The sequence below is a fragment of the Odontesthes bonariensis genome, chromosome 6 (assembly GCF_027942865.1).
Source record: "Odontesthes bonariensis isolate fOdoBon6 chromosome 6, fOdoBon6.hap1, whole genome shotgun sequence".
NCBI classification, from domain to species: Eukaryota; Metazoa; Chordata; class Actinopteri; order Atheriniformes; family Atherinopsidae; genus Odontesthes; species Odontesthes bonariensis.
The window spans coordinates 9,781,550-9,925,728 of NC_134511.1; the positions used below are offsets into that span (position 1 = coordinate 9,781,550).

Here is a 144,179-nt window from a genome sequence, read left to right on the forward strand (position 1 = left end):
ATTGTAGAAGGCTGCAAACGAAAGATAAATTTCTGATAATTGCCTTTTTAAAATGTGACTGCTGTTAAATCACCTTTAGAAAGACTGAAAGTTGTAAGAAAAACTGTTTTAGAATTTGTCAGAGTTGTACATAAAGCTCCAAACTGTGTGAATCATGTACAACTACAGTGTTTACAGGAAACAAGTGTGCACATCAGCCACATCTTCTCAGTAATAACAACCATTATCTTGAGCTTTTAGCCACAAAGTTGGCACTTTTTAAATCAGAATTCTTTGTGACATCAAGTAAAGAACTTCACAAAGAACTGTCGTCATGGCAGCCATACACAGCATTTCAGATTATAACTTCGGTGGGAATTTGTTATAGTTTTATCTTTTCATCCTGCTGCAAAGCAAATTTAACTAATAAAAACAGATGGAAATCTTTGATATTAGGAGCTTAGGTTCTGTATTAATATAGAAATTCCATAAAATGATTTTAATAAATCTAAATATATTTGTAGACATTTTCTCTTTGTGCCTACAATGACAAATGCCGCCCAGCATTTTGCATCAAACTCGTCTGCTAAAACACTCTCGATTCTTCTGCTCGACTATGTTGACATGTGGTTAATGTGTCGTTTATGGTATCCAGTGTGCCAGATTAATCCATTTTCGGTTCAGGGGATCCTTAAGTCCAGCCTGCACATAAGTGAAAGTTGATATGGTCTTTCAACGTGAAGATAGATGCACCAACTTGCTTGTCATATGCAAAGTATCACCAGACAATGAAAAATGAGCAACAACTTAGCAATAAGAAAGAATTTACCAGTTTGTTATAGTGGGTGTTTAAATAGGGCACTTTTGGTCCGGAAAAGAAAATTTGTCACTGGCTTTAGCTGTTGAAAAGCCTATATCTGTCAACCCAAAGTGGTTTCTACACTGAGTCGATAATTTGCTGTGCCTGAGTCCACTGAACTTACCTGCTTTTACCTTAGAGCAGAGGTCTTCAACAGGGGGTCCGCGGAGGTACTGCAGGGGGGGGGGGTCGCGAAATCTTTGGTGGATTAGACGATTTAAAAAAAATAATAATATTTTTTTTTTTTCTTCAAACAGTTTTTTCTCACAAATTGTGTGCAAACGTGTGCCATCCACAGATGGTTTGAGGATTCATTGTCCCATCTACATGCATGTTTAAAGTTAAAATCTGTGGATTATTTGAATAGCTCAGTGTTGCATGCAAGATGTTTGTTTATAAATGGTAGTGGCACGGCCACCCTGTACCTTGCACATGTTTAAAATAAAAACATGAATATATTAACCTGTGTATTATTTGAATAGCTTAGTATTGAATGTACAATAACAGAGTAGCTATGTTTATACACGGCACTAGGCCCCGTTAAATATAAAACACAATTGTATGCCATATAAATAGTAGGGGGGTCCCTGGCCTAAAAAACATTGAAGACCCCTGCCTTAGAGAAATGTCTAAATATTTCAGATCTAAAGCAGGGGGTGTCTGTGAAACACAGCCTGCACAACTTTGCAGGCTGCTGCAAATCAAAGACATGACCAACTGACTCAAAACCACAGGTTTCAAAAAGATCACAGCAAGACAAGTACAATGAGGCCGAGGCAGACGCATCAACCCTTCAAATGCAACCTCAGAGCAACACCAAGGCATACCAAAACTACAGAAACAACTGCAAAGGCGGTCCAAGAGCCGGGCTCGCACATGAAGGATCACTCCAAAAGTGATCTGCATCTACAGCCTGCTTTTAGCCATCTTAGGATTTTTGGCATCATTTCCAGATGAAACAAATACTACCGCATACGATTAGTCTCCATGCGATGCTGTACTTTTTTTCCCCTTCAGGAAATGAGATCTTAATCGTCACACTTTCCGTGGAGGATAATCAAGACTTACATTTAAGAGCATATTCGTGAAAGTTAAGGCCGTGACGCTTTCCTCACACGTGCCCAGACACATCCCAAAAATCAAAACATTCCAGAGCTGTAAGAAACTGGTCACAACATGCTCAACATCGAAAATGCCCTGCAATTTGGCCCATTAAACCATCAATGCCAATGGTAATGCTGTAGAATACCCAACACTTACCAAAGTGTAAGGGGCACCAAATCTTTATATAAACTGTCAGAGGGAGCATATGATATCAACCTTATTTGAGGGTTAAATGCAGTCAGATTACAGGAAGCAGCATATGAAATAACCACATGAAGAAAGTACTGGGTAGCAATGAGGAGAACTGATGGCTTGTCTGGGTGAGGAGAGTTGAAAGCTGACAGGAACTGAAAGTTCATTAAAGGAAAGTTTAAAGAGAAAAAAAAGGAAACATCACAGTTCAGCCCACACAGTTTAACAGAAGATCTCCAAGCTGAAGTTCCAATCTACAGCAGAACCACCACCAGACACCTGGAATTCTCTCAATTTAGTGAAACTAAATAAAAAAAAAAAAAATCTTTTTCAAAAAAAAAAAAAGAAAAAAGAAGCCACGCACATTTTCTATGAAGCAACATTTCAAGCGATCACTTTGCAGCTACTTTTGTAACTGGATGGAAAATGTATTTAAAGTGTAGTCTCATCCACCCGTTTGGACATATTTCAAATGTTCACTTTTTGCCATCGTTTTCATGAATTTTATGACTTGAAGAAATTCTCAAAGGATGCACAGGGGAATGACTTTCTTGATTTGATTAAAAATCATCTGGTCTATAAAATATGAAAAGAACCACACCGCTGCCGGTTGACACGAGGACAAATTATGTAACAATGCAGTGTGCACAATATAAGGTCAACTGCATTACCCCAGGCTAAAGAAACTGAAAATACAAACAGGACTTAATGCATTGTGCAGTGCATCAACCACTTCATATTTTAGTAAGAAGCTAGAAGCACACTTCAAATATGGGTGATGTGGAAATTCACTGAATTGAACTGAAATATGACAGCCATCTGGTAAAAACCACAATAAAATCTGTGTTTAAGAGCTGATTGAAAATCGAGTTATGGTAAGCTTTCCCCTTTTACTACACCTCTGAAATCACATTATTGGGTAGAAACTAATCTCTCCTAAAAAATTCCTTCACATGCCACATAAAACCAGCCATGAGAATCACCAGCAGCTGAAATAAATGTACGAGAAAGACCCTTTGAAATACTCCCACAGTACATTTCCAGGCACATTATGCAACACAAACCAAATCTAAACAGTGTAAAGCTGAGCACATGGAAATCTCAGGGGGAAAAACTATTTCTTTTGTGAGTTTGGCAGATAAAGATGCTTGGTTATTGGATTATTACTATTAAGTAGAGTCAAAGGTTGCGCAAATCGGTCCATACAGAGAATGCTATGGAAATGTGTGCCATTTTGGTCAGTTTCACGGTTTTAAAGCATGTGTCCAAGTGGAGGAATCAATAAAAACCAAACATTTCCGTACAAAACCTGTTCAATTGTGACATGCTAAACGTAGCTACACAGAGCAGACTTCCAAGTTACGGATATTAGCCTCTGGACGGTGATATACGTTTCACACTTAACGGACGTCGTCTTCCTACGACTTGGCACTGTTGCTTGCTAGCTAAAACATGACATTTAGTTGTTTATAGCGGAAAAGATGCCGGGTAGCCCACACTGTGCTGGGCAAAAAAGAAAAAAAAATGAGAGAGAAAGAAACAGAAACGGCGTCAGTAAAAAAATAAGTAAAGAAAAAAAAGAAAATAATAGACTTCATGGACACTTACCACACCATACCGTAGGCGCCTTCCCCGATGTAAGAGAGGTTGCTGTACCGAGGCCCGACGTCGAAGGCCTGCCCGCGGACCAGCTCCGTTCCCGATCCGGGGCTGGGGCCGGAGCCAGCAGGGGCAGACACCGCAGCTGTCGCCATTATGAGGACTTGCTTTTACAAGGCTATCAAATAAAAGAAGAGCAAAATCAAACCCGACAAATGTATGTGTGTGTGTTATAATCCGTCGCCGCTGTGACTGGAGCAGATTCAGCAGTGTGGCAGAGGCCTTTCACTACGTGTGGGGTTGCTTTTCTTTCTGGTAACTTGCTCGTTGTGAACGACCACACCGCTGCTGAGCTGTCGCAGGGAGGTAGGCAGGAGCGAGCAGCCAAAGAGAGTGTGCTACTGCAGGAAATAACTGAGGTGGTCATGTGATCCAGTGTTTTCCTTTTTTTTCTTCCTGTCTTTGCCCCCCCCCTCCTTTTATGTATAATGGATGCCCAGTGTTCATTTTAAGGAATAGCAAGTCTTCAGCCCCCCCCCCCACACACACAATATTATTGTACATTGCATCCAAGCAGCCAGGCTTTCTGCAGAGTGGTCTTGATAAGTAGTTCTCCAGTCTTTAAAAGTTTTTTCTGTCAACATTGGCTGCTTTCCCACTCATTTTCAGTCCAGACTTTTTATCTGATCATTTTCAGAGGGTTGTGATTTACATGTGTGTTTGTTTGTTAAGCCACTTCATACTGAATAAATCCCCATGAATACCTTCAGCACAGATAACTTACCAAATAACCCATTTTAAAATGTATCTTTACACACTTTATTACTATGAGCCTGTCATAAGACACAGAATTTGTGCTTATCTATTCAGTTGTATCTACACACAAATGGTAAGGAGTAGGAGGGAATGTCAGATTATTGATTTCAGAAACTTACACCTATGTTCAGGTATCAGGTTAAGCCTTCCAAACTGATGGAAGAATACTTGCTCTGCTATATGCTGGACTCATTGCTCTTCCTGTTTTGGCTTTATCTCAGGCTCGCTCCAGTGAAAGCAGCCCAGTCCAACCAGTGGTTCTTGTTCAGCCTGGACAAAAATCAAAAACCCTGATGCACTTTCTTCGGCAGCCGTTCTCTTATCTGTCTCGCGCCTTGTTAGGGTCTCTCTGCTAAATTAGGCATCACACATTTAAAAACAATTATGTACTAGGTGAAGATTCGGGTGTGGAGAGTTAATGTATGACAGATACTTTTAACCTTCTGTCTTTGTAGGTTAAGGATGAATGAACCAGAAATATTCAAGATAGGGTTATTCCAAACTATTTGGAATCCACCATTCTACAGTAAAAAGATGATTCACAAGTAGAAACTGGTTAAATGTAGGGGGAAATAATTTTTTAAAATATATATTCTAGCATCATCTGTTGTAATCTGATCTGATTTAGCCTGTTATGTTTAAATTACCGTTCAAAATAAAAAGCTGAAAAAAAAAAAAACACCATTATCATATTAACTTGGAAATTTTGGGGTTGTTTGTTGTCAGTCTAGGTAGAAAACTAGGTGGTTGTTCTACTGAGCAACATCTGAATCCACTAAGTAATCTCAAAGTAGAAAGAGTTATTTTCTTTGACTGGATGAGCGGAAGAAATGGAAAAACTCCTCACTGCAGTGACTCAGATGGAAAACTTAATACATCCAAACCTATAGATGGCAGTGTGCCGGAAATATTACGTGAGAGAGGAAGTGTTTGAGAGAAAAGTTGCCAAACATGGTCAAGTAAGAAGAAGTTAATAGCAAATACACTTCCTGTAAGATTGAAATGAAGTGTTCGTTCAGTTTTACGTTTGCTCTGTTGTAAAAATAGATTTAGTTTGGATGTTACCTGGCTTTCTAAAAGTCTAATTAATAAATTGGCAAATAAATTGTTTCTGCTGATGAAGAAATCTATTAAAAATGTTTCGCTGGGGATTTTTTAGCACTATAGAAAACACAAATACACAACTTTGGCAATATGTAGGGCCATTTGGTTTGAAGTGGGTTATGACAACTGAGCAGCTTCATTGAAGGCTGATGAAGACTACAATATGTGGTTGAAAACTGAGAAATAACAAGCATTAGTTTGACCCCTTGACAATTATTACACAGAGTATTTCCATTTCCAAATCTCTTATATGCATCAAATTCACGTGTGAGCCTTTTTTCATGAGAAGGAAAGACATGATCTCATCAGTCTATGCCAATAACGAGCTACTAGTTACCTTAATTGAAGGGTTTGGTTAGGTTAATGCTTGATATCGAGGGCACTGATTTTATACAGATGCTTACCCCCTGATATTAGGCAATAGATGACATGTGACATATGTATATACTACTGGCCCATTTTTAGTTTAACTCAATTCAGCAAAGTACTCACCGTGTAACACTGTTTATAGCATCTTGTATTGATTTCAGCTGGAAGGGCCACAAATTACACAGAGTATACCCACCTCTCTGGGCTACGGAAGAGTATTAGGGCCAGGCATAAGAAAAAATAATAATATTTTGCCTGTCGAGATTATTATTATTATTATTATTCTCGACATTTCGACTTTATTCTCGACATGTCGACTTTATTCTCGACAGGCAAAATATAAATATTTTTTCTTATGCCTGGCCCTAATACTCTTCCGTACTGGGCATCACTATATCAGTGCAAGGTTAGTATTATTAATTAAAGCAAATACAAGTGGAGTTTTGCAACTGCAAAATGTTATATAAAATCCAGAAAACACTGCTAACCACAGGGTTAGACTTTTATTGTGAAAAATCAAACCGGAAATGGAACGTATGGCACCGCCAACTTGACCGTGAAGAGGCTCGAGCCGGCGCTGCCCTTGACTGTCACTGACCCACGTGAGCTTTTCCTTGCTGTGATGCAAACCTGCGCATCTAGCTGAATCAACCCCGCTGAATTCGGACATCTGCTTATTTTACTAAAACAAACTCAAACCTTTATTAGTCGACTTCCGGCTAGGCTGGGACAAAATGTCGGGTAACGGTAAATCTATGTTGTTTTTACTGCAGCGGTGTGTCGCTTTGAGACAGCTTACGTTACCGACAACGAGCATAACAAGAAGCCCCCCTCAGTCGGTCAGGTGTGGGTTCATACAGCAGCGAACATGGGCTTCAGAGACCCGGGCTGTCTGCCAGCTTCAGGCTGCAGTCAGAAGCAGTCAGCGCAGCTTCTGCACCAAGGTGAGTCTCAAAACATCCCGTGGGTCTGGGGTTGGCATGCAGTCTGCTCACATCGGCGACTTGTGATGTTTGAGAAACCCGACATGTCCTCTAATCTTATTAATACTTCACTAGGAGGAAAACTTAGTCATATTCAAATGGCCTATTAAGACCTATTACCACTGTATCAACCTTAATATTTCCTCTCAGATGAAAGTCTTTTAAAGATTTGTTATCATTCATTATATGAACCGTTCTGTTATTAGCTATTTTTTAAATGCCTCCTCTTAGAGGAAAGTTTATCCATGATTGTTAGCTTTTGTTAGTGTACTCAAATTACCTGTTATAGTTATACCAATCCTACTATTAGCTAAATGTACTTTTGCTCTGTTATAGTTATACCAATCTTACTGTTAGCTAAGATGACCTGATTGATGTTCTGTATCTGTATTTCTGTGTTTGATTTTTTTGATGTTTTTATTTCTGTATTTCTATACCTGATTGTTGTTTCTGTGTTGTAAAACACTTTGGATCGCCTTGTTGCTGAAAACAGGGTGCTTGCGCAAGTCTTGAAAGTCTTAATAAGTATGGAATTTTGAAGCACTGTTTTCCAGACCTTGAAAAGTCTTGATTTTTTGTGTGAAAGTCTTAATAAAGTATGGAAAATAAATGTATGGTAGAATTTTACAGTATGCTGAAAGGCATTGTGAAATGAGAAATAGGAAGGTAGGCTATAAAACTATAATTTTACTAACTGGTCACGTACTGTATTAGCCTAATGGGATATCCAATCAACGCATGCTTAGCCTAGTCTGGCACATTTTCGTAATGTCACTGCTGAGATCTATTGACTTATCTATCTACTTGTGATTTTCATGTTTTGAATGTTTACATCAGTAAAAGCATAATTTACTGTGAATAATGCATTTGTTCATTGAATACTAGCCTATAAAAATTAACATTTCTAATAAACACAGTTGGTACAATCTCAACCAATGAAGTAGGCAGTAGGCGCACAAGTTACAAGTACATAAAGTAAAGGTCTTGGGGAAAAAAAGTATCAGTTTTAAAAAAAGTCTGGAATTTTAATTTGGAAAAAGAGCAAGCACCCTGTGAAAAGCGCTATATAAATAAATTTCACTTCACTCAGATTGTACTGGTACTTTAACACCTTCCAACAGGTTTTTTTTTATAGTCTGCACTCAGAATTAGTACTGTGCTCAAGTACAGTTTCATTACTTTGCTGAGTGTTGTCATATCCTGGCGTTGATATCTTCACTGCAGGTTTATATTTGAAAAGCCATATGTGACCGCTTGTCTTCTAGACAGGAGCACCTTGTGGAGATGAGTACCCACCACTGCCAGACTATCAGTCTGATTCAGAGACAGAGAGCAAAGAGGTGTACATCGTGCAGGTGAAAGGTCTCCCCTGGTCATGCACAGTACAGGACCTCCGGAAGTTCTTCTCAGGTGAGCGTCCGCAGGGCGACACCTTTACTCATCACTCAATGTCGGATAGTCTCCGACACATGTTCTTTTTGAATGCAAGGATTTTTTATTTTTTTTTTAGTAAAATGGTAGTAATGTGCTTCAGACTGCAGGATTCGGGATGGGGAGAAGGGGATCCACCTGTCTTTGGATAAACTGGGCAGACCCTCGGGAAAAGCCTTCATTGAGATGGAGCACGAGGACGACGTCAGCAAAGCTCTGGAGAAGCACCGGCAGTACGTCGGCCCACGTTACGTTGAAGGTTTGCGTCTCTGACTGATCCAGACATACGTCAGCCACAGCTGCACTGTACCAGCAGGACTCTGTCACTACCTGTGGAGCTGCAAAATCTGTAGCTCCTCAGGTCAGGTCAGGTCAGGTCACAACAGGGGGTCTCATTCAAGTACACGCATTTAACTTTTTAAAACACCACACGACGGCATCCTGTGAGGTTTCAGGAGCTATGAGCAGCAATGCTTATTTTCAAGTCTCGAAATCTCATCAAAAGAGTCATCATTTCTAAAAATGACCATCAATTTGTTCTTTAACAATTAAGACCATAATGCTTTTAAGTCCCACTGTGTAAGATTTGGGGTGATATGTTTGTAGTAGAAGTGTAACGTGTCATAACTACGTCTTCATTAGTTTAACAGCACTTCATATAGGAAGACAAAAACGCCGTGGTTACCATCTTTGACCCTTCTCCATGTCACACCACAGTGAAGGGACAGAAGCTCATTTGGCTTGGGAGTAGATTGGGGAATATTCTTTGGTTTTAAAAAGGGGAGGTGACCGACTCAAACAATAAATAAATACATGCGCTGCTTTCAGTCTTTGAAGTGACGAACAGCGACGCTGAAGCCATCCTGAAGAAAGCCGTCCAGACGACTCCAGCAGCAGACGGGGTGGTGCTGATCAGGGGGCTCCCTTTCTCCTGCACTGAGGAGGACATCGCCCACTTCTTTTCAGGTACACTACCTGTGTGTCAGCAAATAACTCTGCATATTCTTTAAAATACAGCCGCGTTTGTCAAGTCAAAATGAAATGTATTCATTATTGTCATCAGTTTTATAAAGATCAAACAAAAGGAACGAAAGGTGTCACTTATAAGGGTTTAGATTTAGAATAATACGCTGAATTGTCTTCAGCATTTTTATTAATCAAATCAGAATAATTAGTTTACATGTTTGTTTTTTTAAGATTATGATCATGATGGAACTTAATTTGTTTTTATTGCATTCTTTAGTCTTTGTTAATCTCAAAACTAAGAGTTCTGACATACAAGTTTTGAAAAAAATTCATCTCACATTCGGCTATTCAGCTTTTTGTAAGAATCCATTGGTTTGATCTGTTTTTGTGTTCGATGTTGCAAAAATTGTATTCTTTATAATGATCAAAAGTCAAGGAAAGTTTAAGTAGCTTCTGCGCATCATATCTTTGGTGGCAGATTACTTATGTTGTGTACATTGCAGGTTTAGATCTAGTGGAGAACGGGATCACCATTGTCAGAGACTTTAGAGGAAGAAATTCTGGAGAAGCTTTCGTGCAGTTTACCTCCCAGGAAGCAGCTGATGAAGCTTTGAAGAAGGACAGAGAGCTCATAGGACACAGGTAAGATGCTGCAGATTCGGTCCTGCTCAGAATATCGAGAGATAAATGCAAATGAAAACATTTGGTGGAATCAAAATAATTTGTTTGAGGAATTTGAATTAGTTCCTCAAAAAAACAACAAAAAAACCAAAGACTCTTGTGTTTGATTCTCAGTGTCTCCATCAGGGATCTCAAACTCCGGTCCTGCTTCAACACACCTGATTCAGATCAACGCCTCATTTTGTGCAGAATTTAATAATCTTTTGAAGAGATCCATTTCATCTGAGTCAGCTGTGTTGAAGCAGGGAAACATCTTAAACCTGCAGGACAGCGGCCCCTGATGACCGGAGTTTGAGATGCCTGGTCTACAGAATCTGAATAAATGATTTAATTGGGATATTTACTTGAAAAAGGGCTCCTTGTTTCCAGGTTTCTTTTTCCCAACTGAAGACGAGAACTTCCAGAATGTTGAGCTTAGATGAAACTGATGAAACTAGGTTGTTGTGGTTCGTTCAAAAAACAAACAAAAAAAATGAAAAAGAAAACAATCTTGCAAGACATCTTAGCTCTTATTTATACTTGTAACTTTGCCTGTGAGGAGCAAATGTTTGGGGTATTTATCCCATGCAGACTTGTGTGCAGTCTTCCAAAAACTTAAAAGGGCAAATCTCTGTAAATTGAAAGCTGATTTGTTAAAGATAAGCCTTAGCTCAGAGGGACCAACAACAGCCAATTTTACCCCAAAGAGAACAAAGCACCAAAAAAACTATAAATTACGAAGAAGCGCGGGTAACAAGCACAGAAAAAAGCTGCTTTGAACAGTCTTCCACTCCACGATAAAGCAGATCTTAGTCCTCTTTGACTTCCGTCATTTCCACAGCAGAGCAAAGCTAAAGGACCAACAACAGTACCAACGCAACCAAGAGCAGCCCACAGCTCAGATTGTTCCACATATTTCTGAGAGGCAGAAAAATGCTTTAACATGTAGACGTGCGTTTGCCAAGCCAGCACACAGAAGAGAAAGTGGCTCCATGACTGTCAGAAAACTAGGTTTGGGGGGAAGTTTGTCAGCAGAAGAGGGATTTAAAGTGCACCTCCAACGGATTCCTTCAAATTTAGGACCTGGAGCAGATTCTAACGGAACTATGACCAGCAGGCAGGTGCAGGAAGCTTCCAGATGGCTTCGAATTAATGTTTGGGCGATGATATCTTTGCCAACAATTCTGCATACAAATATTAGAGAAGGATGTCAATAAATGTTAGGGGCAAAATCATTGATTTTTAATTGTTTATGAGGTTATTCTAAATTAGGTGCTTGAAATAAATGGGTGGCCAGACGTTAGAATCCACACATAGGTTTCCTTGCCCTACAGAAAATATCAAATGTCATCATTTGAATACAAAAAGCCTCTCTATAAATAAGCCAATAGTTGAGATGTTGTAGCATCTCTTCATCTTGGTGATTATACTTGTTTTTTCTTGTGCCGTTTGTAATGTCTGCAGATATATCGAGGTGTTTCCCAGCAGAAGTGACGAGATTCATAGTAGTTGGAAGAGGAAGAAGAAGAGTTCAGATTTTTCCCAGACCAGCTCCCAGTCAACGAACAGGACCAACCACGGATCTGGTGAGGGGATGTCAGGACTTATTGTTTACCCATCTGTATTTTTCAGGTTATAATACCCAGTTTGTTTTGTAATTATTAGAATAGTATTAACCTGTAAGTTATAGCTCAAACAACTTTAGTTAAAACTGATTAAATATTTTAAATGGGCAGGCTTCCAACATGATGCATCCACTTGTTATGTAAAGTCTTTGCTTTACAAATATGTCTTTGGTCGAGCCACTAAAAACTGCTCCCGGTGATATAGCTGCTGCACCAGGGTCTGTTCAGAGCTCCGATGCGCCGACGCACTTCATCCACATGCGAGGACTTCCTTTCCAGGTTTCTGGAGAGGACATTGTGAAGGTAATAAAAGAAAAGCTGGGATGATAATAATCACATCAGATGAAGCATATGGTGGGATTATAAAGCGTCTGTTCTTCCCCCGCAGTTCTTTTCTCCTCTAGTTGTGTCTAAGATCCTGTTGGAATGTGGACCAAACGGGAAGCCGAGTGGAGAGGCGGACGTTTACTTCAGCTGCCACAGGGACGCTTCGACCGCCATGTCCAGAGACCGGATGAACATAGGTATATGTATATGTTATATGTTGTATGAGCAAATAAATCCGAAACAGGAAACTTTATTGATCCCGGAGGAAATTCCTCAAAGTGCAACTGCATATATCAATTACTTTTCTAAAGAGGACACATTATGGAAAAAAAATCTCTTAAGTCATTACCACCACAAAACTTCAGAAAAAAACATTTTTGTTTTGGTCACCTGTTTTGAACTGAAAAGGAATTCAGCGAACCGTTCAGATTTTGAACAGTGTAGTGTTGCCACATTTCATGTGGGTGACCTGGGTTCAAATCCCCTGCATGAAAGGTACTACCTCCAGTAGGGGTCCTTAGGCAAAACCCCCGTTACCCTACCTGTAAGTCACTTTGGATAAAAGCGTCTGCCAAATGCATAAAACATAAACATAAACAAGGTTATGCAGCCCTTTTTCTCCTTATCTCTGGCCCACTTAAACTTCAGATGAGGCTGCATTTGTTGTGTGTCAGTAGAGTTCAAACTTCACTCTGCTCTGAGCTTTTGCTTTGCTATCAACATAAAATCTCATCATTAGTTATATATTTGACTAAATTGTAAAAATAAAAATGCTCTACCAGTATAGCAAGGAAATCTGACTTCCAATTGACCAGTTTGAAGTTGAAACATCAGTACAGCACAGATAACAGCCATTAGGAAAACAGACGTTGATTAAACATGCTCGTATAAGGGGCGTAGTGGGTACAGCAGACGCCCCATGTACAGAGGCTATAGTCCTCGTGCGACTGGCCCCGGTTCGAGTCCCGCATCGGACGGCCCTTTGCTGCATGTTATTCCCCCTCTCTCTGCCCCCTACTTCCTGTCTCTCTTCACTGTCCAATATAATAAAGGCATAAAAAAGCCCCCCCAAAAAGCATGCTTGCATAAGTGACAGTTGTTACTGTTGGCAGCTAAGAACCTCAAACAGAAAAGGTTATGGATGATAGTGATGATAACCGGCCAGCAGTGGTGCCTGTTTTAACAACTTGTTTATGTTTATGCATTTGGCAGACACTTTAAAGCGACTTACACTGGTAGGGTAAGGAGGTCTACTACTATTACTGGAAGTAGAACCTTTCAAGCAGGTGTCAGGATATGAACCCAGGCCACCCACATGAAAGATGGTAATCGTACCACTACACTATCCAGTCCCTCAACCTGGGCTAGTTGATTAGCTCTGATATTGTATGAGGAATTACGACTCGAGCCCTAATAACTGCAGACAAGAGAAAAATCTTTGAGAATAAAATCGCTTGTCAAGTATTTTTCTTTTAGTTTTTGGTCTTTCAGTGTGTGGTCAGAACAGAAGCTATTTACTGTACGCTCTCTCATGTTGCAATAACATCCTCCCGAGAGTCATTAATTGCTACAGAGCTCAAAAGAGGCAGACCCTGAGGAACAGAGGGGAGTGCAGTCGAGTGCGTCACTCCACTCCACACCCTGAAATTATCCACCTGAATAGAGGTTTAAATTGATGGATTAAAAAGAAGCTGCCGCAGCGTCCGGGTTATTCTTCATCAAAGCACGTCAGAGTTTTTATTAAGACCTCAGAAAAAGTTTAAGCTTTTGAAAAGAGGCACTAATATACCACCTTTAAGAAAAAATAAATGCCCCTTTTATGTTATTTAAAAGGATTACAGAAACCCTCCATAAGGATGATTATACTGTGATATAATAACATGGAAAAGCACAAATGTATTCTGTAATCTTTGCTCTTCATTGGTCGCCGGCAGAATTTCTCTTCACATCTGATTTGTTCTCTGATTTTTAGGACATCGATACATCGAGTTATTCCTGAACTCTGTGCCAGACTCTGACTGAAGGTAAGAAACGCTGAATCCCATCTGGGAGGTTCTAAATTCTTTACTGAAAATTTTTGATTGTGAGATCACAGCCTCCGTGCTGCTTCACTTTAAAACCAAAGATGTTGGAGTTCAAATTTGAGCTTTTCCAAATGGAAAAAATGTGATTGTTTATATTCATGCACAAACCTGGAAAAGTGTTTAAATGTGTTATATTCTCTCCTGCAGGGGAATGTGGACAGATGCAAAACCAACACAAAGAGGATCATTGGATGGATTCTTCAAACAATAAAACAAATATGAATCAAACATTTGTTGTGTCAAAGAAACAAACTGGATCATCTTCATTTAGTAGTTTAATATCATAAAAGTTCAATTGTAGGTTTATTCTTGGAGAGAAACATCAGTCAGTTGAATCTGAATGCTTTTCTAGCATTGAAAAGTGGATTTTAAAGGTAACGTGGTGAAATGAAACGTTTGTCCAGAAGTCTGGAAACAGATGTCATTATTTTTGTGTAGACGTTGAAATAAACACAAACTTAGTGGATCTAGAAAAATTAAATTAAACATGAATATGTAAAAGTAAAATAAACAAGTGTTTCATATTTTGATCCATTGCCATGTTGGCAAAGTGATGCAGATTAATGATAAAGACATTTTCTACAGATTTCAACAAGAGCGCAACTTGTCCAAATTGTCCTTGAGCTGTCCTCAGGTGAATTGATCACCGGTTTTAAATGCATCTGCTTCAACAGCTGTCGGAGAGGGAAATGTCGCACGAAAAGCTAAGAAGTCAGAAAAGAGGAATTTTCTCAGTGTCCAATCAAGGGAAAGTTTCTACAAGGGAAGTGTGTGGATATCCAAAGCAGTTTGGGAACTCTGGGTCAGTTGTTTGCAAATTAAGACAAAGAAAAGTGAGCGTGCCATCAAACACGTCATACTTTGTTCAGGGAGAAATGCAAATAAAACCTAGTTACAGATGCAGAAGACATCAGGAAAAGTATCAAACCCTCAGAAGGGGAAACGAGGCTGAATGATGTGACATACCAGAGTGACTGAAAAGCTTTTTGTGGTGCCACAAGCATCTGAACATAAGCCTGAACGCAGACATTTTAAGATAAATAAGTCGTATACTTATGAGGTGATTGGTTATAAAACTTTTTAGGTGTTAAAATTTGCATTAGTGTTTCAAACCAACTATATGACCAAAAAAAGCTTCATGAAGTTTGAGTTTGCTTTAACCAACAAGGAATCTGGTGCTCAGGAGCTGAAATGTTAAATCGATGAGTTAAACCGCCAGAAAATGCAAGTGGCCACCTCGGTGCTCTGCACAAGGAGAGGAACTCAACATTCCCATTTGAATGCGCACCAAAAACAGTGGAAGAAACTTGAAGATATTAGCAGAATTCATCATTTTAAAAGATGAAAACAGTTGGGATCTTTGGACCTTTGGGTCAAACAAAACAAAAAGAAGCTCTTCGTGCTCCTGGATCCTGCTAAAGATGAAAATAACAGTCGTACACGTAAAGTCGGATAACGTTTATTGTTGATCTCAGAAGCAGTTCCATGTCACATGCCAAACAGACTAAAGCTTTAACTCGTTTCAGTGAATGAACAACACATGAAAATAGCAGCTGTGCCCACGTCAAACCCGCCAGCGAAGCATTTCAAACTGGTGTAGATGTTGCACATGCTGGATTTTAATTATTTTTTCCCCCCAACCTCATTGTGTTAATGCTTCTTCTAACTGATGCAGAACAGAAGCAGCAAAAAAAAAAAAAAAAAAAAAAAAAAAAAAATCTACTCAAGAGTATTCAGCTTTGTAAACTTACAGCCTTTTTTTCTGGATTTGTAAAATCAGTTTACATTAACTGGCTCAACTGAACATGAAGACAGAGGCAAACAGCTGGCTTGGCTCTGTCAACAAAAGCAAAATCCACCTGCCAGCTCATTCAAATCACACTAGCTGACATGTTAGGATGAAAAACAAACCGTCTCTGGCCTCTGAACAGTAACTCGGTGGAGTTTCCAGCACTAAACAGCCTTCAGCTCATTTCAGTTTCTCACACTATACACCATTACTTAAATTTTAGCTTTCTCTGTAGCTTAAAACAAAAATGATGTGTTGTAAGCTTATTACTATTTTAGCAGTTCTGACAACTTAAATTTCCTTTGCTTGGGCAGACCAGTTCTGGTCCTTCAAAGAGCTTTCCAACTGGTCTTCACTGCCCAGTTGCAACCATTCATAGCCAGCCTGTCAGGTTAAAGGTTAGAGGAAGGATGTTCCTGTGGGATACATCGCAGGTTTTAAAGCTCTGATTGGTTGCAGGTCTATCCAACTGCTTCCAGAGCATTTTTGGTCTGTGCTGCTTGATAAAGCTTAATGGAAACGAACTCAGAAGGTCCACACTAATTTACATCTGTGTGTTAGTGTGGCTGCTATATTTTGTAAGCTGTAGCTGCTCCTGTTTCCAGTCTTTATGCTAAGCTAAAGGTCCCAATCTTATTGAAACATTCAGACATGAGCAAGGGATCAATTTCTCCTCCAACTCTTAAAGGTAAATAAGTTTGTCAGGTTTCTAGGATGATTTCTCCATCAAATACTGACATCAATACTGCGAGGACACTAGATATAAAGCTCGGGTATAACTAGGATTTCAGTTATAACAATGTCACAAGACTTAAATATTTCGCTTACATTCTGCGAAACGGACTCAATTTTCTGACAAAGAGAAATAAACCAACATTTATTTTATATACCAAGTATAAAGCTCTTTACATACAATCCTCACCAAAATGCTTAAATGTTTGACATGATTAGATTTGGTCAAAAGTGTTGAGAGCGTCAGACTTTCCCTGAATGCGATGTCAGTTCTAAAAAGAAAAAAGAAAAAATGTCCAAAGTCACGCATGCTCCAACAGATCATAACCAGATCTGTAAGGAGCACAGCCGAGGCACAAAATACTGACACAAAAATCCAGTTCTTCCTAAAATCTCTTAAAAGTGAGCGTAAAAGAATGCCAGTTAAACCTTGTTCCAGCTTCATGGACGTGCAGGATGGTCAGCTTCAAAACGTGCCAATGAATGAGATGGTTTAAACAAAGTGCCTTTTTCAGCTATGTGAACGCAGGTTTTAGTTTAAGAGCAACCACAGAAGCCAAATTCACTAATAAACACACTGTAAACCAGAAAAGAGGACTAAAATGGCTGCAGCGCTATGTACTTCTAATAAAAACCCACATATAAGCAGCACCCCGCACACGATTGGACACCGCTGGCTGAAAGTGACCAAAACATCCCACAGAGCTCAGAACTTTCATGACATTTCACGCCATGAAGTCACAAAGTGCTTTTCTTGCAGTGCCAGTTTTACAGATCAATGCCTCTATGCCCGAAGTGTCTCATCACCGCGAGCCTTCATGGTGGCGTTGAAGCGTACTGCTGGAGTAACTGCGAGTAGCAGGCGGCGCACACCGTCTCAGGCAGAATGGAGGAGGGCAGCGGCAGCTCGTTGGACACGCAGCTCTCACAGAAGATGCCGCTGCAGTTCTTACACTGTTTCTGGACAAAGAGTGAAAAAACAGACCTGGTTCAAGTCGAACGCGACACATTTTTTGTTATAAAACATCCCTGCAACACACTTCCTCTGCAAAATCCTTGTTTCCTTGTGTAAAATGTAGATAAAAGCAGAATCGACTGACTTTAACCGATATTATACTCGTTTTGAGTTTGATGCCAGCAACAGTTTGAGAAGTAAAGATGGAAACACTGGGTGGGTGAATAAATGAACCGTTTAGGAAAATATTTAGTCAACACGAAGTCACAAAGAATTTTCCCCTCAGTTTGCACTGCACTGAACATAGACACTGCTGTGCGGTGGAAATCACACGAATGGAGGTGTGAACACTACCATGCAGTGAGAGAAAATGTAGAAACTACATCTGTAGAACTGATTCAGAAATCCAGAAGGTATACAGGCGCATTTTTAACCTGCACATCTGTGAAGGGACCATTGATGCTGAAGCAAAACATGGTCTTCAGGAGGGGCCTCGTCTATCCAGCAAGACAAATCCCGTTCTGCTCATATTACATCAGCTCGGCTCTAACGTAAACAGGTCCAGGTGCTGACCGAAATCATACCAAATGGAGCTTCAAATCACTCCAGATGGTAAACACTCAACTAGAATCAAACAGGCCTATTGTTTGATTATAGCCCTATTTTTTTTATTTTTTATAACACCAGTAAAGTCTAAGTGTATTTTAATAGCGCTGCTCTCACTCAATTATTTGTCTGTTTAAGCTGAATTTGCCTGAAGTTACTGGCTATAAATTCAAAATGAGCAAAAAAAAGTTGACTTTTCACATATTGTCTTTGACATTAAAAGGTAAAAATGATTTGTATCATTTTGCATTGCATTCTGAGTTTATTGACACTGTAACCCCCCCCCCCACACACACACACACACACACACACTGTTTCTACCTTTGTCTTCATGAGAGAGTCTTCCTCTGCACACATCGTACACATGGAAGGCTGACTGATCTCCTCTTCCTGAAGAAGAAAACGGAAACATTTGATGGATATTTCCGTGTAATAAAAACTATCCCCACCAAAGTGTTAGTAACCTTTTAGCACAGCAAATGAAGTGAAAGCCTCACCTGCTCATCCTCATGATGTGACAGGGACCTTAACAGAAGCGAGACGAGACATTTCAGTCAGTCTTTTTTCACCAACTTTTAAAACAGAGTCTGTAATCTGTGGACTCACAAGCTGGAGCTCAGGCTGCTTTTGTCCTCCTGTCCACTCTGTGACTGCTCATTCTCTCTTTTGACTGACGGCGGCTCTGGGAGATGCTGTTGGAAAAAAGACAAAACAAAACGTCCTAAGATGAAGCTGAGGGCCCTGTCTTGGCCCGCACTCTTTACTTTGGTAAACGTGAGCAGAGACCGACCTTGGGCGCGCTCTCTGGGAGTCTCATGTCCCTGCGAGCGGTGCTGGATTGTGTGGGTGTGGTGCCGAGATGCTGCTCACTCTTCCGCTCGTGCTCTTTTCTCAACTCCTGCTCCAGACTAGACCTGAAACGGAGACCATGATGAAGCAAAGACGCAGGAGAGGACACAGATTAAAGCGTTCTAAAAATATTCCAACTGCCTCATGAATGGGAACAAAGGCTGAGGTTCAGAGGGAATTGTTGTAAATGTTTGCACTGCCTCTGCCTGGTCCAACTTCCTGCTGTCCCAGGCAGCTGCTGTAGCCACCGTTTGTGTGGTCTGGTGGGTTACTTTCACTTACCTTTCACATAATAAATCACATAGTTTTTTCGCTGTCTTTGGAACCAGAAATGTTGGATCCTCCTTTCAGTACCCTGTTTCTCTTGTGTTTGATTTAAAAAAGGCAGAACAATATCACAGTTGGCGTGTTTTCCTCACAGCAGGCTGCTGTATGAGGGACTGCATCATTATACACTACGATGGAGGTTTATGGTAATGACCCAATGCGTGTGAACAACAAAGCCCCTCTTTGACACAGATAAATGAATTCATTTTCCTCAGACTTTACCTGTGTTTCCTCAGCTGCTCAACCTCCACCTGCAGGCTCTCGATTTTGTCTCCAAACTCCTGTTTGAAGAGCCGGTTGGCCTCTAAAGCCAGGTCCCGCTCCCTCTCGGCCCGTTTGCATCTGGTTTGGGGTGAGCGGGTTACAACAAACTTATGGCAAAAGGAAAACTCGATGAAGACAAACATGATTAGGAGGAGATGCCAACGAAAAACTCAAATTAAAAAAAAACCAGAAGGATGAGGGGGGAAAAAAACCCAAAAAGAGTACAGAGGCTAAACTTTAAAGAAGATGAAGCAGGCTGAGTTTTGTTTATTGTTTTATTAGCCTAATGATAACTACAGTTTACACCAATGTTATGCTCACAGACAATTCAAAATTAATAAATTAATTTTGCCCTTCTCACTTAATCTTCCTCCTGTGTTGGCTTTCGACATTTGCATGCGGATCATCCAATGACAACAAACCCCTCGTATAATCGGCCCTAAAACATCCACTCAGACTTTTTTAATTATCAGTCTCTGTTGGCTGAAAATATAAAAGAAGAGTCCGTGGAAGGAGCCGAATTCTTTGGAACAACATTACCCCCCCCCTAAACGTAAAGGTTTGTTGGCACGTCAAATCTGTCAGACCTTCAGACGCCAAGCCATCTACTCTCCTCGTGTAGCAGGATAGTTTGATGATTAAATCAAAGTATGAACCTGACGTGGCGAACACATCTGGCTGATAACGTTAGGATTAAGGGCAGCTAAGAGGATCAATCGGGTCCACACTAAAAGCTGAAGCTGGAGAGCCACTGCAAGAGGCGGTGGGAAGAAGTTTTATTTTCATCATCAACAACAAAGGGGCGTTGTACAGAAAAGATAACATCCTATCCTGGTTATGTCTATATTAGGCAGGGTTGTATGTTTGTTATCAGGTTTCTGAGAGCATGGAGCTACTGCGGCGGCTGCAGCAGCTTCCCTGCTGCGGAGCTCAGGTTTCTGGCCTGCTTCACCAAATGCTTCTCACTAGTTGAGAACCAATAGGTCAACAAATGATGGGGAAAAAGATAAAGAGAATGGAAGTAGAGGAAGGGGAAAAAACATGACATGACAGTGAGAAGTTTGAGCAGGTCAACACTTCCATGAAAAAAAACACCATAACTAAATACCAGAGCAGTCCTTACCTGGTCTCCAGCTGTTTTACGGTCCCTGACATCTGGTTTATTTTCTCCTCCAGGCGAGCGATGACTTCATTTTTCTGTTTAGAGCTGGCATCTGCGCTCTGAGGTGGACGAGACAGGTCAGTCAGATGTGCTCCTTCATCAACACTTATTTAGTATTCGAACGTGGGAAAAAAAAGGACATTTTAACTGGGGTGAATTCAGGAGATTAACCGGCACACAGAGAAGGAACACGAAGCCTTAGGACAGAAGTTTACAACACTACTGCTGCTGCTGTAGATCGAGCAGTAATGTTACTGCAGGTAGACGCAGCTGTGTTCTTTATACACTGCTTGTTCACAAAAAACCTGGATTTAAGCCCAAGCAAATAGGTAAGAGCCTCCCATTGGATAATTACTGCATGGATGATTATGGATGAAGGTATTTAACCCTAACTGATGCAGTCAGCGGCTTCTCATTTCTTAAACAACCATTTCAGAAGACACATCCTGCGGTCGTGGAAAAGACGCTAATCTGTTCTGTTTCTGTTCTGATCTGAACCCCATTGAGAATCGTTGGGATGTGCTGGAGAAGAGACCATCTACACATGGTTTGGGAACATTTTGAGTGAGTTTACACGACAATTAGAATAGCCTGCAAACGTGCCTAGGCTCATTAACGGTGTGAAGTTATGAAGATAGAAATCAATAAAGTCTGAAAACTTGTTGGGCTCTGAGGCTCTCAAGTTTGGGTTGATTTACATTTAATGGAGAAGAGACTGTGCGCAGCGGTCCGACTCTCCCGTCATCACACACGCAAATAATTGTGACATTGCAGAGGCTTGTTGGAACGATGCCACAGCGAATGCGTGCAGTAATCAGAGCTAAAGGCGGTCCGAGGAAATACTGGAGTGTGACTTTTTCTTCCTTCCTCACTCCATCTACACACGGTTTGGGAACATTTTGAGTGAGTTTACTCGACAATTAGAAAAGCCTGCAAACGTGCCTGGGCTCATTAAAGGTGTTAAAAAGTCTGCGACCACTTGACACTTTGATAGTGGGACCACAGACACACCTTAAGAAGCACGCCTTAAAGTGTGTGAGTGTTCAGTTCAGGGCTGTGCCAAAGAAAATATAGCAACCATTGCCTCGGACCATGATATCGTCACCAACTCCCTTTAGATCAGCAACATGAAAGAAATTCAATACCAGAGTCAGTTAGAGTCTAAGTCAGATAATTCAGTTGGACAGAATTTGAAGAAATCAACAGCTGACAATTTCACTGATGTTTTTTTCTTTACATCATGAGGACTGATTAATGTCCACCGCTCCGTTTCACATAAAATAATGCGATTCAAACAGAAGCTCTAGCTGGAGTCTCATACTATTTTTTCATGTGTGCTTACATCCATTTAATCTGAAACCCTTTAAGACCTGCACGACTCTGAACTGCTGATGTATGCATCCTCTTCATTTTCTATCTTGTAAGCAACTTTTAATTTAATTTGCCACAGTAACTTGTGAGATATGAACTGCAAAGACATTTCAATCTACAGCGCCACAGTTCAAAAGTGGACGCAAACACTGAATCTGTACGAACAAAAGCGCAGCCCCACCTGTGACTTGTGGCTAAGCTGTTGGTTGATGGCACGAAGGTCTTCCAGCTGCTGTCTGAGCTCCACCAGAGCGTCTTGCTTCTCACAGATGTCTTTCTCCAGCATCTTCATGGACAGCTCCATCTCCTGCTTCATCCCGATCTGCACCTCCAGCTCCCTCTCCACATCCTGCACAGATTCCCACCCCCAGAGTCCGTGAGAAAAACACAGATCTTGGTTGTAACTGTAGAGAGGGCTGCGATTATTTGTGTGGCTTAAAAGGAAAGACTTCTTCTTTTTTTTTTTGCACATTCAATTCCATTTTTCTCCCAATAAAGAAGAAATAAATTCAGATAAAAATGTACCTGAATGAACACAGATCATTAAAAGCAAATACAACATAGATAAAACATAAAACTATTTTTCAAAGCAGAGTTACACCGTTTTACACACAAGGAAGAACCTGAAACGCACCAATCGAAGCAAAGTTTCCTCTTTGAGCTGCTTGCGTGTTTCACCCAACACTTGTCCTTCTGCAGCTGAATCACTTCTCAACGCCTGAGGGAAAACAGGAATGTTTGCTTTCATTACAGGGCAACAGTATTTTGTACAGATAATTAACTTCTCTTTGAGCTGTCATGATGATTAAATCTTTGATCTTTCAACAATAAATACTACTTCAAGAGTTATGAAGATAGAAAACAATAAAGTCTGAAAACTTGGTGGGCTCTGAGGCTCTCAAGTTTGGATTGATTTACATTTAATGGTAGAAATATAAAAAAAGAGTCAAAGATAAATGTGTTCACCTTCCTAGATTCCATCTGATATGAGCTCTCTTCCTTCACTCTCTCCACATCTTCTTGTAAAGTAATGATCCTGTTATTTGCCACTGCAAGCTGCAGAGTCAAAAGTAAACAAAACATCTCTGAATATCCAATCCAATTTTATTTATAAAGCACTTTACAACAACCTCAGTTGACCAAAGTGTTGTACAGAAAAATAAAAAACAAAGAAATTAAAAGAATAAAATACAAGAATAAATTAAAAAACATAAAACAGCTATATAATTTTAAACAATAATAAAAATAAAATAAATAAAAATAAATAAATATAATAAAAAAATAATTAAAATTAAAAGTTGGAGTGAAGCCCATTTTGAATTTTGTATTGGGGTACTTTTGGATATCAGAAAAGTTCCCTAAAATGAATTTAAAAATGGCACGAACACGCACTTTCCATCCAAAATGGCCGCCTTCCTGTGGACGTGGGACCATGGCGGCATGAGACTTTTTTGTGCGTCTTGGCATGATGAATGAGTGTACCGAATTTTGTCGTCCAACGCAAAAGTAACCCCAATGCGGGGACCATTTTTATGTATCGTTCGGGGCGCTATAGAGTCATTGAGCGACTCCCGAAAATATAAAGTGTAGATTCTTTCATGTCGTCGACTGGCAGTTGGTACTTGCAAAATGTCATGAGTTTCGAGCACCTTTTGCAAAGAATAAGAAGAAAGAAAGAAAGAAAGAAAGAAAGAAAGAAAGAAAGAAAGAAAGAAAGAAAGAAAGAAAGAAGGCAGTTTCACTGCTTGGTCCCTAATAAAAAGTACCTGCAGCTGCCTTTTTTGTTTTCTTTCCCTAATTAGACAAAACTGGAAGGCTCACCTCCTCTGTCAGCTTCGTGTTGGACTTTTCCAGAGCGTCCACCTTGGCCTGGAGGTTATTTACGGATGCACTGCAAACAGAAAAAAAGGAACCACGTGAGCCGTGAAGCTCAACATGAAGAGAGTGAAGCGAGCCGACCGAGCGGACAAACCTCAGATGTCTGTTCAGCTCCTCCACGTAGTTCTTCTGATCCAGGATCGCTGTGATCTGACCGTCGCTGAAAGAGCACGGAATCATGTCGTCAGCTGTGCTGATGAATCCCTCTAAACTTATCGATTAGGATTAATCACAACGGTTTATGTTCATACTAACAGCTTAAGGATAAATTTAGAGCACAAACATCTGACAAATCCAGCATCTCAATGGCAACATTTTCTACTTTAATTTTTCAATTTAATATGTTCAGGCTTTGGGCTGTTGGTCATACAAAATGATGACATTTAAGACACAATCTAGTATCTAATTTGGAAAATAATGGCATCACTTAGGTTAATCTGTCACTTTTATGCACTCTTTTCTCTGTCTTACAAAACTTAGAGATCATAACAAACTTAGAGTTAACAAAAGTCCTACTATGCTGTGTGCTTTTCACCAATACTAAATCATCTTTTTTAAATCATTTTTTGGTGATTGCTCCTCTTTGTGATGAAATTCGTTTTTTTTTTTCAGCCCCTTCATCTCACATTGCCTTTTAATAAATCAGTATTCAACATATAAGTATTGTCATCTCTCAGGGCTAAGCGCCGTGAGGTATTTCGGAGGTCTGCGCGAACATCTGTTTGAGTTGGTTGAATACTCAAAATCCTTCGCTCTGGCTGGTGAGAGCAACGCAGACAGAAACCTCCATGCTACCAGAAACAAGATTTAAGAATAAAACTAACGGAGGCCTTGTTTAAACGTGGTATTTACATGAGCCTTGCTGATCTGATCACAATTACAGAGCTCCAAGTCCACTCAGGATGCACTCAGCATGTGATTTGATGCTTCAGTCAAAGAGAAACCTACGTATCCCCATCACATTTCTGGCCCTCCCAACTAGTATTTTAATAAAACAAAGCAGAACTAAAGATGGAAAGTTTATGAACAAAGGAGAATGTTTTAGCAGATTACAAGAAGTGCACAATTGATACATGTACTACAGGCAGTAAAGTCACTAAGCAGAGTCAACATGCAGAGTGTTTCTGGGTTTTTCTTCACATTTCGAGACTGCTTCAGAATGATAACTGCAGATCGGTCTTACATCAGCAGAGGTGGGTTTACAGAAAGTTCTGCAGCATCACAAATCAGTTTCTCCCACAGCGTTTAAAAAACACAATTTGTGTGATTAAAGCAGACATAAAATACATAAATGTCTGAATCTATAATATCAATGTTCAGGTTACTTAAGCTAATTTGGCCTTTTGCAGTGACAAAAGCAGACCTGCAACTCCTGCAACTGTTGGTTGCATGTGGAGACGTACAGTTGAACAGGGCTGAATGTCTTAAAAAAAAAAAAAAAAAACAGGAGCAGGAGAACAGCAGAAGAAATACTTTTGATCAGGAGGGGCCACTCACCCCTCTGCACTCTTGCTACTGTGTCCACCGTCTTTGAGGTACATTGAAAAATCAATCACACCGACCTGCAGAGCAAACAACAGAAGCCAAGGCAACAGAAAAAGGAGCAAGTATGTCATTAATCTTATTTGAATATATCAGCAGGCAGCTTTGCCTCAAATCAACAAGAGGTTTCACTTCACCGTCCTACAATAACACTTCTAGAATGCTGATGAGAAACTGGCTTCCCGCCCATCCTCCTCCTTTGGCCTTATTACAGTTTCCTGACCAGATTTAAAAATGTGACTGAAACTGGAGCAATGAAGGTAAAAACAGCATTTTTTTTTGTTTTAGAATCTGCAGTGTGGAACATTTTAACATGTAAGAAGAAGCATTAAAAGTACACAGGTTCCCATCTTCACCCCCATATGTCCTGCTATCGAAAACACCTTCCCTCCTGCTTAAAAAGACCCGTTTCGTTTCAGTATTTCATGTGCGTGAAAAGGTGGAACTGAAAGCGAAAAAAGAACAACCTGTGAGTCCAAGTCCTCTCCTTTCATACACAGATTGGCATCAATGACGTTCAACCCAACGAGCAGCCCAGCGATGACAGCGCCCTCCTCCTCCATCATCAACGCGTTCGGCTCGTAGAATTCGCTGAAGAAAGGAGCAAAGTGCTGTGAGCCCAGAAAAACACAGAAAAAGTTATTCTAGATGCCAGAGAGCTTAAGCAAACCCACCTGAGCAGGTCCTTTCTGTTGATGATTGTCTTCATGTAGTCAGAGAGCTTCTTCTGCATCAAGGCCAGGCGTAACCAGGCACGTCCTCTTCCTAGAGGGGTTCTGACATCAAACGCAAAAGGTTGAACTTAAATGTGAAACTTATAGCTGCTATTTTCTGGACTGGGCTTTAAAAAAAAAAAACTTCAATAAATCTGCGTTACATCAGTATAATCTTACTGGAAGCGTGTTCTCTATGGCAGTGATTAAGACACTCACTTGAGGCCGGGCAGGTCTTTCACGCTGGCTGTGATCTCTCCCGCCTCAGGTGTCAGCTTCTCCACCAGCTCCAACGCCCCCCAGAACGACTTGTTCTGCCCCAGGAAGGTCTTCTTAGCTGATGATTGGCAGACAGTTTGTTTTTCCATTTTGTGGAATTGAGGCATTCACACTTGTACACAACAAACGAGCATGCGCTGCCTTCTGGACTTTGGAAGGGAAAGTTTCCTTTGAACCCTTTTAAAATCTCCTCTGTTGGTTGGAATATAATGGAAGCTTTTAAAAATAATATGACTGTACACATTCTCTAGAGTTTCCAAAGCAGTAGATTTGGAATGCATTATGCATTATGAGGCAAATCGAATCATATTATCCCATAAAAGCAGATAAACAGTTTTTACGTTAGAAATTCTGTAGACGTACTTTTTAACCCGTGTTTAAGACAGTGTTCCATCACGACAAAGAACTGCTGGAGGGGTGCATAGTCAGAGTCAAGTGTGCGTCCCAGGTTGAGAGCAGACTCAATCAGGCCTTTTATGCTCAGTTTGGCCATGTTCATCAAGTTAAGCCTTTCGATGGCAATCGGATCCTTGGGATCTAGAAACGAGGAAGAAAAGTGTGAATTTCAATTACAAAAACCCAACGCCTCTGGCCAAGGCTACAAATGACACGGAGGCATGAAAAGGCTTTTTAAAATTCTCAAAGTAACGATATATGTCATTGTTTCACAGCAGGAATGTCTCAGGTGGTGTCCAAAGAGACAGCTCTGTGTGTTATAAGAAGTAAAAGTGATGGCGGTTTCATAAAGCCTCCATAGAACAATATATGGAAAAAAAAAAACTTGGGGATAAAGATCAAAAATGATGCGTCACTAAAATAAATGCTTCCAGTGAGAAAACTTTGAGGCTAAAGACAGCAAAACCTTTCCCACATTTTAAGATAAAACAACAAAAAGCCTCGAAATAGAAGAAAACACTCCAACTCTAATAAATGCATCACTTAACTCTTTTTATGATCCTTCTGGACATCCCTGCCTTCTCCATTATTCATGTCAACATTTAACACTGGGAGGCTTTTAGCTGAGTTTTAGGCTGTCATGCAACAATTAGTTACATTATTAATGTTTTTTTTTTCATGTTGCTGTCATTGCTTTGTTTATACTGATGGAGTGTGCTGCTGTTTGTCCTGCACAGGAGTCTTTTTTTTTTCCAGCATCAATAAAGGTTTAACAATAATAAGACTCTCTTATTTTAGATTGTTCCTTATATCAGCCACCTTGCTCTTTAAATAATCCGATCAGCCACTGAAGACCCCTTCACAGTCAACCACCAAAAATGATGTTAAATCATATATGGAAATCATATTAAGAAAAAGAAATATGCTTTCCACATTACACAAAACAGCAACAACCACATGAATATAGGTATTTGTTGTGGTTAACTAATTATACATTTTCTGCCCTTCTCAAAAAAATAGTCTGTAGGCTGTGGTGACATTTAGACATCAATTACTCAAGACGACTTAATCAAGATGTCTCAAAAAAGGTGGGACAGCTGCAACTAAAGGCTGGGAAATTAAGTGATACTACAAAGAAACAGCTGGAGGAACATGTTGCAACTAATTAGGTTAACTGACAGCTGGTCAGCCACATAACTGGGTACATAAAGAGCACATTAGAGAGGCAGAGTCTCTCAGAAGTAAAGGTGAGCAAATATAATTTTGTTATTGTTTATTATCGTTTTTACATTGTTCTTATGTTTTATGCCTTATTCTTCGTGTTGTTATTCATGTACAGCACTTTGTTTCAGCCACGGCTGTTTTAAAAGGCTTTATAAATAAAGTTTGAGTTGAGTCGAGTATCCAGGAATCTGTAAACAAACAAACAAAAAAAACCTTGTCTCCAAATTTTGAAGAGGGGATACCACACAGTGGTAACATGGCCTGTTGTGGTAGTCAATTTCAAGATCAGCTCATATTTCTATGAAACAGTAAAATGTCTCATTTTAAGCATTTGTTTGCGACACAGCGTGTCAACTTTAAAAAAAACTGGGGGTTGTAGTTACTGGCTGCCATTTAGTAAAGCCAGAAGCAGCACTGAAGTTCCAGGAGAATATTCCTGAATACAAGAGATGGACACTGCGCTGACAGAAATGTTGGGAAATTATTGTCACTTTGCCAGATGCACTAGACATATTGTTGACAGGTTACCCCGGTAACACACCTCCACCTAGCAACAAAGCTCTAAGGAAGCTACGTCTTGACGCTTATTTCTCTGGTGCATCGAACTGATAGTTCATCGCAGAGTTCGTGTAGAGTGTGGAACGCATACAACACAACAATTGTCATACAGAACCACCTAATAGCATGACTAAATTTTGATGTTTTCACGTGTCAGCACAAAGAAAATCTGACAGTTTTGCATAAATAAAATGTCATTTCAGACAACTAATAAAATATAAAAAGATAAACATGGCAAAACACGTGCATCAAGTTATCCTGATGGGGAGAAACTAGTCAAAGCAAAATTCAGTCCCTGTTTAATCAACCCTAACAACGTAAACAGGAAGCAGAGAGCGATCACAGTGTGTTGATGGCTTGACATCTGTTAATGGTTGTCTGTAATATTATCATAGTGGACACTTAAGTGGTGTAAGTGCTGCAGGGTTGTTTGGTTAAAAAAAAATTATTTTCAGGAAATTGTGAAACCTGATCTGTACTGGGAGAACACAAGACAAGGAGATGAAAATGTGCATGAAATCATTTTCGAAGCATAAAAATACAGCATCTATCTATGGACGTCTGTTTAAAGTAAGGCTCACTGCAACACGTAAATAAATGTTTATGCAGAAATCAACACACATACCTATCTTTGCCATCTAGCTGCCACAGCACAGCCGAAAGCAAATATCTCTTCAACCGAATACTTGATTTACCAGCTAATGAAGCTTCACAACAAAAGTAGCACTTCCTGGTTGCTTCGCTGCCAATCCCTGTCTTATTTACAAGTGGCGTCATGCTGCTGCGTAACTCAGGAACATCAAACCCATGAAATCCATCATGACACAGCTCCAACAGGACACGTTATCACGGGTCACTGTGAGGAACATGTGGCATCTTGTGACCCGTGTGGAACCACACCCTGACAGAAAATCACACATCTCCTAGGCCGATCGATCAGGTTACCTTCATGGGCCGGCTCTGGGTCGGGGGTGAGCGAGATGTCGTTGAGCTCACGAAGGCAGAGCCACTCGCCATCGACGGAGACGCGAAAGTTGCACAGATAGATGGTCTCTCTGGCGGCCTGCGTGATCTTGTCTGTGGTGGGAGTCGGGGTTTCGCCCTGAGGCGTCAGATCAGACATGATGACTCAGCTTTTGTCAGGTGAAAATCAGCACCACCGAGAGAAAAAAAAAGGCGTAGCAGCTTTTGTTCTGGGAGCCAGCGAAGGCCAAACTCCCCCCCGCCCCCCAGATTAAGTCAGAAAGAAGAGGAACTAAGAGAGGACCAACACAAGAGGGGAAAACAAAAAGCCAAGATGGGGAAGGCCCACAGCAGCTTTCGGCAGGTGTCTGGAAAGGGTGCTGCTTTTCCTCCTTCTATGCCTGCATCCTCTTCTCCTCCATGCTACAACTGAGTGAAATCCGCTGCTGTCTTGAGAAGGGCAGCCCTCCCCTCTCCTCCACCTCTTCCTCCTCCTCTTCAACCTCTCGCTATCCCTTTTGAGCAGACTGGGGACTTGAAATGCAACAGAGCACCGCGGTGAAAATCACAGCCCTCCTCCGGTCGGCTTAGCACCCGTTCGCTCTGATTGGACTGCCTGTGCACCGCAGTGAATGCACTGGGTGGGTGTTGACCAAGATGGCTGACAGTAGTGCTGGGCACAGCAACACATTGTCACGTGAGCAGATGGTGCATGCGTAAGAAAAAGATCGGGTGAGGGGGGGGTCCCCAGAGAAACCAACCAAAGCTAATGATGCAGCAGAGGACTCAGCTGTCTCTTATGCATTAACAGCATCCCTCGGACCTGAGACAGAGGCCTGTTCTCTGACAATGCAATTACTGAGCTGGCTGCAGCAGACAGCAAGAAGCGGAATAAAACCAAAGGTGCCACTGTTTTAAAGGGACAATATTAAGTGTCTAAAAAAAATTTTAATTTAAGAAATTTAAAACAAAAAAACCCAAACAAACTTCTGATATTTGTAGTTGTGGACAAAATAACCCACACAGCAGAGCCGTGGCTGTTTCTTTCACTCATCTACAGCAGACTAACTGACAACAAATTGCTATCAACTCTCAAACCACCTAATATGCAGACAAAAATGTCACTGGGGCTGAAAACAGAATAATCTGAATATCCTTGTTTAACTGATTGTCAGATTTCACTAAAGTAAAGTAAGTAATTACAGAAAATGAGCTGTTTTACTGTAGATCTGTGATATTTTGACCAAAGTGTGTCACAGATGTTTCATTAAGACCTCAAGAAACTGCGTCGAATCGTAAAATCTACAGCGAGTGAATTTTACGTCAATGCAAGCCCAGTATGTCATTGCTCTCGCTTTAGGAAGGAGTTCCACGTGGAAGGAGCTGAGTAACAGATCAAATTAAATGTTTTTAATCAGAATGTAGAAAAACACATTGACTGTGGGTTGCATTTCAAGACGTAGTTAACAGGGTTGGTCTCGTGTTTTTAGGCAAGGCAAGTTTATCTGTATAGCACAATTCAACAACAAGGTGATTCAAAGTGATTTACAGATACATTAAAACAGTAGAAATAAAAAGCATGATTTAAATTTTACACAAAAAAAGAAAGAAATAAGAACAATAGATAAAATCAGTAGTTAAAATGTGATTAAGTTTTAAAACTCAAGCTTCAGATTTGGAGCTTTATTCAAACGCAGCTGAAAATAGGTGTGTCTTCAACCTGGACTTAAACACACTGAGTGTTTCAGCTGATCTGAGGCTTTCTGGGAGTTTGTTCCAGACATGTGGAGCTTAGAGGCTGAACGCAGCTTCTCCATGTCTGGTTCTGACTCTGGGAACTGATAGAAGACCGGATCCAGATGACCTGAGGGGTTCATACTGGGACTCAGGAGGTCACTGATGTATTCTGGTCCTGGACCATTCAGAGCTTTAGAGACCAGCATCAGAACTTTAAAGTCTATCCTCTGATGGACAGGCAGCCAGTGTAAAGCTGCTTATTTACATGTAAATAATACTGCAAATAGTTAGATATATATCATTTGCCAGAGGCAGCAAACAGTAAGTTATCGATTTTTGCTTTTTTTGTAGTCTTTTAAGGTGTTCTTGAGCTTTTTCACTCCTTTTCAGTTCAGTCCTTGCACCTGACCATAATCAGAGGAATGTGGGTTTTTTTGTTGTTTGTTTGTTGAGCCATTCAACTCTGACCTATGATTGTTTAAGCATAAAAAAAAAACACATAACTTGAGGGATAAGCCAGTGTTGTGTCTACACAAAACAGACAACTTAGCAAAAAACTAAATTCAGTTGTATCTTTAGGTAATTTGTTACTAGTAGATGGTCACAAGATACATACTTTATTCCCATTTCTTTATTTGCATCTACAACATTGCCAAAGATAACTAGATTTACTGGACAGTGATTTTGCAAATGGGTGATTTCCACACAGCTATTAGCAGGAAACTTGTCATATCTCAGCATGGTGTGCAGGGTGTCCTTAAAAAAAGATTTGAGGAAATTAGACAAGTGGAGGAAAAAAATAGTGTCAGGCCCAACAACACTATGTACAGCAGATGAATAGTATCTGAAACTCCAGCAAAGACCTGAAACAGCACCTGAGAGATGCATCTGGACCTTCAGCTGATCCATCTACTGTTCACTGAAGCCTCATCAGAAATGGTCTCCATGGAAGGGTGGCTGTCAAGAATCCGTTCTTAAGGAAGGGAAACAGGGAGAAAAGGCTGAGCTGTGCCAAAGGACACAAGAAGTGGGCTGAAAATCAGTGGCAGCAGGTCTGATGGAGGGATGAATCCTCCCCAGAGCCCGGAGCTCAACATTACTGAAGCAGTGTGGGATCATCTTGGCAGAGAACGGAACAAAAGGCAGCCCACATCCAAAGAAGAGCTTTGGGATGTCCTTCAAGAAGCCTGGAGAACTAAGACTCCTTAAAGAAAGAACAGAAAGCTCGTCTGAGAGGGTTCAGGCTGTGCTGCAGGATAAAGGAGAAAACTCTAAATAAAAACAGACACGTCTGTTAACCTCAAGGAACATTAATTTCAGTTCACCTGGGTCACAGTCACCGTGTGTGGGCGTGTTGGCAGAGAAGTACAACCAGAAATGAAAGCAAAACGTATCTCAGGACATGTTTCCTCTCTTTTAGGCTCAGGTGCTTAAAAAAAAAAAAAAAAAAAGGAAAGACGGTCACAGTGCTCAGGCTTTAATGGTGGGCAGAGGCACTCTATTGTGGCTTGATGCTGGCAACATTCTTCTGTAAAGAAACAAGGAAGGCAACACAACAAGCAATATTAGGGTCAGCAAAAATGGCTGAGGTTATGTTCGTATTATTTATACTTAAATGTGATATATAGATTCTACAAGTCAGGAGGAAATAACTGCAACAGGCCTGGACACAAACTAAATGAATGAGTTCCTTTTACAGTAAAATGTCAGGAAAGAAAACTCTTAATATTCCAAGGAGTGAGGATATTAATTCAATAACTTCATAACACAGCTCAGAAGTCAGCACCAACATCATGTCCGATCCAAATGACTAATAATGAGTTTCAAACAGACTTGTCATGTATGTGTGAAGCTCACTTCCTGGACAAAGAAAGATTCATGACAAAACTACTCAGACAAGAAAGAAAATAAAATGATACTATATCTTAAAAAATGTTGCCCTTATTTGACCCAAATGTTAGAAGAGCAAATTGAACTTTTCAGCCAAGTTTCAGGAAATACAAGTTAGGATTTCCGTCAGTCTGCTCAATTTCACACTGAAACTAAAGTTTTGAGAAATGGACCTGTTTAAATAAAGCAGCTTTCCATTTATTCCCACAGGCAGAGCGAGCTCGTGACTGACACCTGTACAGTAATAAAAAAACAACAACAACAACAACAACACAGCGACAAGGCAAAGAAATGAAGTGTGTGCAATACATCTTAATGACACGAATGATACGTTAGAGTTCTTGATTCAACTTTGAAGGAAGTCGTCTTATTTTGTGGAAGTTAGCAAACAAGGAGCAATGGAAACTATAGAAGGTATTTTTCGGAAAGTATTATGTTCGTGTCATTTACAATTGACTTTTAAAAGTTGGTACGCACTTACTTTTCCGCCTCGACTCGATTCTTTCAATCTGGAAGTCATACTGTCGAAGCGGGCTGGGCGACAGGGAGCTAGCCTTTCCAAACCTCAGGTTCGACGAGTTTAAAGCCTCCTTGAAGTAAATCACCGATGTTGGGGAGAGAATCTCATCTGCGCTGTCAACGTGTCCGTTTTCATCTGCAGATTTTGGTTTCTCACAACTTTCCGAAACCTCTGGAGATGACTGCAGGGGCACATCTCCCGGGGGCGCATCCCGCTCCGCCATCCTCTCTCCGGTCAGATCCTGCTCATGTGACCGGCGGGTCAGCCAGCTTATGTAGCTCGGATAGCTGCTGCGGCCATGCACCGCGATCCTTTAGCTAAACAATCAACCGTCCTGTCAGTCAGTGCACTCCAAAATCGCTACAGTGATTTCTCCGCCTTTCGTCCTCTTCTCTACGGCCTCCCCCTGACCCGGAAATTGCTAAGTATTAGCATTTTGCTCAGACTGTTGTGCTAATTTCGCGAGAGTTCACGCGCTGTGTCAGCGGTCCAGGAGGGAGATGTGACGCTAGTACCACATTCGTGACCGGAACTGAATCCTTGAATCCCATGATTCCTTGCGGCATTAGTTGACTCTTAAGGAGTCAAGGTTCATCTCTATCCTCTGAGATTCTCTGATTTATCTTTTAGTTAACATAACATTCCAATACATGAAAGCTAACTTCTGGCACTTCCCGGAAATAAAGTTTAAAAAAAAAAAGATAATAATTATCTCAAACGTTTGACCGCGTAAATCACAAGGCAAGGCAAGTTCAAAGTGCTTTACAGATACATTAAAACAGTATAAATAAAAAGCACGATTTAAATTTTAAACAAAAAAGAAAGCAAAAAGAACAATAGATAGAATTAGATCAAATCAGGAGTTAAAATGTGATTAAGTTTTGAAACTCAAGCTTCAGATTTGAAGCGAATTTAGTGTCGCGTTTGAACAGGATGACAGGATGCAAGGTGCTAACACCATGAGGGAAGAGAGTCCCCTTGAGTATCTTATTTTCTCAGAGATGCCTGAAAACTCATGATATTGCTATAATAAGTCCAAGATGCTGTATTGCTCAAATCTCACCAGAGGACATAAAAGGAGCCACAGTAGAGAAAATAAATAAACTAAATAGTAAAACCTTGTCACCCACAGAGACATGGCTTGGGAGTCTACTTGGAAACTCGGAGCTACTCTAGAGGTCCTCAGTGCACCAGATTAGATTGTTGGGATAACCCAACTGTGACATTAATTTTAGTCATGCTTACCCAGTGCAGTGTGTGTGCCTTGTTGTCACCTTGATTAAAGCACACAGTGACCCTACTAATGGTGGAAAAGATGTACGTTGTTGTTGGTTTATGGTGAATTGTGTTAAAAATGGTTTGTGGAAAGCAACAGACATCTTTGTCTTTCAGAAGTTCACTATCCCAGATAGTATTGAGGTGAGAAGCGTTATCAGTATGGTTAAATATCCTATGCTGAGGGTTAAGGTCTGTAAAGACAGCAAGGACAGAAGAGCTGTGTGGAAAATATCAAAAAATTATTCCATCCATCCATCCATCCATTATCTTCCGCTGGTCCGGGGATCGGGTCGCGGGGGCAGCAGCTTAAGCAAAGAGACCCAGACGTCCCTGTCCCCGGCCACTTCCTCCAGCTCTTCTTGGGGGACCCCGAGGCGTTCCCAGGGCAGCCGAGAAACATAGTCTCTCCAACGTGTCCTGGGTCTTCCCCGGGGCCTCCTCCCAGTGGGACGGGCCCGGAACACCTCACCGGGGAGGCGTCCAGGAGGCATTCTCACCAGATGCCCGAGCCACCTCATCTGACTCCTCTGGATGCGGAGGAGCAGTGGTTCTACTCCGAGCCCCTCCCGGATGACCGAGCTTCTCACCCTATTTCTAAGGGAGAGCCCAGACACCCTGCGGAGGAAACTCATTTCGGCCGCTTGTATTCGCGATCTCGTTCTTTCGGTCACTACCCACAACTCGTGACCATAGGTGAGGGTAGGAACATAGATTGACCGGTAAATCGAGAGCTTCGCCTTCTGGCTCAGCTCCTTCTTCACCACGACGGGCCGGTGCAGAGCCCGCATCACTGCAGACGCCGCACCAATCCATCTGTCAATCTCCTGCTCCATTCGTCCCTCACTTGTGAACAAGACCCCGAGATACTTGAACTCCTCCACTTGGGGAAGGATCTCATTCCCGACCCGGAGAGAGCATTCCACCCTTTTCCGGCCGAAGACCATGGTCTCAGACTTGGAGGTGCTGATGGTCATCCCAGCCGCTTCACACTCGGCTGCAAACCGCTCCAGTGAGAGCTGAAGGTCACGGCCTGACGACGCCAACAGAACCAAATCGTCCGCAAAAAGCAGAGACCCGATTCAGAGGTCGCCAAACCGGACCCCCTCAACGCCCTGGCTGCGCCTAGAAATTCTGTCCATAAAAATTATGAACAGAATCGGTGACAAAGGGCAGCCCTGACGGAGTCCAACCCTCACAGGAAACATGTCCGACTTACTGCCGGCAATGCGGCCCAAACTCTGACACCGGTCATACAGAGACCGGACAGCCCATATCAAGGAGTCCGGCACGCCATACTCCCGGAGCACCCCCCACAAGAGTCCCCGAGGGACACGGTCGAACACCTTCTCCAAGTCCACAAAACACATGTAGACCGGTTGGGCGAACTCCCATGCTCCCTCCAGGATCCTGCGGAGGGTATAGAGCTGGTCCACTGTTCCACGGCCAGGACGAAAACCACACTGCACCTCCTGAATCCGAGATTCGACTATCCGGCGGATCCTCCTCTCCAGTACCCCCGAAAATACCTTACCAGGGACGCTGAGGAGTGTGATCCCCCTATAGTTGGAACACACCCTCCGGTCCCCCTTTTTAAAGAGGGGGACCACCACCCCAATCTGCCAGTCCAGAGGCACTGCCCCCGATGTCCACGCGATGCTGCAGAGGCGTGTCAACCAAGACAGCCCTACAACATCCAGAGCCTTGAGGAACTCAGGACGGACCTCATCCACCCCCGGGGCCTTGCCACCGAGGAGTTTTTTGACCACCTCGGCAACCTCAGCCCCAGAAATGGGAGGCCCCACGTCCGAGCTCCCCAACTCTGCTTCCTCATCGGAAGGCGTGTCGGTAGGATTGAGGAGTCCCTCGAAGTATTCCCCCAACCGACTCGTGACGTCCCTAGTTGAAGTCAGCAGAGCCCCGCCCTCACCATACACGGTGTTGACGGTGCACCGCTTCCCCCCCCTGAGCCGCCGGATGGTGGACCAGAATCTCTTCGAGGCCGTCCGGAAGTCGTTCTCCATGGCCTCCCCGAACTCCTCCCAAGCCCGAGTTTTTGCCTCAGCAACCGCCGAGGCTGCGTTCCGCTTGGCCTGTCGGTACCCATCAGCTGCTTCCAGAGTCCCACTGGCCAAAAAGGCCCGATAGGACTCCTTCTTCAGCTTGACGGCTTCCCTCACCACTGGGGTCCACCAGCGGGTTCGGGAATTGCCGCCACGACAGGCACCGACCACCTTACGGCCACAGCTCCGGTTGGCCGCCTCAACAATGGAGGCACGGAACATGGCCCATTTGGGCTCAATGTCCCCCACCTCCCCCGGGACATGGTTGAAGCTCTGCCGGAGGTGGGAGTTGAAACTCCTCCTTACAGGGGATTCCGCCAGCCGTTCCCAACAGACCCTCACAATACGTTTGGGCCTGCCAGGTCTGACCGGCTTCCTCCCCCACCAGCGGAGCCAACTCACCACCAGGTGGTGATCAGTTGACAGCTCCGCCCCTCTCTTCACCCGAGTGTCCAGGACATACGGCCGCAAGTCCGACGATACGACTACAAAGTCGATCATCGAGCTGCGGCCTAGGGTGTCCTGGTGCCAAGTGCACATATGGACACCCTTATGCCTGAACATGGTGTTCGTTGTGGACAGTCCGTGACGAGCACAGAAGTCCAACAACAAAACACCACTCTGATTCAGATCGGGGGGGGCCGTTCCTCCTAATCACGCCCCTCCAGGTCTCACTGTCATTGCCCACGTGAGCATTGAAGTCCCCCAGCAGGACGAGGGAGTCTCATTTATTCTAAATGTGCAAATAACTTAAGTGAAACTTCTGTTTGGGGTGATTTGTTGTAATATGGTTTAAATGATTTGTATTTCTGATTAAACTGTGTAAGAACCAAATATGACTTGTTATAATCTGCTTAGAACAAATAGAATATTTTAAAGTATTGAAAAACTAAATTAGTATTCAATACCTACATCTGCATATTTCAAAATCTTAGATAATTGTCTTGTAATTTTTGTTTAGCATCTCTTAATTGTGACTCACTCTTGGAATGTTTACAAGTTTTGAAATGAGATTCCACACAAATATGTACATGAATAGCACAGGTTGCTGGATGACATCCTGATTATTTTGACATTTTTAGTTGTTTGACCCTGTTCATGGTTGGAAAACATGCAAAATAGGAAAACAATGTAAAATAGTTGTGCTTTTTCCCTAAAAAGAATTAGGATGCCTCATTCAAATAGATATTATGTAATTATTATGATGATAGACACACAGATGAATGCATTAACTGCAAACAGTTAACAGCTAAATTAAGTAACTGCAGTTTGTGTCAATTTTCCATCTTTGGAAAAAGACTAAAATAGTCGTTACAGACAAGGAGAAGCAATACCTTAATAAATTTTGTCAGCAATGTTTATGATGACCAAGATTGTTTAACACAACATGCAACTTTTCTTCTGATTAATATTCGACAAATGAAGGAAAGGGGCTCTGCTGAATGTGTAATGCCTCTAATAGACAGCAGGAGGCGCCACTGGACTGATGAAATGAAACGGGCTTGTGTGATTTCTTCTTTCTCAGATATTTTACAACAGATATGAAATAACTTTTAGTTTGATGTAGAAATGTTTGAAATGTGCTACGAGTTTTCAGAGGGGCTTGGACTTTAATTTGATCGCTATAACAAGATATAACAAGTTTTATTTTTCAGACTCTACTCTGAAGGTAAAAGGGGGTTATTTTTGCATGAATCAGATAGATTTTGCATTAATTCTCAGACAACAAGACACAGCATGTATTCTGTGATATTAGAGTAGTGAGATGAAAACACTTTATTTTTCTTGAGAGAGGAAGAGCAGCCTGGCGGGTTAAAATGACACAGATAAAGAGGAAGGCAAACGGCTTGTCCATGTACCTCATCTTCTACACAGGACAGATCCAGAAAATAAAAAAAAACAACTTTGTGTTTAGTACATCACAAGATTGTCACTTTTGACATTAGGATTTACTTTAGTGCACTGCTACAGTAAATACAGCCGTGGCTGCAGAGTTTGACTGAGGAATAACAAATCAGAGCAATTTATAACACCATGAAGTGTCGCTGTGTTTGCTCCAAGTTTTCAGGCAGTTCATGTGCAATGAATCGCACAATTTATACAAAAAAAACGTAGATTTGTAATTAAGAAATGGTTATTTGCAGAAATGGGCTTTAATAGGCACTGATAAATTATTGTTGTTGAAAAACATTCATGTTTTAAATAAGTAAATCCTACAGAAACAGAATTTTTCAACATGTTTGAAGAAACACAACAGCCTCTACTAAACTGAGCCCACAGATAAAGGAGACTTAAACGAATAACAAAAAAATATTGTAATTATACACAAAAAACATTGTAATTATACACAAAAACATTTTCATTTTGTCATCATATTTTTGACATGAGAGAAGTGGGTACAAATCTAATCCCTAAAAATCAAAATGAGCGGTTCCAGATTAGGTGGCAGATTAGAGTTTTTTGGAGTAACTAGTGGAACCGGTCTTATTTAAACTTCTGAGATCTGAGGTCTGCTGTTGTCTTTGTCACAAAAGTGTATGGAGGAGTCATGCCAAGATATAAGGAAAACATATTGCTCTTAAGCCCTTATATGCCTTTCATTGATGGCGCTTTTCCAGATATTCAAGATGCCAGTTCAACAGGCACTGATGCACCCCCATACTCTCAGAGATAAAGGCCGGATGGTTCCTCTCCTTTTTAGTCCGGAGGATGTGCCGTCCATGATTACAAAAAGAAATCCTGAATTTGTGGATGGTACACTGAACTGTGTTTCCGGAAGCGTTCCTGAGCCCATGCAGTGATTTTCATCTAATATTGATTTTTGCAGGGTCCCTTTCACACAGAGATGTCTCCAGATTATCACAATCTTTTGATGATGTTACATACGGTAGATGAGGGAATATTCAGTGTTCCCAATTTTATATTAAGGAACTTTATTCTCAAATTGCTTCACAATTTGTAGAAATGTTTTCTCTTTTTTGCTAAACTGCTGTCCATCTTTACTACTGAGAGACTCTGCTTCTCTAAGGGGCTCTTTGTATACACAATCATGTTACTGACCTGTTGCTATTGAACCTAATTAGTTGCAACATGTTCCTCTAGCTGCTTCTTTTTTAGTGCTACTTATGTTTCCAGCACTTTGTTGCCCCTGTCCCAACCTCTTTGTGACGTATTGCTGCCATCAAGTTCAAGATGAGCTCACGTTCTTCATGCCAAAGTAAAATGTCTCACTTTTAGTATTTGATATGTTTTCTAAGTTCTATTCTGAATAGAATGTTCATGATCATTGCATTGCATTCTGTTTTTATTCACATTTTACACAGCATCCCAACTTTTTTTGGGGAATTTGGGTTGTATGTACAACAAGTATCAGAAAAGAATTTACAAGTGGTGAAGAACTCCAGCTGCGCATTTTTCTGAGATGAGAAAGAAGCTCAGTAAAAAAAGGTGTGTCAAAAAGCCTTAAATCAGGCACATATTACACCGGTTTTAAAATCGCTGCATTGGCTCCCAGTGTGTTTTAGGATTGATTTTAAGGTTCTTTTAATGGTTTTTAAATGTCTTAGGGGTCTTGGACCTTCTTATCTATCAGAATTGCTTTTACCTTTTGCGATCCTCCGGCACTGGCCTTTTAATAATACCCAAAGCTAGAACACGAACTTACGGTGAGGCATCTTTTCAGCATTATGGCCCCCGTCTGTGGAACAGCCTGCTGGAGGACCTGAGGACCGCAGAGAGTGTTGATATTTTTAAAAACAGGCTCAAGATCCACCTATTTCACTTGGCTTTTAACTAATGTCTTATTTATACATTCATTTAATTATTTTAGTCAATTTATATTTTTAGCTCTTTTATTATTTTATTCTCTTTACTTTTTACGACAGAGTTAACTTTAACTATTTCCTGTTATTATTTTGTTTTATTTTATATATTTATTTATTTAATGTTCTTAGCCTTTGTAGTTTTATGTTATTATTCCATATTCCCAGTGTTTCCTAGTTGGGGGCCATGTGTGCTGGGGGCTGTGATCGACTCTGGCTGGGATGTCTCTGACTCGTGGTGAGTATTGGCTTGGCCAGGTGGGGGGTTTGCGGCAGTGCCCGGGTGGAGGCGTCATGGTCGTGGGTTGTGATCAGCAACATGTATAGCACTTTGTGCTACATTTTAATGTATGAAAAGTGCTTTATAAATAAAGTTTGATTTGATTTGATTAAATGCCCATGAAGCATGGTACAACTGTTACGGGTTGAGGTTGTTTTGGTGCTGCAGGGTCGGAACAGCTTGCTGTCACTGATCCAACAAAGAATTCTGCATCCAATTAAAGAGAGCACGAATACTGTAGCCAGGTTCATCTGAGATGATGTTTTGAAATGCCGTGATAAAGAGATGTGAATCTGACGCACTTTCCTGCTGGTTTGAAGAGGCTGTGTAGTGTTACCAGAGGGTGACGGGATTGGCTATTTTGCTTGTGGTTGCAATGTAACTGGAAGAAGAAACTCAAGCAGGATAAAAAAAACCGTGGTGGACGTCCATACAAGGAAAACGAAGAAAGCACTTTCTCGGTACTTGCTTTAATCTCTGGGAATATTTGGAACAATATGTCATATTTGGGAAGATGCTGGTCAGTCAAGTTAGTTCATTGTTTTTAGGCGTGTGCCAGAAGCTTGTGTGTTATCCAAAACACCCATGAGAATATATCAGCCAGTAACACTATGCAGCCTATTTTACCCATTTTAAACCAGTTCATTTATATCTTGCAGCTTTTCAAAAGATCAATTCAGATTGGTTTCACTTGTGAATAGAAACCTGTTTATTTGGGCCAAGGCTACACTTAAATATTGTCTGACTTGATGTTTGTGAAATAAATGACGACTATAAGCGACTGTCACCTTAATCTGCAGGCACTGAAAGTCCACTTCTTTGAGATGTGCACACGACATCACATTTCTGTTTAAGGCTTCAGGATAAACATTTCTTGCGTATTTTGAAGTCATTCCAGGTTTGGAGTCATGAAGGGCATCAGATCACTGCAGTTTACAGCTGGAGGCTCAGAATAGGCTTTTCTGTCTCCCGCCACAGAGTTCTGCCACATTATAAAACTTCACTGCTTGTTTGAGACCAGTTTTTTTTTTTTTCACCAACAAGGTGTTTTCAGTTTTGATATCCACCATCCTTATTCCTCTCCGTGGACATTTATCCAGCACTTAAGTCTCGTCACATGCGTATTTACTACGAGCTTCATATAATCTATCTTCATCTCCTTAGACTTTCTCCCGGTTCCTGTTTAGTTTTTTTTTCAGGGCTTACTGATGATTTGCAGACAACAACATTTCTATTAGATTCTATGGAAGTTAGACCAACATACTTTGACTTACTTGAGCATGTACTTTAGCTTTGGCAGTGTCTAACTAAAAAAAACTGGTCCTAAATGTATTTTTCTAATTGTGAATGTGATGACCAGCATGACAATTTGTGTCAGTCTGTAGATGCACGATATTTGCATTATTTGAAACAATTGAATCAGACTCTAGTTTGAATCCATCTCCAGTTATGGCAAAGAGTTAGTAAAATCAGGGTGAGGGTTGAAAAGTCAGATGTACTGTACATTGCAGCCTTGGAAATTCAACATTAAAACCATATATGGCTCAGAAACCAACAAACATGGAACACAAACAGGCTTAACTTTTTCTGATTTGATCTAGAATAACAATCATACTTGCTAGACATAGTGAAGTAGATCTTTTCCCATTTCATGCTCATATTGTTTTACATTCATATAGTTGTTTTTCAACCTGTTTCCATTGTGTCTTCTGAAGACAGAGGGCAGGTGGATTTACATTTCCTGGAAGAATTTTACTTCAAAGGTAGCAGTTGGAATAAAATAAAAGTCCTGTGGTAAGAGAACAGGGATAAAGACAGCAGCATTAGTCACCAACTGGAAACCTCTTTCAACTACAAAGCATCAATAAACTGACACAAAGACCTCCTCAAAGCCTCCTTTAAAGGGAAAATCAAGTGAGTAACTTCATAGGATTTTTGCTAGTCTGCGATGCCGTTTTGGCTTTACATCTTTTTTCAACTTTTTCCACATGAAAAGCTTTTTGTGCATCAGTGAAAATATGAAATTGCTGACATGCTCGGGGTTTTAAATGTGTAAAACAGCACAGAAGCTGTTTTGCATTATACACTCCCAAATGTGGGATGATCTGCTCTCACATCATCCCGTCTGAGATATGCTTTACCAATGTTAGCCTTCACAATATTTTGTGTTGTGAATAAAAACACAAAAGTTGTTTTGAGAACAAATTTTAACTTGTAGAAAATACAAATGTAGCCACAAAAGAAACATGTGACATTTACCATCTTCAGGGAAAACCGTTGTTTGTCTTGAACAACAGTTCGCTGAAACATGCAACCCCAGGCGTCTCACCTGGACAGCTATTTCAGAGAAACAGTGAAAACTGCTTCAAGCGACAGATGGACAAAACTTTTGTGAAACATAATGAAGATGTCCAGTTGAAATGGAATGGGTATTTACAGTGGTGAAGAGGCGAAGGGTTCTAACAGTAATATCCACACATTTACTGCAATCAACCAGACAGAAGAAGTTATAGTGGTCTTTGCTTACTGTGAACAATTTAGCAGAATTCTCCTATTTTCCATGTCATTTTTTAAGCATAAATCCTAAAATCATTTGCAGTAATTCCATGGCATGTAAAAGTAAAGCAGATCTCAGGCCAATCTGTGGAAGGACAGACAAAAACAGTCCCAAACAGCAGAAACCCCTCCAGGCTTTGTTTTAGCAACAGTCACTACTTTGACTTGCGCACAAGTCAAAGTAGAATATTTCTTTGATTTGGTTAACTTGTTTTGAACTGTGTCCTTGTAGATTTAGTTCTATTTAGATTTAGTTTTACTTAATAATACAACACAAATTAAAAAAAGAAAGAACATTGGCTCATCTCGAATCTGCTCGGTCCAGCACCTGGACCCTTCAATGAAGCCTTTTGTAACAGATGCAGCATGTGTTTGCTCTAATGTTGCTCTAAAACCTGCATATACTTTTCATTATATGGTACTGTCATGTCATGCAAAACAAATAAACTGTCAAAACACAAGCTTTAATTAGTAATTAATTAGTAATTCAAAATTAGTATTTGACAATTACTTCATTTGAAATAATTTGCCTGACTTGACAACATCATAATATTAAACAATATGATTAAAATAGTCAAATAAATTCATGTTTATAGTTTCAAGATCACATGAATGAGTGATTAATGGTAAATGGATAGTGCTTATATAGTAGTTTTCTTGTCCGGCTGACCACTCAAAGCATTTTTACAGAACATGTCACATTCACTCACATAGCACATCTAAGTCTATACAGTTTTTACAGGCTGCACTGTGCTTTTTTCTCTATCACACACATTTATACACTGATGGACGCATCGTTAAGCAACATGGTGGTCAGTGTCTTAACCAAGGACGCTTTGACATGTGGCCCAGGGAAGCTGGGAATTGAACCACCATCCAACTGGCAGACGACTGAACTACAGCCGTGTGTTTTTTGCATCATTGCAACCCTTTGCATCGTTTTGGCTTCTTCCAAATCTTTGTTTTGTTTTTCACGACCCATTTATTACATAAACCCCGATCTGACAGAAGTAAATATTTTCACCAAATAAGCACCAATGAACCCATTGAACCCACGGAATGCTTAACACAGCAATAAGTGGAGGTAATGGAGTGTAAACCAGAGATGATTAAACACTTAACTCTATTAAGTCATGTGAAGTGGCAGCGCGACTGAATTATGAATAATTTTAGAATAGAACAAACTGCCTGAATGTTGATTAAAACCTGCACAATGACAACAAATCGAGACTTGACTTATCCCAAATAAATGGAATATTCTTTTCTGTTATTTTCTGTTTCTGCTCGTTTCTGCTCAGCTGTTTTATCTATTTCAAATTGGTTACAATATCTGAAAGTCTTTTTTTTAAAGCCCCTCCTGATTGTAGCCATTCTGGCACTTTGTGGTAACTTTATGGCTTTATTAAATCTTTTATTGGTCATTTTGTGTCTTATATTGTTTACTTCACATCTCTTTGCCTTAATTTTGCATCTGTTCGCTTTTGAGTTCATTGTCATCATTATTGTTGTTTTTTTGTGTTGTTCTACTGTTTGAGTTAGCTGTTTTGTACTTAGATGGTCATTTTGAATTAAATTTGTCCCATTTGTCATGTAGTTTGCATCTCTTTAAAAACTCAACTTACTTCTGGTAAGTCATGATGTTATTATTATAGTTATCTATCAAATTTACAGTTTGTTTTGGAACTTTTTTTAACAAACAGTCAATGGTTTGTGATAATTTTGTAGTAGTTTGTTGTCTTATAGATAGATAGATAGATAGATAGATAGATAGATAGATAGATAGATAGATAGATAGATAGATAGATAGATTAATTCAAGACTCATAGTCTTATAAGTACATCTCTTTCAATTAAATTCAATTCAATTCAAAAACGGTTTATTAATCCCCAAAGGGAAACTGTATTTTTGCAGTTTTAATAATTAATAAAGATGTACCATAGTCATAGATAAATACCAAAATAAAATATAAATCAGATGGGAAACATGTGGAAAGTTGAAGTGTAGCAGAGAGGAAAGTGTAATAGAAATCTTCAGAGGTCTCCATCAAGGGATGATCAACGGAAGAAATTTTTTTTTCTCCATTTTGTTTCTGCTCTGCATCAAGACACCTCATTTTCAACCCGTCTTAATTTGAGGTCTTATGTCAGGCATTACTTGGGAAACCTCAGTTAGCTGCTCCAACAGGTTAACAAGTTTCCTGTTGCCATGGTTGTGCATGTGAAAAATGACCAGTTACCAGCAGAAGTCCTTCCAGCAGCACAGCATCTAAACCAGCGTAGAAAAATGTTTCAGAAATCTATGTTTTCACAGAAAAAAGCTCATTAGAAAATTTTGAGAAGTTTCAAAGAAAGTTTTGCTGTGTTGTATCTCTTTCTGGCATACAATCAATCAAAGATTGCATTATTGGTAATAACTTTTATGTAAGAATAATGTATTGCCAAATTAGTAGATAAGACTAGGGCCCCTTTGATTCCTTGGACCACTGGATTTGTGCCTAACAGGCCCATTCACTAATACATCTGGCAGAAACCGCTGATCCTAAATTGTTTGCTTGTCAGGGTTGCCTATTCATAAGCTGGAAAAAATAAATCATGGGCACAACAGTATTGCAGTATTGCAACTGTCACCTTAAATTTTGTTTAATTAGTCCTTTTTTCCCCCCACTTGTTTGATTAATTTGATAATCGAACCTCACAATTCGAGTAACCTTTCCCAATGCTGAGGGCAGCCAGTTCTAATGCCAACACCACTGACCGATCTAAATGAGTTTGTTTGCAGGTATTTCTAGTATTACCACCGGAACATACAGATGGAAACAAATAATCAGAAGCTCTACAAGATTTTTCACTAACTACCCACTTACACATCTACTGTAGTGTTAATGTTGGACTTGATTTTGGTTTAACTGCTTGGTGGTGCCCTATGATGGACTGGCTACCAATCTAGGGTGAACCCCCCTTCTCGCCCAATAGGATAGGCTCCAGCCTCCCACCCCCAAAGACTGAATTAAGCAGGTACAGTACACCCTGTGAGTGAATGAATGGGTGCCGGTCATGGTGTATTGGCAAATATTCTTCTGTTTGTGTTCTTCTATCTTTAACCTATAAGGAGATATTGAAAGTGGCAAAAAATACACAGCTGAATCCAAACCCAGATCTCTGAATCAGGGTGCAATATCAACAGTACTTCCCAGACTGCTGCATAATTTTACTGCTCCTGGAATGCTTGTTAAAATACACATGCACGAAACATTGAAACTATTGTGAAATCTTGTGAAAATGTTTAGAGTACACATAGAGTCAAATACTATTCACTTATTTGGGCAACTTTTAATTTAAACAAACACAGCTCTGTTCCAAGTACATTTACTTCAGTACAGTCGCAGTAAAATCATGAAAGTGTACACTTTTATTTATTTTTTGGCATAGAAGTAAACTGGCATGTTATTCCTGCCAACATTTTTTCAGTTTGCTGTATAATAGACAAATAATTAACAATGAGAGAAGAAATGTAAATAATGTTTGGCACTATTAACAACCTGTAAACCATTTAAAATGCAGTGCAGGTAATTCTATGGAGCATGACAGGCGTACGTTTCAACAGTTAGTCAAATATCCATGAACTGACTTTGATACAAAATTGCTGGATGTGGCTGAGGTCAAGCTGGAACTGTCAAAAGAAAGGAATGTAACATTTTTACTCCTCTTGACAATTCACTTCAGTGTTAGGACATCCCTCAGGCTGGTGACGCACACTGATAAACCTTGATAACTCTTAAAAGTAAGAGATCGTGACTCGTGACATCATATTGATGTCTTCTACCATCTTCCTGTTTTTCAGTACTATGGTTTTCCTAAAATATCTGAATAGTCTTATTTGAAACCACTTAATCCTGTCATGGATAGATAACCCCAAAGGAACATGGCGGACAGTCAAATCTTATTTTTGTGCAACACTGCAGATATGCAGAATCTGCTTGGGATAAATGGAAAATGTGCCAGTTATGTAACATTGTACTGGGATTATGTCAGATACAGGAGGTCCCAGACAAAATGGACAATAATGGACCAACTTTTTTTTCTGTAAGAATGAGCACAGCCTAGTCTAGTGAGGTGTCTGATACTTAAGAGAACATTCGAAAAGGAGCATCACTACGGTCACAGAGTGTATGTCAAACATGGAGATTTGGAGGAAAACACATTCCAAAGGCGTAAAGTCGTGTACATTACTTTCTGGCCATGTGCCTGGAGACAGGGATATGGAGTATCTTCAGGGCTACCAAATAGGGGAAAGTCATCCCACATAAAAAGGAGCTGCATATGAAGAGAGGCAGAGATTTGCATGCAAACATTGGGCTCGGATCATCTCTCCAGATTAGATGCATCATTCTGTAATTCTGAGACGGACCAGGTTGGCAATAAAGGTTTCTATGTTCCACTAAGTCCGTGTCAGCAGAGTTCTTCATTCCCCATCTACACATCGGCTGATTGAAGGTGACCATCCCCGATTCACCACAATAGTTTACACAAAAGGCCACAAAGCGGTGGACAGGGAGGAGGTCCAGAGGCTAGCTGTGTGGTGCTCAGAGAACAATCTTATGCTGAACACCAGCAAAACAAAATCTGATGGTCCTGGACTTTAGAGCACTTTAAATCAGCAGCGACAGAGTGGAGAGGGTCTTCTCCTTCGAGTTTCTATGAGTACACATCACGGCCGACCACACCTGGACCACAAGAGCAAGAAGAATCTCCTCTGACCCCTCCCACCCTGAGCAGAGTCTTTTTTAACCTTCTGCTGTCTGAAACAGAGGACTAACTGTCTCAAATCCAGTTTTTATCCACGAGCTGTTGGACTAACAACTGAACATTCCCAATATATTCATGGGTAATTAAGGATGTTCGGCCGGTTTTGATGGGTTGTACTGTTTGTCTAACGTATTTATTGCTTTAGAGAGAAGCTCTAATGAATTTTGTTGTGTATTTGATATAAAATGACAGCAATTTTAGTTAAACTAGTTAACCAGGAGGTAAGCTGGATATGTTGAACCTGCCTCACGGTTCACATCTGTGTGTGTGTGTGGTTCGTGGTGAACGCACTGACCTGTGTGAGCGTCCGGGCTATTAGCAAATCCTGCTAATAGAAAGTCTGAAAGCTTGGGCATATTGCCAAAAAATGATATTAATTTTAAAAACTTATCTCGGAGGCACTAAAAAAAAAAACTTTGGAATAAAATTGGCTAATTTTGCTCATGGAATTTGGTTGCATATTTTACTATATTCTTAATAAATAAGTCCTCGATTATCTCCTTAATTATATATAATTTGATTGTGTCCCACATTTGTAGACCAAGACTTTATATACACAGGCAAAAATAACTAATGACTGACTCCTAAGTGGATGGGGATAAATTAATGACATATACTCTTGACATGTTTTTTCCAACAGATGGTGCTATATATTCAAACTACATAACGAAGTACTTCGTTGTGAAGCTGCAGCATACAAGGAATACATTGCAAAGAGATGCTGAACAGATTTTTAACAATATGGCATATGGAATATGTTCAGTACTCCACAGGGAGGTACACATGTTGCCACATGTTGACCAAGAAAGACAACAGTATGATTTTACTGGTTTACAGCAGTAGTTTATTTAACGTGATTCGACATATAAAGTCTCATAATGTTTTGCAGACACATGTACGCCTATCTTTGTCATATTTCTGTGTTCATATCTACATAATCAGATATTTTTTTTTTCCAGTCTGCTACTGTTAATTCAGCTTTAAAGGCAATATATAAATCTCTTCTCTTCTATGTCTGGTTTTAACACAGTCCACTTATTTCTGGCTCCACTGAGCATTTGCCCTGACACAGCTAAAGCCCGTCCCGGTTGGGTTGAAAAAAGAAACAAGGCTGATGGAGATGATGGTGCGGCGGGGGGTGCGGTTCGACCTCCCCTCGGAGGAGTGGCGTTGACAGAAGGATGGTCCGACTGATAGAGGCGGCAGCGTGCCGAGCGCAGTCACAGCACAATGCCCCATACAACCTTACTCGAGCAGTGGAGGTAGGCGTCTTTTACTTTCATGCCACCGCAGGAGTGACAACAAGAGCCAAAGATCAATAATACAGCGGTAAGTCACTGAGTCTGGTCGCGGTTTGGAGTTGTTGACACTTCAAATTAAGTTGCTCAGGCCTCGTGTGCATGTGCGAAGAAGTGTTTTGATCACAAATCACAAAAAAAAAAAAAAAAATCGTTGATTAACGTGCTTGTTATCACAGGTGACTAACACGCAATCTTTCTGTCACTTTATGTGAATTTCGTGTTAGGATGTCTGCCTCCAACGTTTTAGTCGAAACGAATGTCAATTGATGACATGATCCAGCTGATTGACTTGCGCGTAAATGCGCAGTTTGACATTGTTTTGTTGTGTTCAGGCCGTTTATTGCGGCAGTTATCAACTTTATTTGTGTTGCTATTTACAAACTTTAAAAAACAAACAAACTCAATCCAAATACGAATCTAGATTTCTGCTGTTCTTGCAGTGGTGCAAAAGTGGAAGGATTACATGGGGATGAGTTGATCCCCAGTTGTTTTATGATTAAAAAGTGATAAATGTGTGGAATATCTGTCTGAGGTTGTTTGTCTTAGCTTAAGAGACAGTCGTTTAAAACACTTGGATTTGTGAAAGAGCAGGCTAAAGTCAGAGAAAACACTCAACCTGTCCATGTGTTGCTTTGTCAGGTCAAACGTCAGAGGCAGCTCCGGTGATCTGCTCTGCTCAGCACATTCACTGAGGAGATTTTCACACCCAGCCTGACAGCATGAGTAGCACCAAGAAGTAAGTTACCTCATCGAGTTCTATGAACGCTTTTAACCCCATGCAGAGCTACTCTACTTCAGAGCTATTTCACACAGCTGCTGGTGGATGAATAAACTCTTACCAAGGTGGAAAAGTTACAAGATATCTGCCTGGCAAAAAGCCAAATTTGATGTTTTCAGTGAGTGTTGGAGGTGGCTGGACGCTATTCGATCCTAATGAGAGCCATTCCGTATTGTTACCAAATGAATGCCACCAGTACAAAAAACTACACAGAGTTGGGGTCTTCTTAAAAGTCATTCCAAGGTTGAATGTGTTAAATTGCAAGCGTCAACACATAAACAGTCTTGTAATTGCTTTGTAAGAATTTTAGCCTCAGAGAAGAATATTCCTCAGATATAATTGTCTGTAGACTAAAGTGACCCTAAACACAATGTGAAAGAGTTAACAGCTGCTGTTAAGAAGCACTGACTGGTGTTACATTTGATTTACTTGTGCATCTTTGAAAATGCTACTACACTTTTTTTAGTCTTTTTTTCTGAGCTTGATGGCGATGAGTAGCCCAAGTCTCGTTGTATAGTCATGAGTCTATGGTTGCAGTTAAAAGCTAAAACAGAGGGAAAAGAGAGGCTTACAAGTACTGCACAGGGATCCAAAACACACAAAAAGTGAAGCATAAACATGTTACAATTCATTATATATGAATCAATCATCCATCCATCCATCCATCCATTTTCTTCTGCTTAACTGAGGTCGGGTCGCAGAGGCAACATGTTCAGGAGAGAAACCCATATCACACTCCTCAGCTCCTCCTTAGGGATCCCAAGGCGTTCCCAGGCCAGAAAGGATATCAGAATATTGCAAATTGAGTGATTAGCCCATCTTTCATGGCTGCAAAGATTCAATTTCCATATCCCTGTGTTTATTCAGACTAAACAGTGGAACCTTTAGCGTCACACAAAATCCCAGTGAGACTATCGGGTTACGAAACCTTTTGTTTTCGAGAAAATTCTGACATTTCACCTTCGTTAGAAGAAGTATTTGTCTTTAAAAGTTTGATCGGACAACCTCGAAGGAAAATATGTCGTATGGAGATACTGTAGACCACTGCACCATCTGGATGCCTTCGGGCTGTTTGACATTTCTCTGGTTTGGTCACACAGTCGACAGTTTGGGTACAGAGAGCACTCTCTCCTCTTCAAACCGACAGGTCATGTTATCTGCCTAGGGACATACAGATTGCAGCTAATATACAGTAATGAGTAACTAAGTAACTAAGTAACTACCTCTCAAGCTCTGATTGCTTGTATTAAGCTTGACTGACGGCTTAGCTATTAATTATCAATGCATGCTTAGTCAAATATATAGTTTAAAGGAAAAGTCCAACCCTGAAACCCTTTTTTTTAAATGCACAAATATTGCTCTATATTTGCAAGATCATTTTTAATTCAGCTCATAAAAATTCGGAGAAAATACTGTTACCGCATTGCAGAGATGTTCACAGTAAAGGAATATGCAATACAGAGGAGGAAGAAGAAGCCCTTTTCTGAGTTACAAGGAGCTTAACAAGACTGATGAAGTCCAAAGACGAGTTCAGAAGTTTGACACTTAGATGAAAGAAGAGATGTTCTGTTATTGTAGATGGTCTCATTGAGAATAAATATATCATTTTTCATGATAGAATTTACATAAAAAAAGAATTATGTCCTCAGATGTTTGAGGAAGCACTTTTTGCCTTTTGCACTTTTTCCATCCATCCATCCATCCATCCATCCATCCATCCATCATCTTCCGCTTATCTGATCAGGTGTCGGAAGCAATAGGTTCAGGAGGGAAACCCAGATATCCCTCATCCCACTGACTCTCTCCTCCTGGGGGGCATTTCTAGGCCAGAAGTCCTATATAATCCCTCATTCAAGTTATGGGTCTGCACAAGGCCTCCACCCTGTTGGATGTGCCCAAAAAACCTCAGTGATTAGGAGGCCTCCTAACCAGATGCCCGAACCACCTCAACCGACTCCTTTTGATGCAGAGGGGCCACGGTTCTACTCCGAGCTCCCCTCCGGGTGGCCGAGCTCCTCAACCTTTTGCACTTTTTGGTTTATATAATTTTTTTTAATGATTGTTCCTTTTCTCTCACAAAATGGTAACTCGGATCAACAAACAGCATCTTGAAAAACGAAACCACATATTGCTCTATAATCTCTTATTCAGACTCTGAGATGGCTTTGGAGAAAAAAACAAAAACAAAAGACTAAATTTAGGAAGCAGAGTTTAGGAAAAGGTGAACATTAAATTCACGGAGACCTTTCAATCTGTGTGTCAAAAGAAGTTGGGTTAGATAGGTTTTGTGCAGGTTACTATAACACTGTCTGGGGAAGAAGTGTTTTTGGGAAATGCAGGAGGTCACTTTCACGAATAGGAGTAGACAAAGTCTGGCTAGAACTAAATTCCATGATTTTGTCAGCTTTTAAACTTCACAAAATAATGCTGGAATGCACAGAGCCTCATATTGTTTATTTATGTTGTCATCTTTTTTATCCCGTGTTGAATTCAATGTAGACTTGCACGGGCTGTCTGCTCAGGCTGAGAGGAGTTTGGCTGTTATGTCCATGGTTGTTCCATAGGTGGCAATGGAGGAAGTAGGAACCACAGTGTTGGAGAAGCTCAGAGATAAAAGGCCTCAGTCTTTAACTGTGGTTGAATCTTGAACTGTTTTAATTCTCTGATTGAGAGCAGACTAGTGACGCATGAAAGCTGAAAGTTTGATTTGCTTTTCAGTAATCAGTCAGCCTGAATGAAAATACTGTTACAGTGTGAGGAAATCAACCCAGCCACTTGAATCAAACAGATTCAAAGCCGTCTGCCATCATCAAAATTATTATTATTATTTGTTTTTCTATTTTACCCTCATCTCTTTATGCAAAACTCAAAACAAAGTCTGTAGGAATTTAGTTTAAGGGGAAAAAATGACACATACAGATGTGAAGCTTATCAATTATATTTTTAGAAGCAAACTGTTATTGTGACGCACCCTCACATTGTAGACTGGAAAGCTTTGTCTTCAGGCAATGCAAATCAATCCTGGAAATGACAAATGCTTATCTCTGTGGTAACTTTTCTGACACCTCCTGCTTAAAACCCAAAAAGTCAGACAGATCGCGAGGCCCCGCTTTCACGGCCTGTATTCATACTGAAAATCAAGATCAAGCGAGGGTTTGCCCTTCTGCTCCACGGGAGCTTTCTGTCCTCCCTGAGCTCGCCTTAGGACACCTGCCTTATCGTTTGACAGGTGTACCGCCCCCGTCAAACTGTCCCCCGGGGCGGGTCAGTCCGAATGATGCAGTATGACACAATTAGCAGGGAGAGCGTTCTGTGGGTGAATCCCCTCGTACTGAAATCCAGACCAGCTGGTTGAAGACTTTTCTGTGAGTGACCCCTGAGCCACTCGGCCTATGCTGGTTAGTCCTGTCTGACAGAACAGATTAAATAGCAGGATATTTCAATACAGAGCTTTAATTAACTGAATCGTCCTATAAGAGTGGGTGTACTATTTTTCAGTTAACACTTTCAAATACAAATGCTGCTGCATTTTCAACTAAACTAATATTCTCTGAATTAATTGTTTAGCCAATATAGTGTCCGAAAACTGTGCAAAATCCAGTTATTCGCCCAAAGCCCAACTTGATGTTTTTTTTTTCTATCAGCTCCTTCAAAAACAGAAGATATTTGTTTTACTTTTTGATATGTTTAAAAAATGATCAAGTGTTGTTGTTCAGCTCATCCAAAAAATAACTGCTTCACGTTATCTAAATCTATGTGGAAACGTAGTAAACTGGATATTTTAGAAATGTTAAATGTAGCGGATCTGTGCTGCATCATAAGTGAACCTCTTTTTAGTTTCAACAAAGAAACTAATGTGTGAAAGTTACTGAATAAAATCTGAATTTCTTGTTAAAGACAAAAAAAAAAAAGATTTTTTTCCTGTTGTTTCTGACTCTACATGCTAAAAGACCCCATTACAAATCCAACAGCCAAAAATAAAAACAACTCCTTTTAGCTCGAAAGCTAGTTGGAATGAAACATTTCAATCAATTTTCTCCTCAGTGTTTGTTGTGAGGATGAATGTGTGGGGGGACCTCTTTGAGGGCAGCGTAGGCACCGACACGCCGGCCTGTTGCAGGCTTGTGTGTGTGTGTGTGTGTGTGTGTGTTGTCACTTAAGTAAAGCCGGTGTAATCCTGTAAGGGCGGATGAGTAGACAGACATGTGATGCCCCACTTGTTTCTTAGGTAGAAGGTGGTGACGAGGGGGGCTAGCAGGCATTACCAGCCAGATGGAGAGGCTTTATAGTTAGTGTGTGGGTGTGCGACTGATTAGACTCGTACTTAGCTCATACGTTTTCTGATGTTTTTGCACTTCTATTAGGTGTCTGTTGAAATGAAGATGGAGATCAGATCCAGATTTTGATGGGTTCAGGTGTCAGTCAGACATTTCTTTTTTTTTTTTTTGGCTATTTTGAACACGACTGGCATGATCACTCTGGTCATCACACCCAATTAGCGGACTTCCTGTCCGCTCCCTCACCCCCTCTGCCAGATTAAAGCCTACACACATACCTATCGCCTGCGCATTTAGACCTCAAGGACGACACATTACAGTAGGGGTTGTCCACTCACTGAATATTTCATCTAAAAGTGTAGTCTCTGGGGTTTGAGTGACTCTCATTGATTATCTGTCAATGAGTCTTTAATGGGCGGAGATGAGCGCCACCAGCAGCACCAGACTGAGCCCCAGTTCGAACCTACTGCAGGTGAACGAGCCAAAGCGCTATGGCTCCACACTGTCTTTGGAAGAGAAGTGTGAACAGTCTTTCTTCCTCTTCTACTACTACAGGATGGAGGATGAGGCGGTGCTGGACCGGGGGGCGTCCTTACTCAAACATATTTGTGACGAGGAGGAGGTAGCTGGTAAGTTTAGCGGTTCCATTGTACTTTAATTTGTCTCTGCTTGTACCCATGAGAGTTTTTTTTTTCTTTCTCTGTGATGAAGACTGAAGAAGGCAATATAAACACAGATGACAGGAGGTATTGTGAATGTTAAAAGTTTGTACAAGGGGAGATTATAACAAAAAAAATGTTTTTTCTATACTTCTCAAGTTTCTTAATGATTACTTTTGCATTACCTCAGGGTACTTTTTCATTAAAGCAATCCCATTTCCGATTTCTAAAAAAAGTTTTTAAAGGAAAGTCGCTCATTAAAAGAAGCGGGAGGGGCGTCGTTTAGCCTTTTAAAGACTTCCGATTGGCATCACTTCCTTCACGTAAACCTTGATGCTAACCTAGTTAGTGAGCTGGCGTGATAAAGATGTAGAGCACAGACCATGTGATCCTGTGTTTACCTCACTAATCCCCCGAGAGACCTGTAGGGCAACACAGAGAAAGAGGAAAAAGCTTGCAGTGAACTAGTTGTAAATCTATTAAAAGAGATGCATTCTAAAAGTATTCTCTGTACGTTAAAACAAAATCAATGTGATTACTTCAACTGCAAATTAACTTTTTCATCATATTCAAGTTAAGATAACTTCTCAGGACTAATTGATTTTTATTGAGTTGGAAATCTTTCCTGTGGTTGTGATTTTACGTGATATTTTTAAAATATCTTTCTCTTTTTGGCCACTTCAGAGAACCCAGCAGAGAATATTATTGTGTTTCAGTTAAATGCGATCTATGTACTAAAGCTTTTCCTGCAAGTTGTTCCAACATGTTGCACTTTCTGACACTGGAAGCAGTGGATTCAGTGGTGCATTACCTTTTTATATTAATTCAATTTTTATCTTGATTAATACCCGAGTCTCCACTTGTTGATGACGATGATGTTTCTCGTTATCTGGGAATGAGGTTCAGTTTACAGGGTGGTGGCGTAAGCAAAAATGTAGCATTGTGTTAAACACTTTGGCACAGAGCCCATTTTACTGTTACAAGAAAATTTTATTGTGTTTTGGTTTTTAGACATGACAACAGAAAACTGTTGTATTGGGCTTGAAGCCCTGAAGAGTTTTCTCTTTAAATTCCAAGACTAAGAAAACGTGAACATGTGAGCCGTGAAAACTAAAAAAGAAAATCTGAGCATTGGCCTCTGGTTTCTAACTGTGGCTAATGTAGTCCATCACAACACACAAGTAAGCAATTTTGTGCATGGAGAAGCAGCTGTGAGAAGTTGATGTGTGTCGCTGTAGACTACAAGCCTCAAGTATTCGAAATAATCAAATAATATCTGCTCAGAAATAAAGTGGAAATAAGGTCTGTATGCCCACAGCGCGTGAAAGCAGAATGCTTTTCCTTCCTGAGTCTGGTTCTGCTGGAGGTTTTTTCCTGTTACAAGCGAGTTTTTCTCTCCACTGTTGCCTCTTGCATGCCCAAGAGGGGGAATTGAATTAAAGAGAAGTTTCTATGTAATCTGCAGGTTTACTTAGCTGGGCAGCTTTTCAAATTTGCATTCTTCTAATTTGGATCTAACTAAACTTTATTGGATTATGATTGCATGATAATGAACTGGATTATAGTTGCCTTGAATTTGACTGCATCTTCAAAGTCCCTTTAGGGAACATTTGTTGTAATTCCAGACTATATTGGAAAAATATGTAAAAAAAAAAATAAAGTCATGGTTTGTGATTCAATTTGATTCATGCAAAGCACTTTAAACCACTGGAATTTAACTTTGAGTTATGTGGTCTTTATTCATAACAAAAGCTGAGGTTTGTGCAGCAGTGTCCCTCGTGTCAGAGGTCAACATTTTGTCAGGTGCAACCTCAGCTCGGACCCTGCCTCCGGTGTGGAACCAGCATCTCAGCTGTGGCTTCTTGTCTCTTTTTGTGGAGTTGCTTTTACTGAGCTCCTCGGTGAGCTCCTCCTCGGATTCTGAATCAAAGACCCACGGATTAGAGGAACCGAGGAGGAGATAAGGTAGCTTTATGGCAAGATGATTTGGTTCAAAATACAACTGTCAGTCAGTGTCTTAACTCCAGCAACTCTTTGGCATCTGAGCCTGTTCCTTTTAGAGACATACAGTATCAAAGGTAGCAGTTTTTGTTACTTTTCATCCATTTTGGTTTGAGCTTGTTTTTTCAAACTGGTCATGTGATGTAAAAGCAGACCACTCTATTTGCATTTTAATCCTGATATTTTTTTCATTTTCTAATGTTTATAACTAATGCATATGAAACAGGTCCACATGCACCTTAACGCTGTTTACCCTCCAAACATTTAAATTCTCATCTTACTGCAGAGTCACATCCAGATCAAAACAACATTTGGTCCCCTAGAGAAGCCATACAATCAACATCTGTCACTCCTGTTTAACAATATCTTTTTAAGGCTTTTCAGCCATTAGTATGCTGTCAGTGCTGCGTGGCGTATTGCCATCCCTCCCCTCTGGTCTGCGCAGGTCACAGCAGTGTTGTTACTAGGGGAATTGGCGGTAGCGTTGCCTCTCCTCAGAAATCTGGTGAGCTAAACAAACCTCCCCGAAAACACAAGGATTTCATTTCATTCAGTGTGTGCTTACAGGCAGCTCCCAAAGAAGTTCTTCTTCCACTCCCCCCCCCCAAAAAAAAAGAACAGGAAGTTGTTTCACAAAGATGCTTTGGCAGGATGCAAATCTTTCTCTCCAGTCCCATTTTTATTCCTTCTCCTTCATCAGTCTCCTCTTGTTCTCTCAGCTCCTCTATTCTCGTTCAGCCACTGTAGATAAGTGCACTGTCTTCACTGTATCTTTGCTAGTTCTTCCTGTCATTACATCTGTTTTTTTATCATTGCTGTCTGCTTTTAGGACTTAATGTCAAGCTCATGTGTTGTCTGGCAAATTTGACCCTTCTCTGGCCCACTTTGCTCTATTCTTCTTAGTTACCATAAGTTCCCTTGTGTCTGTGCACATCAGCAACAGCAACAGTCCAATTATTGGACAAACATTGAGCCTCCCCTCAATTCTATGAATATTTTGAGGAAAGCAGTGATTGATCTTCAGTTTATTCACCTGTGGCTCTCTAACTGAGCTTGCAACAACTTGGAGTTTAGTTTCTCAAAGGAAAAGAGTTCTGTTTAATTTTTTCTTTTCTTTTTTGGCACAAGATGGTGACATGTGCCAAAAAATTTGGCACTATGTGACTGATCTTGTTCTGGTGTTGTCACATAAACACAGGACAGGTGCCGTCTTTGTTGAGCCAAAAGCCTATAGAGCATCAGCTCTGGTGTGGGTAATGCTGGTTCTGTCTCCAACTGTTTGTCACTGCTCCATCTCCTTCAGTCTCACCACTATCAGCACCACAAACAGCTGGTCTGGTTCCGAGTTTTACAGTAAGATATTCCCCCAGTTTAAATAAAACCCCTTCATCGTAGGCGAGGCATTTTAAACCTTTTTCTATCGTCCTCGTCTCTGATGCTCAGCATTAGCTGAGTATGGTGAACCGCTGGTGTCAGTGAATTTAGATGAACCCCTTAAAAAAACCTACACATTGTGGTACGCCTGAATAATGAAAGCTGTTGTGCTTGAAGAGAGCTCATTGTTTGTTGTGTGAGGGGTTCAGCAACTTCCTGGTTGGGTCATGTGCAGTGCTTGTCTCAGCCTTACCCGACCTGCTTAAAAAGGAGACTTTGACTCACAGAGCTTCTTGTTTCAGATGCGCTTTTAGCGTTCATCCCAGGAACGATTGATGCATTTTTATCATCAATAAATTGCATAAATACTTGAAAGAATAAGCCACAAAGAATAAACTGATGAACTGAAAAGCAAATAGTTGTCAGCTTACATAGTTTTAGTGCACTGTCACCACTTTGAACCGTTGATGAATGAAGGTTACAACCTGCAGGTGGTGTTCTTGGGGTTGAATCCTTTCTTTCACCAAATTTAAAGCCATGTTCATTGGTTTTTACACAGCCCAATGTTTTTATGTCATTTGGCTTAAAGGCTGATTAACATTTCTGAGCCTTCCTTCTTGAAGTGGAATTCTTGTTGGTTAGCCTCCATGGAGATCAGCTTTGTGACAGTCATGAGCTGTTGGTACCAGAATTGCTCAAATTTACCAGGATGTTCTTGGTCTTGACTGTTGGACTTTGGATCCTTCTATGGATCTTTTAAAAAGGGAACTACAATGCAGTAAAACTCTGTAGGAAAACATTGACCTCTAGAAAATCTCGGCCCTTAGGCAACATGTGACCCTCCAACAAACCAATGTTTAAACGCGGAGCTAAAGTGGTGAGTGAATTGTTTACAGAAAACGATGTCAGCTTTTGAGTGGTGGGGAACTGAAGACTGGAGGGATGGTAAGGAAAGCAATGTAACCTCAAAAACATAGAGGTGACCGCAGAATGTGCCAATGATTGCTTAGGATGAGTAATTTAGGATATGGCAGTTTTTATAAAATATGAAAATAGGTGTTTTGCTAAATCTGTGGTTCTCAGAGGAGCTTCAGATGTATGATATTGTTGTAAAAGAAAGTGTATTTGCGTGGTTTGTTGATTTGTACATTAGATTTCACTTGGAATTCTATGCCAATTGTTATAGGTGAAAGGTAAGCTGGATGATAGATTTCTAGCATTTTGGCATGACATCAACATCCAACAAAATGACATGCATGCAGGCTGGTCAGCTTATGTCTACAACCACTCAACCTTTTGTAAAACTGCACATTCTGTTGGTGTTATGTCAATAAGTACAGAAGGCACGTAATCGTGCAGACAGCCATGGCGTCTTCACTGTTCCGTGATACTTCTTTTTCTGTCCAAACTATTTGTTTTGACAGTGTACTGCAACCTTTGTCACCCTGCTCTGCTTCGCTGTCTGGAGTCTGTTGTTGGTTATGGTGGCTCTTGAAATTAGCCGAGAAGTGGTCAAGTTTAGGTTAGGGTTATGCACATATTGGATTATATTTTTGCTTACTCATCAGCTTGTAGTGGTCCCGTAAGGATTTATTCAGCTGTGAAGCTCATTATTACATAATTTCAGTCAAAATGTGACAGACTTCATCTTCCTTTTTGCCTTATGCAGATCACCACACTATTTACATTGGCGTGCGTGTGCCCAAGAGCTCTCGACGTCGGAGGCGACACCGCCGGAGAACGGGCCACAAGGACAGAAAGGAGAGGTTGACGGAGAATGCCTATGACAAGTCGGACACAGAAAACAACGATGAGGCCAGCAACAGCATCCTCAAACCTCTCAGTAAGTTGTGACGGACTGCATGTCAAGGCCGATTAGGTTTCACATCTGTCTTCGCTGAAGGCTGTTCTCTTTTCCTGAAAAAAAGCCCTATAACTCACTGTGACCCCAACAAAGTTGCTGAGTCCGCTTAGTGGCCACAAATTGTTCCAGAGTGACGAGTCCGTTTTGACAGAGAAGAGTGGATTTTTTTATTGGAAGTAATGGCTGCTCAAATGCAGTTTTACTAGTGCTGATCTGAGTCTGTTGAGAGCAATGTGTAAGGCTGTCTTGCCGAGGTTTTGTCCTCGGTTTTAGACACGGTGTAAAGTGAGACATGCCTTCAGGCTGCTGTGACATCTGCGGGTGCTTAGAGCTACAGATTTGAGGGACACCTGAGGAAAATGAAGGAGTGAAGGTCTAAACGAGTGATGAGGACTTAAAATGGGAACATCAAATTGCAAACACCACACTGGAAAAAATGCCCCTCCAAAAATAAGTAAGAAAAACAACAAATACAAGACGTTTTTGCTTGAAATAAGCAAAAAAATCTGCCAATGGAACTAGTGAAAATCGGCTTGTCAAGATTTCTTGAAATAAGATGGGATATTTGGGACTTTTGAGATAAAAGTGATCTTGAAATTAGCTTAAAAACCTCTTCAAATATCAAAAAAGCTTGTTTCATATGAAATCCGACTCAAAACAATTTGTTTTCAAGACTTTTTCATTTAACAAGATATTCCAGATGTATTATCTTCAAACAAGTCCCTATATCTTGCTGAAATAGTACTTGTTAGGCAGTTGTGTCTTATATTAAGTGTAATGAGATATTTTGACTAGAAATGAGACAAATATACTTGGTAAGACTTTGATTTTTTCCAGTGCAACACCTCCTTGTACGAAGATGTCAGCATCTTTTTTTCGGTCACCGCTCTGTTCTATTTAAGTTTTGAGTTGTGTTTGTTTTTTTCTTTTCTCCATTAATATGAGATTAAGGTGCCCACTGATTTATTCATCAAGTCACAAATAGCACGGCCATTTATAAATGATGGTTCAGTGCAATTGGTTCTGAACACGAGGATCAGGCTGCATATTGAATGAGGTGATCAACAACTGACAAAAATTAAAGAAAAAATCTCAAGGCCCCTAACCCTAGCCAGTTGAAACAATGACAAGGAAACATCATGCTTTGGTGGAACTCTGAACAGTTAGTAGATGTTGTAGGTCACAGGCAAGAAAGTCCACAAGTCAGTAGTTTGTTGAGGGCGGAGTCATCAGATACCAGAATGTGCTCATTGGAGAAAAAGAGGATGGCAACTCTCTGACTACATGACGCTCCTGTGTGACACAATTTCAATTTGAAAAGGCTTGCTCCCTGTCAAATCCAGTAATGAAACAGACCGCTGTCAGTCCCAGAAAAATATATAATTTTACACATTTCTGCTTAACCCCGATGTGAAGGGAGGCCTAAAATATGCCAGAGCTGGATTTTACACTGGGTACACATCACTTGATGAGGGGGATTTTTTTTTTTTTTAGGACAGAAATCCAGTCAAAGAATAGATTACAGCCAGGCCATCTGCTTTTTGCTACTGACTGTCACATTGAATACTAAGCAAAAATGGTTTGTTTGATAGCTGTTGAAGGATGGTCCTTGATTAAAGGCCGAGGAACATGCTTTAAGATTGGCTGAAGACTAATAATGTTATATCAGTGTTGGTGTATTTTCTTAGCTGTTTAGTATGGTTAATCTCAGCTTCTCTGTTGCCACTCCTTATGAATCCTCTTTAATTTGGTTGATCCTAGACTAACAAAATACTGCAGTTCAGCCCAACATGTTCGGCCTCATTATAGCAAAGTGCCTAGTGGCCAGGAAGTTGAATAATCTGTCTTTTTTTCAAATAATGAGAAAATGGTTTCCAGTATCAAACCCTGCACACACATCATTCCTACTTCTCTTAACATTTAACAGATTTAAAAGACAAGAAAAATACCTTTTTAGTGGAAGGGACATCAGCAATGTCTCATAGTTATATTCTTTAAAATACCATGGCAATACCGAATATACTTCTAAGAATACAGGAGATGGATGGCTGGCTGTAGAAGCTATTTCATACTACTTCTCCACTGAATTGTTTTCAGTCTGAAAGACACTAGATATTTTTTGTTGCCCATAGTTGTAGCTAACTCCCATGTTAACTTTTTCACAATCTCAGTTTTTTCTTTAGTAAAGCTACTGCCAGTATTTGGACTCTGAGTTTTTGTGTTTTAGCACAGTAATTACAAAGATGGATAACTGCTAACAACTGATATCTAATGGCAGCCATCATACATTTTTTTTCAAGTCACTGAATACCAAAACATTATTGTCAACAGTTGAAATACTATACGCACTATAAGGATAAAGATATATGTGTCTATATATATTTATATAGTATTACTGACTGATTTAATTTTACTTCAACCTTTGTATTCACAATACTCAGTGTTTCAGTTTCCTAAACCAATCCATGTGCATTACTAAAATGTTTGTGTGTCAAAGGGAATGTTAACCACCTCTCTAAAGTTGGATTGTGACGAGGTACGATTGATACCCAAAATACTTTGGTTTGTTTACAGCAACAGTGCTAAGTCTCCATTCATGGAAAACGTGACTGTTGGATGATAACGTGAACATTTAACGTTTTGTTTGCAGTTAACACTCGAACAGTATGCTGGTATCTGTGGATTAAATAATACAAACGTAGTGTTGTGGAAAAGTCATAATGGAACACATTGAAATGATTTTTGAAAGAACACCACAAACAGAGTAAAGAGTACAATTGGTATTGTTAAACGTCCATGTGTTAACTTTCTTTATTGTATGCAAACAGGCTTCTGTACATTGTAGATTCCATTTTAAATGACCCATTGAGTACATTGTCACTGTTGTTTTAAGATGTTCACGGGCTACCTTAAAAGTCAGCGCTATAATGAGACGTAAGTGTTCCTAATAGTACAAAAAAAAAAGTTGAGTTTCAAATCTTTAGCAGCACTGATATTTTTATTTTGTTTTCAGTGTTGAAAACATTAAAGAAGAAAAACACATCCTCTCATGAGGAGCCTGAGCCCAGCTGAAGCTGAAATCAGCTGTGTAGCACATGCATCCATCTTTATTACATGAATCTACAGAAACTGAAAAATGAAATGCATCCTCTTTCAGTTTTAAGGTTTTGCACATCAGGACATAATGAAAAAATCTTTAGTCCTTACCAGGTTTTACAATTAGGAAAATAAATACAATTACAATTAAACAGCTTTTAGAACCACCTTTAGCAGCAATAGCTTGAAGTAATTGTTTTCAGTATGACCTCATCAGTTTCTCACGTCGTTGTGGAAGAATTTGACCCATTATTTATGCACCACTGTCTTAAGGTCTCATTTTTTTGATCTGATTGAGGCATGGACTTTTGACTTTTTTTTCTTTCTGTCTTTGAGACATTTTGTCTGCTACTGTGTTTGGGATCATTGTCCAATTTCATGCCCCAGTTTCAGTCAAGCTTTAGCTGTCAGACAGATGGCCTCTGATTTGACTAGAGAAGACTTTGGTATACAGAGGAGCTCAAGGTGTCCAGGTCCTGTGGCTGCAGAACAAGCCCAAATCATCAACCTTCCACCACCGTACTTGACAGCTGGTATGAGGTGTTAGTGCTGATATGCTGTGTTTGGTTTTCTCCGAACGTGCTGCTGTGCATTATGACCAAACATCTCCACTTTGGTCTCATCTGTTCCAGAAGTCTTGTGGTTTGTTCAGATATAACTTTACAAACCTAAGCTGTGCTACCATGTTCTTTATAGAGAGAAGAGGCTTTCTCCTGCAACCCTTCCAAACAAGACATATTTGTTCAGTCTTTTTCTAATTGTACTGTCATGAACTTAAACATTTAACATACTGAGGCCTGCAGAGTCTGAGCTGTAGCTCTGTTTTATTTTATTATTTTTATTTGTTGCAACATTGCACAGTCTAACTTTTGGATTAATGTGCTCTGGGGGGAAGATAACAGTGGTCTTCAATGTTTTTTACTTGTGAATAGTGTAGAGGGATGGACCTTAACTATAAGGTGACCTTATAACCCTTCCCAGATTGATGGGCAGCTTCTCTAAGATCATTGCTGATGTCTTTCCTCCTTGGTATTGCGTTAACACACACCTGAATGCTCCAGATCAGTAAACTGACAAAACTTCTGCTTCTATAGAGGTGCTCACACTTGCCACACTTGGTCAATTAATCAAGTGCATTGACAAGCAGCACCTGGCTGCTACTCATCCTCTTAATTACTATGGAAGCAGTAAGCTGGACTTAGGTTTTCTCCCACTGCTTTTTCATTTTGGCCTAGTCTTTGTTAAATAAAGAATAACACAGCGTTAAATGTCATGTCATGAGGTTGTATTTACCTTATTGTAAGATCTGTTGGGACTAAATCATTTTTTAAAAATATCCTGATATGTAAAATGTTAGAATGGAAAGAGGTGTACTGTCATGTCAAGTGTTTGCCTTAGCTTTCGTGTTCAAACAAGTTATATTAACCAACTTGGAGAAGGTCATGTGTGGCTCTCGGAACTTGTAATGCATAAATGTCACAGTAATTAAAATGAAGTAATTCATACTTAATTAAATTTACCTTTTTTAAAATTGATTTTTTTCCCCCTGTTTTTTCACATTTGATAAAATTTTAGTTTGTATTTTTTTTATCTAGATCTACTCTTTTTTTTAACTGTTTAAACTAACTCAAATCTGCAGCCATCTGTCAGGCACGCAGCAACTGACAGGCTTGTAGTTTACCTAATATCCTGCTGTTATTCACTCTGCTGCCCCATGCTACTCTCTCTGGGAAACATGGCTGCCCCCAGGGCAAGGCCCTTGTCTGTCTGGATTGAAATCCTCTTGTTTAGTCAGATGGACGCTGCAGGGACAACAAGCACATCCTCCTAGTTATATGTTGTCTATTGTACAGCTATATGAGCCCTCCATATTTTGATGAGAATGCTTTTTTTTTTTCAATCCCTACCTTCATCTTATTGTACTTGGATCAAATGTTCTCTGGTGGATATAAGTGGGTTACAGACATTATTTAGGAACTTTGCTTGGTCCAAAAAGGTTTAATTTCCCAAAGTCAGGGGGCAAAAGGCCCTTTTTTGTTAGCAGATTTCTGCTTTTATGTTGTATAATTTGTTGTATGGATTGACTTAGATTTATGAGGACTCCTTTAATATATCAGGTAAATGTAAAGGTCATTGTGGAAACGTGCTTTTTTTCCCCTGATTCCTGAAAAGTTGAGAAAGCAACAGTACTCCTACGTGGTAAAAGGAACACAAATGACACTTTTAAGCAAACTTGAAAATTTACTTGGAATGTATTCCTGCAATACTGTATACTCTATGCTTATTGGATATTAGTGTTATTATGATAGCAGTGATAGCAGTGTTTATTTGACTGTTGATTACTTCCATGGTCAGGGCACAAGGGTCAGTAAAAGCTCTCCGAGTTTCTTTTTATTGCTGTAGTATGTGTAAAGTCTGCCCTGATTTTTAAAACATGTAGAAATTAACTACGTATTGTGATCCACAAAATGTCTGTTTTGAAAGCTTTTAGATATCCTACGGTGTCACAAGAAAACGAGTATCTTAAAGGGATATGCCACCCCCAGGCCAAATTAAGTGTATCCCCGCATTCCCGAGACAAACATAAGTGTGTGGGAGCGTTTTCCTGGCGACCCAGGCATTGTCCGAATATCACAGCACTGACCACTGCTTGGTTGGGCGTAATACATACATGCTAGCGTCGCCAGCGTCGCCACTCGAAATATTTCGCCCAACGTGAACTAATTTACTTGATTTACCTTCTAATTACTGTGTGAGTGGTGTACTTTCACATCGAGTGCAAATGACTGTCTAAATCTACACGGAAGGTTTGGTTTGCTCATGTCGGTTTGGGACTAGTTTCCAGTGCGGAAAACACAGCCGAAGCACACTCCCCGCTACGTCATTTGGAATACCCCCCTTCACGCTGGTTTGTTTGAGGAAGTCGGGGGGGGGATTCCCAAAGACGTAGCGGGGAGTGTGCTTCGGCTGTATTTTCCGCACCTGAAACTAGTTCCCAAACCGACATGAGCAAAACAAGCCTTCTGACGCTAGCATGTATGTATTACGCGCAACCAGCTCTTAATTTGAGGGGGAGCAAGTCGGAGCACGCTCCGGAACCTCTGACGTTGGCTCCGCCAGCTATTTATAGCCGTCATTCGCGATCCGCCACCTCTCTTGACAAACAATATTTATTTTAAAAAAAATAATTAAACAAATAAATTAAAGTTTGTTTAGTGTCAATGTCTGGTTTTGATATCCATCTTGTTGGTGATTTCTGTCATGAAACGAGATACTGAAAATATCTATATTATGGAAAAGGAAGGTGCACACTTCCGTTCTATTGGACAGTTAGCCAGAGAGCTTGTAAAGCGGCGCCGGATTTGATGTGACTATCGTTATTAGGCCTACAATACATGCCCAGATTATTTTCGGTGTGGCTCACAGGGTTGCTTGAAAGCGCCCCCGCATGCTTTTTTTCGCACCGGAGCCACTCATCCTCTGCGCTCCGGGACCTCTCACTTTACAAATTAAGTACTGCGCGCAACCAAGCAGTGGTCAGTGCTGTGAGATTCGGACAATGCCTGGGTCGCCAGGAAAACGCTCCCACACACTTATTTATGTCTCGGGAATGCGGGGATACACTTAATTTGGCCTGGGGGTGGCATATCCCTTTAAAGGTGGGGTATGAGATCTTGGAAAAACGGTTCCTGCAAGTTATATTTTTGAAAATACACAACCTTGCCTCTCCCTTCAGCCCACCCCTCGAAACCACACCTTCAAAACACATGAACGAATCACGAGTCTGTGAACGCGAGGGGTGAGGGGGGCTGACGGTTGATTGGCGTGTCAGAATCCAATAGAAGTAACTCTCATCATTACTTCTATTGGTCAGACATTTCCTCTTGCTACACCCTCTACAATGGACTAAAATATTAATTTTTTTTCCCAAATATTCTATTTTAGTGGGTGCAATGGGGTCGTGAGGAGGTTTTCAGACAATATGATAAAAAATGCTCCAGAAAACATCTCATACCCCACCTTTAAGCTAAAAGTGCTTGTTGAGTGGTTAAACTACTGAAAAACACATTTTTTTCTTCTGATCTGCTCTTAATTCTTATGTATATTTACACAACTTTTCTTGAATAATTTTTGTCTCCAAACAACAAAGATAAACATCTGCAGGGCATAGTATTGTGAAAAAAATCTTGGGAAAGTCTTGGAAAATATCTGTCCATAAGGGATCGGGGACAGAAACATTTGTTGTATTTGCGTGATACTTGAGCCCTGAGACAGCACTGCATTGGAAATCCTAATGCCACCATGATCAATATGTCTACATTTTCTCAGGAGTACCTCGAAAAAACCATTGTCACTATACGCAGTCCACTGCTGCATCCAGAAATGTAACCTGAAAATGTATTACAAAAGGGGTGAGCCATATATTAGCATAAAACCCGCCAAAAAGTCAGTGGACAAGTGTTCTGTGGGCAGATGAGACCACTTTTCAGCTGTATTTTTTTGGGGAAAAAAACTGACGTCTGGTTCAGAATGCTGAAGATGAGACAGACTATCTAGGCTGTTATTAGAGAAGGGTGCAAAATCCAGCATCTGTGAGGGTGTGGGGGTGTTCATGGCATGGACGACTTACTTATATGTGAAGCAGCTGAAATCTTTGTCAAAGATTCTCTTGCAGAAATGCATCAGTTGGTATCTTATGTTCCTGAACAATATAAGTGATGCACATCAAACGGACAGATACAACACACTGGCACAAGACGGGGGGGAGACGCAGACTCTTAGGGATAATAGGGAACAGGCGGAATCATCTCGACCTGAAACGAGAGGAGAGTTAATCTTTCAAAATAATACAGGAAATGACGAGACATGACATGGAGACGAGACAAAAAACCTGCTTGACCTCACGGCGGTGTGACATTTTCCATTGTAAAGGCCAAAAGCCATCACTGATAACTCAAACATAAGTTGGACTCTGGGACACAACTTTTCTAACAAAAGTGCGAAAAAGCTTGTCATCATGTCATCTAAATATTAAGGCAAGGCAAGGCAAGACAAGACAAGGCAAGGTAAGTGTATTTGTATAGCACAATTCAACAACAGATGATTCAAAGTGCTTTACAGATACATTAAAACAGTAGAAATAAAAAGCATGATTTGAATTTTTAACAAAAAAGAAAGAAATAAGAACAATAGATAGAATCAGATAAAGTCAGTTGTTAAAATGTGATTAAGTTTTGAAACTCAATCTTCAGATTTGGAGCTTTATTCAAATGCAGCTGAAAATAGGTGCATCTTCAACCTGGACTTAAACACACTGAGTGTTTCAGCTGATTAAATGTAAGGTTGCTCTGGTAAGAAAGAGTTTTGTCACTCTGGGAATGTAAATGGAAGGTAAAAAGATCCAAACTCTGATGGCCACCTTGTGATAAGAGAAAAACATGGGTCCTGACAGACAGTCCCGATGGGCACCACACTTTGGTCATTTAATGTTTTAGTATTAATATTTGCAGAGATAAACAGTCATTACCTTTCTTACCTTTGACAATGATGAGGTGTTAAATTATACCAAAACAAAGCATTCATTAAGTGAATAGAAATGAAAAGTAGTCAGCATTTAGACCTTGCTATTTACAAAGAGGATGTGAAGAGTTAACAGAAGCAAGGTGTAGAAGAAAATTTGATTTTACAGTCAGAATACCTGCAGACAGCAGAGTTCATTTCATCTCAGGTTATTTCCTCTCAGCTGGTATTTGTTACATTCTCATCAGAGGTTGCCCACCTCAGCTATCTCAAACAAATACCAGAGCTAGATGGTCTGGGTATAAATGCTTTGCTCTCAATGAACCACCCTCAGGGTGTCACTCTGCATACAACCCAGTCCCTGTTCCCTGCCTGGGTGCTAACTGCCTTGCATACTGAATGACGGACTTTGTGGCATGGTAAAAATTTCTTGGAGTTTTTCCTGTGAATGAGCTTACATGCAGTTCCATTATCAAAACATTTGTGGGTACTAACAGTGAATAAGCCAGTAGATCTCATGTATCATTTTTTACTATAATGAGATTTTCAAAAAGGTCAGAGGAGATGGGCGGTATTTGTGTAGGATGCATGTCAAGAATGGGACTGAACAGGCCTTTAGTGGCAGTCACACTAAGCTTTCTGCCGGGCAGCAGGCATTCTTTCTCTGTCCCCTATCCCATGAGCCTTTGCTGCTGGGACAAAGTCCTCTTTGTATGGCCATGGCTCTTGGCTAGAGCACACAGCGCTTTGAAATTGCATTTGAACGATGGGATTTTCATTTCTATCCCTCCTTTTCGTGCTAGCTCTCACCCCTCTTTGCTTTCACACTGCACTGAGTCTCACTCCACCAACTCTCCTCACCCACCCACCTTTCTCTTTTGCAACCTGTCGAGTTGGGCAGTTTCGCATTGATACCAGCATTGTGTTTGTTACTAGCTTGACTTTTTTTCTAGATTGTATGTGCATGCAGAACCTGGAAAATCTTGAGTACAGGTGGAGAATGGTTTAACATGTTCACGGTGAATCGGAAGATAAGGGAGTTTATTTCAAATGGATAATAATGCTAATGATAATATTAAACTATTTTTTTGTCTAGTTTGTGAATATTTTTAATGTCGAGACGTTTGAAGATTAGAAATAGTTTTTAGTTGTAATTAAACATTGTAATAAATAGATTTTTTTAATTAGTCATAGCTGTTATTATATGTTGGATATAGAAGGGATAATTTAATTGATAAAACAGTGCTGTAGAGATAAAATACTTTTTTATCTATGAATATGACTTATGTACTAGCTGTGTGCTACCTGCTGCTTGCTAATGCATAATCTTTGCTGCTTGGTCTCCTACCTACCTTCCAATTTTCTGTTTATCTTTCATTTTATTTCTTTTTTCTTTTATACAAGTCCATCAGTAACAACCTATCGATGCTTCCAAATTACTGGAACTAATCAGTTTATTGTTGATAAAGCAACTTCTTTTTGTTATTTTTTATCTCATTGCTACGTGACTGCACACAGTGGAAACCAGATTTATAGTAACTGGTCACTTAGCTTGAATAAACTAAACTAAATGCCTGTCTTCTCCTGAGAAGACCTCAACACACTTCTGCTAAAGATTTCTTGAAACTAAAACTCAAAGGGTAAAGGTGAATGCTGAGGTAAATGGACTGTGTGGGAATGAGACTGCTTCATCTTTATCTCAGAATTACAGACAAGAGCAGGCTAAGACACAGTGAAATTGCACCAGTAGCATTACCACGAAGCATGAGAAAAATACAACTAATCCACAGGTCGTAGTCCACCTTGGAACTTTCTTGGAGCAAAACCTAATAGTAAATAATCTCCTTGTGTAATGAGAGGAAGAGTAACAGGGAGATCTCTAAAACAGGGTGGATAACTTTCTTTTTTTAACTGTCCCTGTTAACTTATTAACTTTGTAACTTTTTAACTGTAATTTAATTGTAATCCTTTCGTGTTCTATATGTTGCACTTTGAATGACCTAGTTGTAAACATCTTGTTAAATCATTTATTGAGGAAAATACAAACCAGCATTACATAAAGTAACAAAAGTCGGTGAGCCTTTGCTTTGTGTCCTAATATTTTACCTTAAACCATGCTGTTGTGATTCCTAATTATTGACCCATCATTACTGGCCAGCTATCCTTGTGTGCACCCAAATGGGCACAGACCATGACACTATTGCCAGATAAAAGAGATGGGATAAGGTTCCTTTGCTGGTACGCAATATTTTTTCTTTCTGCAACACACAATGCTGTAAATTCGGTCTCAAAAATCCTCAAACTGTTCTTCCAGCACCCTTCTGGTTTATCCACGTGATCTTTACAAACCGTAGGGGGAAACTTTTGTTGGTGTTGCTGTTTAGTGTTCTTGTGATGGTGGATTCATGGACATTTGCCAAAATAAGAGCCCTTTAGTTCCTTCAAAGTTACCTCAAGTTCTTTTGTAACCTCACACCCTATTATGTAACTTGCTTTTGATCTTTGTTGGGTTAAGGCTATGGGCTGCTCCTTGTGAAGGTAACACAAGTCTTTCCTTCATTTGTTAACAACCTGACTCTGGAGTGGTGTCCAAGCACTTGTTCTATGTTTCCCAGCCTGCTGAGTGACAGCATCTGTTATTCTGAGCTACCATGATACACTTCCACATGCTGGAAATATCTGACTCTGATTATAAACACCTGGCTTTACCTAACTTTCAAATTAATCATTGAATTTCACATAATTTTGCTGCTTATAGCTATTTGATTTTTGTAAATTTTCCCTAATGCAGACCTTTTTTTCTCTCCTTTCTCATAGAATATCTTCATCTACTTTTAAGTCACACTTGGAAATTGGTTATTTGTTTGGTAATCTGTGCAGGATTATCAAACAAAGTTAGGTGTTCATAAACCTTCAAGCACAGCTCTGTGCAAAACAGTAGATTCCAACAGTAATCACTGAGATCGTCTTTTCCTGATCTTGTGCCAAATCTTTCCTTTTTCACATGGAAGACCATAACAATTTCATATGTATGGATTGTTTTATTTCACTTATAATTCTTGCTGCGGTTTGCAAGGAACACACTTGAACTGCCCTTTTTTTCTCCTCCACCACATGCACATTTAAGGAATACAGCAGTAGGTGCTCTTTGTGAGCCCTCACCCTAAACTCTGTGCTCTCACCCTGCACTGCTGGCTTTTGTTTTCTATGCAATTTTGACCATATATGTATTTAAAGTTTGTTTTAACTGTTTACTGTAATCAACATAAATCGCTCTGGATATGAGTGTCAGCTGAATTTGTGTAACACACATGTTAATTATTTCTTCTAACATGTTATTAAACAGGTAGCGTGGACTGGTTGCAGCTTATGTGTGTGTGTGTGTGTGTGTGTGTGTGTGAGAAGGTCTGGGTGTGTGCCAGGAGACGGTTTATCCTCCACCTAGTAATCTTACAGTTGCTTGTCTGGCTTGTACCTGTTGTTGTTGTTGTTATTTTTATCACAGAAAACATAATCTGCAAGCTCCCAGCTCGTTTACTATTCGGTCAGATATCTGACTTAATGAATGAATGAATGAATGACTGAGTGTTGGATGATCTGATAAGTGCTGTGTGATATATTTTTAGGTGTGTCTTACAAAGCCAGAATGACTTCCAGGGGTTGAGCCTTACAGCAAATAAGCTGCAACTCTTTACAGCCACATCCAGGCTTGTGTAGTTTACAAACTAAAAACTGTGTACAGTCACATCTACCCACAGACCTGCTTTCATGAAAGAATTACTGGTGGGTTCCTAGTCAGAGTTTAAAAATAGCATGCTCTAATCAATGATCATGTGGTCCATTTACTGTGAAAGCACTCAAAAGTATTATTGTACATCAATTCTGTTGAAATAGTGTTACTCTCTTAATATTCAAATAAGAAGACAAAAGGATAGAAAGGCAAGCCACAGCTAAAGAATAGGCCAGTTTATGAAACATTTCCTAATTGTTAATGAGGGGTTCCAGGGCTGCTTGCCAAGGTAGCAGGGCCAATAGTGAAGGCCTGTTTGAACAGTGAAGGGGAGGCAGAGAGGGAGAATGGGGCAAGCTGTGGGGACGCTGTCACTGAGGGGACCCCTAAACCCCATCAGCCCCCTCCTACCTGGTTCGCCAAGTGCTGGTGGAGGCAGCTGAGAGTGGCTGTCACTTCCACCCAAGACTTTAATGAGGGTCTAGCTGCTGCTGTGGGACTCTGGAGACCTTGAGCTGCGAGCAGAATTTTGTGTGATCAGCAAACCCTGGGTCAGCTGACTTGGAAAGTATCTGGGTGGTCAGTGAGGTTTTAAAGATGTCCAACAACAACAATAATCAAGAAGAAAAGGAAGAGGATATAGAGGAAAAAAGAGAAGAGGTCATGGTTAAGATTCCACCACCTCCACCTCCTCCTGGGGTCACTGGGAAGGGTCCAGCTGAGGACGAAAAGCCTGTGCCTAAACCTTTGCCCAATGGGCATCATTGCCAGCCTGTGAATCGAAGTATTTTTCCTCTTTCCGCAGTCTCACCAGCAGCCGAGAGGATTCGCTTCATCTTAGGGGAGGAAGATGATGGCCCGGCACCCCCACAACTCTTTACTGAGTTGGATGAACTGCTGTCAGTGGATGGACAGGAGATGGAATGGAAAGAGACGGCCAGGTAAGAAACCTCTGCCCCACATGTTAGACTTCCTGTATGTGCCACCTTTTTTCACAAGTTATGTTTAAAAACTTTCTCCATTCACTTGATACGGCCATTCAAATAATGCACTGGAGTCCAGTTTATCTGAGGATGCCAAAAGCCATCACATCAAGTTTTCCTCTTTTTCTTTCTTTTCTTTTTTTTTTCTGAAGTCCTTTTGATACTTTTCAGTTTCAGAGCAAACTTCATTCAGCTGGAGGTTTCACATGTTTCTTTTGTGTGGCCCGCTGGTGGCTTGTGATGGGACAGAGATGGGATGATTATTTATACATCAGTAGCCCTGAATGAGTGGAACTCTCTCAGGGGGAAACTGGATCGCTGGGCTGCTGTTTGAGGCACGAAATGAGTTTGTCATTGTAACCTTTGACCAACTGTACAGCAGATAGAAGTTTTGCTCCACTGTTGGATGAAGGATTTGCACAGGAACTCCAGTAATGAATATTATACTTATCTGTACTTTTTACTTATAGTCAATGAAGTTTTTTAGGATAAGTTCTCTTTTTTTTTATTCTAGCAGAAAAACATTTTTTTTTAAATGATAATGATAATAATCATTTAAGCACCTTCTGTAACTGCCAGAGAGAAAATTGATTTTGAGATGGGAGATGGGAAAGTAAAAAAGTGAAAACATATATAGATAAATAAATAAGGATCCATGGGAGAGGGGTTGGGGGTAAAAAACTGAGGATAAACTCAGAATATGTCCAATGTGTAGCATTTAGGGAAATCTACTGGTAGAGAAGCAGTATTCTAAAGCTGTTTATGTAAATGTGATGATGTTGCTTTTATTACCTTTGAATAAGCAACATTAAACAGTTTGGTTTCAAAGTCGGCCTTTTACACAGTCACAGTAGTTTGGGGAAGTCAGCTAGATGTTGCTACCTTGTACACACTTCATCTTTTTAGGTAGTACATTTGAGGAGTCTCTGACGATGTTTAGCCTCAAAGTCATGAGAATCAATCCCAGATTCTTTTGTGCATTGCTTCCCATTTTAATGTTGGATCACTCCCATCACAACGCATCTCTCCATAAATATTACATTTTTGTTTAGTCTTTCTTTTTTTAAGTGGGGTTGTGTTAAGTAATTGTGAGTAGTCAGTGTCTTACCTGCCATAAACCGCTGTCATAGTGCTCGCGTTTTGGAAAATCATGGAAAACTTGTGATGAGGAAGCAAATTACACTCAAAAATATTTCTGTCGGAACCACTCTCGTCAAAACGAGACGAGAAACGGAGATGAATTTCAGAAGCTTATTCTGAATGCATACAATTGTGTTTGGCGGTATGGCTCTGTTCGGAGGAAGTTCCCGACTTTTCCATGAGCTCCATGGAAGCCAAGACAGGGAACAGCAGCATCCTCAGGTGGAGTGAAGAACGTGTGCAGTATCTTAGCAAGTGGAATGAGCAGGCGTGCTGGGTAGAGCTGTCTGTCTTCCAAGTGCAAACTTAGCCGCCAAAGTGGGCAAATAAAACCCTCTTATAGAAACAGCTGCTCAGAACCAGTTCAGTCTGTCATCCCTTTGACTCAGATGGAGTCAGGAATCAGAAAAACATATAAGTTACAAGTGAAATTCCCAACACTGTATCCTAATTTGAGAAAAAATAAAGCATTGCTGCGTTTACACATATAATTGACAAAGCTATAGATCATTGGGCACATTGGTGCCTGTGCACCTGTGAGAAATGCGTTCATTTTATGCCTTTTAAAGGAGCCTGATGAGAAAACAAAATTAGATTAAAGACAAAATGTTGACCATTTGGATCATTCTTCATACTTTTTAAACTTTTTAAAAGTCTTCCATTGTTACTAAAATACAATATGTTTGTATTACACTTATTCAAGATTACGATATTAAAGGACATTTTTCTTTGTTTTCTTCCCTCCAGGTGGATCAAGTTTGAGGAGAAGGTAGAAAAAGGAGGAGAACGATGGAGTAAACCCCACGTGGCGACACTGTCCCTACATAGTCTCTTTGAACTGCGGACATGCATAGAGAAAGGCACCATCATGCTTGACATGGAAGCTTCCACTCTGCCTCAGGTTGTTGGTAAGCTTGCCTTTTAAACGGTTTATCTATTCATTTTTCATTTGTGATGACAGAAATATTAGAGATTATGTCAAAATATGTGGGTCTAACATTGTTGATGATTGGCAACCGCTACAAAAGTAATATGCTGTATCTGAATTATACCAGTAATTGTCACTGAGGTGTAAAATTTGGAATTGCAAATTGTGCCGTTAAAGGTTCTGTTTGTATGATGAAGTATTTTCAGTTACGTTGACTAAAAATGCTAATAATTGTTGGAGTGAATATGTTCCGGTAGCACTTCACGATAGAGGTTAAAACAAAGAGGTTTTTCTTTTTGAAATGAACAAAATATTGATCTTACAATGTTGGCATCAAGCAAAATCTATCTTGATTATTAAATCAAGAGTTTATTGGCTTACGGATATTTGCTTTAATCATTCAGTTAGTCTTCCTTTCACATCCCTCCATCCCTCCATTGTTGTTGCTGACTGTAAAGGTCAGTGTGTTCCTGATTGTGCAGCAAGACCCTGTCTGTCAGTGTGATTTGAATCGCTCTCTGATGGGCAGTATTTGCACAGTGGCGTGGAGATTTGTAGATTGATAGACCACACAGGATGTGTTTTTTTTTCTGCCCTTTTTGTTTTAAGAATTGCTTCAGGCTAGAGCTGAGGTCTTTGCTTCGTCGAACTTTACATTACATTACTCTGAGCTCAAATAGCAGTTAACAAATGGTCTCACAAAAATGTCATAAACTGATGACGGTCAAACCTCTCCAGTTGCTCTGAGACGATTATGTCTCTCTGCCTTCCGATGTCATGCCACCGCCCATCGTTTCTGTCTGCATGAAGGAGCAGGAGGAAGAGCTACCACTTGGATAGATTAATGTGAAGTAATTGACTGTGCTGCATAGACTGCACAAGCTGAGAGGAACTGGGCCTCTTGCTTTGAGGCCTGCCGACTTGACTGATGGACCATTAACAGTACTAACCCTCTGCAGGAAGAGAATCTCCCCGAGGCTGCTCTCTGTCAGCATTCAGGCGTCTGACCTTCTTTTTGAAAATAGCATAGACGTTTAGATTGAGCCATTTTATGATAACATAAAGACTTTTCTACAGGAGAATAACAGTCTCTTATTAAATCTTTGCAATTGTGAAGAAAAGTAGAAATGATATTTTCTAAGACAAGCACAGGTAATTTAGGCAAAATGTGCACATTTCTGTAAAAAAGAAAACTTTGTGCATTAAATGTGAAAATGTATCTAGTGATGCATGGTGACACTAAGGCTGTGTTATTTTTGTTTACATCTCTATCAACTTTGGAATTTTAAATACTTATTTTTGTTGGGTCTTAATTAGCTGTTCGTCTGTCAGAGCAGGACGTTATTTACCCCATAAGAATAAAAACAAAAAGAAAAGAAAGTTTCTTCGTTGTATCATTCTGATGTCTTCCTTTTCTGCATCTGCAGAGATGATCACCGACAACCAGATTGATATCGGCCAGCTGAAAGCAGAGTTGAAGGAGAAGGTGATGTACACGTTGCTACGGAAACATCGCCACCAGACCAAGAAGTCCAACCTGCGCTCTCTGGCTGACATTGGAAAAACGGTCTCCAGTGCAAGTAGGCTGTTTTCCAACCAGGAAAACGGTAATACTGGTGCCAGTTTGTTGCAGTCTTTTCAAATTGTTATGAAAAAAAAAATCCAAAAGGGAAAGATACATCTCAAAATTTAGTTTGGACATTTTCTTTAGTTACTGTGGTTTCACAGTGTGTGAAAAGGGACACACTGCCGCCCTCCTCTGCATGAACCCACTAATATGGAACTAAATAGTACCAGATGCAGGAAAACATTTGTTATGGGTGAAGTCTGTGATTGTGCTAACACAATAACTTTGCAGATTAATTCAATCATTCAGTTCATGAAACTAACTGTTATAGATTTGTTTTTCTAATTTATCACAAACCTTTGATATCAACTCTAACACTTTACAAGGAACCCTGACTTGTAAGACTTCTAGGCCTTAATGTGCTTCAAATACCTTTTCCTACTTGAATACAGTTAAAAACTTATTTTGATTATTTCGAAATACTCAAGGTTTCTCACATATTTTGAACTACTGACCCTGCCTTTAATTCACATGCACAGTACATTCTGGGTCGATGATATTCTAATCCCCAGTTGAAAAGCAACAAATGAAGTAAAGAAAGTTTTCACAGGTGTGGATAACAGAGAGAACAAAGACGGCTCCTTCAGACCTGCTGATGTGTTCTCGTTACATCTTCCCTGATTCATTTGATACCCTTGTCAATTAGAGCTAAGGGGAAAAAGCTTTTAGTCGGCCCAACTTAATTTCTCAGTGCTGCCAGGTGATAGTAGGGGTCTTTTCTTTTTGCTAAACGCAAACCGCTCCAATGTTTTAAATGCTGTCTTCCACCCATGTCCAAATTGGGCCAAACGGAAGTCATATTTGTTGCACGGGAAGATTCAGACGGCAGGTCGTTCCAGCCAGCTGATGTCACAACTACATATGATACGTAAACCACAATGGCAGGCATCCACATAGCCAACGCCAATGTTAATCTGATAAGCCATACAAGTCGTATTTGTTGGGTTTCCAATTGTCCAATGTTATGAATGTAGGCAACAGTAGTAACTTCATTCACAGGCTCATGACACAATTTATCAGAGGCTAAATGTATCAGCACTTGTAAGTCTTCTGAAAACAGTCTAAGGACATGGGTAATGATAAAGCTGAGAGTATTTTGATTGTAAAGGATGACCGATTCTTGATAATCTTAGGATTTACCATTCATATTTCCAGTAAAGCCTGACTTAATGAATTTTAACTCGGGTCAAACTTGTCAAATACACATTTTATTTAGAGTGTAATGTAACACCTCTTCATCATATAGGATGGGCTGTCACTTTGTTTCTCTGAAAATTTAGTTTCAAGAAGATCTTCAGAATATAAAAACCTTTAGTTGATATAATTTTTCTGAAGTAATCATTTTTTTCATCTGTAACATGAGGAAAGTGACAGGCCAACCACCTAACCTAATGTCTGACATTAATAACATGTTTGCTTTGGTTGTATCATATTGAGTAAGTGGATGTGTCATTGTGTTGACTGTGTAATTAATGTGCAACCAACCATGGAGCTTTGGAAAGTGGAGTTATTTACTACCTGCTGTCAGATTTAAGAAATATTTTCGTGCTCAAAAAGAAAATGGGCCCCCTCTGTTTTCAAAACTGACAAACAGGATTTAACTTCATTAAAAGGTGAATCTTTTAAAGATAAAGACCATCACTGATAATCTGTTAATTGATTGCAACTCTGCAAGGATAAAGTGCATCCTTGTTAGAATATGTTTAAACCAGGGCTGTCCAATGGCCCATGGTATCCTTATCTAATTACACCACTCTTCTTCCCTCACTTTTGCCCTGCGCAGCCTGTAACGCAATGATAAAGCCTACTTTTCAAATCTTTTAACAGCCTTGATTTAATTCACTTAACAACTCTTTTGCTTTGTCCAACTGTGCTTGGCTCTCCCTTCATCTCTCCTTTTCGTGTCTCTTTCTTCCTCCTCGCTTGCCTGGATTGGGTTTGATAACCTGCTGCTGCTACTAAAAGCCCGCAGTCCTCTTGAGAACTCTGTGACTTGCCTGTCAGGTCACATCTCAATGGAGGATTTGCAGAGCCAAAGGAGTACCAGTATGGACTGGCTTAGTAAGTTCTTAGTAAGAACGTAGACCCAGTCTACGTTCGCATTGCAGGCAACTGATCAGTATCGATGTGCACGGTGGGAAAATTCGGACACAGCTTTTCATTCTTCTGTCACATGTGACATCAGAACTGACAGAAGTTGCAGCTGCAGTTTGAACGTAGTTACGAGCAACTTGAAATCTTAGTCAGACCTTACATAATCAGTAGATTTTTTTTAATGACCTTAACAGGCTTCAACACTATAATTTCACTTTTTAGAAATAAAACATTAATAGTCAGTTTTAGATAGTTTTTCATATTTCCTTTAGTCCTCAGTAGTTATTAGATTAGACACATCAGAGGTAATGATTTTCATTATGTGGCTATCTGTAAAAATAAAAGTATTGTACCGGCTGCATCATACTGACATGCATGTTATTACCCACAAAGCTGAGGGGGCAGATGTATGAAAGGCTACAGTGGCACCAGATTTTCGTCCCTGGAAACCCTATCTGATCTCTGGGAGCTCCGCAGCTGCAGTAAGGTCACATTGTGCTGTCAGATCGCTCATGGGTCGACGAGCTGAAACAGAAAGTCAGCAGAGCATCAATCCGAGTCCGATGTTCACTTGATTCAGATGACGAGGCACTTAGTGGGAGAGTTTGATGGGAAAGACAGGACTTGTAAGATTTTTCTCACCTGTGAAGGACTGATTGAGTGGGGGATCCACTGTTGGTATTCGAGCTGAAACCTTGGGAAAGATTTAAGAAGAATATTTGTTTCAAAGTGATATTTGATTGGTTTCATTTCAGTCAGCTGATCTTTAAATTTAAATTCTAATAGAAGAGCTCACGTTGTATTTAAGAGACGGCTAAGTAAATTGCTAAAGCCAAGTCTTTGAGTGTATTTTGGTATTTTATTACACTTAAATATTGAACCTTCTCTGGTGAATAGTTTGTTATAAATGTGTTAAATCAAGATGAGTTGCGCATACGTTTTCAGGCAGATGTTGTCAACCTAGTAATCAGCCAGTTAGTATCCTATAAAAATGTATCAGTCAGCTGTGAGGGCTTGCTGGAGAAGTGATAGTTTTTATGAGTTTGTCCACTGGTGTGCTCCAGACTGTACATCTGATGACAGTAATAAGAAGCTGAAATTTCTTGGCGACGCATTTGGAGCAAACTGCCTGGGCCACTGTCTTTTCCTGGGTCTTCTCTTTCATCCGCTTTTCTGCTCAGTTCTTGCATCGTGATGAAGGTGTCGTTGTCTAACTGCTGTGTGTTGCTGTGTCATATCAGATAGTCCCACCAAAACTCATCGCAACTTGGCGTCAAGCAGCCTGAACGACATCTCTGACAAACCAGAAAAGGACCAGGTGAGTGACCCTTAAAGACTATAAACATTCTGACTTGTGAAACAACAAATAGGCCGAGACTGGAATCAGTGTTTGTGACCGAAGTGTCACAAACCAGCAGAAAGAAATGGGATTTCCATCCAATAAAGCCAAACATGAACTACCACTATCACCTAAAGAGAAGAAAACAAGATTACAGCGGGCTAAAAGAAAGCAGTCATGGACAGATACTGCTGGAACTTTAGTTTGGTGTAGCTCAGTGGAAACACAAAACTGACTGCCTGAAGAAAACAAATTTCCACAATGATTAACGATATAGGGTTGATATCCGGTAAAGCAAAGAGAGTTCAAAGACATACTTACTCAATCACACACTTAGCCAGGGCTCTCAAGTTTTCAAGTTTGCTTGGAGTGAGATTCGGGCGGGGCAGGGGCCGGGCCGTGTGCGCGGGGGGGTTTCTTTCGTTTTTTTGGGGGGGGGGGCTGGTCCCTTGCAGTATTCCATCACCATAAATTAGCTAAAGAACAATTGTTTTATTTATACCAAAATCACAAAATCACAAATCTTCACTTTTACACTAAATTCTGCTATATTTTAAAATAAATTGTTTTAGGTATGCAAAGTCTTAACAAACAAATGTTTTTTATGAGTGTTGTTGTAAGTGTTTATGGCAGATTTTGATGCTTGATGACTGATATTGGGGGCTCCCATTTAAAGCACTGTGGCTCAATGTCAGCCATTTTCACAGTCATGATGGATGACAGAGTTCCATTCAGAGCCAACGTGTTCCTGGTCTTGGTTTTATTGAGCCCCACCATGGAAAAAACCCTCTCTGCATCAGCATTTCAGTGTGGCAGAACTAATACCAGTTTGGCAATTGTAGATAGCCTTATTGGGAATCTGTTCATACCAGTCACCTTTGAAAAAAATGAACCACGGAAGCCTAATTACACTCCTACATATTTTTCATTTTTCATTAAGTTGCTCATGTCAAAGGGTGTGTGCTGAATATTTAGACCTACTACTCCAACGAACACTTTAATCGGCAGGTATTGGTCTTTTACAAGGAGTAGGAAAACTATAGTAACTAACAAAAGATTAAAATAAATGAAGATATGACCTGCTGATGATCCTGACGGTTCTCTTCCACCTCCAGCTCGTCTACAACTTCTGCACGCATTCAGAGCATAAAGGTTATGTCCGCTGTGCATTCATGGGACGCGTGCTTGCAGCTGAAAGCTATTTTACACCCGGCAACAAGAAATTCTGTTTTCTGATTGGCTGAGAAATTCTATTTTGTGATTTTCCGATGGGTTGCTAAATCAAGACGGCTGTACCAGAGAGCTATAGTTCTGAGCTGTACGAGCGCACCTGCCATTGACTCGTTTATAGTGTAGGCCATTATAATTTCTGTGCGACGAAGTTGATCATTTCTCAGCGTGAGAAATGGTATGTGTGGCGTGTGAGCGTGTGAACTTGTTGAAATGCGTGTGTCTCACGCTCATTGCGTGAGACTTGAGAGCCCTGCACTTAGCTAAAAGATCTGGATCTTGGTTTATGAAAAAAAAGCTTTCATCCTGCAAAGCCCATCAATAGCTATATGAGAAAGTTGAGAGTGGATTGATGTACAATATTGTTTTTAAACCAGGCTTGTCGGTAACTTCCAACCTAACTGATGAGTAATAAAGTTAATAATAATTAAACTAATGATGATAAAGCTTACCCCATGGCTTTTTTTTTTTGAAGCCCATGTAATTGTAGTCAGTCAAACAGCACCAAAGAGAAAAATACAAATTAATCAATCAATCAATAACAGGAAATCTAATTAAGAATAATATTCTGGCCCAGATGCATATAACATATTTGTTCAGGTCTGGTTAGTGAATTTTCAGATACTGACTGGGGTTGCATAAAAAAAGTTATTCTAACTGATCTTAAATCGTGTGACGCATTAGAGAAAAAAAATCCATAGACTGGTATTGTGCTTACTTGATAAGATAGAAGTGACAGAACTGGTGGGGGGTAGCCTGATATAGCTTAATCTGCTGCAGAGCAGAGGAAACCGGTCAGAGCACAGATTACATTGTCTAAAGTGCATTCTTCCAACAAAAGCTGTGACAAATGCATCCATTTAAAAATGTCCTCTGCTGCAGTGAATTTCCACCACAGCTTTACAGTTCACTTTGTCTCACATTATCTCGGAGCGGCTTCCCTTTTTTCCTTCGCGGTGTCTATCAATGAACTCCCAACATTTGCGACATGTTACTTATCTTTTCCGTCCTGGTATTTATATGGCTCACACTGTCTTATCGATTCTACTAATATGCTTCAAATACAGAAAAACAGAGGATCAACTGCAAGTGAAGATGTCAAAATTACAGCAGCTTTGGCAATATTTGTCATTCCTGTCAAGTAAAGATCAATTCACAGTGAATTCTCATTTCACCTTAAGGTCAGAGTGGATTTACGACTTTAGAAGACTATTAAAAGCAAAACAAATCGATTGAAGAAAGCTGCTGTTCTATCCTACCATTGTACATGCAGAGAAATCACCAAGAAGGAATCTAATCTAATAGTTCGATTACCACAGCTCACAACAGCCATTTGTTCAAATGTTCCTCATCCCAGAGCAGACTTCTGGGAGAACAAAATTAGGTCAAAGCAGCCCAGGGACAGAATATGATAAAGATAACTGGACAGGAAACACATCTCCTAAACTAAAGCTCTTCCACACCCACTCAGCTCATAAGTGCCCTTTCCGAAGTTTCCACAAGCGGGGATCATTTCCATACCGTACTGATAACTTGGAGATAAGGTGAAGACGCAAACAAGAGCTTTGATTCACTTGTAGTCATGTTGCTGTGAAATCTGTTGATGAATTTAACAATCCCAATGGACTGCTGGCCTAAATATTATCTGCAAAAATCAGATAATTGTGGGGACATATTTCGGATTTTCCATTCTTAAGTGACCGTGTGTTTTCTCCATGTTGCAGGGCAGAGGTTTAATCTGAATTACAAACATACAAATAATGTGTCTGACAGTTGCAGCAAGCCATGCAGATAGTCTTGGCTGTGCTTGTTTGGGCATGAGGATGTCAACGTGAGACTTTCAGTGGTGTACAAAAGATGGCAACATGCTGCAGTAGGACTACTAACAAGAAACACACATTTGAAAATAATGATCTTGTCCACAAAGCTTTTTAAAAAATTTTTTTGGTGATGTTGCTGAATGGATTATTAGAGACAAAAAAACAAACCTCACTCATGTAAAGCCCATTGGAATGTTTATATTAAATGTACTTGTGCTCCTTGCCAGCAGAGAACATATTTAAGTACAGTGACTTCCAAAAGTATTCAGCACCCCTAAGTGAATACACTGTGGAACCGCCTTATGCTACAATTACAGCTTCAAGTGTTTTGGGGTATGTCTCTACCAGCTTTGCACATCTGGAGACAGAAATTTTTGCCCATTCTTCTATGCAAAACGGCTCAAGCTCTGTCAAGGAGACAAGATGTGGAAAAGTTCAAGGGGTATGAATACTTTTGCAATCCATTGTATACGAGCATGTGGTTTACGAGGGCAGCAGGGTTTGGATTAGCAGTCATCGGACACAGGTCAGGTAGTGCAGTTTTCAGGTTTAACCTCTAAACTCAATCATTTACAGACAAACTCCTGGCCTACATAGCTGAACAGCCTCTGATTAGATCGTACCACTGGAGGTTAGTGTGGGATTTCAGCACTGAGAGGTTGAAGGTGTCATTTTATGACGTGGATATTGTGGGAAGATGAGTGGCTTTGTGGAGTTATTTTGGTTTTGTTTCTCCTGATTGTAGTGCGTTCTTATATTCTCTTCCCCATTCTGTTCATACCTAAGATTAAAAAAAAGATTATTCTGGTTACTATTTTACCGCTCTTATATGTTTTTTTTTAAACTTTTAGTGAAGCAGACCATAACAGGATCTCTCTAATAAATATATATATATATATATATATATATATATATATATATAGGAAAACAGGAAATAGATGCAGCTTTTTATTAAAACATGTACAAAAATAAATGTAAATACAGAGTTTAGATATTTTTAAATGAACAGTAGATCAACTGAAGGCCCAGATGCATCTCTCAGGTCCTGTTTCAGCTTTTTGATGGATGTTCTCCTCTTTATAAACGACATCCCTTTCAGATACTATTCATCTGCTGTAGGCCTGACTCTTTATCTTTGTCCTCTACTTGTCCAGTTTCCTCAAATGTTTAGAAACGCAGCCATAAAGATGCTACGGGACAAGCAGACTAATTTATAGGAAATCAAATGAATGATGTCACAGTATAGACCCTCCAGAAAAACGCGGGCATAAATCCTTGATTACGCGGGCTAAAATCCTTGATCTTGCGGGCTAAAATCTTGGAGTTTGCGATTGAATATGCGGGATTTTATGCCATGAAATTGCGAGAAGTTGCGGAACTTGCGAATTATGCAAAAAGTTGTGAATTATGCAAAGTTGCAAAATATGCTGCTACTGAATGAAAAAGAGTCATTTTAAAGACCTCCTATAATAAACAAGCATACTGGAACCAAGTTACTTCACAGAAGGTTTTTTTTATTTTATTTTAACAAAAGCAGTTTCACAATACACGCGCGCGCGCGCGCGCACACACACACACACTTCTCGGTCTCATTCTGTTTCATTTATTCTTTATTTGGCCAATTTCAAGCTTGTACGCTACTCACCTCGTTTCTTTTAGCCCTCGCAATGGTTTTGGAGGGTGATGCTTCGGTGAACGTCAGCTGTCTGGCTTTGGCTTTCCTTTTCGCAGCCGCAGAAAGCATTTTGAAATGTTTCGCGCTGGTAAAGTGGCACGTCACGATTTTCTTTTCTTTTATGCTCCAACACACAGTTTCACGGGGTGCAGAATAGTTTCCCCCCGCGTTTTTCTGGAGGGCCTAAATAAAGATAATAAGAAGGTTTTAAGGAGTACCTCTTGTGCTCCAAATGACCTGATTGTCCTCGGGAGGTAGAGTCTGCTCAGACGTTTCCTGCAAAGTGCATCAGTATTGCGTATCAACTCCAGTTTAGAGTTCAGGGGAATACACGTAGTCTTGAAATGATTTCTTGTCTGACTGATTAGCCATCATGGCACACCATGTCCTGATTGTTTAACTTGGAAGTGTTACAGATTGCTGTTAGAATTTTTTAAAAGAAAAAAAAGTTGAGCAGTTCCACAGAACATGGTCAGTTCAGTCGTCAGTTTGTTTTTTTAGCTGTTACCACCGATGGTAGGTACAGATTGTTCAAAAAGTGATGGATGGTCTTCCTAGAGGATTAGCTTTGGATCTGGATTTTTTTGGACTCAAGCTTGAGCGTTGTTTCTTTGGATCATTTCGAATTGTAGATGTAGTGTTGAAACAAAAAGGGTTCCATCACACTTTAAAGATTCTTCTCAGAAAGTCCAAGAAGAAAAGGAGAGAAAAAGAGCGCAGTTCATCAAAGACACGATTGTAGATCTTGAATGTCCTCTGTATGTGAAGTGTTGAACTTTTAAAGCTCAGCAGGTATCTGACCTCCACGTTAATGCTTCCACCATCACCACAGCAGTGAGAAATGCAGGCCTCATATTACTGCTGCAGATACAAAGGAGCTTCTCGGTTTGGTATTTAAACTGAATGGGTTTGTCCTGTTTGATATAGGTTTTTAATAGAGTGTGGACTTTTCTAGGTGACACGCTGGTGTGAATGTAACATTTGGAGGCTCCTCTTTTTCTTCTTTTTTGTACTTTTAGCTGAGGAACAAGTTCATGAAAAAGTTGCCAAGAGACGCGGAAGCCTCCAACGTGCTGGTGGGGGAGGTGGACTTCCTGGACACACCCTTTGTGGCGTTTGTTCGTCTGCAGCAAGCTGTGATGCTGGGAGCCCTGACAGAGGTTCCTGTTCCCACAAGGTGACTGACTATCAAGTTTGGACTCCAGGCGTTCATAAGAGGGAGCGAAATTTAATATAGAAAGATGCATCGGTGCAGAATTTTAGTCCTGTAGTCAAAACGGTGTGTCTCTGTTTGGATGCAATCTGTTTCTTGATTTATAAACAAGTTTGATTAGGTGGTTTTCACTCATGTGTATAGATAAAATTTTACAGCCTCTTAACCTCAACCAAAACTTCCCACAATCCAACCTGAGCAGCATGTCTATTGTATTATAATTAATACATTTATTGAGTCTGATATTGTTTAATCTTGCAGGTTTTTATTCATCTTGCTTGGACCCAAAGGCAAAGCCAACTCGTACCATGAGATTGGCCGAGCGATCGCCACACTGATGTCAGATGAGGTCAGACTGCCACTGTAATACTGACATGAAGTTCTGGTACACACATCAAAATCTACAAAGTTGAAACGCTGATCTGTAAATCATATCATCCTACATGTAACTGGACATGAAACTAAGTAATTTTATTGTTATTTTAACCTTTTCTAAACCGCTCAGGGCTAATTTTTTTTCTCCTCCTTTTCATAATGTAGCAAATAGTTCCATTAAGTAAAACATCTGGACTGCAGGCAGGCCAGTTTAGTATCCAGACTTTTTCTCCTTAAAGCCTCGCTAATGTAAAATGTGCAGAACGGTGTTTTAACTTGTCTTGCTGACATAAAAAAGATGGTCTCTGGAAGGAATAAATGTTCTGTTGATGAAATCCCCAAATTCTATGCAGTTTCACTTTAAGAAAACTTATTCCTCTACTATTGAACCACATTGCTAGGTCAATAGTCTATTACAGAGCCCTGAACTTCTCCACATTTTTTATTTCTGAAAGAATAAATTGTGAATAAAAAATAATTCACTCAAACACCTGGTGAAGACTCCTGGACCCAGAGCAGTATTTGAGTTGATTAATTTGATAAAAGGAGTTCCTCTCCAGAGTTTTTGGGTTGATTAGATGGGATTAGTTGTGCATATCTAGTGTATGTGTGATGTCACTCTTTCCCTCTTCAGTAATCCTCAGATCTGATATTACAGTTCACTGCCTGGGCGCACCGCATGCTTTCAGGTGACACAAAAATGTCACCTCTAATGCCTCGTCCGTCTCTGTCTGTGCAGGTCTTTCATGACATTGCATATAAGGCGAAGGACAGACAGGACCTGCTGGCTGGTATTGATGAGTTCCTGGATGAGGTGATTGTGCTTCCTCCTGGAGAGTGGGACCCAACCATCAGGATAGAGCCTCCCAAATCACTTCCATCCTCTGACAAAAGGTCTATAACAATGTGAACAAATGCATTTTCTGTTGCGTTTTCATTGCCAGGCTCTAGGGCTTATATTAAAGAGAAAGCTCCTTGTTATATCACAACATAAATTGGTGGGTCCAGCATGCCACGTATTTGTTAAAGGGGAACTCCGGTATTTTCAACATTAAGCCTCTTTTCTGAGACGTCTGCAATGTTTTAGAACCCCCCTCACCGCTTTTTTGATGTTTACTGCTGTCTCCAGTATTTGCCTTATTTTGATTCATCTCAACCTGCTTCAGAACGGCAAGTCATGCGCATGTCTAGAAAGGTCCGTAAAAGCACCATAAACGTCCGTTTTCAAAATAATCAACTCACCGGAGTGGTTACTGGTGTGCACTGGTAATCCATATCAAATTTTACATTTTGTACTGGATGTTCGTTGATATTACTCGGCCACCGCTAAGAAAATAGTGCGAGCATGAACGAGCTGCCAAATAAAACACGACAGAAGCAACTTTTCGCCACGAAATTTGATATGGATTACCAGTGCACACCAGTAACCACTCCGGTGAGTTGATTATTTTGAAAACGGACGTTTATTGTGCTTTTACGGGCCTTTCTATACATGCGCATGACTTGCCGTTCTGAAGCAGGTTGAGATGAATCAAAATTAGGGAAATACCGGAGACAGCAGTAAACATCAAAAAAGCGGTGAGGTGGGTTCTAAAACATTGCAGAAGACTCAGAAAAGAGGCTTAATGTTGAAAATACTGGAGTTCTTTTGCAGGATTATAAAGCAAAAGTAATAAGTGCCAAAATTCCCATTCTTTGTGCATCTGCATCAGTAACAGGTAAGAGACTTTAACTGATGAGAAAAGAAACAGGAGGCCGAGAACATTTGTGAAAGTCTGACTTTATTAAACATGTAATAAGTGACGTATATGGGGCAGTTCTAAATGCTGTGTGTGCATAATGTTAAACTGTGAAAGAGCAGCAGTTGCAAAATCACTGAAGTGCATCCAAGTGTTCAACACGGTGTTCAATTATGAAACAGCAGGAGCTGGTTTTTATATAAAGCTGCAGTAAAGCAGAATGTCCAAGTCTTTATTCAAGCACTGATCAATCAGGCTATTTAATCACCTAATGGATATAAACATTGTCTGATCGACAATGCAAAAAATTAGGTCACGACAACATGATAACGCTCAAAGCTTTGTAGCTTAAATTTTAAATAACTGGGATGTGTTAGCAGTTCAATATTTGACCTGGATAAAATTGATATTTCTAGCGATCGAACATTAATCAAAAGCAAAGTTTCTAATTTTCAGATTGAGCAAATGTATCTGTTTTTCAGGAAAAACATGTATGCAGGAGGGGATCCTCAGATGAACGGAGACATGCCTCATGATGGAGGTCACGGAGGAGGGGGGCATGAAACGGGTGAAGAACTGGAAAAGACTGGAAGGTATTAAAAAAAGAGCAAATGATTTATGACCAAGGTTTAAAACCTGAAAGCTGATAACAGTGAGAACAGAAAGTCTTTTTGTTCCTCATGTCTTTCAACATTTTCCTCCTTCCGCTTGAGTGTTGCATATGTTTCAGGCAGCAAAGCGTCGGGCTGTACAGTGCCTGTGTAAATGTTCATATTGCTGAACTTGACAAACCTTTTGTCTGTGTGTCCTCAGGTTTTGTGGAGGTCTCATACTTGACATAAAGAGAAAAGCGCCTTTCTTTCTCAGTGACTTCACCGATGCGTTTCACATCCAAGCCCTGTCGGCCATTATTTTCATTTACCTAGGAACTGTGACAAATGCCATCACCTTTGGCGGTCTGCTGGGGGACGCTACAGATAATATGCAGGTCAGACTGAGATTTGAACCCTTGAGTTAGAAGAGTGATAATCATCAACGGTAATGTCCGATTACTCTCTAACCTGTCTGCATGTGTGCAGGGTGTGTTGGAGAGTTTTCTGGGCACCGCCATTACCGGTGGGGTGTTCTGTCTGCTGGCTGGCCAGCCTCTCACCATCCTCAGCAGCACTGGTCCTGTTCTTGTGTTTGAACGGCTGCTCTTCAACTTCAGCAAGTAAGCGCTTTATTTTTAGGAGGCCTGGGAACTACTCGTGTAAATCTAGTGTTTTAAAGGTACTGTTTAACAGGGACACATCCCAGAATTACTCTTTTACCACATTATTGAGGTGTTTTTATTTCTTTTGTTAAAGATTGTACACTTCTGGAATATACATTTTTAGGATTTACATTTTAGGAAGACATAAGTCATAACTTTCCAAGAATAGTTGCAATATTAACAGATTTTTAAATTCCCAAACAAAACAAAGACAGACATAGACCCCATTATCCCTTTCTGACCAATGTGGTTGTAGTGCCGGTTCAGGGCTGGTGCCAGAGAGCCACGACAGAGCCAGGTCATTACATCACTTTAACAGTCTCGTCCAATGCTTGACCTCGCATTTGTTCTTCATTTCTGTGGAAGACCACAGTGCAGGGAGTTGATTTACAGCAATTACAGATTTTGTCTCATATCCCCAACAGACCAATGTGTTGACATCACCAGTTTAATTAAGAAAAAACATTCTCAACAGCAGTTCGTGTTTAAGAAAACTTCTTGCAATGCCGACCAGCATTTCCAAACACTGAGCTTATTTTATGAATGCCACTGCAAATGCTGGTTTGAGGTGGCTCTAACACGCCAGCCGGTGATTGAAAAACACCTTACAATGTTTAACAATGTAGTTGCAAACCTGTTTATAAAATGCTGTTGCAAAAGGGGACTGTGATTGTTAGTCTATGTGGCATATTGGGCAAAATAGACACCTTTAGTTTATTTGTTTATACAGCTGCTTTGACTTCATGTCCATGTTAAAGCCATTTTTCCATCATTGTTCTTTGTTGAACAAAGCAGACTAAAGTCCACACTGGCTCTGGATTTTTCAACATGGTGGTCACAATGTTTTGTTGGTCTGCATTAGATATCATTCTGATTTAGGCTTTAGTTCTGAACCAGCACTTTGTTGGAACACAGAAAAACAATGACAACTTATTTGATTTCTGACCTCAGAGAAATTCATCAGTGTCTGATCTTAATCATTGGATTAACGTCTTGTTGTATCTCGAGTATGATGTTCTCTTTGTGGATTATGGTCCCATTAAGATTGAAGGATGTTTGAGTGCAGGGCTCACTCTAAGTGACAATCTGGCACCTTATGGGTGAGTGGTCTTTATGTGGCTTTCAGTCAGATCCACCAGTTGCCTGAAACCTTTGTTTCGGAAAGAACAAGATGGTGATGAAAATGCTGAACCTTAGAATGGAAATCCACAAACCAGTGTGACTGTATCTGCCGGTTTTATATCTTTTTTTGTAAGCAATGAAGTCGCCCCTCCTGGACATAAAAAGAATCCAAGCTTAAGGCACTTTCACATTGGTGTAACTTTTTTGAACTCTTTCTAAATGCAGCCTGTGGTCACACAGCAGACAGCTGTTTGCCAAATGAGTGATTGAATGTTGAGAGGTTATTTTTGATTTTTTCTCTCAAACATCCCATCACTCTCTTACAGGAATACAAGAGGAATTGCTCTTTGGCTCACCCTACATTTGTAGGATATAACATCAGTCATAAAAACAAAACTCTGTGCGCCCTGCACATGCACAGCTATACACATGAATCTGTTTTTATGTTGAAGAGCCCACAAAGATGTTGAGCAACAGTTAAGCAAAACAGGATGTTGCAGGGCTACAGTTTGATTCTATGTGCCCCTTCTCTGTCTGATAAAATGCACAATTTTGGATTTTTTTTGTTTTGTTTTGCCTTCAGAGACAAGGATTTTGACTACCTGGAGTTCCGCTTGTGGATTGGCTTGTGGTCGGCGTTCTTCTGCCTGGTGCTGGTGGCCACCGATGCCAGTTTTCTGGTGAAATACTTCACCCGGTTCACAGAGGAGGGCTTCTCCTGCCTCATCAGCTTCATCTTCATCTATGATGCCTTCAAGAAGATGATTAAATTAGCTCACCACTATCCCATCAACTCCGATTTCAGGACTGAATATGTCACACAATACGACTGTCTCTGCATGGCCCCAACAGTCTTAGGTGAAAAGCCTTTCTCCTCTGTCTGGCATCCCGACATTAGTGTTTCACCTGTGGATGCCAATGTGACACAATTATGCAAAATGAAAACAAAAAAAACGTGTTAACCAACATGAAATTATGTATTTAATTTGGAAAAGGAAGGATTTTAGAAATATATAATGGTCTCATGTCAGGTTCTCTTTAAAATAGCAAATTTTTAGAGCGTTTATTAGATACGACAAAGGTGGGGATAAGAAAAAGTTTTCTTCCTTTTCGAAGTTCAAGCAGATGACAACTCACATAAACTCCTGGCTGGAAATAAAGCAAAGTTATCTGCGGGATTTAAGCCAGGGTTGTTGAGATTGGCGGTTCACCTGTTACCTATAAAATGATTTGGGATGCTCCAAGTAAAAGCACACACTTAAAATGTTGTAGTACCCTGACGAAGCTCGCTTGCTAAATGATAGCTTTGCGATAATACATTTTTTTGTATTAAAATGTTCTTCATCAGCAATGCAATGTATTTTCAACATTTCAGATGCTACAGCTGAGCACCGTGTCATGAGGATGTGTTTTTGTTTTGTTTTTGCAGAAAACGAAACTTACAATATTGGTGATCCTATGGAAGATTCTTCAGTCTGGTACTGGAACAACACTGGTCTGGTAAGAGTTTCCTTTTTATACGCCACTTTCTTTGAAAAAAATGTGAACATTATAGAGTGAATAGTAACAGTGTGCTCTATTTGAACTCGGAAGTTGGAACTTCCGCTTTGCGGTCTCAGTTAAGCCTCAACTACAAGTTTCTCTAGTGTGTATTTCACATGCTTACTCGAAACATGGTTCACACTGAAGGACTTTTGTCAGATTACTTCTGAAATATTTGACAGTCTTGAGAGGACTTCTAGGAACCAGGGGCCGTATTACAGAAAACGTCCTATCTTAAGTCAAAAGTTAAGATAGGACGAGTGGAGATAAGATTTTTTCAAGTTTGGTATTACAGAAAGCAAATCCTAACTCCGTTTAGGAATCTTATCTTATCTTTGGAAATCCTATCTTATCTTGAGTTAGGAATCCTAAGTAAGCGATCTAAACATCTACGATCGACTTTCATGTCTGTTACCTAGCAACTGATGCTACATTGCGTCTCGTGAAGTGTCGTCTTGTCAACAACTACTTAACAACTACTTAACAACGAGCCGAGAGTAAGAGAGAGAGAGAAAGATAGAGAGACCATCAAGTAGTACTATGGATAGTAAACAGCGTAGAGCAATGAATTTTAAAGGTAGGGTAGGAGATCCTGGATTTGGAGTCCAGCGAAGCTGCATTTTGAAACTACACAGGTAAAAAGTCCCAACCCTTTTCTTCACTTTCTTCCCGAAGGCACGCCTCTAGAGTACATGAACGCGCACGAGCACTAAGGTGCACGAGCGCTGTTCTGACAGCAAGCATCGATCGTTGCCGTATTTAGTATTTAGTATATGCTAACTATACGTTTAATAATGCTAGGTGCTAGCCAAGCTGGCTCTAGTTTAGCTTCCTGCCAAGCTTCGTTCACGGAGCAGGGTACGCGCACGGGGGGGGGGGGGGGGGGAGCAGATTGCAGTTTGATAGACGGCATCAGTATCCAATCATTGTGAACGGACCGTTCAGTATGATTGGATACTGTTTTTCCTAGATTGTACGTTCTAGAGGCCACTAAAACTTTTCATATTTGTGTCAAAACTTTAAATTAATTGGTTGCAATGGGGGTGTGAAGAGTATTTCAAGCAATATGTAAAAAAATGTTCCAGAAAAAGATCCCCTACCCCGCCTTTAAGCCGGATGAGGTGGAGGCCTTGGTGTCTTTGGTGTCAAGGACACTCTTTTTGGCAAATTCAGTGCCACTTTAACCAAAGAATTAAAAGAGAAAGAGTGGCAATGTATTTGGAAGTCTCCTTTCGCAAAAAAGCGTAGCGCATTTGTTACTTGACATATCACCGGCAGGGCTCCATGTCGCCGCGTAGGCCTTTCCAAAGTTGGGCGGAGTTGCTCGGTTAACAATATTATTAAGTGCCGGGGCAAACAGTACCGGCTAGTTAAAGTACGGTCGTCAAACCGTAAAACATCGCCGGGGTCCATCATTGCCCTTTCGATATAAAAATTTCTATTTTCCCTACGACGTTGTACTAATAAAATTCGTGCCATATTTTCTCGATAGAACTGACAAATAACTAATAGGCCTACCTAACTGACAATAACTTACAAAACACCACTTAGGACAGCAAAGGGGGTTATCCTAAAGTTAGGACAATTTATTTAAGATTTTTCGAAGTTAGGATGCTTCTGTAATACACTTTTCTTAACTTGAGATAGGATGCGTAAACCAAGATAGGAAACGCTGTTCTGTAATGCGCTTTTCCTAAATACGGTCCTAAAGTGCTGTTACCACGGTAACTAGACAGATAAGATAAGATTCTCTAGTTAGGATGTTTCTGAAATATGGCCCCAGGTCCTAAATCTTAAACCAGCTATTAGGTTCGGCCATTCTTATTGGTTTCAGTGCAACTTTGTTTACAGGGTAAAGTGAACAGTGATGAGCGCAGTTTTATTATGACTCTGTGTCTTTCCTTGCGTTGGTCTTCTATCCAACAGTCTCAGACAACCAATTCATTACTGTATTTGTTTTCTTTTTGACCATGATGCACTTTATTTGTTCTGTGCAGCCGCTGAATTCCACATGGTCGTCTCTCTCTAAGACGGATTGCTTGAAGTACAAAGGAGAGTTGGTAGGCAGGGCCTGCAACTTTGTCCCAGACATCTCCCTCATGTCGTTCATCCTCTTCTTCGGTACCTACACCTGCTCCATGTTTCTGAAGAAGTTCAAAACCAGCGCCTACTTCCCTACCACTGTGAGTAACTCAAATGACACCAGTGTGCTGAGATGCTAACACCAAACAAGGCAAAGCGAGGGAATTTATTTATACACCACAAGTGAAAAAACGAGGCGATTCAAAATATTTTACAGTGAACACAAGATGCATTAATTAAAAATAAGACGGTTAAGAAAAAAAGCACAAGTACCGGTAAGAGTAATTAAATGGAGTAAAAGGCTCAGTGCAGTGAGTCCTTTATTTCAAGCTTTCTTGGATAAATAAATAAATATTTATATAATCCTGTTATTACTCATTTAAAAGGGGTCAGAAAATATTCTTTAAAAGTGACTGGATCACTGCTGTTTTTAGATCAAGCGAAAAGATGTGTTGCTTGGCTTCAGGTCTGAAGTAATTTTGGTTGATAAGTTTCAAATCAAATCAAATCAAATTTATTTGCATAGCACATATCATGTACAAAACAATTCAAAGTTTAAACAAAGTTGTTTTTTTTGCCAGTTTGAGGCATCAGTTCACACAGCGCATCTTTTCTATTTCCTGTCACTCAGGTAAGAAAACTTATCAGTGACTTTGCCATCATCCTGGCCATCTTTATCTTCGTTGGAGTCGATATGTTAGTGGGAGTTGACACTCCTAAACTCATTGTGCCAAGTGAATTCAAGGTGAGTGTTTTTTTTTTCCTCTAATTAATCAGAAAAAAGACCTAAATGTAATTTGTAAATCAATTTATAATGAATTGATCCACAAAAACAAGACAAATACTATTTATTACAAATAAATAAAATCCCACTTTGACTTTGTGTCCACCCTCCTCGTAGCCAACAAACCCCCAGCGGGGCTGGTTTGTTCCCCCCTTTGGAGGAAACCCCTGGTGGGTTTATCTGGTGTCTTCTCTTCCTGCCCTCCTGGTCACCATACTGGTTTTTATGGACCAGCAGATCACTGCTGTCATCATCAACAGGAAAGAGCACAAGCTAAAGGTAATTTAGAATCCTTACTGACTTACTGACTGAAAAGTGTACTATAAATCCTCAGCTAAAAATTGAGCCATGGGTCAAAATTAAGATTTAAATGAGGAATTCAGGAAAAAAAGTTTGTATTTACGAACAAAAGTGTTGTTTTGTCGGGGTGTTTCTGGAAAAAAAAATCTGATTTCTGAGGATTTTTATGCATTTCCCATGACAAACTGCAGCCTGTGCTGTTCAGTACCTGTCTTCGTACTGTAGTTAAACATCCTTCTTCTCATCGAAGTGAGAGATGTTTCATGAGAGTGACTGCTCATGGCTTGACACTGATAAATCTGAGTTATAGTTTGCTTTGAATTCAGGGGGGTTAGATGGAGGTAGTGACAGAGAACTTTACAGTAGTGAAGCCCTTTCTTCTGCTGCTGAATTAATCTGCAGTGTATCTGAAATCATAGGAGCTTTTGGCAGGGATTCAGGTCTGTCTGTATCTGCAGCTGTGCAGCACGCACTGTCCATGTTTGAGCATGCACATGATCTCTGACCCTGTTTATTGTCTGTACCAGAAAGGGGCAGGTTATCATCTGGATCTGCTGTGGGTGGCTATTCTGCTGGTGGTTTGCTCCTTCATGGGTCTGCCTTGGTATGTGGCCGCCACCGTTATCTCCATTGCTCACATAGACAGTCTGAAGATGGAAACTGAGACATCAGCTCCAGGAGAGCAGCCCAAGTTCCTTGGTGTGAGGTGAGAAGAAGTGTATTTAACTCTACAAAGAGCATATCACAGTTGGGGCATTTTATTACCTCTACAAATCCTGCAGGGAAATATTGCAGCATTATGACATCAGACTTATATTTACCCCAGTGTTGTAGCACCATCTATGGGTGAGAAACTAACAGAATCCCCACTGGAGGTCAAACTAAAAGTTCTTTTATGGTATAAAGAGCGTCACAGATTAGTACATTTCGGTGAAAGATGTTTTGTGTATGTAATCTGCAGAAGGCTCAAGCAAATACTTTTGGACTCCTCACAGGTAAAATTCTCAAATTAGAAGTAATGTACTGAAGCTAATTGAGGTTTCGAGTAAAGAAGCTGATTTGGTTCGTGAGTTGAGTCAAACTTGAAAACATTTTCACAGAAGATTACTCTTGGATTTTTAATTCATGGCTGCTTAAATACTGCTCATTGCTGTCATTTAAAAACACAGTTTGACTTCAGAGGCAACTTTTCAGGATCGCCATCAAATGAGCGAGACGCCACAATATTTATCGTTTTATTAACTGTATTTTAGCAAAGCAGTGAGGTATAATAACCCTTTCTTTTCATTACATTTAATTGTTAATTGATAATTCTGTCTGCTCTCAATAATGACTGTATGCTTGATTAGGTTACAAAGCTATTATTAAAACATTAGGCCAGGTTTCCGCAGTTACAGTTTTTTTTTTCTTTTGTTCCCCTCAGAGGGTTTTTGTTTTGTTTTTGTATCCATGTGACACCCTCCGCTGCCGCCTGATGCGTCAGCTGTAAGCTGAGCTAATAAACTCTTTTCTGGCAAGACACCAAAACATCCACATCAACTTTGAACTTCATAAAAACAGTACAGCAAATAGCTAGGATTGTCACAGTCAGAGAGGCAAAAAGAAAAAACGAGATTTATAACCCACATTAGTTTGTTTCCTCTTACAGCCCTTGTTTTTGTCCTGTTTTGCAGAGAGCAGAGGGTCACTGGTGTGTTTGTGTTCATCCTGACAGGACTGTCTGTATTTATGGCTCCAATTTTAAAGGTAGTTAATGGAAGATTATTCTCTATGACTCTGTGTTTCCTTTTGTGTGATCATGATAAAATGTGTTCCACGTGAAACCTGCTATAGCACGAACAAGCACAGACTGTTTTAAGTTGTTTTCAGTGTGTTTGTGCTGTATGTCTGTCAGTGGACCGATGATTCTTATCAGCCACTAAAGACTTACAAGAATTCTGATAATGAGAACATATTATAAATGTTTACATCTCTGAAAGACCTATTAACTTTCAATGATACACCAGCTGCACACTGTCAAGTTCTTTTTAAGGTGAATTTGATTTGATTAAATCCTTCAGAACTTACTTATATTGAGTTGAAATAATTTGTTCTGGCAACCATGGTTATGCTACACAGCATTTGGCTAATATTACTGTGAAGAAGACTGAATTGGCCTCGTAATTTCAGTTAGTTCAGTGCAGCACAAAGTGTAACAGCTCTCCCTTCATGTGCCTGTACATAAATTATGACGGGCTCATTAGCCTCTATTTCTAGCCGCTAAGTGACTGGCCTTCATAAATACAAATTCGAGAAATTGCAAAAGAAAATGTGGTGCACAGCTGCCAAAAAGGAAAATCCTCCTTGATGGAAAAGATGTGGCATTGATAGGAGAAAGTAAAACACTTGCAGCAATTTTTGAAAACTTATAACTGAAGTGAAATGATTTTGAGGTTGTCCTTTTTTCATATTACCCTTTGAAATGGCAACCCTTGAAACCCCATCTCTAAATGTAAATGACATTTTTGACTGTGACAGACTCCTTTTTAGTGTATATTTATGTGGATTTCTTGTGGTACATTTAGTTCATCCCCATGCCTGTGCTGTACGGAGTCTTTCTATACATGGGAGTAGCCTCTCTTAATGGAGTGCAGGTAATCTTTACATGTTCTATTCTTACATAAATGTGCAGATAGAAGAAAGCGATTTGACAAAAAGTGATTATTTCGATCATCATGTAACTTTCCTCTAATGGAGGTCCAAACTAATATCCAAAATGTAAACATGCTTTGTCAAAATGTTTATAAAAAATATCATAAGCCCTTTTCAGACACAAGATACTTCCCATCGTATCTATTTGTTCCTTGTGTGTCTAGTTTATGGATCGTCTCAAACTGCTTCTGATGCCAGCTAAACATCAGCCGGACCTGATTTACCTTCGACACGTTCCCCTCAGAAAGGTCCACCTCTTCACCTTCTTGCAAGTCCTCTGCTTGGCTCTGCTCTGGATCCTCAAGTCCACTGTCGCTGCCATCATATTCCCTGTCATGGTAGGACACATCTTTGTTAGATTTGGCCGATACTTATAAAGTTTTTTTAAGGAAAAAATAACTGTGATTCAGATCCCTACAGATATACATATTTCTATTCTGATTATTCTAAATATTGAATTCTGGTTAATTAATAATAGTCTAGTACAGAAAAGAAAAATGTAAGAACTAAATCAGCTAAATCACTTTGATTTGTAATTATGGTAAAGTACTGAGAATATTGTTTATTTTATTTGTTTATTTAAACTGTACATTTTTTTCAGATTAAAATTAATTCTGGGCTTGGAATTATTAGTTTATGACATTACATGTTACGTAAACATCTGCTCGTACTGAAGTAAAGAAATGTGGTAATGAAGTGAAAGCACGTGACCGTATACAGAACTGTAACCCCTGTATCTGATGTTTTCAGATTCTTGCTCTGGTGGCTGTGAGGAAAGCAATGGATTACATGTTCTCTCAGCATGACCTGAGCTTCCTGGATGATGTTATTCCAGAGAAGGAGAAGAAGAAGAAGGAGGACGAGAAGAAGAAAAACCGAGGCAGCATAGACAGCGACCCTGAAGATGTAAGCTTTAAGAATTTGAATATTTCAGAAATTTTGAGAAAACACTTGAATGCTGCAAGCTAGTGTCTTTCCTCAAGCCACAAAACAAACAAATACCTTTTTCTCCAGTGTTTTTTTTTAATTTCATGACAGCCCATTCCTTAGTTTGTCTTATTGCCTGTTCCCTTCCTTTGCTACAGCATGCACCTACGGAGAGGTTTAGCCACCGATTACCCAATACCAAAATAACTTTTTCCACATGTAGCACTGGTGCTCCTGAGCGACTTTGAGCAGCACAAAATTTAGGCACAACCATTAGAATCAAAATGTAAGCAACGAATGTGTGTGTTTTCCATTTTAGCTGCATTACTGATGAATGCTTTGATACTAAACAGATAATAAACATAATGTTTTTAGGGTGTTCTTTTACTTTAAAGTGAAAAAGTAACCAAGTAAAGCAGTGCTATATGAGGGGAAAAAAAATCCTTCACCATGTTAAACATAAAACAGCATGTTGGTATTTCTGTAACAAATGCATTGTGGATGAAGCATGAATGCATCAGATTGCACGTGAATTTAAAACATCCCTCTGTGTCTTTACTGTAAACTGGATTTATTGTGTCTATAGAGAACTTCCTGGGAGTTCGTCCAGTTACGAAGGATCAATTTTCATACAAAGAAAAAGATGGGTCACTTTGTCAATGTCGCTATCAAATCTGCCTTCCATGCAGTTTTGATCATATTCATTGATGTATTGTTAAGACTGAATAAGGGATTATAAATCAAAGTAACTGTGCTCCTTTTCTGAGTTCCCACAGAATAATGTTTCATGAATGACTTTGTTGGCAAGTTGGAAACTGAACACTGTTTCAGTAATCGTTACCCATGAATGAAACAAATGCCAGTGTGACCATATTTTATTGTCACTTCAGTTTCTTCAAACCAGTAAGTTGATTCTCACTGTCAACATGCTTCTGGTGGATATGTAGGTTAGTAGTCTGCATTTTATTTAGTTTTTTTTTTTTATTGTAAGTTTGTGTTTAAGTATACAGAAAACTTTAAGTTACACCTTATGTCCTTTATTTGAAGTATTTTAACCACATAGACTGTTCTAATTCCTGTTAGAAGTTGTGTCCTCATCAGATATTTGAGGCACACTCTGAATTATCATTTTTCTTTTTGAAAAGAGGATTTTTAAAGAGAGATCTACTGATTATTCCCTCCCTGTGTGTTGTTAGAGACGTGATTTCCATTTAAACAAACTGATGAGCACATCGCGAAAGGGTTCCTTGTTATAACATTTTGTGTTGTTTCTGAGAAATGGCTCCAAAATCCAACTATCTGGTCCCCTGTGTGGAAGTTGGTGGTACTCCAGTTTACATGTTAGGGTCCTTTAAATAGTTGCTTTTATCAGCTTATGCTGTTTTTACACCATAAGTAACGGGTTAAAGATGAGTTGTTTTTTTTTTTAAATGTGAGTACATCCTCTAAAACAAGTCGAATAAATCTTCACCCATTGCCAGGAGAAGGCAAATTGTAGGCTACAACTGACAGATCCAGTATGCCTCTACTTCCAAGAGGACAAACGTGGCACTACAACAACATAAAGATGTGACATTAGTCTGTATTCTACAGGCGATGTCGTACCAAAGTTTCTGATAAGTGTGACTCTGAGATGATTAGGATAGTTAATTATTTTTAACAGGGTTGCAAACATAGCTCCAAGCCAGTGTAACTGAGAGAGCTGCCATCTGTTATGCAGAATGATGAAATGGATTAATCTCGTCTGTGTTTGTCCGGGAGTTGTTGCTGTGAGATTCAAAGCCTACGTATGAGAGTTATGGTCAGTATATGTGTGTTTCTTTACAGAAACAGAGAGCTTTGTCCATTTTTGTTACCCCAATCAGAGCATCCTCAGTGGAAATTAACATGTTTCCATCAATGCCGAGTCAGAGCTGATTAAAACCTGTGACCACTGCAGTTGTTTGACCTGTGACTGAAAGCTAATCTCACTGGACTCAAAAGCCAGGTTTCAGTGTTTGCGGTTTTCTGACAATTGTAGAAATGGATTTTTGTCCGCTGCTGGTTTCCATAATTAGTGGGGATCTGACAATGAATCGCCTAATTAAATTCCCTTTCTGCTAAAGAGAGTTAAATAGGATGAAAGCTGCTTTCTCCATTGATCATGTAGAGTTTGGCCACTGGAAACTGAAAAGCTTTTCTTCTAATTAAAGCACATCAGGGCATGGATTGTCGCCTATGGAGAATTAGTTATTAATGCTATAAAAGTTAAAAATCAAAAAGGAGACGCAGAGACATTAGATGACTCACAGCAGTCTGAGCTATAAAATGTCGCAGACTGCACATGACTAGAATAAAAGTCAGCATAACCAAATTGAAGAGGTCTATTTTGTGTAGCCACAGGTTTGAGATGTCTTCCACTCAGGTGGATCCATGCTGTCACACTTACTTTGGAAATTATGTGATGAATCGTAAATATTGGAGAAAATAACATTGATGAGATGTCAAACAGATGTCGGTTTGCTTCATCTCACCTGGTCTCCAAGCGATTCAGGATGAATCCCCAGAAGCTGTTTAGGATCAATTTTAACACGCCTTCGTTAAAGATAAAAACCAAAGGTCGCGTCTAAGGATGTGTTTCCTTTTTCCAACAGTCCGACTATCCTTACAGTGAGAATGCTCCCGGTATTAAAATTCCCATGGACATGATGGAGCAGGAGCCCTTCTTAGGTGATAAAGCCTCTGACAGTGAGTAAAACCGAATCACCTGCAGCAACTGAGGAAAAATACTTCTTTCAGCTCTTCAACTCGTCTTATTCCTGCTCCTGCTCGATGTTTGTGATGACATCCGACATCCTCTGTCCTTAAAGAGCTGCTGCCTTCTTGTCTGTCATGCACTGCTTTTTCTGTCACCGCATGGATGTTTCTTCCTTCATTGCCTTGGTCTAGTCTGCAAAATATGCATGAAATCCACTCACTTCTTGCTTGCTTGATCTAACACCATTCATGCATTATTTTAAGGGGTTTTATTTTAAGGATGCTTGTTTAAAACACAGTGCTTGTGTCAGGTTGTCATTTTGAACCGAGTCTCTTATGTACTAATACTAAATCTTTCCACTTTTCACTTAATTTAACAGTCTAATGAACAGTCCTGCAGGCTGTCAGTCAATCTAAACACTAACAGTAATTAGTTCTCTTGGCTTGCTTGTTTTATCTGTTGAAAGTGTTGGTGAAACCATGTTGTGTTTGATTTGGACTAAAATCCTGTTAAATCTGTGAGCTGCTGATCTGAATGAATGTGACACTTTGAACTGAGCAGTTTGCTGTTGAATCCAGATCCTAACGGTTCCTTTTTTTTGTTTTTTCCTCCTCCACAGGAGACAAGTCCCAACCATTCCTTGAACGACACACATCGTGCTGAGCAGCTTCGCTATTATCAGGCCAACTACATGTCCAGGTGAGAAATAAGCGTGCGAGGTGCTGACCGGAAGCTGACAGACTCACACTGCAGCTAACCCGACAGAAACATTAAGCTGCCACTGATTTCTTTTCACAGATATTCCTGACAGTGTTGTATGTTGTATGACAGTCTGTTGTAAAAGGTCAGATGGCGAGTGAAAATGTAATGCTAGTCTGATCTTTAAAGGTCAGTTAAGCTAATTGCTGACCTATGGCTAACTGTATTTTGTCAAGGGAAGTTTGAGCGCCAGGCGCCATGTCATCTGTCAGCTTTCGTCTCCTCCATGTTGTGCTTCTGTCTGTGGACACAAGTGTTATTCCACCAAAGAGACTGTTAATCTAAAGTTTACTGTAACCAATAAGATACAAAATCCCTCCAGAATAATTGTCCAATGGTTGTACATCAAGAATCATAACATAAACTTTCATATTATTTTGATGTCAGATATGTTAAAATATGGATGCTTCTCCTGAGGGTGTTTACTTTGTTAAAGTTTTTTTTTTCTAAGTTTATTATTTGTTAAACACAATTTGAGTGTAGACTGATGGGCAAAAATGACAGCATTTAGATTAAATCTGCAGTAAAAAGTTGCAAGAACTGAACAGAGTCTGAATACTTTTTGAAACGTCTATAAAAAAAGTACTTTACATTGAAATGACGAAGCTGAGCAAAATAATCAAAGGCTAAACTTTAAAATCTTAACCACTGCACAACCTACGGACGTGCATGAGCTGCTGGTTTCTGAGTTGAATAACACTAAATATTTGGGCTGCAGAGGTAGATGTTCTGCACATGTGGGAAGTGATAATTGGTTTTATGATCACATCTTGCTGTATGACCCAGCAGAAGTGTGATTTAGAACGTACGCACTGCATAAACACCAGACTCCAGATTGCAGCCGTTCATGTGAGAGCAGGAAGAGTTAATGGGGGCCTGTAGTCAATAACAACGCCACATAGGGACAAAGCTGCGTGAGTTGTCATCTACCTGCCGCTCCGGGTTCGTGGGCTGAGCGAAGCTTGAAAGCTTTAAATCGAGAGATCATTTGGACAGTCCTTCTTACTAGACAATCTCAATTTTCTGGTAAAGACAACGTGTGGAATCAGCTGGTGATTCTCTTAGTGCAACAAAAACAGAACACTTCAGCTTCATGATTGTTTTCTTTTATTCATTTAAGTAATTTCTATAAATTGTCTGTTTGAAACCAAATAGTTTATTTATCAGCAATGCATTAATGATGGATCTTCTGCTGCTCTGTTCTGACTGACTGCAGTCCGTCTCTTACTTTAACTCTGCAGCAAAGATGGACCAAGTTTCAAAAGCTGCTTTCCAAAATGGCTTTCTTTCAAACTACAAATAATAAAAGCCAAACTCGAATTACATTTCGTCTCAGACTTGTAAGAGCTCTCCGTGCTTAGCTGTACTTTGAGCTTTTTCTGTTTGTTTTTTTTGGTTTGTTACTGAACTTTTCTGGAAACGCAGCTGTGAAGAAGTTTGATTTATTTAGGGAACAATGACTAATGGTCTAAAACTACTGAACGGGTGTAAGTGTTTGTGGTAACAGTGGATATTAGTGCTTGTTTTAGATGAAAGATTATGTTTGTGGCATCAGCCTCTCACAAGGACCAGGACCCACAGGTCGTTATTTTCCAGGTTGTTGTCGTACCCTACTGATGAGACGGGGATCGTGTTTGGGTCTATGTGTGAAGGAATTCAATCAAAGAGCGTCTGTGCTCCCAGCAAACAAATAAAGTCCGACTTTCTTTTAGGCTTGATGCACATCAACCTGTTTCCTCGACTATTTCCTGCCTGAAATGTATAGTTTTCCTTTGACCAAATTCATTGTGTGGGATTTCTAATTGACTGAGCTCTGTAGAAACCGACTTAATTCTCTTTTTTCAAATGTTTAGCACAGTATTTCAGTGATTGGACATTGGACTGGGTATGAATTGTAGGTAGATTAGAACTAATCCTGTTCCCCTAAAACTCAGTTTACTCAGAGCTTAGTTGACCTCAGAAACCATCAGAGCTCATTGGTTGTTCCGGTGCATTGAAATACCACACTAAGTCAGGTAGAGTTCAAATAAGTTAATTGAAAACTAACTGGTAAAAATATATCTATATAAATGATTCAAAATGCCCCCCAAAAAGTTTCTGGTTCCAACTTCCATTAATATGTTCTCTTTTTCTAGTAATAAGTTATAAAAAAACTAATTAATTTGTGGTTTGTTTTATCAGTCAGTTATTAAATTGATTGATGATGAAAAATGGTTTTGAGTTTTAGTCTTTGGAACAGCATCTGCAACTTCTGTTCTTCTTCTTTGTCGAGTCTACTGTACCATCCTGAAAGCTACAGGAAGTCGAGTTTACAGAGCTCAGACAGGGATTTCCCACTATGGCCACAGGAAACAATCTAGGCAATTTGGTTATTTTCTGTTTTTCACTTAGGCTCTTTAAAAAAAATCCATTTCTATCACCTTCCTCACCCTAAAATGTTCAGCTTGTAGAACGATAGAATTATCTACTTTAACTTACAGTGTAGGCAACCAGCCATCAGCTATTTTAACTCGGCCCCTGGTCCCAATAAAGCTGCTCTCATTCACATGTTTTACTATTTCTGAACATTTCAGAAACTGTAACTGAAAATCAGCTCATTAAGACTACACATCAATTTGAGGTCATTTAAAGCATTTTCAGATTGTTGCTCTGCTTTAATAAAATCCTGATTTTATAACTTCAGCATCAACTTACAAAATCATCATTCAGGTAACTTAAAGCCGTGAATTCAGCTGCACTTAGAGGTATGATGATCTCTCACAGAGAAAGTTAGAAGTGATTGACCTTGACAACCCTACTTAAAACCCAGATTATCCCTTAAATTCAAGGGATAGTTCGCCTCTTTTGACATGAAGCTGTATGACATCTCATATTAGCAATATCATTCATGAACATTAACTTACCCACTGCTGCGTCCTGTGAGCCGAGTTCCAGCCTCGTTTTGGCGTTGACGAAGGTAGTCCGGCTAGTTTGCTGGGGTCCCGAAAATAAAGCGTCTTGCTTCTCAAAACAATATGTGTTCAAAAGAGTAATACATTTGCATCACAAAATCCTCCCTCCAGAAAAAGTCAGACCTCACAATCGCTTGGCGCTATTTCTCTCTAATACATTACTCTTTTGAACGCATATTGTTTTGAGAAGCAAGACGCTTTATTTTCGTGACCCTAGCAAACTAGCCGGACTACCTTCGTCAACGCCAAAACGAGGCTGGAACTCTGCTCACAGGACGCAGCAGGGGGTAAGTCAATGTTCATGAATGATATTGCTAATATGGGATGTCATACAGCTTCATGTCAAAAGAGGCGAACTATCCCTTTAAGTCGAGCTACTCTGCATCTGTCCACATGTCCTAACAATTGATGTATCCTGTGTTTCAGCCCCGAGATGAGCCCGTTGAAGTCTGTGCCTCAGATTAGAATAGAAATGGACCCAGATGATGAAAATACACTCTACTGGAGGAGCAGATCTGAAACGTCTCTTTAGTGGACTGAACCACCACCAGGCAACCAGCAGTCCTATCTTTTAATTACCTAAACTTGATTCTTTTAACTCCACTGTCCTCCATGACTCCGAGACTTTGTTTTGAATAAGCGGGGCTCTGGAAAAAAAAAAAAAAAAGAAAAAAAAGGGAACGTGACCAAGTAAACGATTTTATTTTTTTAATTAATTACACGGTTTCTGTCCTCACCGTCTCATCTTGGTATTTTTCTCACAGCACCACAGTGATCATTTGTGTCTGACTCAAACTCTGATCAAAGTAACTCCTCACTACTCGTCTATGCAACAGCTGTTACGAGTCGCTGATCAACAGTAAAGGCTGCAATGCTCTGACCATGCATGTGCCCCCTCTGCCCTTTTTATACATACACACACACACACACATATATACATTTATAAGTAATCTGTCTGAATTTTTATATAAGCCGAATTACTCCAATAACATTTTCCTGTAGCAGGAAAATTATGTTTTTATAGCTCTACCTCTTGTTTTAAATTCAGTGATCACCATGAACGAATGCAACATGTTGATTCTTGACGGGGTTTTGATATTTTCTCTCTGTCCCCGTGTAGCGTTTGAATAATAATTGAAGAGATTTTCTTTATTATAGCTTGTGAAGGAAATGGAATAGAACTAAATTAACAGGTAATTAACCATGCACATTTGTGTGTGCGCGAATGTGGTAAATATTTTTATCATCACTTATTGATGCAGTTTTGATTGCTTCACCTTCTATTTCTAACTGAATCTTTCTCACTTTCAATTCAAAACTTTTGTTACTTGTTTAAATTAAATCATGGTTTTTGTCTTTTTTTTTTAATGATCACGTTGTGTATATGTTGGTAACATTGTCTCTTTTTTTTTTGTGGGTAGAACAACATTCAGCAGTTCATAATAATCCGACTCTTCCTCAGCCAAACTTTATTTCTAACTAGGAATGCATATCATATAATTGCTTGTGCTGCACAAAAAAACTTTACCTAAGTGGCTTATAAGAGATTGATTCAGTCTGAAATTGTTACAGTAACAATGTGAAAAAAGGATTACGAGGCAGGAATCAAATCCACGGAAGCTCAGTGGGACAACTTTTGTTCACAGCAGGTGTGTCGCTGGTTGGAATTATCATAATGTGAAAAATATTTGTTTTTTTATTCTTTAAAAGATGTATTTGGGTGTTCAAAAGATACCAAAATGCTCCACTGAATTACTGATTAATTTGCTGAATACTGAAAATGTTGAGGAACAAAATCCACAGAACTTACGCCTTTTTAAAATATTTTAGTGTTTAACATCTCTGCATGAGAACACAGAAAAGGGAATATTAAACATCAATACCCTCATTTTTATGCTGTAGCTGCCCCATTAACTAGTATTCTGTAACTTGACTGTGAAGTTTTATCTCCATCTTTAGAAGCAGCTCTGGAAATGGATTGCTCACATCAGTGTACGTATGGCATATGGGTGTCAAACCAAAACGCATCCTTTAAAAGATGTAATTTGCTAAATTTCAGTCGGCTAAAATATGGGAAATTCTGTAAAAATCTTATTTACTGAATGTTTTATCTCCACAACATGGCCAGCGAGCCCACAGTCAACGAACAAAGAGATCTAACGGATAATTCTGGTGTAAATCCACCTGGCTGGCTTATTTCCCACTGATGTTAATGTAAATGTTACATCATCCACTTTTCTCCCACAGACACACACCCTTCTTCAGGTGGAATTCACTGATACTTGTCCAGGTCACCTAGAGTTTCTAAATTTTGCACTGGCAGTCACTGCCAGTCATATGTCCTCATTTGCTACGAGCTCTTGGACAATAACACATGCTAAAAAGAGAGCTGTCCACACCACGCTCATTTCCTTAAACCTCTGTTATTGAAGTGGAAGGTACAAAGTTAGCATGACCCACAGAAACAACTTCCACCTTAAAAGCAAGTCCATCAATCTTAAATAATCTGAGTAAGTACAGTACAGTAATCCAAAATGTCTCCCCACTTAAGCACTTTGTCACTTTGTGGGTTTAATTTGAAACTGGAAGTCCTCATCAGCACTATGCAGATCAAAGTGTGATAACTGAGCCGTCTCCTTCCTCTGTAAACATGTACATAAACGGCATGCTGGCTCAAACCAAACCAAATCAAATTCCTGTCAGTTCGTTTTGACATCATGTATACTCCACATTATTGTTTTCAGCCTTCGAAAGGTGGGAGTGGAAACAAGTAAGACTTAAGGCCTGGGAAATTTTATGTTGGGAGTTGTTAGTTTTAAATGTCACAATGTATAAGCAACAAAAACCTGCAACAGGAAATGAAAAACTTATCAGTTTTAGAGAATGGAATACTGATACTTTTTTTTTTTTTTTTTGATTAACTTATATGACTTTTTAGAACAGTTGAAATGGTTTATTTTAGAATTTATATTTTTCAAATGAAATGTATATTGAAAATAAACAATTATCAAACACTGATGGTGTTCTGCCTCTTAATCTGAGCGGATGTGAAAGCAAAGAAGGAATCAAGTACCTCAAAATATTAACACACATATATAGACTGTTAGGTTTGCAGATGTCATGTAAAAAAACATTGGTTATCGAATGCCTGCACACTTTTCCTCACATTGATCACCAGTATAAATTTTCTTTCACTAAAAACAGGGTTATAGATGGCTGATTAATGGCCAGCACTGCTTTGATACAATGTATATGGAACAAAACCACGTTTCTAATACAGGCTATTAATCTTGAATTTAATCTCGTTAATCCAACCCACACATAATGAGGTTTAGAATGATAAAGTTACTTCTGTATTTGTTGGGGAATGGCCTCCTACATGGGACAAGTTCAGGTTTTGGATGGTTTTACTATTTGATGATGTACACGTGTGCATGATACTACTTTTGATAAAAGTTTGAAATAATTCATGGCTCTAAGCAAATTAGTTAACATAACTCTTGTGCAGTGTTGACGGACCTCATGCCCCATAATGCAATGCACAAAGAAAAAGAAAGTCCAAGGGAAAAAATAATTAATAAAAACATTAAAATTACTGATGGGAACAGTGAGCATCACTGTTCATTTTGTTACGTCTTATTATGGCTGCTAAGTGCTTGTGTGCAGATTAAAGCCTTTTATATACAGACGTGTCTCATTATTACTGATGCTCAGGCTCCCTCTAGTGTGGGTCGAGATGTTTTACAGACTGCGGAGAGGAACCTTTCTGATGTTTAAATATAGCAGAAGAGCTATAAAATCAGATATTTCCAATGTCCGGAGGAGTAGATACATTGTTTGATTTTAAGAGTCGCCGAATAAATTAAACAATTCATTTGATTAGCATTTGGTTTAAATCAAGCTGAATACAAGGTGTGCATATTTCAGTATTTCTAAGGAATGATCTATTACATCTATTAAAGACACAGACCGTTCTACACTCTGATCTCCAAATATTCTGACTATCTCAAGCCTCTTCTCTTCTCTTGTCTCAACCAAATATCCATTAATTGGCTCTCGATGATATAGAACTCAGCTGCCAGACTTTTAATAAGAACCAATAAAAGAGAGCACATTACACCTGTTTTTAGCTTCTTGCACTGGATAATCAGTGTGTTTTAGAGGTGATTTTAAAATCTTACCATTGACTTTTAAAATCATTTGTGGACATTCACTTTCTCATTTATCTGAGCTTTTAGCACATTAGAAGTCTGTAGAATAGCTCCACTTAGAAAAGTGCTTTATAAATAAGGTGTAATAACATCATTATAAATTGATCAGACCTTCTCTATACAGCAGCAACTTTTACCGAAAGTGCTTTACACAAAGTACAAAAGGTATAAAGAAAAGAAAAAAGCAATCAAAAGCAATACCTCACAACCCCAATCCATCACTCCAAGCTTCAGGATTGTTGTATTAGATAAATAAACTGAGTAAATACTGTAAAATTCAAATAGAGTACAAACTTAAAGTGTTTAATAAAACATAAATAAATTTACCAAGAAGTAAAAACAGCAAAACTTCACAGATGAATAGAATATAGACAAAAATGGAGTTGCTACTATCATCAGTACTTTAACTTTAAGAACTGCCACTACTTCCACCGTCCTGTAACACGAGGGGGAGTTGTGCTACTACTGCTGCTATCACCAGTATCACTTCTACAGCAATCCATCATAAGCAAAAAAAAAGAAAGAAAAGCAACCTATTTCTATTGGAAAATCCAGGTCAATTAGCAGGCAGGTTTTTAGATTCTTTAACAATCACAGTTGCAATAATCTGATAGTTCTGACAGGACTGAGTAATTATTCTACATGTAAACTCTGCAGCAGGTACTCCAACCGTCTCTTAGGCAGAAAAAAACCCGACTAAAAAAAAAAAAAAAAAAAAACACATTAATCAAAGCTGTTTATTTCTGCTGTGTCTAATCGTGGAAGTTTCAGTTAATTAGCAGATAAACTCAGATCAGATCATTAACGAAATGCTTGATTCTATGCCAACATGATCAAATAAGAGACACAGATGTGAACTTTGTTTTCCACTAGAGGATTATCATGAGCTGTGGAGGAGAGGCGCTGATGGTGCTTGTGTGCTTCTATCTTTGTGAAAACATTAGTTATTCTGATCTGAGCTGAAGCCACATCAGACATACAGACTTAATAAAAGTAGCTGGAGTTCAGCAATTTTGTGCCAAAATAGTCTGAGCTGTGTGTGTGTACTTTATATGATTTATTTATTTTGATTTATCAAATCACATGAAATATTCCTATTCCCATTCCTAATATAAGGCTTCATGCTCATTTTCAACAAATAAATAAACTTGATAAGTTAAATCTCTTCCTAGTATACACACAATCAACATGGATTCATTATAGATATATTTTAAAAATGTATGGAAGTAAATTATTATCCAATAGGTAACACTCAGATTTAGAACTGGTCAGCCATTGATTCAGTTGCAGCAGGGCAGTTATTTTTCCCTGTGGACAAACAGCACAGAGGTAAAACCAACTGCTGGGCAGACTAAACCAATATGTGGACATCAGCACCACACAGCCGTCACTGTAATTCAACAGATTCGAGTGTTCTACAGCAAGACCTACAATTATCCCCGAATAGAACACCAGCAGAACTCCAAGTATGGCTGTGATGGAGTTGAGAGCTTTCTTCTTTGATTTGTCAACTCGCTTTCTGACCCCCGTCCACTGCCCCAGGCAGAAAGAAATAACCACTGAGGAGATGACCAGCAGGAAGAAATATAGGATGTAGGGAATATTAGGGACATAATGAGAAGTTATACGAAGTGCTCCACAGGACACACAACACATTTCTGATGTTTTAGAAATGCAAAAGGTTTTCTGGAATTATTTCTGAAATAATCAAAAGGTTTTCAAAAAGTGTAAACTGCCCTTTATCTAGTGTTGAGTTTAAATCAATTTAAGTTATATTTATTTGTGCATCAGAAATACATGTGTGAATCTTGTCCCCGCATGTGTAAATCGTGTCCCAGCATTTGTAAATCGTCCCTGCATTTGTAAGTTGTCCTGTGCATTTGTGAATCTTGTCTTGTGCATTTGTGATAATTAAAACCGATTTGGCTGCAAAAAGATGTGGAAAGTATCTCAGTTAAACTATGTAATGTTTAAGAACTAGTACATTATGCCATTCATTTTTCAAACTCCAAAGAGTTTTACTTTCAGGCTCTTTTCCTTCTGCTTTCAGGACTGCCAGAGTCACTCCTCTTCTAAAGAAACCAGCTCTTGACCCTTCAGAGATCAAGAACTACAGACCGGTATCCCTTCTACCCTTTCTGTCCAAAACTCTTGAACGTGCTGTCTTCAAACAACTGTCCTCTTACCTCCACCAGAACAACCTCTTGGATCCCTACCAGTCCGGGTTCAAGGTGGGCCACTCAACTGAGACGGCCCTCCTAGCAGTAACTGAGTCACTCCAAACTGCTCGAGCTAACTCTCTCTCCTCTGTCCTGATTCTCCTGGACCTGTCTGCAGCATTTGACACAGTGAACCACGACATCCTTCTCTCTACCCTGGAGGGAATGGGGGTTTCTGGCTCTGCACTCTCCATGTTCTCATCCTACCTGACAGATCGCTTCTACCAGGTCACACTGAGAGGGTCTGTGTCGAAGCCACGTAGGCTCACCACCGGGGTTCCCCAAGGTTCGGTCCTGGGTCCTCTTCTTTTCTCCCTCTACACATCATCTCTTGGTTCTGTCATCCACTCCCATAACTTTTCCTACCACTGCTATGCAGATGACACCCAGCTGATTCTGTCTTTTCCCCCTTCTGACACCCAAGTGGAAGCACGCATTGCTGCGTGCCTGGCAGACATCTCGGGGTGGATGTCGATGCACCACCTTAAGCTCAACCTGGACAAGACTGAGCTGGTGTTTCTCCCAGGGAAGGGCTGCCCATTCAGAGACCTGGCCATCACCATGGATGCCTCTGTGGTGACATCAACCCGAACCGCGAGGAATCTGGGTGTGACCCTGGACGATGAACTGTCGTTCTCGCCAAACATCGCTTCAGTGACCCGTTCCTGCCGATTCCTCCTCTACAACATCCGGAGGATTCGCCCCTTCCTCACCGACAAGGCAGCACAGGTGCTCATCCAGGCTCTTGTCATCTCCCGCCTGGACTACTGCAACTCCCTCCTTGCTGGCGCCCCGGCTTCTGCCATCAGACCTCTGGAGCTGGTTCAGAAAGCTGCTGCTCGTCTGGTGTTCAACCTCCCCAAGTTCTCCCACACCACTCCCCTTCTCCGCTCTCTACACTGGCTCCCTGTAGCTGCTCGCATCCAGTTTAAGACTCTGGTGCTGGCCTACAGGGCAGTGGAAGGAACAGCTCCTTCATACCTCCAGGCTATGGTCAAGCCCTACACCCCCGCCCGACCACTTCGCTCTGCGGCCACCAGGCGCCTGGCTGCCCCGTCACTCAGGGGTCCCTGCGCACGATCGACACGGTCACGGCTTTTCTCTGTTCTGGCACCCCGATGGTGGAACGATCTCCCGACTGATATCAGGACAGCTGAGTCGCTGCCCATCTTTCGCCGTAGGCTGAAAACCCACCTCTTCAAGAAAAACTTCCCTGATCCGCCCTCTTAGAACAGCACCTGCACCGTCCTAGTTCCTTACGCACTTATTGTTTCCTCCACCACTGGCACCCTCTATATTTTCATTACCCCCTACCCGAACCAGGGTTTGCATCCCATTCCTGCTTTTTCTACCTCTTTTATTTCTTCCCCTACCCGAACCAGGGTTTGCATCCCCACCCCGCTGTGACTGGTGTGCAGTTGGTGAGAGGCTGGTTGGTTATCGCACTTACTCTAGCACTAGTTTTGCTCTTAGCTGTTTGGTAGTGGAAGGAAATGCACTTATGATTTCTTGTGACCTGAAGTTCTTTTGCCTACCGATGTTGAACGCACTTATTGTAAGTCGCTTTGGTTAAAAGCGTCTGCAAAATGACCGTAATGTACTATAAAGCATCATGAAGGAAACAAAAAGAAATGGCAATAAATATTCTTCCTTTGCTATTTTCTCAGACATTAAAAGGTTAAGAGCTGATGCCAGCTGTTTAGTTCATGGAAGTGGGTGTTTTCAGTCTTGATGTTTGAAACAGCCACCTTAATGGCTCAATGGCTGCATTAAAAAATGCAAAGAAAGACACGTCACTCAAGACGTGTGCTGCATGATGAATCATGGCGATGCACTGATTTCCACTCCACTGCTGCAGTGAGGTCCCCCCCCCCCCAACAACGTTTGCAATGATTCGCATGAAATGTTCTCCCCCCGGTGAATTTTTATCGGACGCTTCCATCAGGTCACGATATAATTTGTGCACTACTCTGGCATCTGCATAACCAATGCAATTTGAATGCCTCTTTTAAAACCGAATACTACATAACTTGGGCAAATGCCTCATGAGAAAAGGAGATGGACTGAATTATTAGAATAGAACAAAACCTTTATTTGACCAAGCGATAGCTGCTACAGAGAAGTAATGAACTGCACATGTTCGGCACCAAAAATGTCACCTCTCTAATCTAAAACTTGGCAAATTAAAAAGCCAATTCAACAAGTGAGGGATGGTGTTCCTGTCATGAGTGCTGAATCCAAACAATCCAGTTTTCATCAATTAAAGTTTTACAGTCTGAGCATTGAATTGTGACGATTTACTTGGCAGATTGACATTGTTATGAGATCAAAGCAACTGTGATGAGGTACAACATCAGAGAGCTGTTAGATTTGTTGACAATTTCTACATGCCCAGCATGCTGCTGTCTGGCTGACATAATTATTTGAGGCTGAGTTTTATTCATAGCATTTTTCTACCAGCATCTTTTTTATCCATTTTGTTCTTAAGAGAGGGAGTATCCTTGAAAAAAAATGAGTTGCAGCCATTAGCTTTTGGAGGGCGCTCCTTCTTGTTTGTGTGCCCATTTAGAGCAGTTCAGCTTAAAAACTTTTCAAAAAGGCACTGAAGCAACGCCCTCTCATATCAGAATATGAAAAAACTAAACTTTGCAGTTTCACTAAAGAAGCTTCAAATCTTTAAAATGACTCCTTTGGAGTTACAAATCATCCAATGCATAGGTCTGCCTTTGAAACTCAGAACCTTTTACATTTTGCACTATGTAAAAATGACACACATGCTCAAAAAAAAATCCTAAAACGACCATATTATTCATTCCAAAACGTTAATGCCTACTTTTTCATTTGTGACACACCTACATTTCCATGTCACACATTATACAGCTTTTCATTTTCCAAAACTGTTTCTGAGGGGTTGGATCAACTTTGAGTCCCATCTGAGCTGATGTAGCCAAACCCACGGTTAGGGTTAGGCTAAACACATAGTGAGGCTCAAATGACAACAACAAGCAATAAAACATGCGACTGTCAATTTCTGGTCCTTCATTGTGACACTTTGGACGTGGACAGCTGCAACCTTTCCCTGTGATGATGTCATCACTTCTTTTCTTAAGCAATTCATATTATGAGCAGAATTCATCACCCTGATGTCTGAAAAATTATGGAGAAGCAGCTCTGGACATGTCTGTTCGTCCTGATCCGTTCTCGTGCCGGCAGACTGAAACCATCCCAACAAATACGGACACACTGCTGACTCCAGTCAATCCTCGTGTGAAGCATGAGATGGTGGGGTGTAGTTCAATTCAGTTTCATAAAGCACCTATTTAAAACAAAAGACATTTGAGGGAAATTTATAGAGAAAGTAGTCATTTAATTTTTTCCTCATTGATTTTGACACTTTGGGGATGGTACAATTTCCTTTGCATTCATAATGGCCAACACAGTGTATTCTTTACTAACAATTTATAATAACAAAGACAGCAGTGAAGCTCCTTTTTTTATTATTATGAGAATACACAGGGCTCTTATCAGACTGATCACTAACATCCTTTAAGTCAGTAAGAAACTTTGCTCAATTCAACCGAATCCCCTATTTGATTTAGAAAAGAATTGCTGGGCTTTGACATCCCTTTCATTTATATAGCCTCCAGTCATTTCCATCTGCTTTTACAGAGGAACAGTTTCAGAAATGAAATCAATCCATCCGATACTTTTTGTGAGTCTTCATTGGAAGATGAACTGCTTCCGATGGGAAAACTGTCATTCATCTCCTCTTTCATTGTTGATATCAAAGCAGGTAGTCAAACAAAGGTGAAAATATGAATTCATTGTTAACTCATTGGCTGCCAGCCATTTTCAGTGCAGAGAGACCCATACTGCCAAGTGTTTTACAGTATTTTGACTGATTTTCCAAGACCCACAGAAAAGTGTGTCTTATGACTATGTACACACCGAAATTACCAAACGAAAGAGTAGACGCTCTTCTTTCATCAGGAAAAAAAAGTTTGTTTCTACCATTTTCAGTCCTTTAGTAATAGACAGTAGAACATAGGTTGGTTTCAGCAAAAACAGCTGTTTGACCAAAAAAAAACGGAGAAAACACGCTTTTCTTTTTTTTGAGCAAAGTGGCACTGCTGCCACCTTGCAGGTAATTTTGCCAGTATATTCTCTGTTTAGTGTTTACAAGCCTAAGATTTAGTTACAAACTCCGCTAGATTGTCCCCCAGCCCGCTCCGTTAAAAAACACAATTGACGTCTATAGATGTCTTTGGCAGTCAACGTTTTTTTTTTAATTGACGTCTATAGACGTCAATGGCACCGAAAGAGTTAAATATTAGCAACAAAACTTTCATGTTGCTGTCTTAAGCCCTATTCGGACGGGACTAGTTCAATGGGGGGACGTATGGTAATGTTGGTTAACCAGACGACGCCAGGGAGAAGAAATGACCAATTCGGACGGGACAAGAAATCCCTGTAATATTCATCTAACATGGGAGGAGTTGTTGGTTACGCACAACCGTCACATCCTGGATGCCATGCTCATCTTCATTTCACTTCCGTAAACCCCATCTGTAAACAGACATGGCGCCGACCAGGTCGAAGCAAGCCAAAGTCCGAAATTGGACGAGAGAACCTCCATGTTTGCAAACAGACACACCTAATTGTTTCTCTCTTTAAAAGGATGTGACAACATATTCCGTACTTATTACCGAAGGTCGCATTCGCACAGGATTAGTATTACCTATGGTAGATACTCCGGACCGTTTCACAGGAGGTAGAATTCTCGGCAAAGTTTACCGACATACTCCGCTATCTTTACTGACATGGCGCGTTTGGACGGGACTAGATTTCCCGGTTATTATTACTTTACCCCAGGTCCCCCCATTAAACTAGTCCCGTCCGAATAGGGCTTTAGTCGGTAAACTTTGCCGAGAATTCTACCTCCTGTGAAACGGTCCGGAGTATCTACCATAGGTAATACTAATCCTGTGCGAATGCGACCTTCGGTAATAAGTACGGAATATGTTGTCACATCCTTTTAAAGAGAGAAACAATTAGGTGTGTCTGTTTGCAAACATGGAGGTTCTCTCGTCCAATTTCGGACTTTGGCTTGCTTCGACCTGGTCGGCGCCATGTCTGTTTACAGATGGGGTTTACGGAAGTGAAATGAAGATGAGCATGGCATCCAGGATGTGACGGTTGTGCGTAACCAACAACTCCTCCCATGTTAGATGAATATTACAGGGATTTCTTGTCCCGTCCGAATTGGTCATTTCTTCTCCCTGGCGTCGTCTGGTTAACCAACATTACCATACGTCCCCCCATTGAACTAGTCCCGTCCGAATAGGGCTATAGAAGGACTTTGATGGTGACTTTTTACCTGCTGACAGGACAGAGTCTGTGTCTCTGTCCCAACACTGAAGAATTGTCAAGTTGGGGTGTGATGCGTGGCGTGGAGAAGGACACGGATGCAGATATCCAAAAACAAAACTTGGTTTATTTTTTAAAAAATACAACAAAAAAGCCGGAATACAAAACTAAGGACTATGAAAAAACAAAACTTGACCACGACACGACACGACACGACACGACACGACTTAACTTGACTTGAATGGGAAACCTGGAAACTAAATACTGAAGGAGTGATTGGTGAGTGAGTGCAGCTGAGGGGAAAAACACAGGTGACATGAGTGAAGCTGATGGCTGGGGAACATGGAAAAACTAAAGACTGCACCTTGACTTGGAAACTAACAAACCTAAGACATGAGAGGAAACTAAAACATGACAAGGCTAAAAACTAAACAGGGACTAAAAACAAGACAAAAACTCAGACGTGACAAGAATCAGTTATTTTTAATAGCACATGTCCTTGAACACCAATATAGGACAGGTCTCCAGAACCTTCTTCTTTTTAACACACAGTAATGTAGCGTTATTGGTTATCAAATATAAGGATTTATCTTAAACCTCGAATTAAGGGCACCACCTACCTATAATTTACTTTAAGTGACAGTCAGGTAGGAAAACTGTTGAAATATTCCGATCCTGGTATGTTAAATTAATAATCAGTTAATAATCAATTAATAATCAATTAATAATCAGTCTCATATCTCGCTACTTTCGTGAAGTTCTCGTTTGGTTGGACAGACATTACGTAAAGAAAGCATATGACACAATCTGTGATTATAACATATATATAGATATATGAACTATTTATTAAAATGATATGACCAAAACATGAACCTTTAAAACAAACAGGAGATGCATTGAATATGGGTGATTATATAAAACACTTAGTGAATGGAAAATAAAATATGGGGAATGGGGAGATACTGGATGTATTCAAATAGTTTGGGTTGGCTGACTATTTGACGCTAAATACTGACATTTCGGATTAATGTATCATTCTGTGAAAGCCTCGAGACATCCATCAAACCCACTTTAAGGTGAAAACGGGTCGGTCTTACTGTGCTGAAGTTCTGCTTAGTCAGCTCGGAACACGGCAGCGGCCACGCGGGGTCCGAGGGGATTTCTCTTCCGCTCTCTGGGCCTTCCTGGTTGCGGTGGCTGACTTTAGCGGACTTCTCAGTTGCTTCTTTTCACCGGGAAACGGGAACGATGGTGCCGAGGGCTGTGGTTAGATGATCGAATCTTCTGAGTGTCAGCGGGTCCGTTGCTTCTCTGATGAAGTGAACTTAAGTTCACAGAAGATTAATAAAAGGTTGCTTGGAGTTGGTTTTCTTGGTAGGAAAACTTCATTCTGTTCTTATCTTTGTTCGGGTCTTTCTTTCTCGTCTCCGGGGTCTCACTGGGTTCTGGAGGGCTTCCTCCGGTCGTCCTCTGCATCGCTCATCCTCACGTCCTTCCGTTCTCTCCTGAGATTATGGGAAAACTCCCAAACTCTGGTGAGCTCTTCTCTTCTGCTCAAACCATCTCCAAATCTCTCTGAGCAGCTGTTCTCTGCTCAAATCTCCTTCTGAAACTCTGGGTTGGAACTCTTCTGGAACAAAAACTAGAAGCAAGAGGCATGTGTTTTTCGCGGGCTCCGGGTTTGACTCTCGGAGGCTGGGCATGACGTAAGCTTACACTACTCTTTCAGCCAATGATATGCTTGAACTGTGTGCATGTCTGCTTGGGTGTCTGCGTAAGGTGATCTGTTTTACGTGGGGATTTCTGGATGAGACAAAGAAACTCTTATTTCTCCATTACTCTGTCTCATAGAACATTTGTCTCTGTGATTCTGAAAACACCACATCTTGTTAAGATATGCAGATTAAAGATATAACATAGACTTGCAATATAAAGACATCAAAATAACACACAACGTAATTGATGATTATGACTTTCAAAATTCAGATGAATATCTATGAAATCGTGACATATGAATAGTGAACCACACAATGTTAATTTTCTGTGTTAACAATGGGGATACCAAACAAATACCAAATAGATACCGAAGGGACATCGTTAGAAGTTAATAGTTGCATAAATCTTGTCCATTTTACTGAGTCCTCTGGGATTTACATGTTCAACTAATCAACACTGCAGACCACTAGGGGGCAATGTGGTTCCATCAGGCAGGTTGGGCATTTTCAACCAAGATCAGTTCTTTGTCAATATTTAAGCCAGAATCGTACAAATTGTCTCTATATGCGTCTTGTGATCAAGCTGGAAACCTGAAAGAAATTGTATACGGTTATCAAACACATTTAATATAGTTTTAAGATTCGACTAAAAGTGAGTCTTAGTGAAATCTTCTCAGTTCGTGGGTAGCCATCTGGTCTCTTTCTCTGGTGGGAGAGGGCGTTAAAATGCCAACCGCGATTTATGGTGAAGATAAGATATTGAGGTCTCCAACATTTCCAACAGAAAGGTTCTTTGTTCATTCGAGTTTGTCCCAATTTATGGAGAGCGTCTGTTGCGAGTTCGACTCCCCAAAAACTCTCAAAAGGGTAGAAGGTTAACGTAAATTAGGCAGTTTCTGTCTCTTTTTCCTTTGTGGAAAGAAAATGAAGATCTGGTTTATATCCACATACGTAAACATCCCCCACAGGAATGTTGGTTTTGTCAAAGTTGAAAAACTCTTAATCCACACGGCACTGTGACTGCTACAGTAATATCAAAGTTTGACAGATTATGTCACAAAATTATGCATAAAACTTAGTTCATGCATAATTTTAAATCTATATTGGGTGAATGCAAAGCTTATTATCAGGCTGTCACAAAAATTCTCTCAAAGGCATCCGGCTCATCCAAAATGTTGCAAGGATAGTGATGATGAGAATTAGCAGGAGGGATATTTCTCCAAATTTAGCTTTTCTTCATCTGCACCCCGTGAAGTCCAAAATGGAACGTAAAATCCCTCTCCTCATATGAAGCTCTTTAAAATCAAGCGTCATTGTATTTTAAAAGCCTCGCAGGTTCAGAGGCAGAAGCAGGATCTGAGTTGGAAAAGGAAGTTTTCTCCCTCTCCACTGTCGCTCTCAGTATGCTCAGGAGAAGAGACTTATTTGAACTGAGGATTTGATGTGATCCATCAGCTTCATTAGCAAGGCTGCTTTTTTATACAAATTGGCATTACATAAAGAAAAATATAAAATCTATACATTGTGTTTTTTTCTACAACACAGTAACTTTCATCTAGTTATGATGATCATAATGCATCTGAAACAACCATGAGATTCTGAAGCTTTATGTTCCACCCATAATTATAGTAGAATTAACATGTTTTAGTGTATTTTAGGTTGATGTGTGGATGTTACCTGCAAAACAAATTAACCTACCTGACCTGATAATTAAATTTTCAGCGGCTTCGATTTTGCTCTGTTAAGTTACAGCCAAGTAAAGGATTAAAAAAATAAAAAATAAAGTCTTATTGTTGGATCCCAGCAGGTTTCCAGCTTTAATCGGCATTTGTAGAAATTCAAGCTGTGTACAAGATGAATGAGTGGACTATACTGAATATAATCTCACTGAGATTAATGTTATGGTCTGCAATGGCAAGTATTTATATTTCTAGAATAAACAGTCTTCATTCGCCTGTTGTCATGGTGAGGTTTATTATCAAAGCTCTGCTGATTCTGGTTTTATTGTGTTACTTGCACATACTGCAGACTTGGAGTTAACATACTCTCCTCAGTATTGACTGAACTAAGTGGTCTGGAACCTTAAACTTTCAATTTCCATGTATGAAGTCAAAACTTGGTTGATCTGCTTTCTGGAACAACACCTTCAGATGAATAACAGCACATGCTTGAAAAACCCAGAAAATGGTCTTGCAGGATACAGCTGGCCTTCTCGTTGAATCCATCACATACAGCACTCACCGGTAAGCGAACACATGTTTAACACGTTACACTTAACTGATGCACACTCATTAATTGCACTTTACATTCTTCTTAAGCTGGGACGAGCATCTTAATCATATGGTTCATGTTTGTGGAGTTTATATTTATCCTGTGCGTAGGACTGCCTGACACCTCAGTTTTGTATTCTACTTTTTTATTTTTTTTATCTATTCACTGGCTCAGTTCCTCCGTAATTTCCTACTTCACTGATAAAATAAACGTTTCCATTTAAAGATTTTCTTTAAATAAAAAAAAACATTCTCTTTATCAGTACAGTTCTTAAAATGACTTTAAATTAAGCTCCAACTTCACAAATATTAAATAAATGTTTTCTAGTTGGTTTCCTTGAGATGCTTCATCTTCCTCTCTGTTTGCTTTTTCTGAAATTAATATTCAGCTGACAGCATTAAGCCTCATTCATAGACCTATTTCACCAGCTGCCAACAATGTAAATATTTCTTCTATTTAACTAATATAGAAAGAGTGCCATAGTTCTGCCTCCCCAAATGTCTTCCCATCAAATCCATTCAACCCTTGATACATTTGATTCTACATTTTAGACAGCAGGACTAATCCTGTCTTGTTTATTACGTGCGTCCTAAATATTGTCCTGGTATTTTTTGCCAGAAAAAAAATGTCTCATTCCTTTAAAATGAACTAAATATAAGAAAAACTCTGGAAACTGTCTCTGCAGAAAGAAAAGAACACAAACAACTGTGAACCAAGAGTTCAGACTAATTTCTAGGAAGCTATTACACACTCATCACCCAAAAACAAAATGGTTAAATTGTCATGCACAGCCAATAAAATAAATCTAAATTAAAGCCAACTGAGCAGCTCAGTTGATTGCTGTTCATTAATGCACAAATGACAAAGGTGTTGAATCTAAATGACATGAAATTCAGTCATAGGTAGACACACCGATGATGAGCTGGTTCCTGTCACACTTATACTGTTCAAACAAACAGACAGCAAAGCAGGCGATTTGCTTTGTTTCGATTTAAGGTTTCATAAAAGATTTTAAAGCACTTTACCGTAAAGTGAGAGATTACTGCTGTGAAGCATCATCACTATAATTGAATATGCATATAGCTCCCATTACATATTGAAACAAGAATTTGAAATGACTGCTGGTTGATTATAGGTATCATCTACAAACACATAAAAATACCATTTTCATTTACTGCTACAAGGATTTACAACCAAAGGGTTTTCAAAGCCTGGTATAAAGTATTTCTGTGTGCCAAAGAGCACGTGTTGTACAAAAACTACTTAAACACATCGGTGAGTCACACCATTTCCTCATCCTTACACCGTCCTGCTGCCAGAAGTCAAGTTTTTCCATCTAATTTAGTACACTGTTCTGACCTTTTACAGTTCACGACAGAACAATGAAACAAAACATTTCTCAGATTGGTTTGACTTTGATTCAGGACTGGTTGAAGACAAGCTCTTGGCAAAATACGTCCAAAATGCTGTGCAGGAATCTATACAAAAGAATTTAGCAAGTGAGGACCCCAGGACAGCATTTAAGGCTAACCAAGGGTAAGGCAGGTCTTTAAGAATGTTATGGTTTGGGACTAGAGGGGAAAAAAGTGTATCCGGAGCTGCTAGGGTAAAGTCTCAGGGGTCAGGTCCTTATTGTCAGAACAGAGTAGCTTTGACCTTGAAACATGAAACATACAATCAATACACTGTATGATGTGGAGATGGATGGACATGCACAGTTTGTCAACTCACCTGTGAAAAATCATGTCTGTGCTTCCGCTCCCTTTGTCATACCACAACTCTAACTGCATCACAGGTCTTTTTTAAGACTCAAGCCTTTGTTCTGTTTTATCTCTCATTCTGTTTCTTTGATTGTGCGAGGCCGGTCATCACAAAATTCAAGCGTGAATGGAAGCGCAGATGTTCACCTCTCTGACTGAACCCAGATGGGGTCCTGAGGACGAGGGGGTCAGGAGCAACCCAATGGTTTCTCCACAATCCTGGTGCTTTGTTACTCTCCAGAGCTTAAGGTCATTACGCTTGGTCTTCGTCTTAAAAAAACATTTTCAGTTAAGTTACAGCCAAGTAAACATTTTTAGTCTGCCCTCACAATTTTTCAACCTCTCCCTCCTCCTAAGAGAAATGTTTATTCCTTCTGTGGAACAACATCAAGGCTATAGCTGCAACCAAAAGCCAATAAGCTGAAGTGGACAATGAATAGCATGTTTCACTATCAGCATTCAATTCAATGAAAAGTCAAAGGACAAATGGAATAAACTAAAAGGTCAGTGGTTCAATTTAAATGATGTTTTAAACATTAGGAAATACTACATGTACTTTCCAGTTGATTAAAGGAAACAAATCTATTTCTTCTTTCAAACAACCAGTGCCTGAAGTTCAATATTACAACGCTGAAGCTTGATTCATCTTTTTTTTTTTTTAATCTAATAAGAACATAATGGATTTGGTATTTTACCTTTGTTGCACTGAATGACTAAAGTGGAAAAAAAACTGTGCAACACATGGACATTTCTCATGGTGAACAACACACAGTGTTGTGCCCATCACTCCCATTTTAGCCTCCCTCCACTGGCTGCCTGTGCATTTTAGAGTCCATTTTAAGATTCTTTTATTTGTTTTTAAATCTTTAAATGGACTCGCCCCGCCTTACCTCTCTGAGCTGCTCCATCCGTATGCTCCTGCCCGATGCCTCAGGTCAGCTGATCAGCTGCTCCTGGAGGTACCGAGGGCCAAGCGGAAGCTCAGAGGAGACAGAGCCTTTTCCACTGCCAGTCCGAAACTGTGGAACGACCTTCCGTTTCACATTAGACAGGCCCCTTCACTGCCCATTTTTGAAACCCGTCTCAAGACTCATTTTTATTCCCTGGCTTTTAACCCAGCATGAGACTCTGTTTCTAGTATTGTTTTATTGTTTTTATTATTTTAATATTGTTGTTGTTTATTGTTGTTTTTACATTGTTCTTGTGTTTTAAGCCTTGTTTTATTTTGTGTTGTACAGCACTTTGTTTCAGCTACGGCTGTGTTAAAAGGCTATATAATAAAGTTGATGATGAAAGTTGATGATGCATTTGAGACGTGGAGAAAGCAGCACCTTCGCAGGGCAGCTTCAGCTTCAATGCTTTGTACAGCAATTGCAGCTTGACACAGGAAATGGGAGCAAAAGCATGGGTGGAATGTGAGCAATTATGCTGCCTTTGTGGACAGCAGAAAGACGATATCTGTTCTGACACCTGTGAGAGAAATGCTTGAAAAATGCAGCTGAGTCACAGTCCCTGTAGAAAAGGGAGTGACAGTCTGTGAGTCCGTGCTGGCTGCACTATACGTTGGAATATTTTGAGATGCAGATGTTGACAATATAATTAAAAGTTTAGAAAATGGTGGCCAGAGTCTGAAGTGGCAGGCCGAACACCCTGTTCACAAAACAACCCTGTTATTTAAGTCCAAAAATATCCTCGTCTTTTCTGCTTTTAGGGGCCGAATGCAGATTTTTCATTCAAACGTACTGAAAAATCTGTGCATGTCAAAATAATGATGGTCGTGTGTGCAGAGCCTTGGTTAGTAAATACTTGACTTCCAAATGGCATAAAACATAACATGTGAGATATCTGAGCAGGATTTCTTCTTTATCTACATAATTAAAATTGGATTCCGACCTCCACTTCACCCTCACAGTTTCCATTAACATCCATGTCTTTAGTCAAGCCTTCTGCTGTTTTGTAGACATCAGTTGATTTAATCAATTAATTGATACTTTAATTGTTTGGGCTTGGTTTGAGTTTTCCTACTTTGTCTTTATATAGCTCTTAAATTATTACTCAGGTAAAAAGGATCTGTGGCTTAAATCAAAAGGACATTGTTGACTTACTTAGTGATTCACAGTAACAGAAATCTTGACCATGAGGTGCCCAAAGTTTTTCATACTGTCGTATCTTGATTTTTGTTGGTGGTTTGATTTTGTCAATGGTGAATATTTAAATATGATAATGACTGAATTAGGATCATGAATGTCTGTTTATCTAAAGTCTGAAAAAAAGGCTATATTTGTCTTGGACAATTGTCCTTTCAAAGAATGAATTGTGTGTCAGGATCTGGGTTTTTAGTTATGTTTTGTGACTTAGTTATTGGTATTTTTATTCAGTGCTCTTTGTGTTTTCGGTATTAGATCAAACAAATGTTTCATCCTAGTTCAGTTTTTCTCAGTATTCAGTTCTGTTTTATTTCTCCTTGTGTATTCTTCGTGTTAGGTAGATTCATTTTCTAAGTTAGTGTGCTCTCCCTCGCCCCCTGTGTTTTTGCCATCTCTCTCTCTCTTCTCAGTTTGTCTCCTGCCATCAGCCCTTCACTCTCACCTGCAACCTGTTTGTAATTAACCTTCAGCTTCAGTAATGACCTCCCCAGTATATATGTCTTTCAAGTTCCACCACTCCTCGCTGGATCCTCGTCTTATACGTTTGTATTTCCCGTCCTATGCCCCATGGTTTTCTTCGGCAGTCCTGTTCCGCAAGTATTCAGTCTGGTTTTGTTATTTTTTTCTTGGTTTTATGTTCAGTATAATTTTTCAGTTTTCCAGCTTTGCTGCGCTTTTGTTTATATTTAAAACAAACCGTTTAACTTCACTTTTGGCTCTCGTCCGTGTCTGCACCTGGGTCCTCCCTTACCGCACCATGACGTTGTGCGCTTCTTTTGTTTTTCATAGACTTTCTCAGGAATTTTAGGGCTGGTCCAAAATCAGGGCTCCACACAGTATAAAAGTGTTTAAGACCAAACTGGACCTCACTCCTGACATTGTTCTGTTTTATTTGTCTAATACATTAGCTTCAAACCAACCAACCAACGTTTTGTCATGCTGCTCACTTTGATATTCAGGATCAAATTTTCGCCTCGAACATGTACATCTGGATCGCATATGTTGTCATGCCTGAAAACATTTGTTTCTCAAGTTTTCTGTCTTGTTTATGTGTTGAAGTTTCCTAGTCAGCAGCTGCAGCAGTGCACATTCTTGAGTCACCGTCATCCGCTTCCCCCGTCCCCTTGGCAAACCTCCAGGAATTTTACCAATCAGAGGATGCTTTTATTCAACCTCTTGTTCTCAAAAAGAGGCTTGCGCCAAGTGAAAGCTCTCCCTCGTTCTGCTGTATTTGTTAGGAACAGATGGTATTGTCCTGGGCATGTCACTGAGAGGGAGCGCCTCTGCACTCCAGACGTTGACCTGTTTCCACGTTTCTATCAATGTAGTCTGCTGAGAGAGTTCAACTGTGTTACCTAACACTGCGTGTGACATCATCAGCTCAGTGGTTTCAAAGCCACAAAACAACACCCCATCCATCCATTTTTCTTCTCCTTGCTACACTTAAACTTTCCAAAAGCTTGTTAACTGATCTTTTTAAATTATATTTTATTTAATTTTGCTATCTAAATCAGTCCATACTTACAACAATAATAACAACACAATTCCTTTTCTTGGATTAACAACATATCATTGAATTGGATTAATTCAACACGGTGATCAAGGAGCCTCTATCCCAACTTTTTATGAGTGTCTGAGAATAACATTGAAATTGAACAGTAAAAAAACTAAAATCATTTCTGTCCTACTTGTGTTTATTAAATAACGGTTTTGACTCCAATGTGTCGTCTTAGGCCATAGACATGCAAAGGTTACAGTTGTGCATATCAGTGCATACAAATCAAAGGAACAGGGATCGATTTTAAAGTCCGAGAACGAGTCCAAAGAGCCAGGACCAGGTAAAGTCATAGGTAGGGGAGATTATTAGCTGCACAATGTAGACAGTACAGAAAAGAATGAGACAGAGTAATAGTGTCCAGTGTAGCTAGTCTGGATCATGATGCCTGTCATTTCTAATATACTCAATAAAGGGTCCCCAGACTTCAAGGAACTTGTGATGAGTGTCTGACAAAGTATATCGAATTTCTTCCAGATAAATACAAGAAACCATATCATTCAACCATTTTTTATAACAGGGAGGAGAAACTGATTTCCATTCTCTAAGAATGACTCGTTTTGCTACGACAATGCCGAACATGAGCGCTTGCTGTAATGATGAGGGAAGAGTGAGAGAGAAGTTGGAACAGCCCAGTATTATCCGAAGAGTGTCAGGGATCAACTGTTTACTGTATACAACACTGTACAAGTGGAAAATGTCATCCCAAAAACTCCGAAGCTTAGGGCAAGACCAGAAAAGCTGACCCAGAGTCCCGTCATCTTATTTGCATTTATCACAGGTAGCAGAAACAGAAGGAAACATCCTGTTCAGTTTGGTCTTAGAGAAATGTAACCGGTGAATTACTTTAAACTGAATAAGTTGAAGTCTGGCATTGATAGAGCAAGATTTGATTGCTCTATCAATGCAAATGCAAATTTTGGGAGAACTACCATCTTGACAATATTGACACGACCAATTAACGAGAGAGGAAGAAGTTTCTATTTGTCAATCATAAGAAACCAGTTTATTTAAGGTTGTTTTTTTTTAGGATGATTCTGCCTTTAACAATTAGATAAATATGAATTAAATAAAGAAAAAAGGAAGAAAAAAAGAGGTCTTTATAACTTAATGCTGCAAAAAACCCCACCTCAGTGGCTTTTCTCAACAGCTGCAGTGATGCCCTTTCCAGGGAAAGCAAACTAACACCTCTTAATTTGACTTGAGCTGTAGTGAAATAATATAAATATGATATAAATCATAACTGACTAACTCTAAACAAAGGTCAGAAACCTGTTTAATGTAGAAAAGGGGACGCTTCAAATCCAACAGAAGCTCAGTAGTTTAATATTTTAAGTGCTGCAGATGTGTTCCACTGGAGTGTTGAAACCATTCACACACACCAGAGGAGATCTGAACCTTGACACTCTCCTGGGAAATATATTGTTTATAGCTGAGAAGTTCGCAGCCTTTCAGCACACAGCACACTCTCTTTGTGAGTAAAGATCATGGCTGTCCAAAGAGAAGAGGCGTGTTGCAATGGAGAAAAGTCACTAACGTAGCAACTTTGGACAATCTTTAAACTCTCATATATGAAATGAAATACGCTGCAAACTGTGGTGTCTTTCAATTCCACTAGAATTAAGCTTAATTCATGTGCCATTTACCAGTTGAAAAAAATCCATTTAGTCTTAAGTTGATCCAAAAATACCTTTATCTCTGACATATTCTAGCGTGCATGGCTACTACTAACATCAATTTTCTCAAATATAGAGTTTAGCTGTTGATAAAGGCAAAGGAACAATTTGTGTCGTGTTAAAAATCCATTCATCCAGGGGGTAAATCAAAATTGTTTCTGCTTAGACACGTCTTTTGTTTTGACAAAAATAAATAAATTTGTTTGGTCTTGAATCAAAGAACATACTAAAGAACTCCATTCTGCTCCCATGCATGTAAACAGGGACAAGGAGGGTGGTGCAGTAAAATGGAAAAGTCAACTGTGCATGTAACTGTATATAGAATAGAAACAGAATAGAAAAATACTTTATTTATCCCCAGATGGGGGGAAATTCAAATTCGTCAAGTAGCTCAACATTTTTTTTAAATATTTACAATGATTGAATTAACAACAATAAAACAACAATAATAATACTACTAACTAAATAATAATAAATTACTAAATGGCAAAATAAACTCTCTCTCTCTCTATATATATATATATATATAACTATATACTGCAAAAGTAATAGAGAAATAGTAATGAATCAAAAAATGATTAGTTACTTGAAAGGGGATTCTGTCAAATGAAGCCGTGGTGACTGTCTAGAAATACGTCACGTGACCGTGAGTTGATACATAATCTTAAGGCTGATTTTCAGTCAGTTTCTAAAACATTTAAACATCTGACAAAATAAACTGAAAAATATGCAATTAAGTGCAGTTTTATTGGGAATTCTAAATATAATTTTAGAAGAAGTGTGTGAAAAACTAAAAACAATAAAAAAAAAAAAAAACTGGTCTCATCAAGATTAGTTCATGGTGGACTCAATGGTCGCTTTCGGACTATAGGAACCTTTGGCAGTTCCTATAACCTTTTAATCCACGGGGCTGTTTTTTCCCGCCTTCGGACATACAGGAACTCGGGACCACGGCCCTCAGTTCCTATAACTATTTAGCTCCTTCTCCGAGGTCGGGTCTGTTCTGGGTTCTATAGGAACGCATCTGACGGAGGTATTTGGTGGTCGGTATCTACGCCCCTTGTCATGCTATCACGGCTGAAATGTTTACTCATACAACACGGACACAACCGGCGCGTGTTTAATAAGTTAAACTTACACGTTGTCTCCTTTGTCTGCAGCGCTCTGCTCTCCTTTCTTCCTTCATGAAATGAAAAAGTATCGTCTCCTGACTCTCTCTGTGAGCTCTTCCAGCCTCGATATTAGACACCTGATGTGATCGTCCATGATTAATATCACCGTCATACAGACCATGAACATGGTGGCCTCCCCGCTCTCCATATTAGCTTTTTTGTGGTGTTTTTTCTTCTCTCCTTACTTTTACTGGGTTTTGTTTTGTTTTGTTTTGTTGTTGAATGTGGCGCTAAAGTAACACGTCACTGTCGCAGACGGTTGCGCCGCATCAGTCCCGACTCATGTGCGAATGCAGACTGAAACAGTTCTGCTGGGGAAGGACAGTTATCAGAACGAAATTCGAGGAGGACCGTTCTTAGAACGGCTCTGTCCGAAAGCGGCTATAGACTTCAAGGTGTCCAGGTTCTGTGGCTGCAGAACAAGCCCAACCATCAGCCCTCCACCACCGTGCTTGACAGCTGATATGAGGTGTTTGTTCTGATATGCTGTGTTTGGTTTTCTCCAAACGTGCTGCTGTGCATTATGACCAAACATCTCCACTTTGGTCTCATCTGTTCCAGATGTCTTGTGTTTTTTTCAGATGTAACTTTACAAATCTAAGCTGAGCTGCCATGTTCTTTTTAGAGAGAAGAGGCTTTCTCCTGCAACCCTTCCAAACAAGCCATACTTGTTCAGTCTTTTTCTAATTGTGCTGTCATGAACTCCGACACCTTTTTTTTTTAGTTTCTCTGTGCATCACACAGTCTTCCCAAACAGATGGACATCATCTATTGCTTTGCTCTGTGTAATATGTCAGGTGCTGTTGTTAATCTGACATCGTATTTGCCAAATATTAAGACCTTGTAAAGACAGGATAATTTTCAACTATGTCTTGATACGTAAAAACTTAACAAAAACAGAAAGAATCAAGAAATGATATACAGTCTTTTTCGCGGCATTACATTTTGGTGTATTGGTCTGGTCCAGGTTATAATTAACCTGGCTGTGATTGGTGAAGCTGTGATATATATGTTTTCGTATATGGGGATTGTTTTGACTTTAGCTGCCATTTTGTTCTCTGGTTCTCTGCATAGCTGTTACTATTAGAACCTGTAGTGCAGTCATACTCACAGCTAAAATTAATAAAATAAGTGAATCTCCAACTGCGGCCTCTCCAGTTTTCTTTTTAAATGGTGCAGACACAGCTGTGGATGCATTGACTTTGACAGCCAGAAGTAGTCAAATATGAATGCATGAAAGTATATCCTAATACAGCTAATCTAATTATCATTGAGACACTGAAAAAAATAATTCCAAAGAAATTTCTCACAACCCTCAGGGGCGCAATAAAACCCTCTCTACGGTTGATACAAAAATTTTGACATCAGTTGTCTCAATGTGATAAATTAACCACTGAAACAGGGAACATTAGAAAGCAGCATTACTGTGAACAGCAGATAATGTGCTCTGACTCATTCAGCTCTAATCTAATGGGGGTCTATGAATGCCTTACCACAGGTTGTGTTGTGTGAAGAATTAAGTGCAATTTGAGCCACATGTGTCAGCCTGTTAATCAGCTGGATGTGACAAAAACAATATGTCCTGTCACCATTCTGTTGAATTGTGTGGGACACCATCAGATCTGATTTATTCAAATGCTGACAGGAACCTATGACTACAAAATAAACAAGTATTATATTCACTGTCTGTTACTGTGCTGTTAGAGAAACAAGTCATTTTCTTAATTAGATACCTCTCATTTCATACCTTTTTTCCTATTCACAAAGAAAGCAAAAATCACCGGTGATTTGTGCACTTACTGTCTTTACAAAGCTGGAGGTCTTTTTCACATTTTAACTTCAGCTCAACTTCTGGATGGCACATACTGAGGCGCAATGTGTAGTGGGAGCACAGTGGTGCACAACAGAACATGTTAACGTGTGAACTGGAGGTGATTTCAAGACTCTAAGAAGATCCTGATTTTATTTCCGCAAAAGTCATCAGTCAGGTAACTTGAAAACAACGTACTTACATGTATAATTGTAATAACACAGAGAAACACCAGACCTCAAATGGACACTAAGTCAGAAAGAAGCCTTGTAGTTACAGTGAAACACACTGTAGGTCATGCATACCATTACCATGGGAACCATGAATTCATTTGGTGATGCAAAATGGGCTATGCATGTTTTTGTGTCAGAACGTGAGCATCAAGTTAGATACTAAGAGCTTTACAGACTGTGCATCTGTCATGACATCAACAGCTGGCATTTACTAACCACTTTACTACTCCCTTTCAGCAGTCTTGATAATAGTCTTCACACTTCTCTATTCTTACATCCTGCTTCTCTTATGACTGTCAGATGGGGGAAAGTGTCACCTTGAGTCACCTTGAGACTCTCTCTAAAACCTAATTATCAAGTTAGAAATCTCGGGGTAATATTGGACTCAGACCTGAACTTTAACAGCCACATTAAATCAATAACATCAGCAGCTTTTTACCATCTAAAAAACATTGCCAGAATCAAAGGAATAGTGTCTAAACCAGACTTAGAAAGACTAATCCATGCGTTTGTCTCCAGCAGGTTAGACTACTGTAACGGCCTGCTCACTGGGCTCTCTAAACGGGCTATAAGACAGCTGCAGTACATCCAGAACGCTGCTGCTCGAGTCCTGACTAGAACCAGGAAATACGACCATATTAGTCCAGTGCTCAGGTGTCTGCACTGGCTTCCTGTCTCTTCATGGTCCAGCACCAAAGTACATCTCTGACATGTTGGAGCAATATGAACCAACTGGGACTCTGAGAACCTCAGGGAGGGGTCTCCTGCTGGTGCCCAGAGTCAGGACTAAACAAGCTGAGGCTGGGTTTCAGTTTTATTCTCCTAAAATCTGGAACAGCCTTCCAGAAGATGTGAGACAGGCCTCAACTCTGACAATGTTTAAATCCAGGCTGAAAACAGTTCTATTTAGCTGTGCAATATGACACCTGAAAGTGTTTCATCTGCACTCTTTGCTTTTAATTGAATGAATTAATGATTATTTATATATATGTTTTATGGAATGATCTCATTGCCTTCTTGGGATTTTATGTAGCTGTAAAGCACTTTGAACTGCCTTGAATTGTGCTCTACAAATAAACTTATATTCTGAGAAAAAGAAGACTCAAAGACACATTAATTTCCACTTTGTCTGTGAGTGCATAGAGAGTCTCCTCTTTAGGAAAGCATAAAGTGAGATCAGAAACACCAATATAGTACCCATTATCTCTGATTGGACTTTAAGTTTTTGTTGAGCCAGCTAAAATAAAAAAAAAGCCCAGCTGTGATGAACTTTCTCAAAACCCCTAAAACACTTTAGAATTAATTAATTAATTCATTTTTTTATTAAAAAAATGAATGAATTGTGGTCATTTTTACATGATTTTGCTGAAAAAAAAAAACAGACAAACAAATGGCAACAATCAAATGGTCTTTACAAACTAATAAACCACGATCCTTCCACCTTGGTTCTTGTCTAAACGTAGAAATAAAAATTATGATCAACGTTCTAATTTACCACATTTTAAACCATGACAAAGCAAGAAACTACTTACAGTGTGATGGTATAGTGCTGCAATGATGTGCCCTCCAGAGCGCACAGTCTCGCCCTCTGCTCTTCATATTTCTTGCTCAGCTTACACTTGCTTGACTTGCAAGTGCATACACAAACACATGTGCCGGAGCACCAGCATGCACACACACCTCTTTTGGAGAGAGCACTGAATAAAACCTAATGACTCCCTCAACAAGAGGGAACTGATCAGAGTCCAAATTGAGCTCTTTCATGCGAGTCAGAGAGATTCAGGCAAGAACTTTATAACATTTTTATATTCTTTTCAGAAGGCAAAAGTTGAATTATTTGGCTTCTACTTGAAAAACCTTATGTCTGGAAAGGCTAACACCTGGGATTGACTGTTTTTCTTGTGCCTGTGTTCAGTTAAAGCCAACGGCCTTACAACAGCATCAGCCTTAATACCTAAAACAGCAACAGAGGCATGATGTTGTAGCCTGACTACGTCATCACGATTCTAGTCAGAATGTGAGTCTGATACCGCTCAATAGAGATTTGAGTATGGGGCGTGTTTCAACCGAACCAGGAGAAAAAATGTCTCTTCGCTCAATTGGATAGACCTACAACCAATCAGAGCAACGTAGTATGTGACGTAGATTAAAGGGATAATCCGGAGTAAAATGCACTTTAGATCAATTTACGGGATGTTGGGAGTACGTACGTTGAGTTGACATCAAAATCATGTCATTCGGATGTGTTTTGAGAATTTCGATTTGACCGTTTTTAGCCAAAAATTTGTTAGCCTGGAGGTGAATGGGGCAAATCATGTCACCACTACAAAACGCTATTTTTATACCTCTTCTACAGCTCCAAACAACATAACACTTACGTGGTAGTGAGTTGAGGGTCCCTAAAGCCAAACCGAAGTGTCCCGAGGTCTTCATGTGGTCGGATATAGAGTCCAGAATGAATTTAATCAAGCCAGTACCTTTCCGGAAATGTTGCTGCTGCAGCTGCCGCTACAGACCGTGGTGAAGTTGGTTTGATATTGGTTTGAAAAAAGACACCTTATTTCCTTATTGTGAATATCTGTCGAATATCCAATATCAAACCAACTTCACCACGGTCTTAAGCGGCAGCTGCAGCAGCAACATTTCCGGAAAGGTACTGGCTTGATTAAATTCATTCTGGACTCTCTATCCGACCACATGAAGACCTCGGGACACTTCGGTTTGGCTTTAGGGACCCTCAACTCACTACCACTACCTCTTGTTATGTTGTTTGGAGCTGTAGAAGAGGTATAAAAATAGCGTTTTCTAGCGGTGACATGATTTGCCCCATTCACCTCCAGGCTAACGACTTTTGGCTAAAAACAGTCAAATCGAAATTCTCAAAACACATCCGAATGACATGATTTTGATGTCAACTCAACGTATGTACTCCCAACATCCCGTAAATTGATCTAAAGTGCATTTTACTCCGGATTATCCCTTTAAGCAACACACACTTGTTGTAGGAAAGACGGCAAAAACATCTTTTCTATCAATAAAAGCCTTTATCGCGTTCCTCTGTTCGTCTTTCAAAATGAATGCAATGTGGAGATCCTGTAGAACAGACTCGATGGCAGAATCTACACACCCTAGCTCTCCAGCAGCAGCCATGTTCAGCTCTTTAGGACGTACTCGATAATGTCCCTGTTGATCATCTGTCCATCATCATATAAAGCCCGCCCTGGCAATCTGATTGGGTCCCAACTGAGCAGAGCCAGACCGAACTTCCCGACCAAAACTTTTATGGGCGGGGCTAAGTTCGGCTGGCACCCAGGCTAATGATGTTGTGAAATAATGTGGAAAAGTTGAAATGCACTGAAATGACAAGGAAATGTCTGTAAGAACAGCCTGCTAAGACTTATTGGTAGTGTGTTTTATAGTATAATTATAGACAGCGAAAACAGAAAGTGAGTCAGCCTAAAAACAAAGAAAATTAGCAAACATATCACATCTATAAGTCCCTGCTTTATTTTTATCCTCTTTTGTCTGTATTGTAATTTAGAGAAAATGTGAACAATAGAAACACACGCATAGTGATCCTTTATCAAACTCGCTGCTCTGAATGAATTAAACAGGTGCATCTGCACACTGGTTTTAAAATGGGGGAGTTGTAAAAAGTGTGATTTAATTTAGCTGTTTTAATGCAAGAAAATGCACTATTTTTGAGATTCTTGTCATTTGTATATTCCTCTGAGGAGCCCAGCAGATCTGATCGCAGACTTTATCTCTAAAAACTGTGACATTGAAGGCTAATGATATTAATGGAAGCCCGTATTATCTAAAAATCACCAAGGCCTGGCCGCGAGTAAAAGATAAACGCTCTTTAATTAAAGTGATATAATAGTTCTTATTTTCATTCCAGATCTTATATTGTACTTTGCAGCTGATATATTACAAACAGCACTTCATTTCAATCTCTATATTCATTAAAGCATTGATTTTGGTAATGTGCAAGTGCCTCTAAAATATATTGATGGATGGACTGGACAAGAAAAAAACCCAACACTATATATACCAAATTAATTAAATTTGTTAAATGAGACAAAAGGAAGAAAATTAACAGGTTGGAACCTTCTGCTGTACCAGTGTTCATCCTGTGCTCTCCTTTCAGCTTATTTTGACACTGTGGTGAATCAGCCTTCATGAAAGCCTTCAGATGCCATTTGCAATAGAAGCTCACATGAAAGCTCTGTGTGAATGATTTTAATCAGGAAAACTGTGCTGTTTGTAGCACACAATGTTTTCAGCAAGCGTAAGCAACGATCCACCTAGATCTGAAGATTCTACAGAATCAGTTTTTTACACAACACCTTGTTCCTGCACATCAGCTGAATAGAAATACATATGGTAGCCGTGGTGTGAACTCCAAGAAAAAATAAAGAATAAGCAATCACAACTGATACAAGATCTGACAAAGGAAGGACAGAAAAGACAGAAATAAGTCTTTGAAATCAGTCATGCTGTTAAGTATTTGCATTGCAGTGCAGTTTCCTTGTTTTTGAAAAGTGCTATAATTGTCCTTTTACCTGGAAGCCATCATATTAATATGAAGAGAAAGTGTGGCATTTTGATTGTGAAGGACCTGGAGACTTTAATGTTGTTACTACAGCTGTTAATTGGATTCAGAACCTGACAGTATATACATTAGTTCCGTGCTCTATGGCAATATGGATAAGCAAATTTTCTGAACAGGCAAGAAATCCAGTCAAGGAGTTTGGAGGGGTGGAATTTATTCTTTCACGATCCTATGCTAAAAGCTACCCATTAGAGTACACTGAGAGGCCAAGAGGTCCTAACAATGGCTGAATGTTGGCCAATTTTAGCAAAAGGGGAGATAATTAAAACTTGGGAGATAGTGTACTTCCTGGCTCTTGTCATTGCCGGTTTGATGATGGTTACTAAAACTTGGCGTCAACTATTCAATTCATCCATCCATCCATTTTCTATACCAGCCTAATCCATCTGATGGGTTGTGGGAGGGCTGGAGCTTATCCCAGCAGTCATCGGGCGAGAGGCGGGGTACATCCCGAACAGGTCGCCAGTCCATCACATCTATTCAATTCACAGCACCACATTATATTTCACAGAATGCAATAAATTGCTTTTGGTTTTCATATTATGCAACTTCTCTAGATAAAAGCAAGAAGAGACAAAAACATTGGCTCTTATAATTGGCATAATAATTTGCAGCACACATAATTACTTACCACAATCAAAGTCTAAATGGAACATTCATACTTCTCTGCTGATAATTGTGATCATCCTTTTGTTGAATGCCGCCTCCAAATTGTAATTTTAAACTCTTTTTGAATTAAAATCCCAACTCAAAGCAGGCTGCTTCAAATCCCAATCACATCTGCTTCTCATACATCTTGGTGCCATTTGATGTCTGTTTGTGGTCATTATCATGTTGGGAGGGACCATATCTGCCATTGAGATAGGCCTCTGTAACACTGGGCAGTCTGTCTCCCTCCAGGATGCCTTGATAATCCTCAGATTTAATTTCACTCAGTATAGATTCAAGACACCCCATGCTAGGTGCGGCACTGAGCCTTGTCCATATTTCACAGTGTGGAAAGTGATCCTTTCTTTAAAACTTTGCACGTTTCTGCTATGAGCATAAGGCTTATGTTATTCACCAAATAATCTGATTCAGTTTCATGAGTTCAAAGCTTTGTAACATGTCAATTTAACCAAACCCCACTGGGGCTTCTTTTAGCTTCAGAAGAATTGACGATTATATTAATAAGGTTGAAGGTATCAACACTTTTTGCCACATTAGCAAGTATTTTGGATGTTGTTAGATATATTTAGTGGGTATGCACAGCAGTATTCCAATATAAAGAGTTTTTGGACTACCTTAACCTGAACTGGCACTAACCATGAATAGAACTTCTACAGATCAACCGGTAGTTAAAATGTACATGAAGTAGTGTACTATTAGATATATTCAGGGTTTCCCACATAATGTTAGTCCCACCCCTTTCTCTTTCACACACACACGCACGTTACGTAGGCTTCTCCTCTCTTTATGCACACACATCGGATCATTGCACAATCACCCCAAGGAGGAACCTGGGATGGGTCACACTGTTGCCAACGAGCAACTTTTAGACTTTTCCAAGACCCTAGCATCTTTTTTTCCCCCGTATAAGCACCTGCCAACTAATTTAGAAACCTTTTTTTTTTAAGACAGTCCCTCTTTGCTTCAACAACAATTATGGAGACATGGCATTGATGCATTGCCATAACAACCATGATACAGGCACGAGGGAGCTGCCGCAGCCGTAATAATGTCATATTCAGAGTAAACAATAATTGAATTAACCAATGGTAATGGTATGCTAATCATAGTTGCATTATGTAGATTTTTTTTAAACATCAATAAAACTATTACAGTACATCCTACTGGGGTTTTCACAGCATTTTGTGACACAATGCCTAAGCTCCAGCAGCTTCAAGGGAGAACTGAATAGCTGTGGGGGAAGGGACTTTTGGGGATAAGGAAAAACCAGAAGGGATGCTCAGCATTTTTAGGGATATGGCAGGTTGTGGATTGAAGCAAACATTGCAATGGCATAGGGGGGTATGTAATGTGGGTGGAGTTTTTAATGGGGATCTTTTCTGGGATATATTTTCTGGAAATTGATTCTGGAGATGACCTAATTGGAATGATGTCTTTACAATGTTAATCAGAATCATGTCTTTTGGAATCTTGCTGTGAATGTGAACATAGTCAGTCTTAGTATCTTCAGCTTTTCTTAGCATTTATTACAAGCAGCACTACAAGTCGGTGGGATCAAAATCTCAAATATACAAATACTTAAAGAAATAAGACATGTTTTTTTTTTTCAAGAGTAGTGGCAAAGCTTCGTCACCATGAATAATTAATATTTGCTTTCCTCATCACAGCAATAAATGGATGTGTTGGTAAGTGGACTTTCAGGCACCTCATGGCTTGGAAAAGCTACAAAAGGCATACAGGTTGAAACATAGACAGCATATTAATTCTCACCTCTGAGAAAATCTACTTACCAGTAACCTTCAAGAAGTTCAGTTGTATTTAAGCTGTAAGGTTGATGGGTGGTGAGGGCAACCAAGAGTAAAAGAGCTGGTGCTTCCATTTATGTGTTGAGAAGTGAAGAAAATGTCAAAACTTTCTCAAAATAAAAACCAGCCCAGTCTCACAGGAAAACGTGGAATGTGTCTACAGGTGGGAAATGTTTTGGTTTCATATTTCAAGGTTAAAAATGTTCAGATGGCAACAGATCGCCAGAGTCATTGGACAAGAACCACAAGTGAAATATGTAAGAAGTAAAAAGGTTCATTTTTCAAGTCCAAACCATGTATTTTGAGCATAAAGAACTAATTCTTATATAATTTTTTATAATCCTGTTACCTCCTATCCTATATGAGAGTGAAGTAGAAAGTAGTGAATCAAAAGTGGAAAGGGAAACAGAAAAGTGGAAGGACTGTGGGAAACCATGCAGGATGGGAAATGATCTAGCAATCTGTCACTTAAAAGTCCCCATATTGATGCCATTCACCAAACCCCCCCTACTGCTTTATAAAATGTCTTTATGGAAGTCACCAGTTGAATATTATCATGAGAGTCTACATTATCTGATAATCACCTCAGCATCATAAAATAACAGCATCATAAGTTTTAGTCAGGGAAGTGAAGAGACTGTATCATTTTTGAGCCTCAAACTGAAACTGAAATATGAAAAAAATGCAGGAGCTATTTTTTACTTGTAAATTCTTATTTTACATCCTTAGATTTGTTTTCAGTTGACACTGAGCTCAGCCCTCTGCACTGCATACCACAGTCTTCTTCTGCGATTTCATGCCCCCAAATCTTTGGCAGCTAAATTTAAACACTGCCTGAGAATGTGTTTGTCTGTGCAAACACATTTAAAACTGAACTGTTTCTGGACACTTACATCCTCAAGCAAGGACATTTGTCGAATAAGTCCGAACTGGAAGTCAAAATGACTCAGCTGATCGGCCATTGAATACAGAACCATGTATTTCTAAATGTTTTTTGACAGACTTATGGTTTCATTATTTTTCTTCTTCTTTATTTTGCTTATCAAACTGATTCATTCTTGATGGGCAGCCTTGTTATTTCAAATTCTAAGTTTTTTACAGCAGCGACATTGAAAACAGTGGCTTTGCACAATGATCCTACAAAACCACTGCTTGTTATTATTTGTGAGCACAATCGCTTATCTAATCCTAGCAGCACTGTAAAGAGAACATGATGAATAAGCCTCCTGTGGGGATCAGGGGTGAGAGCACATATCAGAGAAAGGGTGGGGGAGAGTGGCTTTCGGCAGGACTGAGGTGCTTCATATGCAATGCCTCTCACTTATTAATAGATCTTCAATTTATTATTATTATTTCATCGATATTTCCATTTCAGCGGTAAGCTGCTGCTCTGGGTTCTTTACAGAGAGTCTGTACTATGTGCTGGTCATTGGTTGGTGTGTAATTGGTGGAAATAGAAGAATTTCACTTAAAAAGACAGTACTAACACCCAGCAGAAGACTGATACCCCTTATGAAATATATGTGCAGTGATCGGGATATAAACACATTTTACAGAGGCAGCACATACTGTCAGATTTCCTGGACGGACGGAGTTGGTATAGCAATATGTGTGGACATCTGTTTCAGAGGAGCAGCTGTTTGTAGCAGCTGGCCTGATGTTAACCACAGCGATCAGGTTGCCCTATCATGTGAATGATACAGATTTTTGTTATATAAAACCACTCACACATTAATCTCTGAAAAGATTGAAGTAAACAATGTTTTATTTAATATGGGCTATGTGGTTATCTACTATCGTCTGTCATTTACTGCCTACTCTGGGTTTTATCAGGCCAATCTCTGCCTGCTATCTTAAAACTAAGACCATTGAAAAGGCGGTCTTTAAGCAGGTCACGGAATTCCTCTTACAAAACAAGCTCCTTCACCCAAACCAATCTGGGTTTAAAAGTGTCCACTCCACTGAAACGGCTCTGTTGGCTGTGACAGAAGCCTTAAAAGAAGCCAGAGCGACAGCTAAGTCCTCATCACTTATCCTGCTCGACTTATCGGCTGCATTTGACACTGTCAACCAACTCTTGCTGGAACATTTCCCTCAAATATGGTTTATCTCTTGTATCCTGAGGCTAGTGGTGGATGTAAGATGTATGGTGCAGCTGATGACGGAAGACTTCCAGAAGAAGCTGATTTCATCAGTTTAATAGGGTGGATGTGAGTGGGCGGGGCTCACAGGTCAGGCTTAGCAGAAGAGGTAGAGTGAACCTCTTTTGACATGAAAAACAGAATGACGCGTGAAATTCCGATTTTATTCAAATGAAGGGTCAGTTAAAGTGAGTGAAAATATGCTCTTAAAAAACAGAAAATAATATTTGCCCATTATATGTTACCTTTAAAGCCTAAAGGAAAACATTTGACAGTATCTTCTTACTCAACAAAAGAGAAATATATAGATATTAGATTAATATGACAAAAGTGAAAAATGTGAAGTCTTATAGTCTTATTCAGTTAAAAAAATGCATCGATGAACATGTAACCAACTTTTGAAAGACACGGGGAGAGCTTGCTTGCAAACTTAAAAAGCACGAGTGGATATAGATAGAACTTGAATCTGCAATGCTGATGAACACATGGCCCTCAGTGAACAGCCTCTCAGGTGTTGACAGGCAGAGGTGTCAGTTGGTGTCTGCTAAACTTGGCCCTGATGCCTGTGCCAGTTGGCCTCCAGGCTTTGTTCCCTCCGTGTACTTTTGAACATCCTCCGGTGTAATTCACAGGGGATTCATTTCAAGTGAGGGTCTTTTTGTAGAAAAGCAGCTGGCCAGCAAAACAAATGCGAAATCCCAAATGAAGCAGGACAAAAATCAATTCATTAAAGCAATTCATTGGTTTGAGACAAAGTAAATCCATTAGGAATATGCGCTTGCATCTAATCTTTTATCTGCTACTGCTGAGATACAACAACTCATTTACTGCCAGATACGTACACTGAGTGGTTCACCATCAAACCTAACATCTTGGCCAATTAATGGATGTGGTGATGGAATAACAAAAAGTTGGTTCAAATGTAAATATAGTTTTAGTTGTGACTTAAAAAGCTGTTAAATACGTTTTGACTTCCAAGGTACATCACTGTCTCAAACCACTGTTAGAATAAGAAGGGATCCAAAGTTTTCAAACTTTATAAAGGACGATAATATTAAATGACATTGTTATATAGCTGGCAATTTAATGTCTATCTATTGAAAAGTGGCTTACACTTGTCCCTGTCCTCCCCATAATTTCCACCAACGTGTCAGGTTTGCATTATTCTAAATGCCATTCTTCCATTACAAACAAGTCTGTGTAGAAAAAAGGATCATGCATTGTTTTAAACACAGCATGAGGAAGAGGAACTTCCCAAACTGCAAGTTTTAAAATGAGTGTTATTAACATACTTAAAGGATAAGACCGGTTTTTTGACATTGGGCCCTTGATTTCACATTATAACATGATGTTCTACTCACCCCTGCTTGTTGTTGAACATTTGGAGCTGTTCCGAAGATATTCGCGAGGCGTCTGGCTGCTCTCTTGAGATATTCGGCCATGAAACGGTTTCCTATGGGCAAGCTTATACAGGCACAAACTATGCTGTTTATAATTTATTAATTACTCTACACTAGCACTGATAACGTGGAGGTGCGTCGCTTACTTAAAAAAATCCGGGTTATTGTAATTTTGATTTTTTTGTCGTAAAGTGGGTGTTACTGACGTCCTCGTGGTGCTACTGCCACAGGCAGCCCACAGACCTGCTGCCTCTTTATTCATTCGGCTAAAATTCAAAATTAGTAACCCGGATTTTTTTAAGTAAGCGACGCACCTCCACGTTATCAGTGCTGGTGTAGAGTAATTAATAAATTATAAACAGCATAGTTTGTGCCTGTATAAGCTTGCCCATAGGAAACCGTTTCATGGCCGAATATCTCAGGAGAGCAGCCAGACGCCTCGCGAATATCTTCGGAACAGCTCCAAATGACCAACAACAAGCAGGGGTGAGTAGAACATGTTATGATGTGAAATCAAGGGCCCAATGTCAAAAAACCGGTCTTATCCTTTAAAGCAGAGATGAGAGGCAATCCAAGACAAATGGTGTGGTGACAAAAAGCGTTGAAAGTGATAGAGTTCAATGTTAAAGCAGATTTATTTCAAATTAAGTTTTACACAGCCTTTTTTTTTCTAAGGCTATGTGATGTCTCCAGAGAGAAAACATGAAAGCTCAAATCCCTGTTGGCTCTGCTGTAACTGAGCTTAACGCATTTGGGGAATTTACCAGCTCAGAAGACGTGTGCTGACACCAGCCTGCCAGAGAGGGATTTTTGACTCTTCCCCTTGCCAGTTTATTTAACTACAAGC

General features: G+C 39.9%; 4 protein-coding genes across 10 annotated transcripts in view; 2 read left to right on the forward strand and 2 right to left on the reverse strand.

Annotated features, from left to right (window-relative positions):
• The window catches only part of mapk1 (mitogen-activated protein kinase 1), a 25,413-nt gene extending 21,261 nt beyond the window's left edge, over positions 1-4,152 (reverse strand). The window contains exon 1 of the mRNA XM_075467277.1: positions 3,743-4,152. Coding sequence (XP_075323392.1) covers positions 3,743-3,888 — 146 coding nt within the window. The 5' untranslated portion in view covers positions 3,889-4,152. The remainder of the gene's footprint in view (positions 1-3,742) is intronic.
• Positions 4,153-6,596: 2,444 nt separating this feature from the next.
• On the forward strand, positions 6,597-14,649 carry grsf1 (G-rich RNA sequence binding factor 1). The gene is made up of 10 exons (XM_075467284.1): positions 6,597-6,966; positions 8,271-8,415; positions 8,540-8,695; positions 9,265-9,402; positions 9,906-10,044; positions 11,527-11,648; positions 11,893-11,990; positions 12,076-12,211; positions 13,987-14,038; positions 14,246-14,649. The coding sequence occupies exons 1-9, from the start codon at positions 6,757-6,759 to the stop codon at positions 14,034-14,036; spliced, it is 1,194 nt and encodes a 397-aa protein (XP_075323399.1). The 5' UTR covers positions 6,597-6,756; the 3' UTR covers positions 14,037-14,038; positions 14,246-14,649.
• An 892-nt stretch (positions 14,650-15,541) lies between these two features.
• Positions 15,542-34,380, reverse strand: rufy3 (RUN and FYVE domain containing 3). Of its 5 annotated transcripts, none has more exons than XM_075467278.1 (18): positions 33,815-34,380; positions 26,929-27,102; positions 26,506-26,623; positions 26,248-26,349; positions 26,041-26,164; positions 25,529-25,593; positions 24,126-24,191; positions 23,975-24,044; positions 23,120-23,209; positions 22,788-22,871; positions 22,335-22,502; positions 20,744-20,841; positions 19,579-19,698; positions 18,971-19,094; positions 18,787-18,872; positions 18,678-18,705; positions 18,502-18,570; positions 15,542-17,579 (listed from the first exon to the last, which is right to left on the reverse strand). In XM_075467278.1, the coding sequence occupies exons 1-18, from the start codon at positions 34,074-34,076 to the stop codon at positions 17,436-17,438; spliced, it is 1,992 nt and encodes a 663-aa protein (XP_075323393.1). In that variant the 5' UTR covers positions 34,077-34,380; the 3' UTR covers positions 15,542-17,435. The 5 variants fall into 5 exon arrangements, with proteins under 5 accessions (XP_075323393.1, XP_075323395.1, XP_075323394.1 ...); XM_075467280.1 differs by having other exon boundaries at positions 33,811-33,941; XM_075467279.1 differs by lacking the exon at positions 33,815-34,380 and adding an exon at positions 29,689-30,396.
• Positions 34,381-49,812: 15,432 nt separating this feature from the next.
• Positions 49,813-107,081, forward strand: slc4a4a (solute carrier family 4 member 4a). Of its 3 annotated transcripts, XM_075467287.1 has the most exons (28): positions 49,813-49,982; positions 50,594-50,690; positions 55,565-55,638; positions 60,713-60,886; positions 74,059-74,194; positions 76,124-76,284; positions 77,732-77,911; positions 79,897-79,992; positions 81,267-81,343; positions 87,109-87,266; positions 87,564-87,651; positions 88,417-88,571; positions 89,899-90,009; positions 90,230-90,404; positions 90,496-90,629; positions 92,377-92,651; positions 93,223-93,293; positions 95,333-95,518; positions 96,049-96,162; positions 96,319-96,480; positions 97,029-97,207; positions 98,175-98,247; positions 99,066-99,134; positions 99,357-99,530; positions 99,943-100,098; positions 102,753-102,846; positions 103,476-103,555; positions 106,993-107,081. In XM_075467287.1, the coding sequence occupies exons 2-27, from the start codon at positions 50,674-50,676 to the stop codon at positions 103,517-103,519; spliced, it is 3,333 nt and encodes a 1,110-aa protein (XP_075323402.1). In that variant the 5' UTR covers positions 49,813-49,982; positions 50,594-50,673; the 3' UTR covers positions 103,520-103,555; positions 106,993-107,081. The 3 variants fall into 3 exon arrangements, with proteins under 3 accessions (XP_075323402.1, XP_075323400.1, XP_075323401.1); XM_075467285.1 differs by lacking the exon at positions 79,897-79,992 and having other exon boundaries at positions 49,814-49,982; XM_075467286.1 differs by lacking the exon at positions 79,897-79,992 and having other exon boundaries at positions 49,814-49,982; positions 77,732-77,884.
• Positions 107,082-144,179: the final 37,098 nt, after the last annotated feature.

Bases quoted from the DNA above. Each gene is read 5' to 3' on its own strand.
- grsf1 (XM_075467284.1), top strand. From the start codon at position 6,757: ATGTCGGGTAACGGTAAATCTATGTTGTTTTTACTGCAGCGGTGTGTC. The intron at 9,403-9,905 runs GTACACTACCTG...TGTACATTGCAG, and splicing joins CATCGCCCACTTCTTTTCAG to GTTTAGATCTAGTGGAGAAC. The intron at 10,045-11,526 runs GTAAGATGCTGC...TAATGTCTGCAG, and splicing joins AGAGAGCTCATAGGACACAG to ATATATCGAGGTGTTTCCCA.
- rufy3 (XM_075467278.1), bottom strand. From the start codon at position 34,076: ATGGCGGAGCGGGATGCGCCCCCGGGAGATGTGCCCCTGCAGTCATCT. The intron at 26,350-26,505 runs GTGAGTGTCTTA...GTTTGATGTCAG, and splicing joins AAAGACCTGCCCGGCCTCAA to AACCCCTCTAGGAAGAGGAC. The intron at 24,045-24,125 runs GTTTGTCCGCTC...TTCTGTTTGCAG, and splicing joins GAGCTGAACAGACATCTGAG to TGCATCCGTAAATAACCTCC.
- slc4a4a (XM_075467287.1), top strand. The intron at 60,887-74,058 runs GTAAGTTGTGAC...CTCTTTCCGCAG, and splicing joins CAGCATCCTCAAACCTCTCA to TCTCACCAGCAGCCGAGAGG. The intron at 90,630-92,376 runs GTAAGCGCTTTA...TTTTGCCTTCAG, and splicing joins CTGCTCTTCAACTTCAGCAA to AGACAAGGATTTTGACTACC.